A 144,179-nucleotide genomic window follows, 5' to 3' on the forward strand; every position below is an offset into this window, starting at 1 on the left:
TTCTAGCAGCCAAAAAACAGCTAAATCCTAGCTTGGTTTCTGCTGTAATAGTGTAAGTCACTCTGTGAATCAAACTATTATCACATTTCAGTGTATAGTGTGCGTGAACAGCGCCTTCAGATCACTGCTGTTTCTATAATGGCGATCGCCATTTTTTTTTTTTTTTTTCTTGTCTTCCTTCCCTAAGCGCGCGCGTCTTGTGGGGCGGGCCAGCATGTCAGCCAATCACAGACACACACACACCTAAGTGGACTTTGAGCCAGAGAAGCAACGGCATGTGTGATAGGATCTGCATGTCACATGTTCCTGCATTATAAAACCGGACATTTTCTTCACGAACGCCATTATCTGCCTTCTGCGTCTTTGGTGTCAGACATCAGTGTCGCAGCTCCGTCCTCCTGAGTCCTATAGCCGATACAGCTGTATGCGCTCCATACACAGCGTTAGACAGCTTAGGGAGAGCACATTCTAGCAGTCCTTTTAAGGGCTCAAAGCGGCAGGGTCAGAGAGCCATAAGTGACAGGTCCTGCAAACAGCAACAGTGTCTGTGTAGCCCAGGTCAGGGATTTCCTCCCTGCATTTCACCATTAGGAGGGAATAGAAAGGCAGGCTTCCATTCCTCTACCCAGAGCACCACAATCCTGCCACTGTACCCTCTTGTCCTCTGCACACTCCAACTCATTCTAAGTAAGCCATTATACTAGCAAACATTCAGTGTACCTAGTGGCATCCTATACGTGGCTATTGGACTTTGCTATAGTCCCACTAGTGCCAAGACATTTGCAGAGCGCATCTGCCTGCGTTGCACACTCCAACGAATTATAACTAAGCCATTATACTAGCACACACTCAGTGTACCTAGTGGCATCCTATACGTGGCTATTGGACTTTGCTATAGTCCCACTAGTGCAAAGACATTAGCAGAGCACATCTGCCTGCATTGCACACTCCAAGTTTTTTAAACTAAGCAATTTTACTAGCAAACACTCAGTGTACCTAGTGGCATCCTATACGTGGCTATTGGACTTTGCTATAGTCCCACTAGTGCAAAGACATTTGCAGAGCACGTCTGCCTGCATTGCACACTACAACTTTTTTAAACTAAGCAATTTTACTAGCAAACACTCAGTGTACCTAGTGGCATCCTATACGTGGCTATTGGACTTTGCTATAGTCCCACTAGTGCCAAGACATTTGCAGAGCGCATCTGCCTGCGTTGCACACTCCAACTAATTATAACTAAGCCATTATACTTGCACACACTAAGTGTTTTTTAGTGGCATCCTATACGTGGCTATTGGACTTTGCTATAGTCCTACTAGTGCCAAGACATTTGCAGAGCGCATCTGCCTGCGTTGCACACTCCAACTAATTATAACTAAGCCATTATACTAGCACACACTCAGTGAACCTAGTGGCATCCTATACGTGGCTATTGGACTTTGCTATAGTCCCACTAGTGCCAAGACATTTGCAGCACGTCTGCCTGCGTTGCACACTCCAACTAATTATAACTAAGCCATTATACTAGCACACACTCAGTGTACCTAGTGGCATCCTATATGTGGCTATTGGACTTTGCTATAGTCCCACTAGTGCCAAGACATTTGCAGCACGTCTGCCTGCGTTGCACACTCCAACTAATTATAACTAAGCCATTATACTAGCACACACTCAGTGTACCTAGTGGCATCCTATACGTGGCTATTGGACTTTGCTATAGTCCCACTAGTGCCAAGACATTTGCAGCACGTCTGCCTGCGTTGCACACTCCAACTAATTATAACTAAGCCATTATACTAGCACACACTCAGTGTACCTAGTGGCATCCTATACGTGGCTATTGGACTTTGCTATAGTCCCACTAGTGCCAAGACATTTGCAGCACGTCTGCCTGCGTTGCACACTCCAACTAATTATAACTAAGCCATTATACTAGCACACACTCAGTGTACCTAGTGGCATCCTATACGTGGCTATTGGACTTTGCTATAGTCCCACTAGTGCCAAGACATTTGCAGCACGTCTGCCTGCGTTGCACACTCCAACTAATTATAACTAAGCCATTATACTAGCACACACTCAGTGTACCTAGTGGCATCCTATACGTGGCTATTGGACTTTGCTATAGTCCCACTAGTGCCAAGACATTTGCAGCACGTCTGCCTGCGTTGCACACTCCAACTAATTATAACTAAGCCATTATACTAGCACACACTCAGTGTACCTAGTGGCATCCTATACGTGGCTATTGGACTTTGCTATAGTCCCACTAGTGCCAAGACATTTGCAGCACGTCTGCCTGCGTTGCACACTCCAACTAATTATAACTAAGCCATTATACTAGCACACACTCAGTGTACCTAGTGGCATCCTATACGTGGCTATTGGACTTTGCTATAGTCCCACTAGTGCCAAGACATTTGCAGCACGTCTGCCTGCGTTGCACACTCCAACTAATTATAACTAAGCCATTATACTAGCACACACTCAGTGTACCTAGTGGCATCCTATACGTGGCTATTGGACTTTGCTATAGTCCCACTAGTGCCAAGACATTTGCAGCACGTCTGCCTGCGTTGCACACTCCAACTAATTATAACTAAGCCATTATACTAGCACACACTCAGTGTACCTAGTGGCATCCTATACGTGGCTATTGGACTTTGCTATAGTCCTACTAGTGCCAAGACATTTGCAGAGCGCATCTGCCTGCGTTGCACACTCCAACTAATTATAACTAAGCCATTATACTAGCACACACTCAGTGAACCTAGTGGCATCCTATACGTGGCTATTGGACTTTGCTATAGTCCCACTAGTGCCAAGACATTTGCAGCACGTCTGCCTGCGTTGCACACTCCAACTAATTATAACTAAGCCATTATACTAGCACACACTCAGTGTACCTAGTGGCATCCTATACGTGGCTATTGGACTTTGCTATAGTCCCACTAGTGCCAAGACATTTGCAGCACGTCTGCCTGCGTTGCACACTCCAACTAATTATAACTAAGCCATTATACTAGCACACACTCAGTGTACCTAGTGGCATCCTATACGTGGCTATTGGACTTTGCTATAGTCCTACTAGTGCCAAGACATTTGCAGAGCGCATCTGCCTGCGTTGCACACTCCAACTAATTATAACTAAGCCATTATACTAGCACACACTCAGTGAACCTAGTGGCATCCTATACGTGGCTATTGGACTTTGCTATAGTCCCACTAGTGCCAAGACATTTGCAGCACGTCTGCCTGCGTTGCACACTCCAACGAATTATAACTAAGTTACATTGTCAGGGATATTTATTCTTTATTATTCTGCTGTTAATAAAGCTAGACCACCACTGCAATCTTCACCACCTCTCAATTTTTACTACCACATTTTCAGTCCACAATCTTGTCGCAATCAACATGAGTGGCAAAATGACAGATGCTGGTGGAAAGGGGAAGAGGCGTGGTGGAAAAGGCAAAAAAGGTTTTGTCAGTGGGGAAGGTGCCAAAGCTCCATTATCATCTGCTGAAGATAGACCATCTACTAGCAAAAGTAAGATGTCTACTACTTATTGTGGACAATCCGATGTGCTCCCTTTTTTACGGACACGAACAAGAGGAACAAAGGTAGATGATGGGCAAAAAAGGAAAATGCTTGAATGGATCTCAAGTGGTCCAACAAGTGCCCTCTCAGCCACTTCAAGTACCGCATCCAAAAAACACCATTCCTCTGAGTTGTCATCCCAATCACACTTGATTTCTCCCAGCTCTGAAGTCTCCATCAGCCCTGCACAGTATGGTGGAACTGAGATGGCTGAGTCTGCAGAGCTGTTCAGTCACACTATAGCCTGGGAATCAGAGGTCTGCTCCCAAGCTACAGTGAGTACAGAACAGGAAATGGTCTGCAGTGATGCCCAGAACCTTTGTGACTCAGATTCAGGCCGTGAGGACCAAGTTTCTGAGCATAATGTTGACCCTTTGTCACAAACTGTAACACCTGTGGTTATAGACAATGAGGAACATACTGATGAAGATGAGACGCAGATACCCGATTGGGATGACAACTTAAATATTCGGTCAGGGCAAGAAGAGGCTCGGTCTGAGGGGGAGGGGAGTGCGAACACAACAATTGATGATGACGTTCTAGATCCCACCTACTGTCAACCCCCAGTCAGGCACTCGAGGAGGTCAACAGAGGCGGTGGAGGAGGATGCAACCGACGACGAAGTTACCTTGCGCCTTCCTGGACAGAGTCGGAGCACTGGTAGCACGTCTACAACTGCATCCTCAGCCACCACTCTGCCTATGAGCATTATTCGGGGTGGATCAACAGGTCGCATGGCCTCTAAGCCTTGCCTAGCCTGGGCCTTTTTTCACATCGAAAAAGATCGCCCAACTCATGTGATATGTAACATTTGTCATGATTCTGTTAGTAGAGGTCAAAACCTCAGCAGTTTGACAACTTCTTCCATGAATCGTCACATGAATAAATATCATAAGTCCTGGTGGGAAGCTCACCGTGCTGCAATGCCGGCTAGCGGAGCGAACCATCCACCGCCCGCCCCTTCCAGTGCATCCGCGCGCTCTTCATCTTCTAGGACTGTGGGGACAGCTGTCACACCTGTTTTTCCACGCAAAACTTCCACCACTGTAACCGCAACAGGCAGTTTGCTTGTAAGGTCGTCAGTTGGTTTGGAAGGGGAAACAAGTGAGTGTGTACAGCTCTCTCAGACATCGATAGCACCAACGTTGGATGAAGGCAACATCATGTCTCCGCCTGCACTTTCCTCACAAACCTGCATTTTTCCAGTTACACCCTACTCAACACCGTCTACACACAGCAGCCAGATCTCTGTCCCTCAGATGTGGTCAAATAAAAGGCCACTTCCTCCGACCCATGACAAAGCTAAGAGGTTGACTCTATCCCTCTGTAAGCTGTTGGCTACCGAAATGCTGCCTTTCCGCCTAGTGGACACACAGGATTTTAGAGACCTTATGTCTGTCGCTGTGCCCCAGTACCAGATGCCTAGTCGCCACTACTTCTCTAAGAAAGGTGTGCCCGCGCTACACCAGCATGTCGCACACAACATCACCGCTTCCTTGAGAAACTCTGTGTGTCAACGGGTGCATTTCACCACCGATACTTGGACCAGTAAGCATGGACAGGGACGTTACATGTCGCTGACTGGGCACTGGGTAACTATGGTGATAGATGGTGAAGGGTCTGCTGCACAAGTCTTGCCGTCCCCACGACTTGTGTGTCAATCCTCTGTCTGTCCAAGTTCCGCCACAGCTTCTGCATCCTCCACCTCATCTGGGTCCTCCACCTCCGCCCCAAGCCTGCCTGGTCAGGCCACCAGCGTTCTCACTGCGCAGAAGGAATCACGCACGCCTCATTACTATGCTGGCAGCCGAGCGCAACGGCATCAGGCGGTCTTTAGCTTGACATGTCTTGGTAATAAGAGTCACACAGCTGAGGAGTTGTGGTCAGCTCTGCGGTCCGAGTTTAATAAATGGTTGTCTCCACTCAACCTGCAGCCTGGTAAGGCCGTGTGCGACAATGCTGCAAACCTGGGTGCGGCCCTTCGCCTGGGCAAGGTGACACACGTACCTTGTATGGCTCACGTGTTGAACCTTGTCGTGCAGCAATTTTTAACACACTATCCCGGCCTAGATGGCCTTCTGAACAGGGCACGAAAACTGTCTGCTCACTTCCGGCGTTCAAGCGCCGCAGCTGAGCGACTTGCATCGCTACAGAAGTTTTTCGGCCTGCCGGTTCATCGCCTGAAATGCGATGTGGCGACACGCTGGAATTCAACTCTCCACATGTTACAGCGACTGTGGCAGCACCGCAGAGCCCTGGTGCAATACGTCATGACGTATAGCCTGGGCCAACGAGATGCAGAGGTGGGGCAGATCACCCTGATGGAGTGGTCTCAGATCAAGGACCTATGCACCCTTCTGCACAGTTTCGACATGGCGACGAATATGTTTAGCTCTGACAATGCCATTATCAGCATGACGATTCCAGTCATTTACATGCTGGAGCACACGCTAAACACTATTCGGAGTCAGGGGGTGGGACAACATGAAGGGGAGGAACTACAGGAGGATTCATATGTGCAAGGGACAACAACATCACCAAGGTCCAGACGTTCATCATCACCAACGCAGCAGGCATGGGACCATGGGGAACAGGGATCGACAAGGGCGCATAGTAGCAGGCGAAATGTTGAGCATGGTGCAGGAGAACATGAAGAAATGGAGGACGAACTGTCCATGGACATGGAAGACTCAGCGGATGAGGGAGACCTTGGTCAAATTTCAGTTGAAAGAGGTTGGGGGGAGATGTCAGAGGAAGAAAGAACGGGTAGCACCTCTATGCCACAAACACAGCGTGGACTTGGTCCGCATGGCTGCGCAAGACACATGAGTGCCTTTTTGTTGCACTACCTCCAACATGACAGTCGTATTGTCAAAATTAGAAGTGATGATGACTACTGGATTGCCACACTATTAGATCCCCGGTACAAGTCCAAATTTTGTGACATAATTCCAGCCATAGAAAGGGACGCACGTATGCAGGAGTATCAGCAGAAGATGTTACTCGATCTTAGCTCGGCTTTTCCACCAAACAACCGTGCAGGTGCAGGGAGGGAATCTCCCAGTTGTAACTTGACAAACATGGGACGGTCTCGTCATCTTCACCAGTCTACCCGTACCAGTAGGACCGTATCTGGTGCCGGTAACAGCAATTTTATGGAATCTTTTCATAATTTTTTTAGACCCTCTTTTGCAAGGCCACCAGAGACAACAAGTCTGACACATACTCAACGGCTGGAGAGGATGATACAGGAGTATCTCCAAATGAACATCGATGCCATGACTGTGCAACTGGAGCCTTGCTCCTTTTGGGCTTCAAACATAGAAAAATGGCCAGAGCTCTCCAGTTACGCCTTGGAGATTTTGTCGTGTCCAGCTGCCAGCGTTGTCTCTGAACGTGTATTCAGTGCTGCTGGGTGTGTGCTGACAGATAAGCGCACGCGTCTGTCCAGTGACAATGTGGACAGACTGACGTTCATCAAAATGAACAAGTCATGGATCCAGAAGGAATTTACTACCCCTGTGTCATCCTGGGGAGAGTAAATGCTTGTGGATTTGGAATGTGCTTGATGCAAATCAAAACATCCTGTTTGCAACTAGGGCCCAAGTGCTGCCACTGATGGGGTGGGTGTCTGTGTGGCCCAATTTTTGGAAAAAAGGGAGACTCCGCTTGGAGTAACCCTTGCTTACATTGTTTTTAAAAGAAGCCAAGATGAACAAGTCATGGGTCAGCAAAGACTTTGCTACCTACCCCGGTGTCATCCTGGGGACGGTTAATTATGGGGTATTTTTGAATGTGATTGATGCAAATGTAGCTGTGAAGTGTACAACTAGGGCCCAAGTGCTGCCACTGATGGGGTGGGTGTCTGTGTGGCCCAATTTTTGGAAAAAAAGGGAGACTCCGCTTGGAGTAACCCTTGCTTGATGTGTTTTTAAAAGAAGCCAAGATGAACAGAGCTGGGATCAGCAAAGACTTTGCTACCTACCCCGGTGTCATCCTGGGGACGGATAAGAATGGCGTATTTTTTAATGTGCTTGATGCAAATCAAAACATCCTGTTTGCAACTAGGGCCCAAGTGCTGCCACTGATGGGGTGGGTGTCTGTGTGGCCCAATTTTTGGAAAAAAAGGGAGACTCCGCTTGGAGTAACCCTTGCTTGATGTGTTTTTAAAAGAAGCCAAGATGAACAGAGCTGGGATCAGCAAAGACTTTGCTACCTACCCCGGTGTCATCCTGGGGACGGATAAGAATGGCGTATTTTTGAATGTGCTTGATGCAAATCAAAACATCCTGTTTGCAACTAGGGCCCAAGTGCTGCCACTGATGGGGTGGGTGTCTGTGTGGCCCAATTTTTGGAAAAAAAGGGAGACTCCGCTTGGAGTAACCCTTGCTTGATGTGTTTTTAAAAGAAGCCAAGATGAACAGAGCTGGGATCAGGAAAGACTTTGCTACCTACCCCGGTGTCATCCTGGGGACGGATAAGAATGGCGTATTTTTTAATGTGCTTGATGCAAATCAAAACATCCTGTTTGCAACTAGGGCCCAAGTGCTGCCACTGATGGGGTGGGTGTCTGTGTGGCCCAATTTTTGGAAAAAAGGGAGACTCCGCTTGGAGTAACCCTTGCTTACATTGTTTTTAAAAGAAGCCAAGATGAACAAGTCATGGGTCAGCAAAGACTTTGCTACCTACCCCGGTGTCATCCTGGGGACGGTTAATTATGGGGTATTTTTGAATGTGATTGATGCAAATGTAGCTGTGAAGTGTACAACTAGGGCCCAAGTGCTGCCACTGATGGGGTGGGTGTCTGTGTGGCCCAATTTTTGGAAAAAAAGGGAGACTCCGCTTGGAGTAACCCTTGCTTGATGTGTTTTTAAAAGAAGCCAAGATGAACAGAGCTGGGATCAGCAAAGACTTTGCTACCTACCCCGGTGTCATCCTGGGGACGGATAAGAATGGCGTATTTTTGAATGTGCTTGATGCAAATCAAAACATCCTGTTTGCAACTAGGGCCCAAGTGCTGCCACTGATGGGGTGGGTGTCTGTGTGGCCCAATTTTTGGAAAAAAAGGGAGACTCCGCTTGGAGTAACCCTTGCTTGATGTGTTTTTAAAAGAAGCCAAGATGAACAGAGCTGGGATCAGGAAAGACTTTGCTACCTACCCCGGTGTCATCCTGGGGACGGATAAGAATGGCGTATTTTTGAATGTGCTTGATGCAAATCAAAACATCCTGTTTGCAACTAGGGCCCAAGTGCTGCCACTGATGGGGTGGGTGTCTGTGTGGCCCAATTTTTGGAAAAAAAGGGAGACTCCGCTTGGAGTAACCCTTGCTTGATGTGTTTTTAAAAGAAGCCAAGATGAACAGAGCTGGGATCAGCAAAGACTTTGCTACCTACCCCGGTGTCATCCTGGGGACGGATAAGAATGGCGTATTTTTGAATGTGCTTGATGCAAATCAAAACATCCTGTTTGCAACTAGGGCCCAAGTGCTGCCACTGATGGGGTGGGTGTCTGTGTGGCCCAATTTTTGGAAAAAAAGGGAGACTCCGCTTGGAGTAACCCTTGCTTGATGTGTTTTTAAAAGAAGCCAAGATGAACAGAGCTGGGATCAGGAAAGACTTTGCTACCTACCCCGGTGTCATCCTGGGGACGGATAAGAATGGCGTATTTTTGAATGTGCTTGATGCAAATCAAAACATCCTGTTTGCAACTAGGGCCCAAGTGCTGCCACTGATGGGGTGGGTGTCTGTGTGGCCCAATTTTTGGAAAAAAAGGGAGACTCCGCTTGGAGTAACCCTTGCTTGATGTGTTTTTAAAAGAAGCCAAGATGAACAGAGCTGGGATCAGCAAAGACTTTGCTACCTACCCCGGTGTCATCCTGGGGACGGATAAGAATGGCGTATTTTTGAATGTGCTTGATGCAAATCAAAACATCCTGTTTGCAACTAGGGCCCAAGTGCTGCCACTGATGGGGTGGGTGTCTGTGTGGCCCAATTTTTGGAAAAAAAGGGAGACTCCGCTTGGAGTAACCCTTGCTTGATGTGTTTTTAAAAGAAGCCAAGATGAACAGAGCTGGGATCAGGAAAGACTTTGCTACCTACCCCGGTGTCATCCTGGGGACGGATAAGAATGGCGTATTTTTGAATGTGCTTGATGCAAATCAAAACATCCTGTTTGCAACTAGGGCCCAAGTGCTGCCACTGATGGGGTGGGTGTCTGTGTGGCCCAATTTTTGGAAAAAAAGGGAGACTCCGCTTGGAGTAACCCTTGCTTGATGTGTTTTTAAAAGAAGCCAAGATGAACAGAGCTGGGATCAGGAAAGACTTTGCTACCTACCCCGGTGTCATCCTGGGGACGGATAAGAATGGCGTATTTTTGAATGTGCTTGATGCAAATCAAAACATCCTGTTTGCAACTAGGGCCCAAGTGCTGCCACTGATGGGGTGGGTGTCTGTGTGGCCCAATTTTTGGAAAAAAAGGGAGACTCCGCTTGGAGTAACCCTTGCTTGATGTGTTTTTAAAAGAAGCCAAGATGAACAGAGCTGGGATCAGCAAAGACTTTGCTACCTACCCCGGTGTCATCCTGGGGACGGATAAGAATGGCGTATTTTTGAATGTGCTTGATGCAAATCAAAACATCCTGTTTGCAACTAGGGCCCAAGTGCTGCCACTGATGGGGTGGGTGTCTGTGTGGCCCAATTTTTGGAAAAAAAGGGAGATTCCGCTTGGAGTAACCCTTGCTTGATGTGTTTTTAAAAGAAGCCAAGATGAACAGAGCTGGGATCAGGAAAGACTTTGCTACCTACCCCGGTGTCATCCTGGGGACGGATAAGAATGGCGTATTTTTGAATGTGCTTGATGCAAATCAAAACATCCTGTTTGCAACTAGGGCCCAAGTGCTGCCACTGATGGGGTGGGTGTCTGTGTGGCCCAATTTTTGGAAAAAAAGGGAGACTCCGCTTGGAGTAACCCTTGCTTGATGTGTTTTTAAAAGAAGCCATGATGAACAGAGCTGGGATCAGGAAAGACTTTGCTACCTACCCCGGTGTCATCCTGGGGACGGATAATAATGGCGTATTTTTGAATGTGCTTGATGCAAATCAAAACATCCTGTTTGCAACTAGGGCCCAAGTGCTGCCACTGATGGGGTGGGTGTCTGTGTGGCCCAATTTTTGGAAAAAAAGGGAGACTCCGCTTGGAGTAACCCTTGCTTGATGTGTTTTTAAAAGAAGCCAAGATGAACAGAGCTGGGATCAGGAAAGACTTTGCTACCTACCCCGGTGTCATCCTGGGGACGGATAAGAATGGCGTATTTTTGAATGTGCTTGATGCAAATCAAAACATCCTGTTTGCAACTAGGGCCCAAGTGCTGCCACTGATGGGGTGGGTGTCTGTGTGGCCCAATTTTTGGAAAAAAAGGGAGACTCCGCTTGGAGTAACCCTTGCTTGATGTGTTTTTAAAAGAAGCCAAGATGAACAGAGCTGGGATCAGGAAAGACTTTGCTACCTACCCCGGTGTCATCCTGGGGACGGATAAGAATGGCGTATTTTTGAATGTGCTTGATGCAAATCAAAACATCCTGTTTGCAACTAGGGCCCAAGTGCTGCCACTGATGGGGTGGGTGTCTGTGTGGCCCAATTTTTGGAAAAAAAGGGAGACTCCGCTTGGAGTAACCCTTGCTTGATGTGTTTTTAAAAGAAGCCAAGATGAACAGAGCTGGGATCAGCAAAGACTTTGCTACCTACCCCGGTGTCATCCTGGGGACGGATAAGAATGGCGTATTTTTGAATGTGCTTGATGCAAATCAAAACATCCTGTTTGCAACTAGGGCCCAAGTGCTGCCACTGATGGGGTGGGTGTCTGTGTGGCCCAATTTTTGGAAAAAAAGGGAGACTCCGCTTGGAGTAACCCTTGCTTGATGTGTTTTTAAAAGAAGCCAAGATGAACAGAGCTGGGATCAGGAAAGACTTTGCTACCTACCCCGGTGTCATCCTGGGGACGGATAAGAATGGCGTATTTTTGAATGTGCTTGATGCAAATCAAAACATCCTGTTTGCAACTAGGGCCCAAGTGCTGCCACTGATGGGGTGGGTGTCTGTGTGGCCCAATTTTTGGAAAAAAGGGAGACTCCGCTTGGAGTAACCCTTGCTTACATTGTTTTTAAAAGAAGCCAAGATGAACAAGTCATGGGTCAGCAAAGACTTTGCTACCTACCCCGGTGCCATCCTGGGGACGGTTAATTATGGGGTATTTTTGAATGTGATTGATGCAAATGTAGCTGTGAAGTGTACAACTAGGGCCCAAGTGCTGCCACTGATGGGGTGGGTGTCTGTGTGGCCCAATTTTTGGAAAAAAAGGGAGACTCCGCTTGGAGTAACCCTTGCTTGATGTGTTTTTAAAAGAAGCCAAGATGAACAGAGCTGGGATCAGCAAAGACTTTGCTACCTACCCCGGTGTCATCCTGGGGACGGATAGGAATGGCGTATTTTTGAATGTGCTTGATGCAAATCAAAACATCCTGTTTGCAACTAGGGCCCAAGTGCTGCCACTGATGGGGTGGGTGTCTGTGTGGCCCAATTTTTGGAAAAAAAGGGAGACTCCGCTTGGAGTAACCCTTGCTTGATGTGTTTTTAAAAGAAGCCAAGATGAACAGAGCTGGGATCAGGAAAGACTTTGCTACCTACCCCGGTGTCATCCTGGGGACGGATAAGAATGGCGTATTTTTGAATGTGCTTGATGCAAATCAAAACATCCTGTTTGCAACTAGGGCCCAAGTGCTGCCACTGATGGGGTGGGTGTCTGTGTGGCCCAATTTTTGGAAAAAAGGGAGACTCCGCTTGGAGTAACCCTTGCTTACATTGTTTTTAAAAGAAGCCAAGATGAACAAGTCATGGGTCAGCAAAGACTTTGCTACCTACCCCGGTGTCATCCTGGGGATGGATAAGAATGGCGTATTTTTGAATGTGCTTGATGCAAATGTAGCTGTGAAGTGTACAACTGGGGCACAACTGCTGCCACTGAAGGGGTGGGTGTGTGTGTGGCCCAATTTTTGGAAAAAATGGAGACTCCGCTTGGAGTCACCTTGCGGTGTTTTACATGATTTTAGAAGGGCGTGCCATGCCTATATCTGTGTGTCCTCCTCTTTTTCCTTGTCCAGCTGTTTTGTTTTCGCATGAGTATATGTCCTTGTCACTTTCCAATGTGTTTGAGTTGTTTGTCACCTTTAGGACACCTTTGAGGGTGTTTTCTAGGTGTTTTTCTGTGTTTGTGATTGCCTGCCATTGTTTCCTATGCAGTTCGAGTTCGGTTCGTCGAACGTTCGACGAACCGAACTCGAACGGGAGGTCCGTTCGGCGAACCAACCTCGAGCCGAACCGCGACCGGTTCGCTCATCTCTAGTTATTTGAGATATCTTTGTGTAGATAGACTTGAAAAACAAATTCTTCACTGCATATACAATTTAATAAAATCATGTAAGTGCTGCCTAATAAAGTAGTTACTGTACGAACAAAGTGCATTTTGAGCAATAGAATAAAAATATGTTTCACAATTGGATGGGTTAAAAAAAATAATCCTGTGTTGGGATAATCTTAGAAATATGTCCCTGCTGTGTACTGTGTAATGTCCGTGTCTGACCATACAGGGCCATGGTCTGATCATACCAAAGCTCCTGGACAAGAGGGGATACAAAAGAATATCATAGTATCATAGTATCATAGTTTTTAAGGTTGAAGGGAGACTCTAAGTCCATCTAGTTCAACCCGTAGCCTAACATGTTGATCCAGAGGAAGGCAAAAAAAACCCAATGTGGCAAACAAGTTCCAATGGGGAAAAAATTTCCTTCCTGACTCCACATCCGGCAATCAGACTAGTTCCCTGGATCAATACCCTGTCATAAAATCTAATATACATAACTGGTAATATTAAATTTTTCAAGAAAGGCGTCCAGGCTCTGCTTAAATGTTAGTAGTGAATCACTCATTACAACATCATGCGGCAGAGAGTTCCATAGTCTCACTGCTCGTACAGTAAAGAATCCTCGTCTGTGATTATGATTAAACCTTCTTTCCTCAAGACGTAGCGGATGCCCCCGTGTTCCAGTCGCAGGCCTAGGTGTAAAAAGATCTTTGGAAAGGTCTCTGTACTGTCCCCTCATATATTTATACATTGTGATTAGATCCCGCCTAAGCCTTCGTTTTTCCAAACTAAATAACCCCAAGTTTAATAACCTGTCTTGGTATTGCAGCCCACCCATTCCTCTAATAATCTTGGTCGCTCTTCTCTGCACCCTCTCCAGTTCAGCTATGTCCTTCTTATATATCGGTGACCAGAATTGTACACAGTATTCTAAGTGCGGTCGCACTAGTGACTTGTACAGAGGTAGAACTATATTTTTTCATGAACACTTATACCTCTTTTAATATATCCCATTAATTTATTAGCCCTGGCAGCAGTTGCCTGACACTGTCCACTAAAGTGAAGTTTACCATCCACCCATACACCCAAGTCTTTTTTTGCGTCTGTTTTACCCAGTGTTCTACAATTAAGTACATAATCATAAATGTTATTTCCTCTACCCAAGTGCATGACCTTACATTTATCTACATTAAACTTCAATTGCCACTTCTCAGCCCAATCCTCCAATTTACATAAATCTCCCTGTAATATAAAATTATCCTCCTCTGTATTGATTACCCTGCAGAGTTTAGTATCATCTGCAAATATTGAAATTCTACTCCGCATGCCCCCAACAAGGTCATTTATAAATATGTTGAAAAGAAGCGGGCCCAATACTGACCCCTGTGGTACCCCACTATGAACTGAGACCCAGTGCGAGTACGTACCATTAATAACCACCCTTTGTTTCCTATCACTGAGCCAGTTTTTAACCCAGTTACACATATTTTCCCCTATCCCCATTATTCTCATTTTATGTACCAACCTTTTGTGTGGCACCGTATCAAAAGCTTTTGAAAAGTCCATATACACAACATCCACTGCATTTCCCTGGTCCAGGCTTGAACTTACCTCTTCATAGAAGCTGATCAAATTAGTTTGACAGGATCGATTCCTCATAAACCCATGTTGATACTCTGTCATAAGGTTATTTTTCTTGAGATACTCCAGTATAGCATCTCTCAAGAAACCCTCAAGGATTTTACCAACCGTAGAGGTTAAACTTACCGGCCTATAATTTCCCGGCTCAGTTTTTGTCCCCTTTTTGAATATTGGCACCACATTTGCTATGCGCCAGTCCTGCGGTACCGACCCTGTTATTAAGGAATCTGAGAAGATTAAAAATAATGGTTTATCTATCACAGAACTCAATTCATGTAGTACTCTGGGGTGTATGCCATCCGGGCCCGGAGATTTGTCAACCTTAGTGATTTCGAGGCGGCGGCGTACTTCCTGCTGGGTTAACCAGGTAATATTCAAGGGTGAATTTATGGCATCACTGGTCATGTCATCTGCCATGGTATTTTCTTGTATAAAAACCGTAGAAAAAAAGTCATTCAGCAGGTTGGCTTTACCCTCATCCCCTTCCACCATTTCACCAAGACTATTTTTAAGGGGGCCAACACTATCGCTTTTCAGTTTTTTACTGTTTATGTAGTTAAAGAATATTTTAGGATTATTTTTACTTTCTCTCGCAATGAGTCTCTCTGTCTGAGTATACAAAGAGCACAACATATGATCACAGCTGCTGCTTTCTGTAAGATAACACATTTCCTCACCTGTTTTTATATGAGCAAGGAAATCTTTTACCTCACAGAAACCTGCAGTTTCTTTCCCATGCTGTTCTGTCTGTATACTCTCTTTTGTTACATAATTACATGGTTACATAGGTTGAAAAAAGACCTAGGTCCATCTAGTTCAACCTTCCTCCACCAATTATACATTTTGTCACTTATAACGAGCAATGTTATGTGTACTGAGGAAATCATCCAGCCCTTTTTTAAAAACTGTTGTAGTATCTGCCATTACTACCTCTTGTGGTAGGGCATTCCACAGTCTGACTGCTCTAACTGTGAAGAACCCTTTCCTATTTAGGTGTCGGAATCGCTTTTCTTCCACTCGCAGTGTATGCCCCCTGGTCCTTAGTATTGTCTTTGGAAGGAATAAGTCATGTGCCAGTCCTGTATATTGACCACACATGTATTTCTACAGATAAATGAGATCTCCTCTGAGACGTCTTTTTTCTAAGCTAAACTAAGCTGTTAAGAGCTGTGGTATGTTCAAACCATGTTCCTGTATGGTCAGACCCAGACAATTCACCTTACATTGCAGGGGTAAATTTATCAGTTATCTAAGCCCTGGAACAATTTTTTTAAAACATGCAATTGTGGAAATTATTCTTATTCCAAGATCAATTGATTAAAATCTCAGAGAACAAAAAAACACTAGCGCAGGAGCAAACAGACCAACACGTTTCAGTCTAGGCCTTAATCAACCATGATTAAGGCCTAGGCCAAAACGCGTTAGTTTTGGTCCCCTTATTTTTCTCCCCCTCAATGGGTTGCATGTTCCCATGTTTTACCATGTGGCATTTTAAGAATTAAATAAACTGAAGTTTTTACACGTCTTACGGTCCGGTTCTTCGAACGCTGGTGTTTCATTGTTCTCAGAAGATTCTGCCACGCATAGGGTGACCAAGCTGTGGTTTGATGAACCAGGACCTGAAACTACAGGTGAGCTGACCCAAATTATTTTCTTTATTCTTTATGGTACATATATTGATTAAAATGTACTTTGTATGACAACTAATTGCACCAATGTTGGCTTCTCTTTTCCTGACAAGCAAAAAAACCTTGGTCTTTAAAAATTTATATCACATGACGTGCTTGGTAATCCATTCTCAAGTGCCATAGTTTACATACCATATGTTAATAACTCATTATTCTTTGATTTTCACCTTGAACTACTTTTGATACACAGAAGGATTCAAATTTAATTACAAAATTCCTACTTTTATTAGACTATAACATTGCTCCGAGTACCAGTGCTTAGTGGTCAAACCGACATTGAATTGGGCAGATATTTTCAGCATTACCTCATTGGCCCCAGACTGGCACCACTCATATGCTCCTGTTCAAATCCACAATTCATATCCAGTATTCATTTTAGGTAATTTATTATGCAAAAGAGATTTAGTTTAGATAGGAAAAGTCAATTGAGGTATGATATAGTGTGAGCCCAAGAAGACATATAAATGCCAAAGGTAAAGTTACTAGATGAGCGTTGCTAGTTTTGTGCATTAGAAAATGTGTACTGTAATAATATACTGTAAAAGCTAATCTTTGCTTCACCTATAGCCTGGAAATCTGTGTACTGATATATTACTACTAGGAGGGTTGCTATATGATTGTTGTTAGATGCAAAGTATGTATATACAGTATATGTGTATATATACAGGGTGGGCCATTTATATGGATACACCTAAATAAAATGGGATTAGTTGGTGATATCAACTTCCTGTTTGTGGTTCATCAGTTTATTGGAGGGGGAAACTTTTCAAGATGGGTGGTGACCATGGCGGCCATTTTGAATTCTGCGATTATGGATCCAACTTAATTTTTTCCAATGGAAAGAGGGTCATGTAATACATAAAACTTATTGAAAATTTCACAAGAAAAACAATGGTTTGTCTGTCATCCCCTGTCCCTTTATGACCACTTAAAATGTGCTCAAAGTGCTGCCCATTGTGTTGGATTGTCAATGCAACCCTCTTCTCCCACTCACTTGACACACTGATAGCAACACAGCAGAAGACATACTAGCACAGGCTTCCAGTATCCATTGTTTCAGTGCTGCACTTCTTGTATCTTGACACCATAGACAATTACCTTCAGATGACCCCAAAGATAAAAGTCTAAGGGGGTCAGATTGGGAGACTTTGGTGTCCATACAACTGGCTCACAATGACCAATCCACTTTCCATGACACTGTTCATGTAGGAATGCTCGGATCTAACACCCATAATGTGGTGGTGTATTTGTATCAGTGGTAAAAGGGGTTGCTTAGGTTTTAAGTATAATGGGCTGGTACAGAAAATTTGTTAAAATAATAAAATTTTCCATGTTTACCTGTTCAATCTCCCATTTTTCCAGCACAGCCTCTGTAGTGGATCTCTCTAGTTCTACAGCAATGGGATAATATCCATAATTTATGTGACCACTGCAGTCAATCACTATCCTCAGGGGTCCCATGCTGTCCACGCAAGCATCACAGCTACAGATTTGCTGTAGCAGTCTTGTAACTTATGGACTTAATGTAGTTGCTGCAGAACTGGCGGGGGGCATCTGTGAAGTGGAGATGGAGCGTTGATGGATTACTTAAGTGAGTATTGTTTATTTTATTTCGTAGCACATTTATTTCTCTCCATCCATATTTAAAATTGCTGGACAGCCACTTTAAGGGAATAAGACACTGCCATAGTTTAATACTTTAAACTGTATCTATGCAGTTTGCAGTACTAATACATTTCTCTAAAGTGTTTGAAAATGTACTATCTACGTTGTTAACAATCCGAATGAGGAAGATGAATGCATCCTAGAAACATAAATGTAGCGCTACTGAACCCATCAGGGCACTACAAGGTACTGCATCCTGTCAAAGATGCAGGGCCTACTCCCAGGGACCTGGAAGAGTAGTGCCTGTAACAGCAAAACACAATGTAATCCCAGTTTTTCCCCATCCTCACAAACTGGTGACAGACTAGAGTTGGACCCAATGGATAACCAGCCAGGGGTGGAGCCGATCCAATCCACTAAACAACAACCAGGTGGGGGGGACAAACAGACAGATAGTTAGGGTTAGTAAGTGGAAGTGAGAGGAGACGGACACAACTGCTCTGACACAGGAGTGTAACAGAGACCTGAAGGCCCAGGCGTGTGGTTGCCGGAGGAGTACAGCGAAGCACTCCCGGAACCATAGCATCGACGGGGCACAGAGCTCTAGGTCAGGCAAATGCTCCAGGCAGACCTGATAAAAATCTGCACAGTGAGAGGACCATCCAGGACTTCACTGACCTTAGAAGTCCGGGGGCACCAGCAGTAACAAGAGAACCAGGGACCAGAACAGAACACCAACCCTACATGGTTCACACTGCCCACCGTACGGGCCAGAGACTGAGAGACAAACAGGAGGAGACTCCCAGATGCTCCAAGCCACGGGGACCCACAAAATTGAGAAAAGTGCAGGGGAAAGAAGCCACCAGGTCACCAGCCGGCACTGGGACTAAGGTGAATACCAGCCATCCTCCGGGTACCAGTTACAATCTACTGTGAGTAAAGAAAACCAGTTTAACAGTAACGCCTCGAGTGGCCTACCCTTCTTTCTGCACCTAACTCCATCACCTGACCTGCCATCACATCAGCCCCAGCGGAACGACTGTGCAACGGCGGTTCCATCACCATAACCGCAACCCACAAGTGGTGTCATGATATGAACTTTATTGAACATTCCCATGTATATAAACCCCTTTTTAAAGCGACCCCCAAGGTCACGGAACCAGGCAACGGCCACCCAGTGAAACATCCCAGTAGCCCTGGGCGGCACATAAATAGTCATTAAGGTTTTAACAAACTTTTCATACATCAATATTACAAGCAAATATAAGATTATTTATTATATGTCTTTCCTCACTTATGAGCCCCTTCACCTATGAGACATGGGAATTATGGACGTTAATTGAGATTCTTACCCTGATCATGTACAGTGGGAACGGAAAGTATTCAGATCCCTTTAAATTTTTCAGTCTTTGTTTCATTGCAGCCTTTGGTAAATTCAAAAAAGTTCACATTTTTCTCATTAATGTACACTCTGCACCCCATTTTGACAGAAAAAAAAGAACAGAAATGTATTAAAAAGAAAAACTGAAATATCACATGGTCATACGTATTCAGACCCTTTGCTTAGTATTGAGTAGAAGCACTCTTTTGAGCTAGTACAGCCATGAGTCTTCTTGGGAATGATGCAACAAATTTTTCACACCTGGATTTGGGGAACCTCTGCCATTCTTCCTTGCCGATCCTCTCCACTTCCATCAGGTTGGATTGTGAACATTGTTAGACGTGCAAATTTTGTGGGAAAAATTAGATGATGATGAACTTTGAACCCTTCTAACTTCCTAACAAAAAAATTGTTTCCAAAATTACGCTGATGTAAAGTAGACAAGTGGAGAATAGTAACTATTTTCTGTGACATAATTCTCGGATTTATGGGCATACAATTTCAAAGTTTGAAAATTGAGAAAGTTTCAAAATTTTTGCCAAAGTTTTGAAATTTTCACAAATAAGCACAAAAATGAATGGCCTACGTTTACAACAACCATGAAGTACAATATGTCATGAAGAAAACGTAATCTTAGAAACACTGTGATCCGTTGAAGCGTTCCAGAGTTATAATAACCTGTCAAAGTGACACTGGTCAGAATTGCAAAAAATGGTCAGAAGGGTGTTTTAGTGGATGAAGGGGTTGATAAGATGTATAGTGGGGGAGCTACAAAGATACTAGATTTCAGGAAGGCAAATTTACAAAGTATAAAAGATACACTTAGTGCCATAAACTGGGACAATGTCCTGAGAAATAAAAGTCCACAAATTAAATGGGAAACTTCTATAAGCATCCAGAATAGGAGCTGTGCACAGTATATACTCTATGGGAATAAACAAGGTAGAAATAGGAGGAAACCACTATGGCTAAATAGAGCTGTACAGGACACAATAAATGAACAACATAAAATATAAATATAATAAAGTAGGGATGCAGACAGCGTGTGTGATTCCAACCAATCACAAATGCTGCCACAGAGAGTTGGGGCACGATTTGACTACATTCAATCACAGACGCCAGAACTGACGGTGGGCAGGGGAAGCAGTGAATATGCATGAAAGCTACTCATCGGACCTGGAAATAGTGTTAACGCAGTGGGAAGGTCGGCAAGTACAACTGTCCTGGTTTATTCCTTATTATCTTTCTTTTTCAGCCCCCCTAGTCCTTACTAACACCCTTTTATAACACATAAGTTGGGTCCTTTAGACTTATATGAGATTCGGCATGTTAAGGGGGCATACTTTAGGATGATGCAATCCAAGTTATGCATCTACATCTTAAACCTGTCTGAAGTCATTTGTCAGTAGCATGCTATTAGATTCATCCACCCAGACCAGTAAAAGATGTACACAGATCTAGGTTGAAAATATGACTGGTTTAATTGCGGAAGTTGAGATACATTTAAAGAAATCAGTTGGCTAAGACCCAAGAATACGTAACACGTCTTCTATTGGGTAAACTGCAAAAAGAGCTTATTCTGAGATATACAGTTAGGTCCAGAAATATTTGGACAGTGACACAATTTTCGTGAGTTGGGCTCTGCATGCCACCACATTGGATTTGAAATGAAACCTCTACAACAGAATTCAAGTGCAGATTGTAACATTTAATTTGAAGGTTTGAACAAAAATATCTGATAGAAATTGTAGGAATTGTACACATTTCTTTACAAACACTCCACATTTTAGGAGGTCAAAAGTAATTGGACAAATAAACCAAACCCAAACAAAATATTTTTAATTTCAATATTTTGTTGCGAATCCTTTGGAGGCAATCACTGCCTTAAGTCTGGAACCCATGGACATCACCAAACGCTGGGTTTCCTCCTTCTTAATGCTTTGCCAGGCCTTTACAGCCGCAGCCTCCAGGTCTTGCTTGTTTGTGGGTCTTTCCGTCTTAAGTCTGGATTTGAGCAAGTGAAATGCATGCTCAATTGGGTTAAGATCTGGTGATTGACTTGACCATTGCAGAATGTTCCACTTTTTTGCACTCATGAACTCCTGGGTAGCTTTGGCTGTATGCTTGGGGTCATTGTCCATCTGTACTATGAAGCGCCGTCCGATCAACTTTGCGGCATTTGGCTGAATCTGGGCTGAAAGTATATCCCGGTACACTTCAGAATTCATCCGGCTACTCTTGTGTGCTGTTATGTCATCAATAAACACAAGTGACCCAGTGCCATTGAAAGCCATGCATGCCCATGCCATCACGTTGCCTCCACCATGTTTTACAGAGGATGTGGTGTGCCTTGGATCATGTGCCGTTCCCTTTCTTCTCCAAACTTTTTTCTTCCCATCATTCTGGTACAGGTTGATCTTTGTCTCATCTGTCCATAGAATACTTTTCCAGAACTGAGCTGGCTTCATGAGGTGTTTTTCAGCAAATTTAACTCTGGCCTGTCTATTTTTGGAATTGATGAATGGTTTGCATCTAGATGTGAACCCTTTGTATTTACTTTCATGGAGTCTTCTCTTTACTGTTGACTTAGAGACAGATACACCTACTTCACTGAGAGTGTTCTGGACTTCAGTTGAAGTTGTGAACGGGTTCTTCTTCACCAAAGAAAATATGCGGCGATCATCCACCACTGTTGTCATCCGTGGACGCCCAGGCCTTTTTGAGTTCCCAAGCTCACCAGTCAATTCCTTTTTTCTCAGAATGTTCCCGACTGTTGATTTTGCTACTCCAAGCATGTCTGCTATCTCTCTGATGGATTTTTTCTTTTTTTCTTTTTTTTCAGCCTCAGGATGTTCTGCTTCACCTCAATTGAGAGTTCCTTAGACCGCATGTTGTCTGGTCACAGCAACAGCTTCCAAATGCAAAACCACACACCTGTAATTAACCCCAGACCTTTTAACTACTTCATTGATTACAGGTTAACGAGGGAGACGCCTTCAGAGTTAATTGGAGCCCTTAGAGTCCCTTGTCCAATTACTTTTGGTCCCTTGAAAAAGAGGAGGCTATGCATTACAGAGCTATGATTCCTAAACCCTTTCTCCGATTTGGATGTGAAAACTCTCATATTGCAGCTGGGAGTGTGCACTTTCAGCCCATATTATATATATAATTGTATTTCTGAACATGTTTTTGTAAACAGCTAAAATAACAAAACTTGTGTGTGTCACTGTCCAAATATTTCTGGACCTAACTGTATATGTACTGTATATGTGTTTCTTCATTTTGTATTAAGCTAAGTCAGCATGATTCACTTATTAAAGGAAAGTCCCAGAATGTCTTGTGAGTCTTATGATGTCTGAATGCAGATATAGGTGCGGTACACAGTGCAAGTGCCATTTTAAGTCCTGCTTTTTGGATATCTTCATATAATTCTTAATACTCCTAACAGTTCATAACCATGTCCATAACAGGCATCCGGAGTCAAGTTCAGAGTCAAGTTTAGCCGCTGAACCCAATTTTTTTTTTAGTCCATGCTGATTTGGCAAACTAGAATTTCCAGGGGTTTGCTAATCACTAATTATAAGTCCCACACAGAGCTCTGATTTCAACATCATTGTGTCTGAGATTTGCGTACGCTTACATGCATGCAAGATTTGTGGTTAGTTCTCCGTAGATGTTTAGAATAATTTTCCTGTAGAGCTCCTTCAAAAAACTCCGCACAAGTATACCTCGTAGAATTGATGCTGCTTTTAAGGCAAAGAGTGATCACACCAAATATTGAATTTAGTTTTATGTTTTGTTCATTTACTTGGCAATTTACTGATTGCCTAAAATAAACTATTAATACTTCAATCTTTTACCTTCTTACTTTCCACATTTTTTCCCCACCTACCTAAAACTTTTTCAAGTTTTATATATTTTTTTTTTAAAATATTCATTTATAACATTATTTTCAATTTTAGCTGCATGCAGTGCTATAATTCTGTTTCCTATATGCTCTAATCTATTTCTCAGCTTCTTTTCAAACCACGTACTAAAAAATAAAATACTACATTCACCAAATAACTGGAGAGAATATAACACTCTGTAGTTACATCCATTAATACAGAAAATTGTGTTGTTTAATCCAACAGTTTTATCGCCATGACAGAGTGTGGAGCACATTAGGGTCCTTCCAGATTCCAAGAGCGACTTATCCAACCAAAATTCTTTATAGTTTCTTCACTAACTTGTTAATATGTTTTTCTGAAAACACACAGAAGCACCACAGATAAACAGTAATTCCATATAATTTTGATAAATCTAAAGCTATGGAAATTAGGAACCTTTATTTTCTTTTCATGGCTGCTTTGACAGATAAACTATGCTGCTCTACGCAGTTATGCCAATGAAATGTATCTTCTCAAGGCAATTATGGCTCACAAATGGTAAAAAGTGAAACAAGCTATATTTTTCTCTCAATGTTCATCTAATTCCCATGTCTTGAAAGGGTGGTCTCATTCATCATGACACAAATCCATTTTAATTTTAAAGGCACTATGGCAATTAATTGATCTTCTTGCCTTTGGTTTCAGAAATTCACAGGCATTAGATGTTAGCATCGATAGTGGCCTCTTTAGTAGAAATGAACTATTACATTAAAATGAAGTACGCAAATGAGATGGCTCCACCTAAATTAGAGTGCCATAAGAGTGAACTGTGCATGGAAATCTAATAGAACTTGCACGGACAGACTTTACACAAGCCATTCATTATAGCAGGTCCCATAAGTACCCTGGCCTTCACCCCTTTAGTCCCCATACTAGGATCTGGAATTATAACAAGCACCCTTGTCTTGTGTACATGTAGTAGTTGTTGAGTAGAGGAACTAGCTGGCAGGTGCTAGTCGACTAACTGTGAAAATAACAGTGAGAGAAAGTAAAAGACAAAAGTAGGGGACAAGTATAAAGTCAAGGTGACTAAGGTCTGAACCAAGAAGACATAGAATTGTTAGTCTGACAGAAGGTTATGTTAGTACTGGGTCAGCAATCCATAACAAGCAAACAGGTGTCACCGGAGTCCACTCCTGCAACTTTTGCTTTGGTCACCAGGCGCCACCGTATTCCCACTACGGACAGTGCTGGTGATGGGGAGGAGTCAGTGCCAGTGGCTTTGGTGGGTGCAGGCTCCACTCATCCACTAGGCTGGGTTTCCATGGGACCTGCAGTACCACTGGCTGACTGTGGTGGCATGTGTCTTCCAGCTGAAGTTTCCACCTTTCAGCTACAGCCAATGAGAAGACACCACATCCTTCTAATTCCCCCTCTTGTCTGCTGATTGCTACCAAATATAGTTTTGTATTCCTGCTTGTTTCTGGTTCTCGCTCTGTCCTGAATATTGATCTGTGTTTTGACCTCTGACAACTCTCCTGCCTGCTGTTTTTGTACCTCGCTGCCATCTCCAGTTTTGACCTCAGCCTGATTTCCTTTGTAGTCTGCCAATGTTGTCCCTTTTCAGTATTTCCTGGTTTGACTCTGCCTGAGGACTACTCTCCTCTAGACTGCAGCCTTCCACAGGTAGCGATCTCCAGGGCCCTATAGTAATTCCAAATCTGTGTATAGGGGTTAAAGGGTTTCGGGTTCTCGGGATCCTGCTTAATGGGCGGCTTTCCCCTAGCCTATCTGTGACAGCCATTCTAGGACTGTGGTTCCACGCAGGTGTTACAGCAGGGTTTGGTAACAGGATCTGATTACTCATGCTGAGCTGCTAGACAAGTTACCCACTCATTCTGCCACCCAGAGCAATTGACTATGTCTTCTTTATCACCAGCATTGCTCACAGAGTTAATATGGTGACACACGATGACAGAAGCATAATTGGCTGGAACAGTTCAAGGTAAAGAAAATGCCTATAGATGAGGGTCCTGGGTTAAATCTACCTCTATGATATTTATGATGTTTTCCTGAATAACGGGGTTTTTTGCTAAATGAATATGATGACATGTGATGACTGAAACCTACGTCACTGTAGCAGTTTCAGGTAGGGAAGTGCCTGTCTGATGTGGCTTATTGATGAGTGTCCTGGGTAAAGATGAGCAAACCCTTGGGGGTTTGGTTCGCAGGCAGCAAACAAAACGAAACTCCCCTGGTCCAAACTTGACTTGTGGAGGTTTGGAATCCCTGATTGGAAGTTTAAGTCTCCACCCACACACAGCCAGCCATAAGCAGAAAACTTTACGGGGGGGGGGGGGGTTTGTTAATTTTTTTTGTGTTACAAACTACATCCGTTATTACCCCCAGTGTGAGCAGTTCAAACACTGCAAGCGGCTCGCACCAAGCATACCTGAGCATAGCGTTGCTCGCCCAAGTTAAATTTGCATGTAAAGCATCCGAACTCCAAACCCGAGCCCTGTTTTTTTAAGTTGATGTTGGGTTTGAAAACCAAACCTCAAGTTCACTCATCTCTAGTCCTGAGTAAAATAAACTCTCTTATAAGGTGTTCATGTGCAGCTTTTGAAATCAATGTTTAGCAATTACTGGCTTCTATTGGAAAAATAATGAATTTTACTGTATTAGAAATGTCTCCACTAGAGGAGCAACTCAACCTTAGGTCAATAAGTTACCAATGACCATTTGTATGGCAGCCATAATGTAATGTACGCATAAAAGAAACAAAAACTGAAAAATTGGTCACAAGGAAAAGTCAGTGTCAGAAGAGAGAAAAAAGAAGAAAAAAGTTTTATTTGAATGTGAGAAACACAATAAGAAAATTACAGGGAAGAGTTAAAATATTACAACAGAATATTAGTGCATTCAAAATACGATACTGTCAGTGCTTACCCTTTATTTATTCTTCTGAGTGCTTGACTGCTTTTACATTTAGGGCAGAGCTGTGATCTGAGACAACCTGTAGTCTGTCTTTGTAGTTTGAGACGCATCTCTCGTTTCCTCATTAGTTCAGGATGATGCTATGTCCTGTCCCTTTGCATCTTCACACAGTGAGCGATGGTCTGCTTCTCTGAAAACTCTAGTTTGCATGTCCCTTTTGATCGGTGCTGGGAGCAGTGTTTTCATGTAGATCTTGTGATGGTCCATGCCATTAAAGGGAACCTGTCACCAGTTTTTTCACTATTGAACCAAAAGTATCATCTTCTGCAGGTCCTGGTCTGCATTCTATAAAGGTGCACCTTGTTCCCTGACTCCCCTTGCAGACTCCAAAAATAACTTTATAAAATCTTACCGCCACGTATGCAAATGACAAGAGCCGAAAAAGAGCACACCCATCCAACCATAACAGGTCATTTGTATATGTAGTGGTCAGATTTTATAAAGTTATTTTTGGGGTCTGCAAGTTGAGTCAGGAATAGAGATGAGCCACCACCCTAGTGTTCGAGTTCGGTTCGGTTCGTCGAACGCCGGGTGTGTTCGTCCAACGTTCGAACACCATTGAAAACAATGGCAGGCAAACACAAAACACATACAAACATGCACAAACACCAACGCGCACACACATATTATGCTCACCTTACCTTCTGTTCCATTGCCAGCCTCCTGGGACTTGCAGTTTGCTGGTACAAGATGTGTATCGGGTAACCATGCGACCGATGCCCCGGAGCTTCCGCTGCCAGCACGCTGATGTCAAAGGCAGGAGCCACTTGCCTCTGATTGCCCAGCGCGCTGCCTTTCAGTAGAGTCTGACAGAGGAAGTTCCTCCCTCGTTGCGATGGTTACCCGATACACATAGTTCGCCGCTACAGGATGTGTATCGGGTAACCATCGCGACCGATGCCGGAACTTCTGCTGCCAGAGCGCTGGCGTCAAAGGCAAGAGCCGCTTGCCTCTGATTGGCCAGCGCGCTGCCTTTGAGTAGCGTCTCACAGAGGAAGTTCCTCCCTTGTCGCGATGGTTACCCGATACACATCCTGTAGCGGCGAACTATGTGTCTCGGGTAACCACCAGAGGGAGGAACTTCCTCTGTCAGACTCTATTGAAAGGCAGCGCGCTGGCAGCTGAATCTCCGGGGCATCGGTTGCATGGTTACCCGATACACATCCTGTACTGGCGAACTGCAAGTCCCAGGAGGCCGGCGATGGAACGGAAGGAAAGGTGTGTGTGCGTGTATGTTTGTGTGTGTTTGTGTGTGTTTGTGTGTGCTTGTGTGTGTTTGTACATGTTTGTGTGTGTTTGTGCATGTGTGGAACGGCACAATAGGGGACCAGGATGGGACATTTAACAAGTTGTGGAACGAATTGTCTGCATTGCAATGATTTCCTTTGGGAAATCTTGTTTTGCTGAACGAGTAACTTGGTTAACAAGCACAGCCCCAGAACGGATTGTTCTCGTTAACCAAGGTTCCACTGTATTAACATTGAATGACAGTATTACTGTGAAAAGCTAGTTACGCTTTTGGTGATGGAACCATTATCGAACATAACCTCGAATTATTGAACTTGAAGCTAAAGCGGGCTTTACACGCTATGATTTCGCTACAGCGATCTCATTGGGGTCACGGATTTTGTGACGCACATCCGGCCGCTGTAGCGATGTCATAGCGTGTGACTCCTAGGAGCGATTTTGGATCGTTGCAAAAACGTCCAAAATCGCTCCTCGTTGACATGGGGGTCCGCTGCCAGTTATCGCTGCTCTCGCAGGGGCGAAGTTTATCCTCGTCCCTGCGGCAGCACACATCGCTACGTGTGACGACGCAGGAACGAGGATCATCTCCTTACCTGCCTCCTGCCACAATGCGGAAGGAAGGAGATGGGCGGGATGTTACGTCCCGCTCATCTCCACCCCTCCGCTTACATTGGGCTGCCACTTAGTGACGTCACTGTGACGCCAAACGGACCGCCCCCTTAGAAAGGAGGCGGTTCGCCGGTCCCAGCGACGTCGAAGGACAGGTAAGTATGTGTGACGGGGGTGCACGATTTTGTGCGCAACAGGCAGCGATATGCCCGTCGCGCACAAACGATGGGGGCGGGTGTCATGCTAGCGATATCGGTCCGGATATCGCAGCATGTAAAGCCACCCTTAGTGTTCGCGTTCGTCGAACGACTCTAACATCCCCTAAATCAGGTCGAATTTGAGATTGGCGAACAGTTCGATACGAACACCGCTCATCTCTAGTCAGGAACAAGGTGAACCTTCATAGAATGCAGCCCAGGAGCTGCAGAAGGTGATACTTATGGTATCCGCTTCTGAAGCTCCTGATTTAGTCAGAGTCAAGTGGTTTTGAATAATAATCAGTATGTTGACATTATCACTACTGTACAGTATATGCTTACAATATTTTTTATGGACTGGTGGTATTACAGATCTAAAATGTTGCAATATTGATGCCAATAGTAGTCTTGGTATAATCATGTTTGCTATAAGGGTTATACATGCCTGAATAAATTGTTTGCAAATGCTGCAGCTTGATAAATTCTCTTGGTGTGTAATATCCACAACATTAGGATTCATCTCCCCTGAATGAAGCAGTTGTCATGTGATTGAAATTATGTGATTTACAGTCCCATTCAGGCTGGTGTTGAACATTAAGCGAAGAAGCTGAGATTCCTGTAGGCACATGACCACAAGAAAGCAAATTGAGAATTGTGATCACATGACAACTGCGGGAATCAGCAAGTTTTGCACACTGTGAATTTGGCACGCAGCACTACTAATTGCTGAAAATTTACTTAGGATGTACAAGCCTATTAATGATCAGTTTGATGGCATTAATGTGTTAGTATGTGGTAGTATTATGTAGACATGTTGTAGCAGTATTATTTAATCTCATCAAGCAATATTATTGGTAATATTTATCTTCTAGTAAATGTTAATTTAAGCCAAGCAGAGTAATAGCTTTAATAGAGACCTCAATCTGGAAAAGCCACTGGCTTTTTGCTTTCCTATGGTAGAGCTGAATTTCAGTACCTGTGCAGTCCTGATTTTTAGCCCGATTGTCAAATTCAAGTTGAATGATCTCTGGATGCTTTAATGATACCATTACACAGGACTCATATTAGCACTCATTTTCAGAAATGAGCCAAACCGAGGTTCGGTGTTATGTGTTTGTACGAAACACAGATTTTACAAAAAAAACAAAGTCCGGGTTTGGAGTACGGGTGCTTTACGTATGCAAACCACTTGCACAAGCATCACTGTGCTCTGCTAGGCTCAGTGTTTGCTGCCTGCAGTGTTTGAACGGCTTGCACTGGGGGTAACAACTGCATGACTGGATGTAGTGTGCAAAAAAAAAAAAAACTCTCCCGACCCTCGGAAATAATCTGTTTATGGTTGGCTGCATGTAGGCGGAGACCCCAACTGCCCAATTAGTGACTTCCAATCTAATTTTTCATGGAAAGTTTAATACTATATTGCATTTTTACTGATTTAAAAAACAAGGATCTTGAATGGACCATTATCATGGTTTGAAAACTTAAATTTCCCTTTCAAGTTAACAAGGGATATACCGTATTTTTCGCTTTATAAGACACACCTGATTATAAGACGCACCTAGGTTTTAGAGGAGGAAATTAAAAAAAAAATTTGAGCCAAATAGTGTGCTAAAACATTTTAATAAAATTAAAAAAAACATTATTTTAACAATTTAGACTCAACAGGAGGGTCTGTTATGGGGGGATCTGTGGATGTTGCACTGCTGTGGGGGACCTGTGGATAACGCACTGCTATGGGGGACCTGTGGATGACACTGCTATGGGGGACCTGAGGATGATGCACTATTATGGGGGACCTGTGGATGACGCACTATTATGGGGGACCTGTGGATGACGCACTATTATGGAGGACCTGTGGATGAGGGTCTGTTATGGGGGATCTGTGGATGATGCACTGCTGTGGGGGACCTGTGGATGACACTGTTATGGGGGACCTGTGGATGATGCTCTGTTATGGGGGACCTGTGGATGACGCACTATTATGGGGGACCTGTGGATGACGCACTATTATGAGGGACCTGTAGATGAGGGTCTGTTATGGGGGATCTGTGGATGATGCACTGCTGTGGGGGACCTGTGGATGATGCACTTTTATGGGGATCTGGGACTACCACCCCCCTCATCCTTAGGAATACACCCATGTACTGTATACCATACATGGCTGTATTCTGAAAGATGAGAGGGGGTTGTAGTCACATTTACACTTTGGCCACTACATTAGTCCCTCCCTGGAATGTTAACACTAAATATGACCACAGCCCCCATCATCCTTCAGAATACACCGATTGATACAGTATATTCTGAAGGCTGATGATGGGGGTTGTGTTCCCCTTCAGTGTTTTTCCTCACCTATTAGGACCCTTCTTTCAACTGACAACATTTGTGGCTGAGGCTCAGATCACTGATTGGTGGAGGCAGCTCTGCAGCCGTTGTCTCCACCAATCAGCATCCAGCCCTGGAGAGGAGGAGGAGAATCGTTCTTCTCTCTCTCCTCTTTCTTATGATAGTCTCCGCCTGCTGCGGAGATCTAAAATGGAGCCCGCGCATGTGCAGATTGCGATCTTCGAGAGCCGTGATTTCTATCTGCGCCTGCGCAGCCTCCGACGCGATGGACTTCAAGAAAATGGCTATGAAGGCGGTGCATGCGCAGATGGAGATCTCGCTTCTCTGAGATCTCCATCTGCGCCTGCATCACCTCCGCAGTCATTTTCCGGAAGTTGCGTTGGAGGCAGTGCAGGCGCAGATAAACATTTCGGCTATGGTGACCGCTGCTGCAGCCATTTGCTGGAAGATCAATGGCGGCTGCCTCCGCAGCCGATTGCCGGGGGATCCATGGCGGCCGCCTCCTCTCTCGATTGCCGGGGGATCCATGGCGGCCGCCTCCACTCCCGATTGCCGCTGGGTCCATGGCGCCCTCATCGCGCCACCGTAACACTGAAACCTGTCCCACAGCAATGTCAGCATCGCTCCAGCGACAGCAGCAGCACCAGCACCAGCCTCCTGTGACTCACCCCACCGCCGCATTGTTGGCCGGTAAGTTACATTCACTTTGTAAGACGCACCCCTATTTTCCCCACAATTTGGGGGGAAAAAAAGTGCGTCTTATAAAGCGAAAAATACGGTACTTAAATAAATACTAAAATCCTCACAATTAAATTAGTATCAGAGCTTTGTATTTAGAGCTTAAGGTTCTATATATTATAGGGTGGTGGACCTTATACCAGCAATGTTACATAGAAGCAGTGACCCAAGTAAGCTTAGTTCAAACAAAGAAAGTCTGAGAGGAGACTTAATAGCGGTCTACAAATATCTGAAAGGTGGTCACAGTGCAGAGGGAACTACCCTATTCTTATTAGCACAAGGAAGTACAAGAAGCAATGGGATGAAACTGAAAGGAAGGAGATTCAGATTAGACATTAGGTAAAACTTTCTCACAATGAGGGCAGTCAGGGAGTGGAACAGGCTGCCGCAGGAGGTGGTGATCTCTCCACTAATGGAAATCTTCTAGAAAAAGCTGGAGAAACATATAGCTGGGATGATTTAGGAAAGCATGCACTCACCGGGGGTTGTACTCGATGGCCCTTGAGGTCCCTTCCAACTCTACCAGTCTATGATTCTTTATTTTTGAAACTTCAGAACAAACACAGATATTTACTTTTAGATTGCAGCTGGTTATATGCATACTTAGTCTGTCACAGCAAGACCCTGCAGTATGGAGGACTCTCCAGTGCGGTGTAGAGCCTCACCCCAGTCTCTGCCTCCGGTCTGTGCTCCGCTCTCACAGACATAACACTGATCTACTGTACTATGTAGGAGTTTTTAATATGGTGTGGGGCTTCACCCAATCTCTGGGTCTGTGTTTAGCTTTAAGGAGCCAAGACAAATGATATGTGCACACACAGAATGTGGTGAGCCTTCCTCATAAAGATGGCTGCAGCCGAGGTGCAAGATGCTGATGTCACAGCCACTCAACCTCCACACTAGGGGGGAGGGGCGGCTGCTTAGCATAAGACATGCACACTAATAAGGCTTGCACTGGGAGCCCATCATATAATGAGTGAAATGCACAGTGTCTGAACTGTGACCTATAAATGACGCCAGAAACCCAGGTCAGGCGGGCAAAACAGCACTATATAGGTGCATCTCGCACGGATACACGAGACGCACAGTGTCTGAATAATGGCCTATAAATGACGCACAACACCAGGTCCAAGCGGGTCAGTTAGCAGTCACTATGAGTACATAACACATGACAGGCTCACCATTTAACCACCTGAATTCAAAAGGTCCACACACATCCTGCAAAAATGGATAAAATGTGCCATACCTCAAATAGTGAGATATTAGTTTATATTTTGGCCCAAAATATGTAAGCTCGCAATCCGTTTGTCAAGGATTCTCACAATTGCGAGTCCCTACACTGAATTAGTTAGAAAAACCACAAAGAACTATATCAAAAAAACACCAAAAAGGAGCCAAGACAAATGATATGTGCACACACAGAATGTGGTGAGCCTTCCTCATAAAGATGGCTGCAGCCGAGGTGCAAGATGCTGATGTCACAGCCACTCAACCTCCACACTAGGGGGGAGGGGCGGCTGCTTAGCATAAGACATGCACACTAATAAGGCTTGCACTGGGAGCCCATCATATAATGAGTGAAATGCACAGTGTCTGAACTGTGACCTATAAATGACGCCAGAAACCCAGGTCAGGCGGGCAAAACAGCACTATATAGGTGCATCTCGCACGGATACGCGAGACGCACAGTGTCTGAATAATGGCCTATAAATGACGCACAACACCAGGTCCAGGCGGGTCAGTTAGCACTATGAGTACATAACACATTACAGGCTCACCATTTAACCACCTGAATTCAAAAGGTCCACACACATCCTGCAAAAATGGATAAAATGTGCCATACCTCAAATAGTGAGATATTAGTTTAGATTTTGGCCCAAAATATGTAAGCTCGCAATCCGTTCGTCAACGATTCTCACACTTGCGAGTCCCTACACTGAATTAGTTAGAAAAACGACAAAGAACTATGCACATGTGTGTGCACATATCATTTGTCTTGGCTCCTTTTTGGTGTTTTTTTGATATACTTCTTTGTGGTTTTTCTAACTAATTCAGTGTAGGGACTCGCAAGTGTGAGAATCCTTGACGAACGGATTGCGAGCTTACATATTTTGGGCCAAAATATAAACTAATATCTCACTATTTGAGGTATGGCACATTTTATCCATTTTTGCAGGATGTGTGTGGACCTTTTGAATTCAGGTGGTTAAATGGTGAGCCTGTCATGTGTTATGTACTCATAGTGCTAACTGACCCGCCTGGACCTGGTGTTGTGCGTCATTTATAGGCCATTATTCAGACACTGTGCGTCTCGCGTATCCGTGCGAGATGCACCTATATAGTGCTGTTTTGCCCGCCTGACCTGGGTTTCTGGCGTCATTTATAGGTCACAGTTCAGACACTGTGCATTTCACTCATTATATGATGGGCTCCCAGTGCAAGCCTTATTAGTGTGCATGTCTTATGCTAAGCAGCCGCCCCTCCCCCCTAGTGTGGAGGTTGAGTGGCTGTGACATCAGCATCTTGCACCTCGGCTGCAGCCATCTTTATGAGGAAGGCTCACCACATTCTGTGTGTGCACATATCATTTGTCTTGGCTCCTTTTTGGTGTTTTTTTGATATAGGTCTTTTTGGTTTTTCTAACTAATTCAGTGTAGGGACTCGCAAGTGTGAGAATCCTTGACGAACGGATTGCGAGCTTACATATTTTGGGCCAAAATATAAACTAATATCTCACTATTTGAGGTATGGCACATTTTATCCATTTTTGCAGGATGTGTGTGGACCTTTTGAATTCAGGTGGTTAAATGGTGAGCCTGTAATGTGTTATGTACTCATAGTGCTAACTGACCCGCCTGGACCTGGTGTTGTGCGTCATTTATAGGCCATTATTCAGACACTGTGCGTCTCGCGTATCCGTGCGAGATGCACCTATATAGTGCTGTTTTGCCCGCCTGACCTGGGTTTCTGGCGTCATTTATAGGTCACAGTTCAGACACTGTGCATTTCACTCATTATATGATGGGCTCCCAGTGCAAGCCTTATTAGTGTGCATGTCTTATGGTAAGCAGCCGCCCCTCCCCCCTAGTGTGGAGGTTGAGTGGCTGTGACATCAGCATCTTGCACCTCGGCTGCAGCCATCTTTATGAGGAAGGCTCACCACATTCTGTGTGTGCACATATCATTTGTCTTGGATCCTTTTTGGTGTTTTTTTGATATAGTTCTTTGTGGTTTTTCTAACTAATTCAGTGTAGGGACTCGCAAGTGTGAGAATCCTTGACGAACGGATTGCGAGCTTACATATTTTGGGCCAAAATATAAACTAATATCTCACTATTTGAGGTATGGCACATTTTATCCATTTTTGCAGGATGTGTGTGGACCTTTTGAATTCAGGTGGTTAAATGGTGAGCCTGTCATGTGTTATGTACTCATAGTGCTAACTGACCCGCCTGGACCTGGTGTTGTGCGTCATTTATAGGCCATTATTCAGACACTGTGCGTCTCGCGTATCCGTGCGAGATGCACCTATATAGTGCTGTTTTGCCCGCCTGACCTGGGTTTCTGGCGTCATTTATAGGTCACAGTTCAGACACTGTGCATTTCACTCATTATATGATGGGCTCCCAGTGCCAGCCTTATTAGTGTGCATGTCTTCTGCTAAGCAGCCGCCCCTCCCCCCTAGTGTGGAGGTTGAGTGGCTGTGACATCAGCATCTTGCACCTCGGCTGCAGCCATCTTTATGAGGAAGGCTCACCACATTCTGTGTGTGCACATATCATTTGTCTTGGCTCCTTTTTGGTGTTTTTCTGTGTTTAGCTTTAGACAGACATTCACACTGAGCACCTTCAGCTCTGCATCAGGCCACACCTCACCTGCTTTTACTGCAGGTTTTTAAATGAAAACCATGGACATGCGCCACTTGCAAGATCTGTACTTTAAGGAAAGATCCACCCCACAATCTTACCACAGATCTTTAAAAAAAAAGCCCTTGTACCTCTAACAGCTGTTGCTGTTAACCAGTTAAATCTCCTTGTCAATCTCTGACAGAGGTATTTAACACACACCAGCAGGGGTTGCATCCTCTCTTATGTTGATCGGCATTCCAGTGACATGATTGCGGGCCACCAATGGGTTGTCATGACAGTTCGGGGTCTGCTCATGCCTCTTGTGCCTGTCAATATGATTCTTCTGTGAATGCTGCCCTAGCCGGCATTCATAGGAGATCATGATTTCAGCTATACAGAGCAATACTGATGCATTGCTGTATATAGCACAGGCCATCAGACAATTGCAACTTCAAGTCCCCTAAGGGAACTATGAAATATAGTAAAAAGTAAAAAAAATTTAAAAATATGAAAAAAATAAAAACAAACATTTAAATTTCTCCCTTTTTATCCCATTAAAAGTAAAACAATCAAAGAAATAAAAAAATACACATACAGTATTTGGTGTGGCAGCGTTCAAAAATGTAGTATACAACACAAGGCAAGAAAAGAATGCACAGCTCCTAATAATAACATCACTAGTTTCAGGGGGTGCTACAATGCCAAGCCAATTCATTAGAAGGGCTTTTCCTTAGGCCGGTGTCAAACTTGCGAGTGCCTCGAGGGTATCTCGCGCAAGTCTCGCAGTGCATCACCCGGCATGGACTCACACACTTCTAACAGGAGCAGGTCGGTTGCATGTATCTCTATGCAGCTGAAACGCTCCTGTCCAGAGAGTGTGTGGCTGTGGCGGGTGATGCACCGCGAGACTCGCGCGAGATACACGTGAGGCCCTTGCAAGTGTGACACCGGCTTTAATGGGATTTTTCAGTTGACAGTGGGTGGTTTTTCCTAAATGCCATTTATTATATGTTGATTGTCTTTAGATAGATTCCACCATATCTTTACTTGCATGGTTTTGATGCATTCACAACTGCATCCAACACTATTGGTATTTATACTTATCTTTGTGTGATATGCACTTTATGCGGATAGATTTGGGGCCATTTGTTTATATATCTATGTGTTTGTCCTTGTATGGGTTGGTTTTATTCATGACTACTAATAAAATTTATATATTTTATTGTTGGAGTGATATCTTTCATATACTAAAGGCCCCGTTACATGCAACAACATCACTAACGAGATGTCGCTGGGGTCACGGAATTCGTGACGCACATCCGGCCTTGTTAGCATCATCGTTGCGTGTGACACTTACGAGCGACCGCTAACGATCCCAAATACTCACCAAATCGTTGATTGTTGACATGTCGTTCATTTTCAAAATATTGTTGCTCGTTTGGGACGCAGGTTGTTCGTCATTCCTGAGGCAGCACATATCGCTACGTGTGACACCCTGGGAACGACGAATAACAGTGTTCCTGCGTCCTCCAGCAACGAGGTGGGAGTGACGTTAATGCGGCTGCTTTCTGCCCCTCCGCTTCTATTGTTGGTCCGCTCCAAACAAACCGCCCCCTTAAAAAAGAGGTTGTTCGCATACCAGCGATATTGTTCGCCACGGGCAGCAATTTGCCCGAGACGCACAAACGACGGGGGCGGCTGCTATCGCTAGCGATGTCGCTGCGTGTAAAGCAGCTTTAAGAGCTGTTATCTTGTGCACTGTAACAAAAATGTCTGATCTATCAAAATAAAAAATTAATTATCCAATAAGTAAACAGCATCAGAATGGCATTTTTTTCACCACACCATTGCAATAGAAAGTAATAAGAGGCAATAAAAACATTGTATCGATCCCAAAATGGTATCAGTAAAAACATCAGATCAGGATGCAAAAAAATAAGCCAAACACAGCCCCAGATCCCAAAAAATGAAAACATTATGAGCCAAAGAAAATGGCAACACAAGTTTGTTTTTATGCATAAGTTTTGAAAAAAAAAATGTCACCACTTAAATAACAAAAAACCTGAAGAAGCATAATGCCTTGTCAGTTTTACCATATAGTGAACATGATAAATAAAAAAACTAGAAAAAAAATTGTGGAATTGCATTATTTTCCAATTTCTTTACATTTTTTCCCATTTTCCAGTGTAAGGAAAAATGTATGGTATCATTCAAAATTACAACTCTTTCTGCAAAAATAATCCCTCATATGGCTAGTTTGATGGAAAAATAAAAAAGTTATAACTCATGGAAAAAGAAAAAAAAATGGAAAATTGCCCGGGGTAAAGGGGTTAAAATAGCGAGAAAGCGCATGCTTGGCCTTTGCTCTATGCTGTACATTTATTTCCAGCAGTCCCAATGAAAAGGAATGAAGTTGAGGCCAAGCATGCGCATGTCTGCTTCATTCAAGTAAGGGCATCAGAGCCCCCATGTCAGCTTTCAAAAGCCCAAATCTTGAGATTGTTAAGAGACCCAATGGCAGGACCTATGGTTATAGGCTGTTTATCCCATATCCTATCAACTTACTATGTAGGTAGCAACCTTGTAAATTGAATCTTACAACTTTTGGCCTGAAACATTTGATATATTTGCCTTTAGAAAAATGGTTTTAAAGGGGCATTCCCATCTCCAAGATTGTATCCCAATATGTAAGAGTTGTAATAATAATATTATTAGATAATTCCGTACCGTCAACCAGAATTGTAGTATAGTTCTTCTGATTAGTTATGTCTCTCACCTCTTGTGCAGGGCATTGCAGTACCTACATACAGTGACAGTTACTGTGGTTAATTGATAGTGGTAAAAACTATGGATACCAAACCTGCTGTAATGCTGTTACGGGGGGCTGTCTGATAATAACCGAAAGGAGTATCAGACAGTCAGGGTCCACCGTGCAAAGACTTTGCTGCAGACTATGGCAGAGTGCAATACCTCTGTTAACTCACAGAAGGATATAATAAGTAAGTAAAGCAATTCCTCCCTTACTTGGAGGGTGTGTGGAATGATCTCTGTTAATAATCACAGAGACAAAGGCAATGTGTGCGAAATGGCACCTACCTAGGTCCGCTCTTCTAGTGGTGCAAAAGAGACGAACAGCAGCGTAAGCCGCACAAAGCTCCTACCTGCGTTCGCTCCACTAGTGTGCGAGGACACGAACCACTAGATATGGCACCTGCCTAGGTCCGCTCTTCTAGTGGTGCAAAAGAGACGAACAGCAGCGTAAGCCGCACAAAGCTCCTACCTCTGTTCGCTCCCCTAGTGTGCGAGGATACGAACAACTGCTAGTCGCAGTATAAGGAACGTTACCCTAGCGGCAATGTCCACCTACGAGTAGAATCACAAGGCCCAGCCAGACCATGTGCCTCAGGCACCTGCCTATGTCCGCTCCCCTAAGAGGTAAGGATACGGACAGCAGCCGAAGCTGTAAGGTATAAGAACGCTACCCTGCCGGTAGCGCTCACCTAGCATAGACAGAGGAATGCCTAGAGGAACGCGCACAGAGCGTCTACTCATATGCATGAACCAAGAGGACTGAGCACCATGCGGCGTGTGTCAGGGTCTTATATAGACTCTGTGCCTCATCCAAGATGGAGGACACCAGAGCCAATCCGCTGCCAGAACGACAGGAGTGACGTCATGCTGGCCTATCACCGAGCAAGACGTCACAAGCACATGACCAGCGACCAATCGGCATAGAAGGTGTCAGAGACATGTGACCTCGTGTCAGCGATGATCTCACCCGCACATGTGCAATGGCTCCAAGATTGAACTTAGTCGCCGGCGCTCGCACATGTGCAGTAGCAAGAAATCTGGACTTAGTCTCCAGCGCTCGCACATGTGCAGTAGCAAGAAATCTGGACTTAGTCTCCAGCGCTCGCACATGTGCAGTAGCAAGAAATCTGGACTTAGTCTCCAGCGCTCGCACATGTGCAGTAGCAAGAAATCTGGACATAGTCTCCAGTGCTCGCAGCAACCGTAACAAATGCCGTGCACATGAGGTATGCGACATAGCAAATCAGGAGAGCTATACTACATTTCTAAATGGAAGTATTTTCTAATAATATTGTTATCACACCTACTACAACCCCTGGAAAGAATTATGGAATCACCTGGTTCTGAGGATGTTCATTCAGTTGTTTACTTTTGTTTAATAAAAGCAGATCACAGGCATGGCACAAACCTAAATTCTTTTTAAAAATGGCAACTTTCTGACTTTAAGAAACACTAAAAAAAATCATGAAAACATAATGTGCTAACCAGTAACTGTTACTTTTCAAGACAAAACAAGAGGGGAAAAATTATGGAATCATCAACATCAAACAAACAAAACAACACTTCAATACATCACTAGTATTTTGTTGCACCACCTCTGGCTTTTATAACAGCTTGCAGTCTCTGAGGCATGGACTTAAAGAGTGACAAACAGTACTCATCATCACTCTGGCTCCAAATTTGTCTGATTGCTATTGCCAGATCAGCTTTGCAGGTTGGAGCCTTGTCATGGACCATTTTCTTCAACTTCCACCAAAGATTTTCAATCAGATTGAGATCCGAACTATTTGCAGGAAATGTCATTGACCTTATGTGTCTTCTTTCAAGGAATGTTTTCACAGTTTTTGCTCTATGGCAGGATGCATTATCATCATGATAAATGATTTCATCATCCCCAAACATCCTTTCAATTGATGAAATAAGAAAAGTATCCAAAATTCCAATGTAAACTTGGGCATTTATTGAAGATGTAATGACAACCATCTCGACAGTGCCTTTACCTGACATGCAGCCCTATAACATCAATGATTTACATGTTCTCTTCAGGCACTCATCTTTTTATTGTTTAGCTTTTCTGTATGTAAATCTCATTACCTTTAGGCGGTTTCTTACAGTTCAGTCACAGACATTGACTCCAGTTTCCTCCCATTCGTTCCTCATTTGTTTTGTTGTGCATTTCCTGTTTTGGAGACATATTGCATTAAGTTTCCTCTCTTGATGCTTTGATATCTTCCTTGGTCTACCAGTATGTTTGCCTTTAACAACCTTCCCATGTTGTTTGTATTTGGTCCAGATATTAGACACAGCTGACTGTGAACATCTTTTGCAACATTGCGTGATGATTTACCCTCTTTTAAGAGTTTGATAAATCTCTCCTTTGTTTCAATTGACATCTCTCATGTTGGAGCCATGATTCATGTCTCCAAGGTGTGATTACTTCTTTTTACATGCAGACTAACAAGCAAATCTTATTAGATGCAGGTGTTAGTTTTTGGAATGAAAATTTACATGGTGATTCCATAATTTTTTTCCTCATAATTGAGTGATTCTATAATTTTTCCCCCTGTTTGGCCTTGAAAATTAAAGGTTACTGGCTAGCACATTATATTTTCATGTTTTTTTTAGTGTTTTTGAAAGCCAGAAAGTTGGCATTTGAAATTACTTTAGTTTTGTGCCATGTCTGTGATCTGCTTTTTTAAAACAAAAGTAATCAACTGAATGAACATCCTCAGAGCCAGGAGAGTCCATAATTTTTGCCAGGGGCTGTATATGTTGGGATAGGAACTTGGACAATACGCCTTTAACTTTTAAAATAAAATGAGGTACGTCTAATATCCTAAGTATTTCAGGAATAAAAATAGTGTGTGTGACGCAAATATGGCTATATCATGAAGCCTGTAAGATGGATGGATGAATGGATGATAGTTCTACTTTTTGTGTAAATGTTCGCTCAGTGTTAGAGCTTATTTCTGAGATCTGCAATGCAATTATTCTTTCTGCAATGCGTTTTCTCAAAGAAATGAATGGAATAAGAAATGTAGAATTAACCTGTAGGAATGTAAACAGTAAAAGTAGCTTGTCCTTTTCATGGAGAAAGAAATGATTGAAAGCTGCACATGGAATTAAAACTGTATATAATGCCGTTGATTTAAATGCAACAAAGGATTTGTTATCACAGGAGTAATACTGATATTCTTCAAGAAAAACCCAAATGAATTGATTTCTTAACTACAGCGCCTTTATGTATTTGATTTTGAAATACAGTCTACACCTGAGATTTGGCTTTGAAATGGAACTCTTGGCTTTGAGAAAATTATGGCACAATAGATTGCATAAGAGAATGAAAGTCATCTTTTCATTATAAAGTAAGGAATTATATCATATTTGATATAATTGTGACGGAAACAGACCAGATCATTGATTGAAAAAGTGAAGAATATTTAAACATGTTTTCTGTCGTAACTTTTTGGGTGTGAAGTTTACTTACATTTTCTTAAGTGATACTAAATGAGTGTATGAAAGTTATCACTCCATATACTTTATACTTACTTGCTTTAAAACAATCTTGGCACTTGACTGATTAGTTCTTAAAGTTCTATGTACTGTATCAATAACAAAGGTAAAGAAAGACACTTAGCAAGGCACATTTATATGCCACTCATAGGAATAACTGACAGGCAGAGTGGATTCATATAAGATAAGTTGTGTATAACCAACATGTTGGGGGTAAGTACAAATCTGGATATTGGTAATGCAGCTGATGTGATTTTTTAGGATTTTGCAAAGGCATTTGATACTGTACCACATAATAGCCTTATACTAAAGCTCCAGAAGCATGGACTAGGGGAAACTATATGCAACTGGGTAAGGAATTGGCTAAAAGATATTAAACAAAGAGTAGTCATGAATGGTATATTCTCTAGTTGGTATATAGTCAGCAGTGGGGTGGTGCAGGGATCTATGCTAGGACCGATTCTTTTTAATCTCTTTATTAATGACTTTGTGGATGGATTGATAGTGAAGGGCCAGCCTTTGCTGGCAACACCAAACTATGTAGGATATTAAAAAATGACCTCAATAGTACAATATTACAAAACAATCTGGATAAGATGTCAAAATGGACAGATACTTGGCAAATTAGATTTAATGTTGATAAATGTAGAATAATTCACCTAGAATGGAGTAATCCTATAGCTGCGTATACATTAAACGGAACTAAAGTCGGGACTACAGAACAGAAGAAAGACTTGGGGATTCTGGTTACACGTAAGCTGAGCAGGACTCAATGTCAAGCAGCAGCTGCTAAAGCAAACTAGATTTTAGGGGGTATAAATAGAGAGATTAGATCCCATGATCCCAACGTGTTGTTACCCCTCTATAAATCACTTGTAAGGCCACATCTGGAATATGGGATCCAGTTTTGGGCTCCATATTTTAAAAAGTATATTCAGAAGTTAGAGTTAGTTCAAAGGCGGGTAAATTGATTATTGCAAGGAATGGAAGGCCTCCCATATGATGACAGGTTGAAATAGTTGGATTTGTTTAGCTTAGAAAAAAGACGTCTCAGAAGAGATCTCATTTATATGTATAAATACATGTGTGGTCAATATAAAGGACTGGCACATGACTTATTTCTTCCAAAGACAATACTAAGGACCAGGGGTCACTCACTGCGAGTGGAAGAAAAGACATTTCGGCAGTTAAATAGAACAGGGTTCTTTACAGTTAAAGTAGCCAGACTGTGGAATGCCCTACCACAAAAGGTAGTAAAGGCAGATATTATAACAGCTTTTAAAAAAGGGCTGGATGATTTCCTCAGTACACACAACATTGTGGGTTATAAATGATTTAGTGACAAAATATACTACTCAAAAAAATAAAGGGAACACAAATATTGTGTTGTTTAAGTGTTCCCTATTTTATTTTGAGCAGTATATATCATTGATGGAGGAAGGTTGAACCAGATGGACCTAGTTCTTTTTTCAACCTAAGTAACGATGAGAAGTTTGGTGATAACTACATGGCACTACAATCTCTTTTATGTTTAGTTGTCATCATGAGTAGAGTTGAGCGCGGTTCTAGGTTCGAGGTTCTCCAGTTCTAGGCTCGAGTGATTTTGGGGCCTGTTCTAGATCGAACTAGAACTCGAGCTTTTTGCAAAAGCTCGATAGTTCTAGAAACGTTCGAGAACGGTTCTAGCAGCAAAAAAACAGCTAATTCCTAGCTTGGTTTCTGCTGTAATAGTGTAAAGCGGGCTTTACACGCTACGACATCGCTAATGCGGAGTCGTTGGGGTCACGGAATTCGTGACGCACATCCGGCCGCATTAGCGATGCCGTTGCGTGTGACATCGATTAGCGATTTTGCATCGTTGCAAAACAGTGCAAAATCGCTAATCGGCGACACGGGGGTCCATTCCCAATTATCGTTACTTCAGCAGTAACGAGGTTGTTCGTCGTTCCTGCGGCAGCACACATCGCTGCGTGTGACGCCGCAGGAGCGAGGAAACTCTCCCTACCTGCCTCCCGGCCGCTATGCGGAAGGAAGGAGGTGGGCGGGATGTTACGTCCCGCTCATCTCCGCCCCTCCGCTGCGATTGGGCGGCGGTTCAGTGACGTTTCAGTGACGTCGTTGTGACGCCGCATGGACCGCCCCCTTAGAAAGGAGGCGGTTTGCCCGTCACAGCGACGTCGCCGGACAGGTAAGTATGTGTGACGGCTGTGGGCGATGTTGTGCGGCACGGGCAGCGATATGCCCGTGTCGCGCAACAGATGGGGGCGGGTACCCACTCTAGCGATATCGGGACCGATATCGCAGTGTGTAAAGTAGCCTTAAGTCACTCTGTGAATCACACTATTATGACATTTCAGTGTATAGTGTGCGGGAACAGCGCCTTCAGATCACTGCTGTTTCTATAATGGCGATCGCCATTTTTTTTTTTTTCCTTGTCTACCTTCCCTAAGCGCGCGCGTCTTGTGGGGCGGGCCAGCATGTCAGCCAATCCCAGACACACACACAGCTAAGTGGACTTTTAGCCAGAGAAGCAACGGCATGTGTGATAGGATGTCCATGTCACATGTCCCTGCATTATAAAACCGGACATTTTCCTCCAGGACGCCATTATCTCTTCTGCGTCTTTGGTGTCAGACATCACTGTCGCAGCTCCGTCCTTTGTCCTATCGCTGATACAGCTGTATGCGCTCCATACACAGCGTTAGACAGCTTAGGGAGAGCACTTTCTATCAGTCCTTTTAAGGGCTCGTACCGGCAGGGTCAGAGCCATAGGTGACAGGTCCTGAACACAGAGACAGCGTCTGTGTAGCCAAGTTCAGGGATTTCGTCGCTGCATTTCACCATTAGGAGGGAATAGAAAGGCAGGCTTCCATTCCTCTACCCAGAGCCCCACAATCCTGGCACTGTACCCTCCTGTCCTCTGCACACTCCAACTCTTTTTAACTAAGCCATTATACTAGCAAACAGTCAGTGTACCTAGTGGCATCCTAAACGTGGCTATTGTACTTTTGTCTATTCAAACTATTGCAAAGATATTTGCAGCACCTCTGCCTGCATTGCACACTCAAACTTTTTTTTAACTAAGCCATTATACTAGCAAACAGTCAGTGTACCTAGTGGCATCCTAAACGTGGCTATTGTACTTTTGTCTATTCACACTATTGCAAAGATATTTGCAGCACCTCTGCCTGCATTGCACACTCAAACTTTTTTTAACTAAGCCATTATACTAGCAAACAGTCAGTGTACCTAGTGGCATCCTAAACGTGGCTATTGTACTTTTGTTTATTCACACTATTGCAAAGATATTTGCAGCACCTCTGCCTGCATTGCACACTCAAACTCTTTTTAACTAAGCCATTATACTAGCAAACAGTCAGTGTACCTAGTGGAATCCTAAACGTGGCTATTGTACTTTTGTCTATTCACACTATTGCAAAGATATTTGCAGCACCTCTGCCTGCATTGCACACTCAAACTTTTTTTAACTAAGCCATTATACTAGCAAACAGTCAGTGTACCTAGTGGCATCCTAAACGTGGCTATTGTACTTTTGTCTATTCACACTATTGCAAAGATATTTGCAGCACCTCTGCCTGCATTGCACACTCAAACTTTTTTTAACTAAGCCATTATACTAGCAAACAGTCAGTGTACCTAGTGGCATCCTAAACGTGGCTATTGTACTTTTGTCTATTCACACTATTGCAAAGATATTTGCAGCACCTATGCCTGCATTGCACACTCAAACTCTTTTTAACTAAGCCATTATACTAGCAAACAGTCAGTGTACCTAGTGGCATCCTAAACGTGGCTATTGTACTTTTGTCTATTCACACTATTGTAAAGATATTTGCAGCACCTCTGCCTGCATTGCACACTCAAACTCTTTTTAACTATTATACTAGCAAACAGTTAGTGTACCTAGTGGCATCCTAAACGTGGCTATTGTACTTTTGTCTTTTCACACTATTGCAAAGATATTTGCAGCACCTCTGCCTGCATTGCACACTCAAACTTTTTTTAACTAAGCCATTATACTAGCAAACAGTCAGTGTACCTAGTGGCATCCTAAACGTGGCTATTGTACTTTTGTGTAGTCAAACTAGTGGAAAGATATTTGCAGCATGTCTGCCTGCATTGCACACTCCAACTCTTTTTAACTAAGCCATTATACTAGCAAACAGTCAGTGTACCTAGTGGCATCCTAAACGTGGCTATTGTACTTTTGTCTATTCACACTATTGTAAAGATATTTGCAGCACCTCTGCCTGCATTGCACACTCAAACTTTTTTTAACTAAGCCATTATACTAGCAAACAGTCAGTGTACCTAGTGGCATCCTAAACGTGGCTATTGTACTTTTGTCTAGTCACACTATTGCAAAGATATTTGCAGCACCTCTGCCTGCATTGCACACTCAAACTCTTTTTAACTAAGCCATTATACTAGCAAACACTCAGTGTACCTAGTGGCATAAAAGAAGTGGCTGTTGTACTCCATTAGTGCCCCACTGGTGCAAATCTATGTGCAGCACCTCTGCATGACACCCTCCTGCTCTGTTTTTAATGAGCTATAATGATAGCAAAAAATACTGCCATTTAGTGGCATCATAGAACTGGCTGTTGTATTCCATTAGTGCCCCACTGGTGCCAAGCTATTTCTAGCACCTCTGCATGACACCCTCTTGCTCTGTTTTTAATAAGCTATAATGATAGCAAAAAATACTGCCATTTAGTGGCATCATAGCACTGGCTGTTGTATTCCATTAGTGCCCCACTTGTGCAAAGCTATTTCTAGCACCTCTGCATGACACCCTCCTGCTCTGTTTTTAATAAGCTATAATGATAGCAAAAAATACTGCCATTTAGTGTCATCATAGAACTGGCTGTTGTATTCCATTAGTGCCCCACTGGTGCCAAGCTATTTCTAGCACCTCTGCATGACACCCTCCTGCTCTGTTTTTAATAAGCTATAATGATAGCAAAAAATACTGCCATTTAGTGGCATCATAGAACTGGCTGTTGTATTCCATTAGTGCCCCACTGGTGCCAAGCTATTTCTAGCACCTCTGCATGACACCCTCCTGCTCTGTTTTTAATAAGCTATAATGATAACAAAAAATACTGCCATTTAGTGCATCATAGAACTGGCTGTTGTATTCCATTAGTGCCCCACTGGTGCCAAGCTATTTCTAGCACCTCTGCATGATACCCTCCTGCTCTGTTTTTAATAAGCTATAATGATAGCAAAAAATACTGCCACTTAGTGGCATCATAGAACTGGCTGTTGTATTCCATTAGTGCCCCACTGGTGCCAAGCTATTTCTAGCACCTGTGCAGGACACCCTCCTGCTCTGTTTTTAATAAGCTATAATGATAGCAAAAAATACTGCCATTTAGTGGCATCATAGAACTGGCTGTTGTATTCCATTAGTGCCCCACTGGTGCCAAGCTATTTCTAGCACCTGTGCAGGACACCCTCCTGCTCTGTTTTTAATAAGCTATAATGATAGCAAAAAATACTGCCATTTAGTGGCATCATAGAACTGGCTGTTGTATTCCATTAGTGCCCCACTGGTGCCAAGCTATTTCTAGCACCTGTGCAGGACACCCTCCTGCTCTGTTTTTAATAAGCTATAATGATAGCAGAAAATACTGCCATTTAGTGGCATCATAGAACTGGCTGTTGTATTCCATTAGTGCCCCACTGGTGCCAAGCTATTTATAGCACCTCTACATGACACCCTCATGCACATTTTGCTACGCTAATGTTAAAGCAAACTCATGGAATTCATTGCTGCATTTGATAATTCGGAGGGATAGAAAGTCAGGCTTCCTTTAGCTTTTCCTTCTGTTCATAGACAGCATCTCCAAGAGCAATTTCCCCTCCACGTCTAAGTGTGGAGAGGCAGCTAGTGCGCATGCGTGTGCCGATTTACCCCAGCTGCAGCCTAATTACAGTGTTTCGCCTAGTGAGTATGCTCAGCCTGACTGTGCTATTCCTGACGCTAAGTCTTCATTTCGGGATACAGCGCATGCTCCCACACTAAGTGTGAAAAGCCTCTTTGCACAGGTGCTTGCATTCCGTGCCGGGTCTAAGTCCTGTTTTGTGCCTAGACACCATGTTAAAGCTGATAGTCTTTTTTCAGAGACTGTATTTCATGCTACTGAGCATGCTCAGGCACTTACTGCATCAGAGACTAGGTCCGGTAATGAACTCTTTGGCCCTGCCCCTGATGTGGGGGTCCCATATAGACCACAGGGCATCAGGTGTCCTCCCAAATGGCTTGCAGAGGCCCACCCCTATGACTTGTCACCGCATTATTGATGGTCAGACGATGACTGGTGAGGTGTTTGGGTCATGGCAGCCATGAGGTCATCATTGAAGTTGCGGTTCCAAATAGGACGCTAGTTATGTCACTCATGACGTGTCACTCTACTTTTGTCTCCAGGAGGTGCATTGTGGTTCACCCTGGTTTGGGGCGGACCCATGTTATAAAAGGGGCTGGAGCCAACAAGGAGGTGCGCAGTCTTCTATTATGCTCCGAAAGAGCACACCTCCATGTGTTGAACCCATTGCGGCTTTAGGCCAGAGGTAGGCAAGGATAGGGTGTCGATGCAGGCCACCACCACAGTTGGTAACGCAGAACGGTTAAGACCAGCTCCTGTCCTACCAGTCCTGCTTGGGCAGCCCAGTGGCATTAACAGGCCTGCTGCTGCTGATGCGCCTGCTGTCCACAGGTGTGCCCCTACGCACACGGTCAGCGTACTCAATGGCCCCTGTGTTGTTAACAGGGAGTTCCTGGGCTGGGTGGGCATGTAGACCCTGTGACGCTAACAGGGCTCCCAGTCTCCAGATCCGAATGCCGCCTAACTCGGTTCAGGCTACTATTAGTTTCATAGCCACACAGCTCTGTATCCTCCACCAAACCTTCCAGTTGCCAACCTCTCCTTTTCCAACTGGGAGCACGGTGGACACTGACTGCTGATGTATACCTTTCTCTTTCTTTTCTTATTAATTTTTGTTATATAGCGGTAACATAGTATATACCACTTTATCCAAATCTGCCAGTCCCACTGTAACAGATGGTGTTTCTTCAGCAAATGTTACTGTTGCTTAACCACCAAATCCACGGACCAAAACTTTTTTCTCCTTTCCAACACACCTGTTCCCCTTTCCACCAGCATCTGTCCTTTTTCAACTCATTTTGGTATATGACCAAAAGTGCAACTCTGCAGGGACACCGTACTCAACGCCATCTCAGCACAGCAGCCAGCCCTCGGTCCCTCAGATGTGGACAAGTAAAAGACCATTTCCTCCTATCCATGACAAAGCGTTGAGATTCACTCTGTGCAGCACTGGTGTTTAGTGGAAAAGTAGATCTAAGATTGCGTACCACATTCTGCAGATACTCCTGTATACGTGCGTCCATTTCTATGGCAGGAATTATTTTGCCAAATTTTGTCTTGTACCGGGGATCTAACAGTGTGGCAACCCAGTATTCTGGATTACTTTGAATTCATACAATCCGAGGGTCATGTTGTAGGTAGTGCAGCAAGAAGGCGCTCATGTGTCTTGTGCATCCAGGAGGACCAAGTCCTTGGTGTGTTGGTGGCAGAGAGGTGAGAATCGTGCCTCCTTCCTCTGCCCTCTCCCCACAACCTCGCACAACCGAAATGTGAGCAAGCTCTCACTCATCTGCTGAGTCTTACATGCCCATCGCCAGTTCGTCCTCCATTTCTTCATGGGCTCCTGCACCTTCCTCAACACTTTTTGCTGATACTATGCGCCCTTGTTAATCCCTCTCCCTCACCATGACTGCCGCATAGGTGCCGCTGACCATCTGGCCCTCATAGATCTTGTTATCCCTTCCGCATATGACTCCTCCTGTACTTCCTCCCCTTCCTCTTGTCCCAACACCTGACTCCGAATAATAATTACAGTGTGCTCCATCATGTAGATGACCAGAATTGTCACGCTGAGAATGACATTGCCAGTGCTAAACATCTTCGTCGACATTTGTAAACTGTGTAGCAGGGTACATAGGTCCTTGATCTGACACCACTCCAGCAGCGTGATCTGCACCACCTCTGGATCAAGTTATCCCAGGCTATATGTCATAACGTATTGCAGCAGGGTTCGGCGGTGCTGCCACAAACGCTGCAACATGTGCAGATTCAAATTCCTGCGTGTGGGCACATCGCATTTCAGGCGTTTAACCACCAGACCTAAAGACTTCTGTAGCGACGAAAGTTGTTGAGCTGCTGTGTGCGCACGATGGAAGTGAGCACATAGCGAGCGTGCACGCTGCACAAGGCCATGTAGGCCGTGATGGTGTTTTAAAAATTGCTGGAGAATTAGGTTCAACACGTGAGCCATACAAGGCACGTGTGTCACATTGCCCTGACGATGGCCCACAGCCAGGTTTGCATCATTGCCGCACATGGCTATTAAGTCACCACCGGAGTCCGCTCCGTCAATTTGTACTCCGGTCGCCAGGTGACAACGTGTTCCTTTCATGAATAGTGCTGATGATGGGAGAGGAGTCGATGCCAGCGGCGCAGGTGGACGCAGGTTATGCTCACCCACTGGGCTGCATTACCTTGACAGATGCAGAATCTCTGGCTGAATGTAGCTGGTGGGTATCTCACAGATGAAATACCATCATTCAGCTACAACCAATGGGAAGACACTACACCCTTTTTTATGCCCATCCTGTCTGCAGACCACTGCCAGACACAGCTCTGCTTTTACCCCCAGTTCAGTTTTATGATTTTGTGTGCTTGTTACCTGACTACTTTTCCTGCTTGCTGTTTATGTACCTTGTTGGCCGATCCGCATTTCACCTCTGCTTGTTTTCTGATTAAGTCCTGGCCGTCCCATTCTGTTCCTGTTCCTCAATTAATGTTTTGACCCTGCCTGACTACTATTCTCTGGAACTGCAGCCTTCCACAGGTATTAATCACCTTGGGCCCTGTGCAATTCCTAATCCCTGTATAGGGGTTAAAGGGTTTCAGGGTTCTAGGGGTCCTGCTTGGTGAGTGGCTTCCCTCTAGCCTATCATTTACAGCCCATCTGAGTGTGTGGATCAAGGAAGGCGTTACACCGTGCTCTCTGCAGAAGGCCATGTGGGCCAGGATAGTGCTTTAAAAATTGCTGGACAACCAGGTTCAACACGTGAACCATACAAGGCACGTGTGTCACATTGTCACAGCGAAGGGCCGCACCCATGTTTGCATCATTGTCGCACCCGGCCTTCCCTGGCTGCTGGTTGAGTGGAGACAACCATTGATGAAACTCGGTCTCCAGAGCTAACCGTCCACAACTTCTCAGCGGTGTGACTCACATTTCCCATACATTTCAAAGTAAACCTTTGACCGCCTGATGGCATTGAGCTCTGCTGCCAGCATAGTAAGGAGGTGTGTGGTAGTCCTTGTGCGCAGTTACAAGGAAGGGTGGCCTGACCACACAGGGCTTGCGCCAAGGTGGAGGACCCACACGAGGTTGAAGAGGCAGAAGCAGTGTATTAACTTCTACATACAGAAGAAGGATTGAAACAACTCGTGGGGGCGGCAAGACTTGTACAGCAGACCCTTCTCCATCTCTCCCCACAGTAACCCATTGCCCAGTCAGCGACATGTAACGCCCCTGTCCATGCTTACTGGGCCAATTATCTGTGGTGAAAAGCACCCTGTCACACAGAGTTTCTCAAGGAATCAGTGATGTTTAGTGCGACATGCTGGTGTAGCGCGTGCACGCCTTTGTTGGAGAAGGAGTGGCGCCTGGGCATCGGCTCTTGGGGCACTGCGATGGGCATAAGGTCTCGAAAACCCTCGGTTAAAAAGGTTGGAAAGGCAGCATTTTGGTAGCCAACAGTTTCCAGATGCTGAAAGTCAACCTCTAAGCCATGTCATGCCCTTCTAAAAGCATGTAAAACACAGCGAGGGGACTCCAACCACAGTCTCCCTCGTTGCCACTAATTGGGCCACACACACCGCACTTGACTGACATCGGTTGAGCCCCCTTTTGAAAAAGAAAAAGATGCTTTGCATGAAGCACTCTCAAAAATACGTGTGCCTTTCCCGTCCCCTGGCTGACCCAGGGGAAGAAAAGTCCTCTGAGAGCCATGACTTGTTCATCTTGGTTCTTTTAGAAACACAGCGAGGGGACTCCAACCACAGTCTCCCTCGTTTCCACTAACTGGGCCACACACACCCCACTTGACTGGCATCGGTTGAGCCCCCTTTTGAAAAAGAAAAAGATGCTTTGCATGAAGCACTCTCAAAAATACGCGTGCCTTTCCCGTCCCCTGGCTGACCCAGGGGAAGAAAAGTCCTCTGAGAGCCATGACTTGTTCATCTTGGTTCTTTTAGAAACACAGCGAGGGGACTCCAACCACAGTCTCCCTCGTTTCCACTAACTGGGCCACACACACCCCACTTGACTGGCATCGGTTGAGCCCCCTTTTGAAAAAGAAAAAGATGCTTTGCATGAAGCACTCTCAAAAATACGCGTGCCTTTCCCGTCCCCTGGCTGACCCAGGGGAAGAAAAGTCCTCTGAGAGCCATGACTTGTTCATCTTGGTTCTTTTAGAAACACAGCGAGGGGACTCCAGCCACAGTCTCCCTCGTTGCCACTAATTGGGCCACACACACCACACTTGACTGACATCGGTTGAGCCCCCTTTTGAAAAAGAAAAAGATGCTTTGCATGAAGCACTCTCAAAAATACGCGTGCCTTTCCTGTCCCCTGGCTGACCCAGGGGAAGAAAAGTCCTCTGAGAGCCATGACTTGTTCATCTTGGTTCTTTTAGAAACACAGCGAGGGGACTCCAACCACAGTCTCCCTCGTTGCCACTAATTGGGCCACACACACCCCACTTGACTGGCATCAGTTGACCCCCCCCCTTTTGAAAAAGAAAAAGATGCTTGGCATGAAGCACTCTCAAAAATACGCGTGCCTTTCCCGTCCCCTGGATGACCCAGGGGAAGAAAAGTCCTCTGAGAGCCATGACTTGTTCATCTTGGTTCTTTTTTCAAAAGCGAGGGGACTCCAACCACAGTCTCCCTCGTTGCCACTAATTGGGCCACACACCGCACTTGACTGACATCACTTGACCCCCCTTTTCAAAATGAAAAAGATGCTTTGCATGAAGCACTCTCAAAAATACACGTGCATTTCGCCTCCCCTGGCTGACCCAGGGGAAGAAAAGTCCTCTGAGAGCCATGTCCACATTGTCAGTGCACAGACATATGTGCTTATCTGCCAGCAGACCCCCAGCAGCACTGAAGACAGGTTCCGAGAGAACGCTGGCTGCAGGACGCGACAAGATCCCCAAGGCGTACGTGGCGAGCTCAGGCAATTTATCAAGATTGGAAGCCTAAAATGAGCAGGGCTCAAGTTGCACAATAATGGAATCGATGTTTCCTTGCATATACTCATATATCTGTGTGTCCTCCTCTTTTTCCTTGTCCATCTGTTTTGTTTTCGCATGAGTATATGTCCTTGTCACTTTCCCATGTGTTTGTGTTGTGTTGTGAGTTGTTTGTCACCTTTTGGACACCTTTGAGGGTGTTTTCTAGGTGTTTTTCTGTGTTTGTGATTGCCTGCCATTGTTTCCTATGCAGTTCGAGTTCGGTTCGTCGAACGTTCGACAAGCCGAACTCGAACGGGACCTCCGTTCGGCGAACCGACCTCGAGCCGAACCGGGACCGGTTCGCTCATCTCTAATCATGAGTTCAACATAACTCGAAAAACAGCTAAAAAAAAGTTATATTTCATTTCACAATTTTTATTGGTATCCAAGAGTGTATTCTTCATAAATGTCTATTTCACATGTACAGTATATGAAATTATCCTATCGCTTATTTTGTATATTTACATTTATAGTTTCATAGTTAAATAGGTTGAAAAAGACATAGGAAACTTCAAATTCAATCTTTCTCCATTGATTATATATTCTCTATCACTAGATTATTTAAAAGCACAATGATAATTCTTGTAAGAAAAGCATCCAGCTTGTGATCGGGCATTTTATAGTTTTATTGCTCTAACTGTAATGAAACTAATCATATTTAGCTGCCAGAATCATCTTTCCTCCATTCATAATGAATGTCCCCTGATCCTTCATAAGGTATTTGGTAGGAATAAGTCATACACCTATGACCCTCCCGGCGGTAACCAGGTGTTACAAAAATAAGGTAACAGCCCTGCTCCAACATAATTGTGCCAGCTGCACACACACACTAGCACACCAGGACATTTACACTCGCTGTACCCGGCTGGGAGCTTTCACCTAGCCAGATGACAGGGCTGGGCACTGTTAGATAACAGGCAGCCAACTGGGAGGAAGAGACCAGATCTGGGGGAGGAGAAAGTGACCTGGGGAGTGTGGGTAGACAGTGGGATAGTCAGTGGGGTTTAGGAGGAGGAAGTAGTAGGTTGTGAGGAGAGGAGTAGTAAGAAAGGTGTCAAGACAGACCAGAGACTCTTGAGACACAGAGAAAGTGAAAGGACACAGAAAGGAAAGTGAGGAGTAAGAAAGCCAGTGGAGTGGTAGTAAAGTCACTGCAAAGACCTGAGTAGTAAGAACAGCCACTCAGAGGATGAAAGTAGCTGGAGAGCGAGAGAGCAAGCTTCAAGCTATATCTTGGCGTTTTACACATCCCCTTCAACCCAGGTTTACTCATCCGGGTTACAGACCCAAAAATGTTGCATAACCAATGAAATGAGGCAAGGATGCCCCCCTCTCCCCCCAATATTGTCTTATTAATGGAACCATTTGCCCAAGCAATTCGGGAGAAAAAAAGAGATCTTAGGGATCACAGTGGGAAAGCTGGAAAATAAGATAGGCCTGTTTGCAGATGATGTCATCATGTGAGTTACAAACCCTAAGGCTCCATTAAAGCATATTTTCCAAATTATTGCCAAGTTTAGTCAAGTTAGCTATTATAAAGTAAATATGAGCTAATCTCTGATACTAAATATGGTTATACTGGGATAAGTTTTGAAGCAGATTTCCCACTTGTGTGGGTAACAGACAAAATACCCTATCTGGGCATTCCCTTGACATTCCCGATTAAAAACATAGAAAGAGTTAACTACTCAAATTTACTGCACACTATACTAAGAGAGATGCAAACATATAACAAAGCACTAGTTTCCTGGACAGGCTGCATCTCTATATTTAAAATGATGATCCTGCCTCAAGTTCTCTACTACTCCAGCAACCTACCTATTTTAGCACATACCCTAAAAAAGATCCAGTCAGCCCTCACAAGCTTATATGGAACCAACAAAGAGCGAGAGTTTCAATGAAACTTCTTTTCTTGTCAGTGGAAGCTGAAGGTCAGGGGTGTCCAAATACACGCACATATTACCAAGCCGTACTATTGGACCAGTTTAGGTATTGATGGATGGGGGATCCATCCAAATCTTGGGTGAAATTGGAGGCACACTTAGTGAAATATCCCTTAATTGCCTCATTCTTATGGCACCTTTGCCTCACAAAAAATGTGAAGATTCCAGATTACCCAACAATCCGGGCTGGAGCCAACATGTGGTTGACACAGAGTTTTTTCCTACAAGAATAAACAAGATCCCATTTTGGCCATCCATAGAGTAATCCCCTTTGTTAACTTAGATGAGTGGATATTAAAAGGTATCTCTACAACAGGATGTATTATGCGGGGTTACGACCTAATAGGCTTTTTGGATATCATTGATAAATTTGTAGTCCATAAGAGAGAATTTTAGAAGTTATACAAATTCGGCATCTCGTAACTAGTTTAGCATCACATCCGGACATTCTAATATCCAAATATGAGAATTTCCTGTTGGTTAATGATTCTGCCAAAAGGACCTCGATGACTTATGAAGCCATCAATACACTACAAAATCCACATTCTCTATCATTTGTAAAGAGCTGGGAGAAAGACCTAGATACTCAATATTCGGAGGAGCAACGGTTGCATGCTATCCAACTACACAAAAAAGTCACATTGCGTTAATCATTTAGAGATCTCTAGGAAGCTTCTTTACAGGTGGTACTATACGCCAGTTAGATTAAATAAAATCTTTCCACATTCCTCCAATGTATGTTGGAGATGTAATAACTTCCCAGGTTCATTAATCCACATATGGTGGAAATACAAGAAAATTCAACATTTATGGAAAACGGTGCATCAGCTGCTAAATAAACTTCTGGGCTATGCCTTTGACCTGGGGCCCGAAGTAGCTATACTGTCTTTAGGCTTACAAACAATGACCCATGAGGATGCAATCACCACTGCCCATCTTCTGAAGGTAGTTAGAGCTAGTATTGCGAACTATTGAAAAACTGAAATGTTGCATCAAATTGACTTATTATACAAAGCATTTAAATTGGATATTGGTAAATGAAATTAAATTAATTGGAAATTAAATTAGTTAAATTGGTTATTTATACGAGTAGTGAAAGGTATGGTATTTTTTTACTTCAACTTCTGCTCGCAGTATTAACTTTTATCGGCACAATATAACAATTGCTCTCGTATTTACAGTATCAGAGTTTCATTTTTCAGAGAACAAATTGTTCCTCTTTCCTGATAAGACGAGTGATACTGCTTCTCAGTTTTTGACTCTGAATTCTTTACTCTGTCAGACCATTTATTATTTACTCTCTGATTTGATATGATAAATGCATAGCTCCTCATAACTGTGTTACAGTATCTTACATGAAAAGGAAAGATAAGAATGACATTTTTAGGTTGAAAGAATGCCATGTCACAAGGGTGTCTAACGTTTCTGATTTAGAAAATGTATTGGCGTTACATTACATATCCAGGAGATAACCCTAAGTGCAAAGATTGCTCTTAGTGTTTATATAAACCGTATTGATGTCAAAGGTAAAAAAAAAATAACCTATTTTTATTAAGTTTTAAAATAGAAGGGCAATTTTGAAGGGGACTCGGAATGAATATAAACACACATTATTGTGAAATCAGCAATAAAGCTACTGAAGTGAATCGTCAGAACGGAAAGGACCATAACAGGTAATGACAGCCAAGGCGTAAGGTCAGAGAGGAAAAAGAGGTTACATTTTATGGAGACTACAGAATTCTCAGGATACCAGAAAAGGATGTTCAATTCTTATGTTCACTACTGTAATGGAAATGGACATTGATCACTGAGCAGATTTGACTGCAAAAATAAACTTTCTTCATGCATGGTGATATTTTTTTTCAGATTCTGTCTTTTTTACTCTACCAAAATGGGAAAAAATGACACAATAGTACATTAGATTTAGCTTATATTATTGAAAATAAAAATTGAAAATAAATAATAACATTTTTCCAATGCAAGAAATAAGATAGTATTACATTACACATTAAATGAAAAGAATAATCTTTATCACCTCATGATAGTATTAATGTATATAGAGCATTAAAGGGAACCTGTCACCAGATTTGCTGACTATAAGCTGCAGCCACCACCAGTGGGCTCTTATATACAGAATTCTAACATGCTGTATATAAGAGCCAAGGCCGCTGTGTAGAATGTAAAAATCACTTTATAATACTTACCTAAATGGTTGGTGTGGAGCAGACTGGTTAGATGGGTGGCTCCATTCTCCGGGTGCGGCGCCTTCTCTTTCGGCGCCGCACCCTCCTCCTCCTTCTGAAGTTGGGGTGATGACGCGTCCTACGCCATGCACACTGGCCGGCATTGAGGTCCTGTGTAGGTGCACTACAATACTTTGATCTACCCAGGGAAGATCAAAGTGCACCTACACTTGCGCAGGTTCCACAAGTTTTCAATGGAATCTGTATACAGACTTATTGCTGACTACATCAGACCTCTTCAGCACTTTGTTTTCATCCATTTCTGAATGCTTTTTGAAGCATATTTGATCTAATTGTCCTGCTCGAAGACCTATGACCAAGGATGCAAACCCAGTTTTCTGACACTGGTCACTACATTGCTACCCAACATCCTTTGTTAATCTTTAGATTTCATCACTTGTACACAGTTAAGGCACCCAGTTTCAGAGGCAGCAAAACAACCCAAAAACATCTTTTAACACTAGAAGTCCTAGAGAGGGGTCATTTAACATTTCTACCTTTGGAACCCAGAGACAGATCGAATGACCTGAAGGATTTTAGCTAACATCCTATAATCACCATCTTTTGTTCTGTAATTAAGGCCATTACTGTCGCACCACAGGAGGTTGTTGTTTTCCGTTGAGTTTAGCCATTTAGTTTCTAGTTAGTTCTATTCAGTTTGGACTTAGGGGTACTTAGCATGCTGTGACATCGCTACTGCGATATCGTCGGGGTCAAATCGAAAGTGACTCACATCCGGCGCCGGTAACGATGTCGCAACGTGTAAAGCCTAGATGCGCCAATAAACGATCGCAAAAGCATCGAAAATCGGTGATCTGTGTAGCGTCGGTCATTTTCATAATGTCGCACCTATAGGAGATATGATGTTGTTCCTCGTTCCTGCGGCAGCATACATCGCTGTGTATGAAGCCGCAGGAGCGAGGAACATCTCCTTACCTGCCTCCACCGGCTATACGGAAGGAAGGAGGTGGGCGGGATGTTTACATTCCACTGATCTCCGCCCCTCCGCTTCTATTGGCCGCCTGCTGTGTGGGCAGGTAAGTCCGTGTGAAGCTGCCGTAGCAATAATGTTCGCTACGGCAGCTATCACAAGATATCGCATGTGCGACGGGGGCGGGTACTATCGCGCTCAGTATCGCTAGCCGATGCTAGCGATGTCACAATGTGCAAAGTACCCCTAAGGGTCATTTGACCCTCTTTCGGGACTTCAGAGGGGAGCTCAAAATTTCTGGGACTTCTAGTGTTAACCTCCACCATATTTTTCAGTAGGTACAGTAAACAGTAAGATGATGTGATTTACCAAAAAGCTCTATCTTGGTCTCATCTGTTAACAAGATGGTTTTCCAGAAGGAATTTAGCTTACTAACATACCTTTTCTCAAACTGCAGTTTAGCTTTTTCATGTACTGTATCTGTGTCAGCAGTGGAGTCCTCCTGGGTCTTCTGCCTCAGCATTTCATTTCATCTAAATGTTGACGGATAGTATGCGCTGACACTGATGCACCATGAGCTTGCAGCATAGCTTGAATTTCTTTGGAACTTAATTGGAGCTGCTTATCCAACAACCGGACTATCCTGCTTTGCAACCTTTAATCAATTTTCTCTGCCGTCCACGTCCAGTGAGATTAGCTACAGTGCCATGAATTGTAATCTTTTTGATTATGTTGCACACCATGGACAAAGAAACATTAAGATCTTTGGAGATGGACTTGTAACCTTGAGAATATTGATATTTTTTTTCAACAATTTTGGTTCTCAAGTCCTCATCCTCTTATCTTTCTGTTCACCATGGTTAGTGTGGTACACATAGACACACATTGCAAAGATTCAGTAAACTTTTCCCCTTTTCATCTAGTTTCAGATAGGATTTTCATATTGCCCATACTTGTTTCTTATCACAGATGAGTTTCACGAGAATCCCATGCTTGAAACAAAATTGTTTACTCACAATTTTGGAAAGGTGCCAACAATTATGTCCAGCCCATTTTGGGGGTTTTGTGTGAAATTATGTCTACTTTGCCTTTTTTTTTCTCAGTTTTGTTGCATTGATTCAATTCACACAAAATAAATAAACATATATAAGAAAACACGTGTATTTGCACTAATTTTCTAGGAGAAACATTTCCTTTTCTGGAAGAATTTTTTTTTTTTTGTAAATTCTTTATTTAAGATGTTTCTTAATATTACAGAAATGAAATAGCAACAACAAATAAGCATAAACATGTATTTTTCAGATGAAAGGAAAGAGAAAAGGAAAGGAAAGAGGGAGAGATGGGGATGTGAGGTTGGTATAAAGTAAAGAGAGGACAAGGGGTTGGGAATGTAGAGGGGGTAGGGGAAGGAGAAAAAGGTGAGATTCCCACCTATTTCTAAGAAGGTGTCTGGTTACTAGGATTTATATATAAGAGGTGTGTATGAGAAACTTGTTTGTTTTGCTTAACTGTCTATTCGGTTTCTGAGCTAATGTGTGGAAATCAGCAACTTAAAAGGAGACCTATCACATTTTCTATGGCCAACCCCTCACAACAGATTCAAATATAAAGACATACTGAACCCTTTTACCAAGGTAACACTTACGCTTTGGCACAAATTTAATAAAAAACTAGATCTAATTCCAAACATTTGCAGAGCCACCCCCATTTTACATGTAATCCCGCAAAAATTTAGACTCCTAAAAAACAAAATTAGGACATCAAAAAAACTCTGCAACATAACACTATCAGAGATAATCCATAACCATGAACCATTAACTATACAAGAGCTAAAATCCATCTTTAATCCAATAGATTTAAAAGATAAAGACCTAGTCATCATTAGAGACCTAGCTTCATATCACATCCCAGATATTTCCCCTTCAAACCCGTCCCCCGAACAAGAATTTCTATTACATGCTGAAGGGAAGAATAGGCTAATCTCAAAAATATACAAGCTACTATATAACACTTCGGAAAAACCTTCTTACATTAACAGATGGGAAATGGAACTAAACACCACTTTCAACCCTAGTGAAATTCAAATGATCTTCAACAACACCCACAACCTATCAACCTCATCTAGATATCAAGAACTCAACTATAAAATTATCTCACGGTGGTATAAAACCCCAGACATTCTCTACAAAATTGACAACTCCTTGTCGCCACACTGCTGGAGATGTAATCAAATGACTGGCACTCCTTCACACATTTGGTATCATTGCCCAAAAATAGCAAAATATTGGGATTCCATTAAAATTCACATAGAAAATGCTCTCAAGACCAAACTCCCTTTCAACCCAAACTTTATTATCCTCAATCTAGATCCACAAAAGGAACACCTAAACAAACTCTCAATAATACCTCACCTCATAAATGCAGCAAAACTTCTAATAGCCAGACACTGGAAAGAAGGTGATGCACCGAGTCTAACTGAGTGGTTCAATGAATCAAATCATATAATCATACATGAAAAAGCCCGATTGCATTACACTAGGAAAAATACGAAGCTTCTAGAATCTTGGGACAAATGGGACAGATACCAAAAGCTAACTAAAATCTCTTGACAAATTTGCTCATCCAAAGGTTTTAAGGGTGCCAACACTTTTGGCCATGACTATATACTGTATATTCATGCAAAATGCAAAATAATTAGAATACATTTTATACAAAAATAGTACAGGCTATGTATAATTGAAATCATCATAATCAGTGATCAGACATAGTCCTAAGCTCATTCACCAGAAACCCCATACGCATTTCACAAATGGCTCATCAGGCGTGGTTGGTGAGGAGGTTAATGCAATATTTAAAGTTTTAGTAGCCAATGATAGGAAAACTAACATCCCATCAACAGATGAAATCAATCAAACTTGCTTAAATAGAGTGACAAGAAGACCTGCAGCAGCCATTACATGCCGGCACATGCGCGATTTTCCTACCTATTTTTGTGAAATGAGCAAAACAACCTATTTTAAATCATAGGTGTATCCTTTGTCCACAGACAATCGGTCCATACAGTGCTTTAAATTAATTAGCCAATCAGAGCAATGGTAGTCAGATGACCGCATAATAATGCAGTTGTCTGATGGCTGTAACAGGAAGCATGTTAGTAGCGATAAGGTGACCGCAAGAGGATGTGGTGGTTAGGAGGCGCAGAGTGACATGGGGGTTGAGTGAATGAGTATAATTGAAGCAGGGATCCACTCATGCACATGCCTTTGGGTGGGTTGGAAGAATTTCTAGGCAATGCAGTCACATGACTGCAGGATCAAGATCTTCAGCACATACTGATCAGAAAATGTGTAAGGAGGATATTAGGCCCCTTTCACACATCAATTTTTTTACATCACTCATAATCCGTTGGCTTAACGGATCCATCGCAGATTGTGGAAAAACTGATGCAACTGATCCGTGTAAAAAATGAATCTGTTGTACCAGCTTTTTAAGGCCAAACATTATTTGCTATTGAAAACCTATATATACTGTGTTTTTACACCCCATCTTGGACAGGAGAGAGAGACAGAGAGACAGAGACACAGAGAGAGAGACACAGAGAGGGAGACAGAGAGACAGAGAGAGAGAGACAGAGAGAGAGCTCCGTCCGACGGACAAACATTTTTCAACGGATGAAAGTGAAGCCATCCATCGCAATCCGTCGCTAATACAAGTCAATGAGAAAAAAACAGATCCAGCGACATCAGTCGCTGGATCCATTTTTTCAAAATTTTACAGATTGTGACTGAAGGCAAAAAACTGATGTGTGAAAGGGGCTTAAGTTCAAAACACACCAGATGGCACCAAATGTATTCTGTTACATCCTGGGGTGGATTCACGGGACCGTGCACCGGACTCCCCCAGTGAGGCAACCTGGAGCTAACCCCTATACAGGGACTGTCCGATCACCCCATCAGAGGGCTTAGATGCGCGGTAGCCGGAACACTAGGGTTACGGGATAAGAGTCCTTCAAGGATCCGAATAGGAATGTACCGGCATCAGAGGAGAAGGGACCAAGGACGACCGGCTTGAGCAAGGAAACATGGAAGGAGTTCCGGATCCGCATCGTGGCTGGGAGCTGCAGTTTGTAGGAGACCTCATTGATTCTTTTGATGACCTTGAAAGGAACGAGGTACCGCGGACCCAACTTGTAAGATGGAATCTTCAACCGGATGTACAGTGCCTACAAGTAGTATTCAACCCCCTGCAGATTTAGCAGGTTTACACATTCGGAATTAACTTGGCATTGTGACATTTGGACTGTAGATCAGCCTGGAAGTGTGAAATGCACTGCAGCAAAAAAGAATGTTATTTCTTTTTTTTATTTTTTTTTAAATTGTGAAAAGTTTATTCAGAGGGTCATTTATTATTCAACCCCTCAAACCACAAGAATTCTGTTTGGTTCCCCTAAAGTATTAAGAAGTATTTCAGGCACAAAGAACAATGAGCTTCACATGTTTGGATTAATTATCTCTTTTTCCAGCCTTTTCTGACTAATTAAGACCCTCCCCAAACTTGTGAACAGCACTCATACTTGGTCAACATGGGAAAGACAAAGGAGCATTCCAAGGTCATCAGAGACAAGATCGTGGAGGGTCACAAGGCTGGCAAGGGGTACAAAACCCTTTCCAAGGAGTTGGGCCTACCTGTCTCCACTGTTGGGAGCATCATCCGAAAGTGGAAGGCTTATGGAACTACTGTTAGCCTTCCACGGCCTGGACAGCTTTTGAAAGTTTCCACCCGTGCCGAGGCCAGGCTTGTTCGAAGAGTCAAGGCTAACCCAAGGACAACAAGGAAGGAGCTCCGGGAAGATCTCATGGCAGTGGGGACATTGGTTTCAGTCAATATCATAAGTAACGTACTCCACCGCAATGGTCTCCGTTCCAGATGAGCCCGTAAGGTACCTTTACTTTCAAAGCGTCATGTCAAGGCTCGTCTACAGTTTGCTCATGATCACTTGGAGGACTCTGAGACAGACTGGTTCAAGGTTCTCTGGTCTGATGAGACCAAGATCGAGATCTTTGGTGCCAACCATACAGGTGACGTTTGGAGACTGGATGGCACTGCATACGACCCCAAGAATACCATCCCTACAGTCAAGCATGGTGGTGGCAGCATCATGCTGTGGGGCTGTTTCTCAGCCAAGGAGCCTGGCCATCTGGTCCGCATCCATGGGAAGATGGATAGCACGGCCTACCTGGAGATTTTGGCCAAGAACCTCCGCTCCTCCATCAAGGATCTTAAGATGGGTCGTCATTTCATCTTCCAACAAGACAACGACCCAAAGCACACAGACAAGAAAACCAAGGCCTGGTTCAAGAGGGAAAAAATCAAGGTGTTGCAGTGGCCTAGTCAGTCTCCTGACCTTAACCCAATTGAAAACTTGTGGAAGGAGCTCAAGATTAAAGTCCACATGAGACACCCAAAGAACCTAGATAACTTGGAGAAGATCTGCATGGAGGAGTGGGCCAAGATAACTCCAGAGACCTGTGCCGGCCTGATCAGGTCTTATTAAAGACGATTATTAGCTGTAATTGCAGACAAGGGTTATTCCACAAAATATTAAACCTAGGGGTTGAATAATAATTGACCCACACTTTTATGTTGAAAATGTATTAAAATTTAACTGAGCAACATAACTTGTTGGTTTGTAAGATTTATGCATCTGTTAATAAATCCTGCTCTTGTTTGAAGTTTGCAGGCTCTAACTTATTTGCATCTTATCAAACCTGCTAAATCTGCAGGGGGTTGAATACTACTTGTAGGCACTGTATTTGGAGGAAAGCCATACCAAATCCCCAGGAGAGAAGTGAGGAGGATCAAGGCGTCTCTTGTCCGCTTGTTTCTTCATCTGGGCGAAGGCACGTTCAAGGGATGTTTTGACAGAACTCCATATAGCAGAGAAGTCCCTGGACAGGGCATCTGCAGAGGGGACAACCGAAGTCGAGGACCCCGGTAATGGAACGGAACGCTGAAGACTGTAGACAACATAGAAGGGAAAGCTGGAGGAGGATTCACTGACGTGATGGTTATGGGAGAAGTGTGGACCAGTCGTCTTGATGAACATTGACGTAGTGTCAAAGGAAGGAAGTCAGGACCTAGTTGACATGTTCCACTTGGCCATTTGACTGGGGATGATAGGCCGAGGAAAAGTCCAGAGATACTCCCAGATGTTCACAGAGCGCCCTCCAGAAGCGCGAGGTGAACTGAGTTCCCCTGTCGGACACTATATGTATGGGAAAGCCATGCAACCGGAAGATATGCTGAATAAAGGCATCAGCGAGCTGCTGGACAGAGGGCAGTCCGACCATGGGGACGAAATGAGCCATCTTCGAGAAACGATCCATCACCACCCAGATGACCATATGTCCGGAGGACAAAGGCAAGTCCGTGACAAAATCCACGGCAATGTGTTGCCATGGAACAGAAGGAATTGGCAGAGGCAGGAGACAGCCATAGGGCAAGTGCTTGGGCGTCTTGTTCCAGGCACAGGATGGACAAGCGGAGACAAAGGAGACGACATCCTTGCAGAGGGACGGCCACCAATAGTGACGGACAATAGCGCTCCATGTTTTCTTCTGACCGGCATGTCCGGCCACTTTGGAAGAATGCCCCCATTGAAGAACTTTAGTTCTGTCGTTCTCCGTGACATACGTCTTCCCAGGGGATATCTGTGCCAGATTGAGGGGAGCCAACAGAATGACCTTACTGGGACAGATGATGGACTGGTTCATCTCTTCTTCTTGTTCCACCGGAACAAAGGACCGGGAAAAGGCATCAGCCCGCACGTTCTTATCTGCGGGCCGAAAATGTAGTTGGAAGTCAAACCGGGCAAAGAACAGGGACCAACGGGCTTGTCGCGGGTTCAGTCTTCGAGCAGACTGCAGATACTCCAGGTTCTTATGGTCGGTGTAAATAATAACCGGGTATACCGCACTCTCCAACAGGTAACGCCATTCCTCCAAAGCCAGCTTGACAGCTAGGAGTTCTTGATCGCCAATGGTATAGTTGCGTTTGGGTGCCGAGAAGATCTTGGAGAAGAAGCCGCAGGTGACCATCTTCCTGGTAGCTGACTTCTGCATGAGCACGGCCCCAGCCCCTGAGGAAGAGGCATCCACTTTCAAGGTGAATTGTCGGTTTAACTCCAGTCTGTGGAGAACGGGAGAGGAGGCAAACGCCTGCTTCAGGGAACAAAAAGCGGTGTCGACCTCAGGTGACCAGTTTTTCGGGTTGGGCCCCTTCTTGGTCAAAGCGGAGAGAGACGCCGTCAGAGCAGAGACGTGTGGGATAAACTGGCGACAATAGTTGGCAAAGCCTAGGAAATGTTGGATGGCTTTCAGTCCGGAAGGAGGAGGCCACTTAAGGATAGAAGACACCTTCTCAGGATCCATCTGCAAGCCCATTTCGGAGATTACGTAGCCCAGAAAGGGAAGAGACGTCCATTCAAACACACATTTTTCTTACTTAGCGTACAGGAGGTTCTCCCTAAGCTTTTGAAGAACGAGTCGTACGTTTTTTCTGTGGGTTGGCAAGTCTGAGGAATAGACCAGGATATTGTCCAGATACACGACCACACAGACATAGAGAAGGTCCCTGAACATGTCATTCACCAGTTCCTGGAAGACAGCCGGAGCATTACAGAGACCGAAGGGCATCACACAATACTCGTAGTGCCCGTCACGGGTGTTGAACGCCGTCTTCCATTCATCTCCCAGCGAATGCGGACCAGGTTGTATGCTCCGTGAAGGTCTAACTTGGTGAATATGCGGGCCCCCCTGAGCCGATCAAATAGCTCTGGGATCAGAGGTAGAGGATATTTGTTTTTCCCGGTGATCTGGTTCAAGGCCTGGTAGTCGATGCAGGGGCGTAAGTCACCTTCTTTCTTTTTGATGAAGAAGAAGCCTGCTCCAGCAGGAGACAAGGATCTCCTGATGAACCCCCTTGCCAGGTTATCTGCAATGTAGTCCGCCATGGCCTGAGTTTCAGCAGGAGACAAGGGATAGATCCGTCCACGAGGAAGAGTAGTTCCGGGCAACAAATCGATGGTACAGTCGTAAGGTCGATGTGGCGGTAATACCTCTGCCTCCTTCTTGTCAAGCACGTCCAATATTCGGAAGGCAGTCCCGGTAGGGACTCCGGGACCGGAGGCTGATGGACGGGCCGTACAGACTGCAGACAGTTCTCATGACAAGACGGGCCCCAACGGGTAATCTCTCCAGAACGCCAACTGATAACAGGTTCATGTACTCGTAAGCAGGGCAAGCCCAACAGCAGCGAGTGAGACATTTTCAGGAGGACATATAGAGCAATCTTTTCGGTGTGCAGAGCACCAATACGCAGTTCCACGGGTTTGGCGATAAACAACACAGAGTCGGATAGGGAGTTCCCATCCACAGAAGCAATCACAAGGGGTTTTGCAAGCGGGATAACAGGTACCCGGTACTTGTCCACCATAGCCTGTTGGATGAAGTTGCCCGCTGCCCGTGAATCAAGATACGCCTCTGCCGTGAACCGGGTCTCCTCCGTCGTCACTTGGACGGTCCATGTAACGGGATCTGAGAGGGTTCCAGTACCTAGGGTGGCCTCTCCTATCAACCCTAGGACTTGGAGTTTCCCGGGTTCTCGGGACAGGAATGAAGCAGGTGTCTACCGTTTCCACAGTATAAACACAAGCCCTTGGCGAGCTGTTCTGCTCGGCGTTGCTCGGTTTGTCTCAGTTGATCTATTTGTATAGGTTCGTGAGTAGAGGGGCCGGACGGCACTGACTGAGAGACGGTACACTTCTGCGGAGTGGAGGCGTGACGTGTCGTTCTTCTCTCCCGAGATACCTCCTTAGACCGTTCCTGGAAACGGAGATCAATCCAGGTTGCTAAAGAGACCAGACCATCCAGGGTAGGAGGGACATCACGACCGGCTAACTCATCCTTGATGCGGCCGGAGAGGCCCTCCCAGAAGGCTGCTGTTAATGCCTCATTGTTCCATCCTAGCTCAGAGGCAAGCGTACAGAACTGGATGGCGTACTGGCCCACCGTTAGGGTTCCTTTGCATAGCCGGAGGAGCGAAAAAGCGGCCGAGGTGGTGCATCCCGGTTCGTCAAAGGTGTTACGAAAGGCCTCAAGGAATACCCGGATGTCGGTAGTCACTGATTCTTCTTTCTCCCATAAGGGATTAATCCAGGCCAGGGCTTCGCCCTCCAGATGGGACATCAGAAAGGCCACCTTTGCTAGATCAGATGCGAAGAGGTGTGGAAGCAACTTGAAATGCAACGAGCATTGATTTAAGAAACCTCTACAGGTCTTAGAGTCCCCGGGGTACCGGGGCGGAGAAGCCAGACGGAGTTTCAAGGTAGCAGAGGAAGCTCCTACGGAAGACGCTACCGTGGTCTGAGTCGACAGGGATGTGGCTGTTGCCTGAAGAGTATTCAGGCGGGTGTCCACTGATGACATAAAGGCCAGCATGCGAGATTGGGTCTCACGTTGTCGCACCAGTTTTTGCTGTAATCCGGCCAGCTGGGACGCTAGTGTCGCGGGCGGGGAGGAGGGTGTCAGCACACCGCGCTCACCCCTTCTGCTCGGGTCCGGCAGCTGCTCAGTGGTGGCTCGAGCTGTGGGCCGGATCCCGGGGTTTCTCGAGCGACACTCCTCGCCCGTGAGTGAAAGGGGAATTTGTGGTTGGGTGTGGGGATTGTTATAGTTCGTGACGCCACCCACGGTTGTGGTGATTTCACCACCGCTGCTCTGTACGGGGCTCCCGGGGATGGTGATGCGGAGCAGCCAGGTGTTGTGTTGCCCCTCCGTGGGTAGGGGTTGGTGATCCCGGGGCCCGATGATGGGGAAGTAGGTGCGGGGCCTGATGGGCGCAGGGATGCGGGGGCAGCGCTGTGCCTTGCGGCACTGTGGTACTCACTCAGCCTGAGACACAGACACAGTTTGTACGGTAAACCAAACGGCTGGTAGGACGGTCCCACAGACGGCTGCACCTGCACTCCCGGTAGGTGACGGTGATGTCCCTCTTCCTTGCACCTATGTTTGACTTGTGGTAGCGGTGGATTCCCTCCGGTTACCCGCTCCCCGACTGCAATCTGGGCCGGAGGAGCTCTACACTTTGCCCGCAGGCGCTGGCCCTGGGGAAACTGGTGCCCTGGCGGTGGCGGTGTCTCCCCGGTTCAGGTTGGGCTGTTGCCTTCAATCGGGACTTGGTTGTTGGGGGATCTGCGTCCCCGTCACTGACGGATTCGGCAAATTTGGCGACTCCTAGCCTTGCCGGGGTCCGAGAGGCCCCTGCCCTGGTGCTGACTGTCCTTCGGAACACTGCTCCAGACCACCGGGCACACAGCCAACGGGGTCCTTCCAGGAACTTCCAAACGGTCCCCCTCCAGACAGTCACCGCCGTTGCTGACCTTGCTGTTCTGGCCCTCCACAAAGCTGGACCCTTCAGGCTGTCTTTCTCTTCTGTCACTTCACTTGCTTTCCTCCTTTACTACTTTCACTTTCACTTTCTTAACTCCTCTACTTAACTCAACTTCACTCTTGCCCTGCCTGGGCTACTCTCTGTTGTTACTCCTTCCACTTCCTCCTCCTAGACTCATCTGCCTGGTTTCTTCCTGCCTCCAGAGTTGTGAGCTCCTCGGTGGGCGGAGCCAACCGCCTGGCCCACCCCCTGGTGTGCATCATCAGACTCCTGGAGGTAGGCAACAAGGATTTGTGGTTAGCATTGATGTGCCTACCTGGAGTGTGGGGTGTGGTGGTGTTGTGACCCGTGTCCCCTGGCTTGCCCAGGGTGACACACTAGGGCTTCAGCGGAATCCATGGCCTGATCAATCTGTTACGTCCTGGGGGTGGATTCACTGGGCCATGCACCAGACTCCCCCAGTGAAGCAACCCGGAGCTAACCCCTATACAGGAACTCTCCGTTCACCCCACCAGAGGGCCTAGATGCACGGTAGCAGGAATACTAGGGTTACGGGATAAGAGTCCTTCAAGGATCTGAACAGGAATATCACTGAGTCCAACGGGCACCATGGGCAGGACGGATGAGAGGAACTGGATACAGGTACCGGGAAGGAACAGCAAACGGGGTCCGGGTCCAATGAGACGTGCAGGCTGATGTTTCCCAGGTGAAGTTGGGAATCGGTGATGGGTTCAGGCTGATGGTAGATGATGGCGGGATCCTCAGCAGATAGTCACTGGGGAACTTCCTGGGGAATCAGACGTCAGGACTGGGTTAGGGTGGCAGGCGGGCTCTGCAGAAGAGACAGGGTTAACGAAAGCAAGGCACAAGGGGACCTGAACATCTAGCTCTGGGAACACATTGATCAGGCACCGCCCACATGGAAAGGAAGTCCTAATATACCCTGTACCTGTAATTGACCATATCCTGTTTCCGGGACGCTGGCCCTTTAAGAAGAGGTGAGTGACCGCGCGCGCGCCCTAATGCGCATGCGCGAGGCTCATGTGCCGGAGACCAAAGCAGGAAGCGGTGCAGGAGATGCAGGGGAACCAGACAGAGCGTCCTATGTCGCAGGGAGACGCTGGGGCCGGCGGGCAGGAGGCATGGAGGACGCATAGGAGGGAGAGTGAGAGGGGCAGCCACGGGCAGAAGAACCGGGGCGGTGAGTGACAGACTGCTCCGGGACCCAGGGAGCGTGACAGAAATACATTAAATAGTTAACGTGGAATATAAAGAAATTGTTCATTGTTGAACTGATAAGGTACCGTATTTTTCGCTTTATAAGACACTTTGTTCCCCCAAATTTTGGGGGAAAGTAGGGGGTGCGTCTTATAAACCGAATATACGGGGGGTGTACATAAATATATATACTAGCTGTACTACCCGGCTTCACCCGGGTTAATAACTGCTGTTAACAAAATAGAATGTATTAACATTCCCGGGATAGAATGTATAAATAGAATGTATTAACGCCCGTGATAGTAACTGTCTCTCTGTTTCTCTCCAACTCTCTGTCTCCCCCTCTGTATATATCTCTCTGTCCCTCTATCTTTGTCTGTCTCTTTCCCTGTCTGTCTCTGACTGTCTCTGTCTCTTTCTCCGTCTGTCTCAATCTCTTTCCCTGTCTGTCTGTCTATTTATCTCTTTCCTTGTCTGTTTATCTCTGTCACTTTCCCTGTCTGTCTCTTTCCCTGTCTGTCTCTTTCCCTGTCTGTCTCTTCCCTGTCTCTCTCTTTCCCTGTCTGTCTCTTTCCCTGTGTCTGTCTCTTTACCTGTGTCTGTCTCTGTCTCTTAACCTGTCTGTCTCTTTCCCTGTCAGTCTGTCTTTGTCTGTCTCTTTGTGTCTGTCTCTTACCCTGTCTATGTCCGTTTCTTACCCTGTCTGTGTCTGTCTCTTTCCCTGTCTGTGTTTGCCTTTTTCCCTGGCTGCATTGTGACACGCCAACATTCCATATAAGGGCGTGGCTGCGCATTCTTTTGAAGTTCTGGCTGCACTGTGGCTCCCAGCTCCATTCGCTTTAATGGAGGCAGGTTGTTTGGCGAATAACTGTAAAGAGTGGGGTTAAAATTTCCCCTCGAAACATAGCCTATGACGCTCTCGGGGTCCAGAAGTGTGAGTGTGCAAAATTTTGTGGCTGTAGCTGCGACGGTGCGGATGCCAATCCCGGACATACACACACACACACACACACACACACACACACACACACATTCAGCTTTATATATTAGATACTGCAGTGTCCGCTCTGGAGCACTGCTGGGGGCAGGTGACAGCTGCGGGCGGCAGCGTTTGATCTCCTGCTCCCGCTCATATAATATGCACAGCCGCTGTCCATCAGCAGTGTGGTGCTGAAACTGCATCACGCTGAGGGGCTGGGGCAGCGGGGCATAATATATCTGCCTGCGCCCTCCTTTGATCGCACATGATCCCCATGTGTTAGATATGGCCCCCGTGCTGCTGCCCATAGCAAAATAAAAAAAACTTTACTCACCTCCTCCAGCGCTGATCCCCCAGTCTCCTACTGCTGTCTGTGATAAGGCACGCAGAGATGATATCACTCTGCTGTGCCGATCACATGACCGGCAGCAAGAACCAGGAAGTGGAGGAGGGAGGACTCGGAGCTCAACTGCCGAGGAGGGAGACAGAGGAGGGACAGCACTGAGAAGGCAAGGAAAGTGTTTTATTTTATTATGGGCAGCAGCATGGGGGGCATATCTAACACAGGGGAGATGTGCCATCTATAGTGGCCATGGGCTGCACACATAGGGGGCATATCTAACACAGGGGAGATGTGCCATCTATAGGGGCCATGGCCAGCACACATGGGGGCCATATCTAACACAGGCGAGGTGTGCCATCTATAGTGGCCATGGGCAGCACACATGGGGGCCATATCTAACAGGGGAGGTGTGCCATCTATAGGGGCCATGGGCAGCACACATGTGGGCCATATCTAACACAGGGGAGGTGTGCCATCTATAGTGGCCATGGGCAGCACACATGGGGGCCAAAACAAATTCTCTTTTCCTTCACCAAATTTGGGGTTGCGTCTTATAATCAGGTGCGTCTTATAAAGCGAAAAATAAGGTAATTTGAAGAGAATAAATGAGGGTATTGGTAAGTGACTAACTAGAAACATAGCATTCCCTACAAAATGGGTAAAAAAATATTTATTGGCTATGTGTTAAAACCAGAAACAAAATAAGCATATAGTTATGACTAAACAAAGGTACAGGTACTGATGAGAAAAAAATCCCTAAACAGCCCTTCATCCTGGTACTACTTTGCTGCGGAGGTTGGCACCCTAGAGGCATCCCAAGATGTGGCACTCCTGCTCAACATAGATTCACCCTATCTATCCATGAATAGCTCTAAAAAAAAAATTACTCATTGTTATCGATCCTTTTATAGTGAAGGAACTAAGGGATGACGTCATCAAACCACACCACAATGACTTTTGGGTTTTCATTGGCTGTATGCTATAATCAACAATATTACCAGAAATAAACACTTGAAATAGATCATTCTGTGTGTAATGACTCAATATAATATATATGTTTCCCTTTTTGTATTGAATTAGTGAAATAATTTAACTTTTTGATAATATTCTAATTTATTGTAATGTTCTTGTATTTCCTTCTCTGTCAAAAACTGTCTCCACACCCAGGACATCCCCACTTATCACACATACAAAAATCTACTGGCTGTCAATTCCTAGAACCTTACAGTCAATATACAGTCATCTATAGCTCATGTTTCCTCTTTCTCCTGTCCAGAATCAGTATTGGCACATCATAAGAATACATTGCAGAGTGCCCTGGATGAAGGAGCACTTCCTACATGCCGAGTGACCCAACAAAGATGGCGACAAACCTAGCAGATGCTGCAAACACATTTTCTCTACTGCTGTCCTTTGGGGTCTCCTCACAATCCGTAAACCCTTCTCACTCACTGACTCCTTTCAACTGACACTGCTTCAACCATTGTTTTTCCTCTGCTTACTCTGTCTAGCAACCCCTCTTGCTTCCCACAAGCCACGCCCCTTCCCCAGGCTAACAGCTAAGGGATTGGTTCTCACATCTGCTCACTGTTAACTCTCTACATGCTGCACCCAGTTCTCAGGTAATGTGCCTCTACCTGTGTGTGAGGTGTGGGTTGTCAGCAGAGGGTGTTCCAGAAAGCCTTAGGATACTCCTGACCACTGGGGTTGCATTTCCCAGGGTGCTGCAGAAGAACCAGACTGGAGAGCAAGGACAACCATCGAACCGAACCACCCCTCAGATGAGTATTATAAAAGTGATTTTACGTTATACAGCCCGGCCTGGGCTCTAATATACAGTATTCTAGAATACTGTATATAAGAGCTCAGTGGTTGAAGCCGGTGTCAAATGGCGATCTTTTTTCTTTCGATCCTAGCATATGAAATCATAAACAGATCAATTTCATGAAGATTTGTTAATATCAGAAAATTTAAATTGATTTTAATCCTTTGTGGATTGATTTGCTCATTTCTTCTTAAGAGGAACTGTGACACCCTGGACTAGCCAGGTAGTCAAAGGTAGAACCCCATATTACACCTGTCACCCAATAAGGTAACATCAGCCAACCAGTAAAACCTAGTCACCTCCTTCAGTGCTTAATAGACACACCAGAGGGGCGGAACCAGGCGGTTGGCCATGCCCTCAGAGGAGTTCAGAGGGCCTGAGGCAGGAAACAAACAGGCAGTTCGGTTTGAGAGTGAGTGGAGTGAAGGAGAGTGGAAGCAGGCTTGTGTAGCAGGTCTGCAGCAGTCTGACAATCTGACAGGTGCCAGGGTCGGAGCCCTGGTACCTTGGCTAGGAGGCAAACGGTGGCCTTAGCCTGCAGGAGCCGGGAAGACGGCTCGGTGGAACCGTGGTGGACCGGGACAGGGTAGTGGACCGCTGGTACCGACCCGGGGAACCGAATCGGAAACCGGAGCACACAGGGGGGTACTCAGACCTTGAAACAAGGTCCAGAATCCACTGGACTGAGTTAATTAACTGATTGCAGTCTGGACTATAGGTCCTTTCCCACCCAAGTCCCGACTGAAGACAACAGCCCACTGAGGGGGATAGAAAGCCACCGCACAGGCAGAGAGATCCTACGGGCCAGCGTCTGTGGGAAAAAGGGCTCTCCCAACATTCACAAAGCCGGGGAGCGGACTCCCGTCGCTGAAGCACAGGCAGCTCAAATACACAACACGGTGCAGGAGAAAGGCCAAGACCACCGAACCGGGTGGGGGACCAGACGTAGCCGGCTGTGGGCACCGACCACCATCAACTTGGTTTACCAGACACTTGTGTGTGTCAATAACAGTGACTACAACAGTGCCATCCAGCCGCGCACCGCCCTGCACCGCCCAGCTATCCCCAACAGGCCCCGGGGCCACCATCCCTGCCCACGGAGGGGTTAACATCTTGCTGTACTACCATCTCCCCTGGGTGCCCCGTAACTGCAGCGGTGGTGTCTACCTTCACCACATCCCGTGGGTGGCGTCACGAACTCAAGCGCGGCTCCGGCCGTGCACCTACCTAACCCCCCACCAATAGCGCCAGCATCCCCTTTCAGAGCGAAGTGACCCGGGTCCGAAGGCGCTCGAGCCACCCACCAACGAGCCCGGACCCGAGCGGCTCGGCTGTAGCCAAGCGCGGGGCGGTACAGAACCATTGGAGCTCCACTCTAAACGCTGCTATTAGACCCAGATGCCGGCTATGGAAAATAAATAGCATCTGCAGCATGCGGAGAAAGCTCTGCTCATCCATCATATGAATTGCTAAAATCTAATATTTTACAGTATATTACTAAAATGAGGTTTAAGGTGGAGATAATCTACAGTATTCTCTAAATTTATGACTTCTACCGACAGTATGTTTAGTAGTTATGCATTTGTTTTTGTTCACCTTTAATAACAGACAAAAGGGTCTTTTTATTACCATAATTACATTTGTAATATAATATTCAGATTTTCTTTGCCACTATAATGCAATGTTATCCACCAAACCACGGTCTGTATTTTTATCAACAATACAAATTGCTTCAGTTTGCCCTATAACCTCAAACTCTTTTTAAAAATCACCTTAATCTCTTGGTACAAAACCGTCACTAAGTCACGGAGGTAATTATTTCTACATTAGTGCTCCATGTCACAAAATCTCAATAAACAAGGTGAGAGGTTAATTGGAAAGAGAATTGAACAACATTTTGCGAATATGGAAACACTAAAGTTGTCTTCGAGGTGCACTGTCTTATAAAAAGCGCGTCCTTTCCGAGCATTTGAAATAGCGCAATCCACATAGATAAAACTTCTTTTCTTTATTAATTACATACAAACAATACAGTTAGGACTATTATTGTGTTAAATTAAAAATGTCCTTTCATTACTTACTGCTTTTCAAGAGAGAAAAAATACAAGGCTTTACATAATCATAAAAGGGAAATGATCCAAGGTACCAAAGCACTTTTTTAGTGATTTCTAGGTGTTTTTTGTTTAAAAATATATGTGACACTACAAAGACCACGGCCAACCTGTTGCCTACAAAATTGGCAGTGTTAGTTGAATCTCCCTGAAATTATATCTCTTTCATGTTATGTTAGCTTTGCTTCCCAAAAAATAATTAATGAGACAAAGCAAATGCTGATTAATTTTCCCCTATTGTTATATTATTTCATTCTACTTTTAAATTTATTCTTCCATACACTGACATTCCTGTATTGCTTTCTTTTAATCACAATATTGCAAGCTAAAAAGAAAATGCCAATATATTCATAATTAAAAAAACCCAACAAAACACAAAAAAAGTCATTAGCTTCTGATTTACACATATGATAAGCATTGGACTGGACAATCTGAACTAGAAGAAAGTAGCCTGATCTGATGAATCCTCGTTTTCATTCGTCATGTGGAAGCCAAGTTGTGTGTGTGTGAGAAAGGTACAGAAGAAGGCAACTCAACAGAAGCAATGTGAAGCTCTGGTGGGAAACATTAGGACTAGAGATGAGTTTGCCCGTGAAAGCTTGGTTCGGTGAGGGCAGCCGGACTTTAGATAAAGTTCGGTTTGGCACCTGGCCTTGATTTGAATCCAAATGAAAGCCACTAATTGGACAACTCTGGTGTCCACCCACATGCAGTCAGCCATAAACAGATCTCTTCCTGGGGTGGGTGGAGTTTTTCTATTTTTTTGTTTGGTGCACACTACATCTGATCACGCTGTTTTTACCCCCAGTGTGAGCCATTCAAACACTGCAAGTGTGCAAAGACCTCGCCAAACATTTAGCATCATATCCGGCAATGACCTGGCGTAGGTCAAAAAATCTAAGGGATCTGCTTACGCGGAGTCACTATATTCCACCACAACGAAATTTGTTGGGTCAAAAAGGCCCAAAATGGGGGTGTTTTCAGTGCGGGAATTGTACCGCCTGCAAATACATACAGAGGAGTATGTCGTTTGATAATAGCTCAGCCTCTAAAAATTATTCCATTACCCATAATATCACCTGTAGGACTGACATGGTTATATATTATGCATGGTGCCCATGTAATAAGATCTACATAGGCATGACCACAAGACAATTGAGAGTGAGAACACTCGAACATGTGAGGGACATAATCAATGCCAAAGGTTGCAAAGAGGTAGCAGGGTTAAAATCTATCCCTCGACATTTTTTTCTTCACCATAATTGCAACCCTAATGGTTTTAAGGTAAAAGGCATCGACCATGTCAGCCTTGGTGCTAGAGGTGGAGACTATAAAAACGAATTATTGAAAAAAGAAATAAAATGGATTGTAGTCCTAGATACTATGACACCTAAGGGACTCAACGAATCCCTAAGCTTCAAGTCCTTTCTGTCAGGGTAGCGCGAATTTTAATTTTGTTTATGTTTTCATTTATGTGTTTTTAATTGTAGATATTTTGTTTCTCTTTTTTAGTTTCCCATGATTGTTATGGCCTTTTGTTATACTCACCACGAACAGATTGAAGGCCCCTGGGGATGATAAATATTAAAGAACGTCACCCGGTCCACAGCCCTAATAAAGAATATAGAAAAGAATCAGCAGTTGAAGTACATGATACCACTATATAAGAGCATGACCATGTTATGATCAAGTTTATAATATATACAGATTTGATGTCTCATGTATTGTATATCAATGTAATTCTACATGTGAAATTATAGTAAGTATGGATATATGTATTGTTATATGGCGAGTGTTCTTGTGCGTTGTTAGGCTGTGATGAATATCTAAAGCGGGTATGGATTACCTCCCATTACAGGGGCTTATTCACAAAAGTAGCGATGGAGTGTTCATGTTGTCCACAGTGCGCGCGCCAAAGAAAAAGGACATGCCCGCCCACATGCGCTGCGCGTCACGGTGAGCGAGTTGCCGACAGAGAGGGTTGGCATGGCGACCGGACAACACGTCTGGTCTCCCTGCTGACTCCGTGTCATGTGACCGCTGACCGCACTTGTGCGGTCAGGTGGCAGATGACGCGCTTGACAGGCGACGGGTTCACGTGAGGTGCATCATGGGGCTGGGCGCGCCCACAACACCTACCAGGGAGCGCGCAGCTGTGCCTGATCATGGGTTCTATAAAAGATGTGATTACAATACTTCACACAAGCCTCCTGACGAAACCAGAGCGGTGAAACGCGCGTAGAGGTAGAGGTGACGGCTTCCGACCACGTGGTGACCAACATATGACCACTGAAATGACTTCAGGTATGGACTAAAGACAGGCAGTGATTGTGAAGGCATTATTGGGCTATATGCCGGGTTGTGGACTGGTGGATATCCATAGGGTATGTGCATTATCTTGGATTAAATATACCATTATAACATCACGGGTCCCATTTGAGGTATGGGAACACCACTTGTGGTCCATATATGGATACGTATATATATGCATGCCGTTATACTTAAACCATTTTTTGAGTGAATTGGAGTCAGCTACTTTGACTATGCGGGTCTGAACACTTAGTGGTATCCATCTATGGTCCCAGTGTGACATATAGTTGCTATATTAGTAAAAATCATCATGTCTCTTTAGACAACAGGGGTCATATTGAAAGTATTTTTCACGTGAAAACACACTGGTGTGACAACAGAATTAAATATGTACCAATTCCTGTATTGATGTCTATAAATACTGGAGTCTGATTTATAATACATGAGTGCTGGTCACCATCTGCTTGGAAATCGTCACCTTATTTATATATGTGCGGCTATACTATCATTCCCTGATATTCACGAAACTGTTGTCCTATGTCTATCTCTTGAATTATATTATGATAATATTATGAGTAAAAATAAAAATTCACTTTTGATTAAGAAATTATGGATTCCTGTACAATTATTGTAGGTTAAATTAGGTTCTAAATGGAATCGTCTTTTTGAATTAAGGGGCTCATTATTGGTGAAGTGGCTCGTATTGGATTGGGCATCGAGAGTACCCATACACACAGCAATGTTCGCATGAGTGATTTGCATACGTAAAGCACTCGAACGCCAAACCCAATCTCTGTTTTTTTTGTAAAGTCTGTGTTTGATACAACTACAAACACCAAACCTCATGTTCGCTCATCTCTGTATAGAACCAATGTATGAATATTACATTGACATGTACTAAACATCTAAACATTATCATAGAACAATGTTATATGTTTATAACAGTGGCTTTTTGGGCCTTGAAAGGAATTTATTTAGTTGTTTTTTAGTCCCTTACCAACAGTAAACCTACTGGTGGGTCCAATGTTAGCTTTCTTTGTTTAGACAATACAGTAGCTGAGTTCGCACCATACCCAGCACATGCTTTGTATCTGCCAGTAACCGTGAGCCTGTAGAATCAACAATCTCTGACAACGGCATATAATGATCAGGGCCCTGGGTGTTCAGACAAAGAGGAATATACAAAGGAACACCTATCTATTTTTTAAAAAAAATGCTTTTTTTTCTGCTGAAAGAATTTATGATGTGCAGAATTGTGAGCTACTCATTAAATTAGCCTTTGAGATATGGAGGCACTTTTTGGATGGGGGAATTCATCAAGTTACTGTGGTCACCGAGCATGAGAGTTTAGCATATATCGAATCAGCTAAGCGACCAACTCCTAGACAGGCTATATGGTCATTTGTTTTTCACAAGGTTCAATTTTCTAATACATTCAGGCCGCAGTCCAAGAATGTGAAGGGTGACACATTATCACTCAATTTTAATTCTCCAGAAGGGGAGCAAAGGCCAATCGTTGACCCCCTCCTGCACCCTAGTGTCCAAATTATTTGTACTGGTGTACCTAACATTGTGTTTGTTGCAAGAATTTCATGATTCCACCTTGAGTGGGCAACCAGGTGTTACAGCTATGCAGAGATCTATCCCCAGGCTCTATTGGTGGTCATCTTTGAATAATGATATTAAATAATGTGTTTGCGCTTGTGAAGTTTGCACACTCGCTAAAGATAATTGGCCGGCCGGGGATTTGGCTCCACTGCCAATTCCATAAAAACAATGATCTCATATGTTTATGGATTTCATCGCTGATTTGCACATTTATGATGGGAAAACGGTTATTTGGGTGGGGTTGACTGATTCAGCAAACAGGCTCATTTTACTCCTTTGTCAAGGTTGCCTAACACAAAGACACTCTCCAGGTTGTTTGTCGCATTGTGAGATTATAACAGACGATGGCCATTTTGTGTGCCTGAACACGTTTTAACAGGTCCCTCCTATCCAGGGGTACCGGTTTCCTGCTATCCAAGAATCATCATGACACATGGCCAGCGCTGATGATGCCATGATCAACATTACTATCCCACTTCTGTGCCTGCTTAAAAAGATGCTTGAGGTGACAATGAATGTAGTGGTGACAAAGAAGGAAAAGGAGCAGGAGGAACAGGGACCATACACACCATTATCAGGCCTGTCATCCACACATGGCTTGGAGGGTGTGTTCCTGTACCAACAGCGGCAAAGTACAAAACTGTCTAGCCAGGGGACAGTTTTTAAGGATGAGGAGGAGGAAGAGGAACAATGTTTAAAGGAGGGGGGCACTCAAAGCAGCTTACTGGCATGGCTGGGGGATAGAGATGACACAGATCACAGACCTATAGAAAACAGAGTCCACAACACCCTGGTCAAAAAAATAAACTGCCTGTGTAGTCCACACAATCTGTGGTATTGGGACGCATGTCCAAAATCAAGGGATTACTTGATATAACATACCATGAAAAAAAAGTGATGACAGCGTCCCACTGGGTGAAATTCAATCCATATTTATTCTTGTTCCATTGGATGAATAAAGAGCAACGTTTCGACCAATGTGGTCTTTTTCAAGTGTGATGACCTGGCAAAACCAGGTAGTCACAAATAGGCCCCTACATAACACCTTCCCTCACTAGGAAACACACAGCCAACCATTAAACCCTAGTCACCCCCTTAGGGACAGTTAGACACACCAGTGGGCATGGCCAGGGGGTTGGTGCACGCCCACCCAGGGGTCTAGACAGCCCGGGGCGGGAAAAGGAGCAGATCAGTCTGAGAGTTTAGTGGTGGAGGTCAGGCCTGTGTGTCAGGCCTGAAGCAAACTCACAGGTACCAGGGTAGGAGCCCTGGTGCCACTGGCCAGGAGGCAGACGGTGGTCTCCGTCAACAGGAGATGGGAAGATGGCTCGGTGGAACCGAGGTGGACCGGGCCAGGGTTGGAGCCCGCTGGTACCGACACGGGGAACCGATCCGGAAACCGTAGCACAAAGGGGGGTACTTGGACCCTGAAGCCAGGAACCAGAACCTACTGGAACTGGTTAATTAACCGATTGAGGCCAGGACTAGAGGTCCTGTCCCACCCAAAGTCCCTCATAGAAGGCAACAGCCCACCGATTAGGGATAAGAGGTCACCGCCAAGGCCCATAGATCCCATGGGCCAGCGTCTGCGGGCACGGCTCCTTAGGCCACATCCAACCGGGAGCGGACTCCTATGTTTCATACAAGGAAGTCTTTTCTACTTAAAAACGGTGCAGGACAAGGATAGAGACCACCAGCCGGGTGGGGGATCCCGAACGCAACCGACCGTGACACCGGCCACCATCACGTTGGTTTACCAGAGACTTGTATGTTTCCTTCAGAGTGAGTACACTAATGTGACGCACTGGACTAGCCAGGTAATCACAGGTAGGCCCTTATACAAACACCTCTTCTCCCCCCTTAATAAGGTGACAGCAGCCAACCTACAAAAACCCTTGTCACCTCTCTGTGTTCAATGGTCACACCAGGGGGCGGGGCCAGGCAGTTTGCCACGCCAATCTAGGAGTCTGGAGAGCCTGAGACAGGACACAGTAGTCTTGAACAGTGAAGTGGAGAGTCAAGTTCAAGTGCAGCAGGCCTGAGGTGTCAAGCTTGCAGTGTTAACACAGACCAGTGCTGGGGTCGTAGCCCTGGTGCCGTGGCAAGGAGGCAGACGGTGGTGGCCGCCTGCAGGAGCTGGGATTACAGCCGGTGGAACTGTAAGGGACCGGGACTGGATGGTGGCCCGCCGGTACCGAACCGGGGAACCGATTCGAAACCAGAGCACCAGGAGGGGTACTCAGACCCAGTGCGAGGCCCAGAAACAACTGGACCAAGTCGAATCCACTGATTGAGGACTGGACTTTAGGCCCTTTCCCACCTAAGACCCGACTGAAGACAACAGCCCAACGATAGGGGTAGAAAGCCACCGCCCAGGCATCGAGACCCCACGGGTCAGCGTCTGCGGGCACACAGGCTCTACCAGCACACATCAGGCTTTGGAGCGGACTACCATTGCTCAGGAATAGGAGTCATCATTTCTACAAAAGTGAGGTGCAGGTGAAAGGCGGAAACCACCAACCTGAAAAGGGGAAAAGCGCAGCCGGCTGCGGGCACCGTCCACCATCTTGATTGGTTTACCAGAGACTCCAGCGTGTTTGTAATAGTGAGTACAACAGTGCCTTCGGGCCGCGCACCGCGCCGCACCGCACCGACACGCCAGCACGTATCTAGTTCCCCGCCTCAGCACTTCCCTTGGGCCCATCATTCCCCTACCCACAAAGGGGTCAACACCAAGCTGCGCAACACAGTCCCCGGGAGCCTAGTCAACGGCAGCGGTGGTGTCCATCCATTCACCACAACCCATGGGATGCATCACGAACTTAATCCCCAAACAACCGCGGCCCCTGCCGTGGACCTCTCCACCGAACACCACCCCTCACGTAGTGCCAGCAACTCCCTTTCAGAGTGATGTGACCCCCGGGTCCGTGAGGAGCTCGAGCCACCCACCGACGAGCACGGATCCGAGTGGCTCGGCAGCCGGCCGAGCCCCGGGGCGGTACACCAACAGCCCCTCCGGTCGTCATTCCCCCTGCACCAGAGCCATCGGGTCCCGGGGCCACCATCCCTGCCCACGGAGGGGTAACAACTTGCTGCACAACATCTCCCCCGGGTGCCCCGTAACAGCAGCGGTGGTGTCCCACCTCACCACACACAGTGGGTGGCATCACGAACTTAATACGGCCCAGCCCGTAATATACGTCCCCCATTTTATTTGGCATGTCCGCAGGACCCCCGGGTCCAGAGACCCTTGAGCCACCACCCCTGAAGGTCTGGGCCCGAGCAGCGACCGGCTGCTGGCACGGGGGCAGCACACAAGCATCATGCTTGAAAAAGACCACATTGGTCAAAACGTTGCTGTTTATTCATCCAATGGAACAAGAATAAATATGGATAGAATTTCACCCAGTGGGACGCTGTCATCACTTTTTCTCACGGATCACACACCTGTCACCGAGGACAGATTGTCATTGCCTTTGAGCAGCCTGATACACATGAGCCAATACTGTGCCTGCGCAACAACTGCCATGTAGTCAGGATTGATAGCAGTGATGATTACTGGGTGGCCACCCGGCTTGATAAACCCTACCAGGACAACATACTATCCTAAACACCATCACTAGAGCAGGATTGAAAAATACGTGAATACAAGAGCATGTTGTTAGAGGTGCTACTGATATCATTCCCACCTAAAAGTGGGGGATCAGTGGAAGAACAAGGCAGAGGAGGAGGAAGTAGCCGATGCAGCTGGTGTACCCACACCACTTTGGAAAGGAGGGTTACAATGGCCTAAATTTGGTAAAACTTCCTCAGTATGAGACAACATCCACCACTATCTGATGAGGTACGTATTACCAGGATGAATCATTTTAACAACAAGGTGGAAGTACATGTCCGCATGTTTACCGATGCTGAGATATGGGTCTATCCAATTTAACTCCTAGGGCTCCAAATTGGACAGATGGCCTGAGCTTTCCCTTTATGCCTCAGAGTTGCTAGTCTGCCCTGCGGCAAGTGAACTGTCGGGACATGAGTTTGGCATGGCAGGGGCTGTGATCATAGACAGGTGCATCAATCTAACAATCATCAATGTGGGCAAACTCCCATTCATTGAACTGAACCAGCCATGAATCACACAGGACTTGTCCATACCTTTGGCTAACTAGAGAACTATACCAGCTGCACCTAGCCATTGGTATACTTCATTTGCCATTCACAATGTTTTAAGTCCTCCCTAAATAAAATAAATAAATAAATTAAAGTTTTTGACTACTTCCTCCACTACATCATCCACCTAAAACGCCAAGTCCACCTCCACCTCCTCCTCCACTTGGTCCTCTGCCTCCTTGGCCAAGCCTTCTTTATTCTGTTATTTGTTATTTTAAAGGGGTTCTGTTGGTTAACTGGGAAAACAGGCTCTGTAGGGGGCTTTTTTAAACTGTTGTTCTGTGGGGGAACTCTGCTAATCTGGACTGTATGGGTCAAATCTAGACAGGCTATATAAAAGGCCTTTTGTTAAATTTGTTGCTCTGTGGGGTAATTCTGCTAATCCTGGCTGTGTGCATCAGCAGGGAAAACAAGCTCTACATGAGCCTTTTTGAAAATTGTTGCTCTGTGGGGGAACTCTACCAATCTTGGCTGTGTGGGTCAACTGGCTCTGCAGAGGCCTTTTGTTAAACTTGCTGCTCTGTGGGGAAACACTGCCAATCTCGGTTGTGTGGGTCAACTCTGAATAGAGGTTCTGTAGGGCCATTTTTTAAAAAATATTGCTCAGTGGGGGAACCTTAAACATCTTGGCTGTGTGGGTCAGCTCTAAAAACAAGCTATGTAGGGGTCTTTTGTTAAACTTGTTGCTCTGTGGGAGAACGTTGCTAATCTCAGCTTTGGGGGTCAACTCTGAAAATAGGCTATGCAGAGGACTTTTGTTAAAATTATTGCTGTATGGGGGATTTTTAACAATCTCTGCTTTGAGGGTCAGCTCTGAAAACAGGCTATGAAGGGGCCTTTTGTTAAACTTGTTGCACTGTGGGGGGAAACTCTAATAATCTTGGCTGTGTAGGTCAAATGGGAAAACTGGCTGTAGAGGCTTTTGTTGAAATTGTTAGTGTGTGGGGCAACTCTGTCTATCTTGGCTGCATAGGTAAACTCTGAAAACAGGCTATGTAAGGGCTGTTGTGAATGTCATCCGAGGAGGTGATGGTTTGGAGCTTCCTCTGGTGGTCAGGAATGGAGGTGAAGCTGACTGTGACTCAACAGGTGTGAGAGTTAATTGGGAGTTTGGGAAGCCCAATTTCAGATCAGCCTCGGCTATATAGAAGAGCAGTGTCTGCTGGCTGAGGCCGGTTATTGTTGTTGTTCCTCAGTCCCTGAATTGGCTTGGAGTTGTCCTTCCATTTATCCTGTGCCTGTCCCATTCCAGATAAGTTGCAAGTTATTTGCTTTATTGCCTGATCCACATCTAAGGGTGTTTTTTTTTTCTTTTTGTCTTGCTTAAAGTCTGTTTTCTTGTCTTTCTGTTTTGATGAGCATGGGGGTTCCCCCTTTGCAGTTCCCACTGAAAGAAAAGGGAGATTCTTCCTGTTCTATTTAATTATTCGCACTTTTGCATTTCTTGTATTTCTTTTGGTATTTTTTTTCTCCCACAAGTTACAAGAGTACCCAATATAGTAGGGTAGAGACCGTGTGGTCTCATGGTCTTTTTTGATAACAGGAAATTGGTATTTTTCCGCAGGGTTTTCCTTGACCACAATCAGTTATCTGTCCTGTCCTGTCCTGTTCTATCTAGGAATTCAGGCCTCACCTTTGCTAATCTATATTTCCTATCTGTGTATTGTATTGTCTTACATCACCATTGGCTTTATATGTTGGGGGCTTGCTATTCCTTTGGGGATTACTCTGAGGCAAGATAGGTTTCCTCATTTCTATCTTTGAGGTGTAGTAAGTTTCTCCGGCTGTGACGGGGCATCTAGGTGTGTTTAGGAACGCTCCACGGCTATTTCTAGTGTGGTCTGACAGTTAGGGGATTGCAGTCAGCTCAGGTTCCAACTAGTCTTATGTTTTTTCTGCTGATGGGATTTTTGTGATCATCCACAGTGACCAGATCATAACGAAGGGCCTTCTGTTAAAATTATTGCCCTGTAGGGAAACGCTAATAGTCTTGGCTGTGTGGGTCTATTGGGAAAACAGGCTCTGTCTTATGTTGATATTGTTGCTCTTTGAGTGAACTCTAAAATCAGTTTTTGTGGGAGCACTCTTATTATTTTTCATTTATTCATTTACATCTTATGTAACCATGATGGAAGTAAACTCAGGACTACAGAACAGGAGACGGACTTGGGTATTCTCATTACAAATAAGCTGAGCAGCAGCACTCAATGTCAAGCAGCAACTGCTAAAGCAAACAAGATTTTAAGGTCTATAAAAAGAGAGATTAGATCCCATGATCCTAACGTATTGTTACCCCTCTATAAATCACTCTTAAGGCCACATCTGGAATATGGGATCCAGTTTTGGGCTCCACATTTTAAAAAGGACATTCAGAAGTTAGAGTCAGTTCAAAGGTGGGCAACTAGACTACTACAAGGAAAGAAGGCCTCCCATTTGATGACAGGTTGAAAAAGTTAGATATGTTTAGCTTAGAAAAAAGACGTCTCAGAGGAGATCTCATTTATATGTATAAATACATGTGTGGTCAATATAAAGGACTGGCACATGACTTATTTCTTCCAAAGACAATACTAAGGACCAGGGGGCATACACTGCGAGTGGAAGAAAAGAGATTCCGGCAGCTAAATAGGAAAGGGTTCTTTACAGTTAGAGCAGTCAGACTGTGGAATGCCCTACCACAAGAGGTAATAATGGCAGATATTATAACAGCTTTTAAAAAAAGGGCTGGATGATTTCCTCAGTACACACAACATTGTTGGTTATAAATGACTTAGTGACCAAAGGTAGAACTTGTGGAGGAAGGTTGAACTAGATGGACCTAGGTCTTTTTTCAACCTAAGTAACTATGTAACTATGTAACTATGATTACTATGGTGAGGGAACCACTTTAAGTAACTTCCCTCTCCAAATTTGTTTGCAGGGCAATTGTTCTGCTCTTCTCCCCTTTTTTTTCCTTTTTCAGCCCCCTTGCTTTTACTATTGTCGCGGGCGGAGGAGGGGACGCCGCGCTCTCCCACTGCTGCTCGGGTCCGGCTGCCGCGGCTGCTGCGGCCTGCTGCTGCTCGGTGGCTCGAGCGATGGGCCAGATCCCGGGGACTCTAGCGGCGCTCCTCGCCCGTGAGTGAAAGGAGATTGGGATTTGGGATAGTTTATTGTCCGTGACGCCACCCACGGTTGTGGTGATTTGTTGGCACCACCGCTGCTCTGTATGGGGATCCCGGGAGTGATGGTATGGAGCAGCCAGTTGTTGTGTTGCCCCTCCGTGGGTAGAGGTTGGTGATCCCGGGGCCCAGTGATGAGGTGGGAGATGCAGGGCTTGGTGGGCGCAGGGACGCGGGGGCAGCGCTGTGCCTTGCGGCACTGTGGTACTCACTCAGCCTGAGACGATGACACAGTTCTCGGTAAAACACACGGCTGGAAAGACGGTTCCCACGGACGGCTGCACTTGCTTTCCCCAGTAGGTGACGGTCCCTCTGTCCTGCACCTATGTTGATGATGGTTGCGATGGGTTCCCACCGGTAACCCGCTCCCCGGCTTGGATATGGGCCGGAGGAGCCCTACTTTGCCCGCAGGCGCTGGCCCTGAGAAACTGTTGCCCTGGCGGTGGCGGTGTTCCTCCTTAATGGTTGGACTGTTGCCTTCAATCGGGACTTGGTTGTTTGGAGACAGACGTCCCCTTCACTGACGGATTTGGCAAATTATGGCGACTCCTAGCCTTGCCGTGGTCCGAGAGGCCCCTGCCCTGGTGCTGACTGGTCTTCGTATACTGCTCCAGACCGCCGGGTCACCACCCGTCCGCGGTCCTTCCAGCAAACTCCGAGCAGTCACCCCTGCAGACTGTCACCGCCGTCTGCTGACCTTGCTGTCACTGTCCGGGCACACAGCCGGACCAACTTCAGGCTTTACTACTGTCACTTTAGTTCCACTCTTTAGCTCCACTACTACTTCCTTCTACTTTACTCCCCTAGCTTCAACTGCCTGTTTACTCCTCACTCTAGCTCTTCCCTGAGCTGACTGCCTGGTTCCTCCCGCCTCCAGAGCTGTGTACTCCTCGGTGGGCGGAGCCAACCGCCTGGCCCACCCCCTGGTGTGGACACCAGCTCCTGGAGGAAGGCAACAAGGATATTTGGTAGCTTGGATGTGCCTAGCTGGGGTGTAGGGTGTGGTGGTGTGATGACCTGTGACCCCTGGCTTGCCCAGGGCGTCACACTATGACCATTTTTCAAGCCATTTTACAGCACAGAAGTTCAGGTCTCCATTGACTTATGGGGTTTAAGGTCCGGGGTTAAGTTCAGACCAAATTCGAGGACCGGACCAAACTTTTCACTAATTTCTAGCCAAACATCCACGATCAACTGTACTTACTGCCTGTTTGGATTAGTGTGGTTTTCAGGGCTCAAGACAAGTTTCTGTAGTCACTCTGTAAGTGGAGATTGTGGACTTGTGATAGTATTGTAAAAAATGGTTGGGATAGTTTATTGTCCGTGATGCCACCCACGGTTGTGGTGATTGTGTGGGCACCACCGCTGCTCTGTCTGGGGAGCCCGGGAGTGGTGGTATGGAGCAGCCAGTTGTTGATTTGCCCCTCCGTGGGTAGGGGGTTTGGTGGTCCCGGGGCCCAGTGATGGGGTTGGGATGGTGGACAGGCGGGTTATGGGGCCTGTGGAGGTGCAGGGTCGCAGGGGCAGCGCTGTGCCGCACGGCACGGGGTACTCACTCAGCCAGTAATCACGACACAGTCTACGGTAAACAAACGGCTGGTTGGACGGGTCCCTCGGACGGCTGCGGTGCTGATGTTCCCTGCAGTTAGCGGTGACGGTCTCTTCCCTGCACCTAAGTATAGTCTTTGGTAGCGATAGATTCCCACCGGTAACCCGCTCCCCGACTTGGATATGGGCCGGAGGAACCCCACTCTTGCCCGCAGGCGCTGGCCCTGGGAAACTGGTGCCTTGGCGGTGGCGGTGTCTCCTCTTAACGGTCGGACTGTTGCCTTCAATCGGGACTTGGTTGTTGGGAGACCCAGAGGTCCCCTTCACTGACGGATTTGGCAAATTATGGCGACTCCTAGCCTTGCCGGGATCCGAAAGGCCCCTGCCCTGGTGCTGACTGTTCTTTGTATACCGCTCCGGTACCGCCGGGTCACCACCCGTCTGCGATCCTTTCGGCAACCTCCAAGCAATCTCTCCTGCAGACGGTCACCGCCGTCTGTCAACCTTGCTGTCTCAGTCACGGGGACAACGGTGCCGGCATCGGCCGGTTTTCCAAATCACGTTAGGACAATCAGGTAACTGTTCGGTTCCATTTACTTATCATTTTCATTTTCAACATTTTCAAACTTTTAAACACACACAGTGGTGGTCCCAATGGGGACAACTGCAGCGGGACTCCGCTGCCCTGGAAGCGGCTACCACCGCAGGGGGTCAGCCCACTCCGGGACCGAGCGGTACATGGGGTTCTCCCTCCATTGGCAATTCAACCCCGAACCACTGACGGCCGTTAGGAACGGCGGCGGAGGCAGCGCATTCGGGACCTCCTCCTCCATCAACGGCACTTTCTCCGGACCCCCGACCGCGGTGCTGATGTCCGTCTCCCACTCGATCAGGGCCGGTTCTGGGGTTTGGGTGGACTGATCGCGATGCGGCACGGCTGCAGCGGCCCCTTGCTCACGGGCCCCCACTACGGCAACCATCCTGCGCATCTCCGCCTTCCAATCCATCAACTGCTGCAGGCTCTGCGCCCTCACCTTCAACCAGAACCAACCCAACTCCCGCTCCAGCCACTCAGAGGTCCCGGCAGGGAGCTCACCCGGGCCGCAGTCTTCAAAGGCTACTCCTCCTCGTTTCCCCCAGAGCTTGGATGCTCCGGTCGCGGGTATTCCCGCGCTCCAATTCGAGGACGCCGCCATCTCTCCATCCATGTCCCCCTTAGCCTCTTTCCGGCCCCTCCTCTATCGGGGCGGGGTTTTGGCCTTCGCGCCTCTGCTACTCGAGAAGACGCTCGAGCGGGAACTCTTCGCGCCAAAGATGGCGACTTCTGAAATTTTCCGGCCGGACACCTCCGGCGGTCACAAGGCGCACCTCTACCCAACGGCAGAGCGGTAAGATCCTGTTCGTGATGCCAAGTTGTCGCGGGCAGAGGAGGGGACGCTGCGCTCTCCCACTGCTCGGGTCCGGCTGCCGCTGCTGCTGCGGCCTGCTGCTGCTCGGTGGCTCGAGCGATGGGCCGGATCCCGGGAACTCGAGTGGCGCTCCTCGCCCGTGAGTGAAAGGGGTTTGGTGGTTGGGATAGTTTATTGTCCGTGACGCCACCCACGGTTGTGGTGATTGTGTGGGCACCACCGCTGCTCTGTCTGGGGAGCCCGGGAGTGGTGGTATGGAGCAGCCAGTTGTTGATTTGCCCCTCCGTGGGAAGGGGGTTTGGTGGTCCCGGGGCCCAGTGATGAGGTTGGGATGGTGGACAGGCGGGTTATGGGGCCTGTGGAGGTGCAGGGTCGCAGGGGCAGCGCTGTGCCGCACGGCACGGGGTACTCACTCAGCCAGAACAAACGGCTGGTTGGACGGGTCCCTTGGACGGCTGCGGTGCTGATGTTCCCTGCAGTTAGCGGTGACGGTCTCTTCCCTGCACCTAAGTATAGTCTTTGGTAGCGATGGATTCCCACCGGTAACACGCTCCCCGACTTGGATATGGGCCGGAGGAGCCCCACTCTTGCTCGCAGGTGCTGACCCTGGGAAACTGGTGCCTTGGCGGTGGCGATGTCTCTCCTTAACGGTCGGACTGTTGCCTTCAATCGGGACTTGGTTGTTGGGAGACCCAGAGGTCCCCTTCACTGACGGATTTGGCAAATTATGGCGACTCCTAGCCTTGCCGGGATCCGAAAGGCCCCTGCCCTGGTGCTGACTGTTCTTTGTATACCGCTCCGATACCGCCGGGTCACCACCCGTCTGCGGTCCTTTCGGCAACCTCCGAGCAATCTCTCCTGCAGACGGTCACCGCCGTCTGTCAACCTTGCTGTCTCAGTCTGGGGCACACACCCGGACCAACTTCAGGCTTCTTGCTGTCACTTTTTTCTTTCTACTTCTTCCTTCTCTCACTACAACTCCACTGTTTACTCCTCACTCAAGCTCTGCCTGAGCTAAACTCTCAAGCTCCACTCTCAAGCTCCCCCTGAGCTAACTGCCTGGTTTTTCCGCCTCCAGGGCTGTGAACTCCTCGGTGGGTGGAGACCAACCGCCTGGCTCCACCCCCTGGTGTGATCATCAGCCCCTGGAGGAAGGCAACAAGGGTTTCTGGTCTGACCTTGGTGTTCCTGCAGGGAATTTGGGTGCGTGTGGTGTTGTGACCTGTGACCCCTGGCTTGCCCAGGGCGTCACAGCAGCACAAGGGGCACAGTCCAGACGAGGAACGTGCAGGACAGGTACCAGCAGATAAAAGACATCAGGCCCAGGTCATCAGGCTCAGGTCATCAAACTCAGGTCATTAGGCATGGACTGCTGCAGGGTTGTGCAGGCATAACAGCGTGGACTGCTGCAAGGTAGTGCAGCGACAACAGGTGTGGACTGCTGCAGGTACTCAGGACTTCAGGTCGAAGATACAAACATGAGTTTAATCACAAAACACAGCAGGACTTCAGGTAATACAGCATGACTTCAGTTCAGATACAGAACACACGGACAAGGCTGGAGTCTAAGGACACGCCGGAAACGAATACACTGTTTCCTGAATACTCAGGTGCCTGAATACACCGGACATACGGTTAGCCGGACTCAGACAGGATACCAGACTCAAAGGGGATAGGGAAAGGCTCAACTGCTAAAGTGAGGGTTCTGAGGAGAAAATGGACTATACCAATATGTAAGATCTCCAGCACTCAAAGGGACAAGACATAATAAATAATGCAAACAGTGTTTTATTGATTATCTGCAAATGGACAGAACACCATAATCAAAGCAAAGCCAACATTTCCGCCTGTGACAGCCTTAATCAAGGTTCTGCATATCATAAGGTTGGGGGGAAACAGATGAATTGAATGTTAAAAGACCAAATCTTAGGAGAGGCGTCTATGATTTCAGCAACTTTCCTGTAATGCCAAGTAGAGTGGGGACCTTCAGTGGTAGCAGCGGCGAAAAGCTGGGGAAACCTTAGCAAGGTGCACATGCCTCCTAATAAAAGCACAGGAAGCATGAGCTTGCCCCCTAGGCTGGAGGCCAGTAAATCCTACACAACATGTCTAAATCCTGTAGCTTATGTGGGAGCAGAAGCCGACATTCACGTGGTCATCCATGGGGCGGACGTGTCGAGGACTGCAGGGAAGAGGGAAGAGCAGGGATACTGTACAAGAACACAGAGAAGTGCTGGGGTACTAGGGGAGTCAGTGCTACACCTTTTATTGGCTATCTGAAAAGATTCTAATAAATAGCAAGTTTTTGAGACTAATCGGGTTCTACATCAGGAATGGTATAACACACACTGTCACAATTCCTCTATATTCCCAGTGTAGTGACTACAAGTACGTGATTTGCATAGTTGTAGACAAATGCCAACTAGAGGCTCAGCCAACTCTCTCAATAGCACACTGAATGAAGTGGATGAGAATCTAGTCAGCATTTTACAACAACTACCCTATCATTGGTCCGGCTTTAGCATTTTAAAGCCTTGTATCCTCTACACTTTTTATGTAGGAGTCAGAGGTAAACACAATAAAGATGGGTCACTGCCCATGGGTCACTGCTAAGCACCCTATTCGCTGGTCTTTCCATAAATCCCTGTTGCCATGATATGTTAAAATTATCATATTTTTATACAGAGGTCAGAACCTAGGCCACCTGAGATCAGCGGTCCTTAGTGGGGCACAGGTTGTATGAGTCATTTTCCATCTCCAGAGTCACTGGGTAAGTCTCTCTCCTATGTATTGCCTAAGCTCTTATGGTCAGCATGATCTTCACTCCTTCTATCTTCTGTAGTGTATAAACTCTTAAGATCAGTGAGTCATCTCTCTCTCCCAAGTGTAGAGTGAAAGCTCTTGTGATCAGCAGGGACATAACAATAAAGGTTGCATAGGGTGCAACTGCGATGAGACCCCATGGAGTAAGGGGGCCCACTGATGCCAGTGCCATTTTCAGTTGGACATGTGTCTTCAGAAGTACATTTAGCTGAAATATATGATGATGTAGAGAGCTGCTGGCACCCTGTACTGCAATTGCTATACATGCCATTGGCCAGTAAGAGGCAACCAGCTGTTGTGTAACATTATTACAAGATGAGGCCATATTGGTGGACATTATGACAGGATGAGGGCCAATGCGAGGGCATTGTTACAGGATGACGGCCAATACAAGGGCATTATTACAGCATGGGGGCCACAACCGGAGCAATTTTACAGAATGGGGGCCATGACAGGGGACATTATTATATGACGGGGACAATGTTACAGAACAGGGACATTATTAAAGGATAGAGCACAAGAAGGGTTTAAGAATTACTAAATGAGAAGCAGAAACGGGTAAATTATTAAAGACAGGTCCATTGTACTCCACTTTCTCCACAGGTCAGGGCCATCTTCTCTCTTGCCTATAAAGTGTAAGTTCTTGTGATCAGCGGGGTCTGTTCTTTCATCTGTAATTTGTAAGCTCTTAGGGTATGTGCCCACGATCAGGACTCGCTGCGTTCAGAAAGCAGTGAGTCCTGACCGGGGGGGCCATGAGTCTCCTCCGCAGGAGAACACAGGAGATGGCAGCTGTCAGTACCCATGATCAGGGTTCCATGCGCTGAGGTCTCCTGCTTGTGTTCTCCCTATGGAGGACGCAGGCAATTCCGCAGCAAATAATTGACATGCTGCAGTCTGGAAAGACACTCCGCAGGTCAGTCTTTGCTTCCGAAAAAACAAGCACAGTGGGCACGGGATTTCAAGAAATCCCATCCACTGTGCTTGTACTGTACACCACAGCGGTTTGGACACAGCTGACGTATGCTGCATCCAAACCGCTGCAAATATTGATTGTGGGCACGCACCCTTATAATCATTAGGATTCTCTCGCTATCTCCTTTCTTCATCATATTTTTTGAGCAAACACATGCTTTTCAGTATTGAAATTCATACAAATTTATTCACTGCAAACATATTTTTGGGGGAATATTTCTCGGAGTCGGTGAATTCGAATTTCAAACGTTTTGCTCAGCTCAAGTAATCTGTATTATATTTTTGTATGCATTTGATTTCTAGCATTGAGAGTAATACAAATTGTGTCTTGCTCCATCAGACATGTTGTGTACAGAGATTTTTCACCCCAAAGTACATAGGCTCTATGGAGTCAGTCTGAGTCTCTGCAGTATTATAAGCAGGCTGTATGGCATTGTGCACTGCTGTATAGGCTCTGGGCCAGTGTTTCAGTGTTTTTAGTTGTTAGTTAGCTCAATTTTTTAAAAGCTAGTGACACTGTGGTCAGAAATTTATTAGACAATAGGAAAATATATTGTTAACACACAGTACATTTTGTAGACATTTAAAAAGATTTAAGTTTAGCTTAATGGTTCATTAATTATACTTCAATGCGCTCAAGAATATTAAGTAGATGCCTGGCTCACTTAAGAAATTATCTCTACTCTGCTTCACCATAATCTTTTTCTAGAGCAATGATCTGGATTTGGATTGTTTATTTAAACTTGCACCTTCTTGTCAGTAGACAATTATAAATGAGCCATGAACATTACTAAATCATTAACCACTACAGGCAAAACCCGAGCTGGAACAAATACTTGGTATACACCATGGGCTTAATTTATGTATTTACTTCTTGTTATTTATATGTCAACATCATATTATGAAGCGTTATCACAAAATATAGGCAGTCATTAATCAATCCTTCTCAGCACTAGGCCTCCATATAATTTCCATGATTTGAGCATCCACACATGCTGTATATTTGGTATGACTTTTACTTATTGAGAATCTGTTAGCAGGTTTTTGCTATGTAATCTGAAATTACCATAATATAGTAGTAGAGACCCTGATGACAGCGATGTGTTACTTACTGGGCTGTTTTTCTATTTCAATAAAATCAGTGTTTATCAGGAAGAGATTATCCCAACAAGATGACTGGTCTTCTGTATCCTAATCCAACCACACCTCCAGCCCTGAGTAGAAGCTCTCTGTCACTATACAATATATACAGAAAGCAGTGGTGTGGGCGATCTCTCACTGCCCGTGACTCTGGGACTCCTTCCTTTTTTCCTCCTTGTCCTGAGATGAGCTCCACCGACTTCAGACCTCAGGACCTCTCTCCTCCTTGCATCCTTTGCCTTCACTTTCTAAGGCTATGTGCCCATGGGGGAAAGTGTCCTGCGGTTATATCCGCAGGACATTCCGCAGGAGCTCCCAGAAAACTGCAGCACAACTTTGTCTGTTTCCATGCTGCGGTTTATTTGCGGAATGTCCTGCGGATATAGTTCAAGCATTCTGCATTGAGGATACAGTACCATGGCTTCGGCACTGCATCCTCAATGCAAAACAAGTGCTGAGTGATCGGGGCGTTCATACCTTCATCATGCAGCACTTCTCTCCGTCTCCGGCTGTGTTTACACTGTGAAGGAGAAGGTGGGCGGGCCTGAACTAGCTCTGGCTGTCACTTGACCGGAGCTCGTGCAGGCCCCACCCACCTCCTCCTTCCTGCTCCTGTGCACCGAGGGAAAATGACCGGGTGTCTGTGTGGCGCCCCTGACCTGGTCAGGCACCACTGAGTACTGCACCCATGCTGGGGACAGTACAAAACAGGTAATCCAGAAGGCTGACCGAGGTGTGACTACACAGGCGCATAGTGATCAGGTCTCACACATGTACCTTTGGGAGGACCCCTGGGGATCCCAGGAGGGGGCGAAGCCGGTGCGAAGCCTCCATCTCCACTCAAGGGGTGTGGTAGAGAGCCTGGTTGCTAGGTGACGTAGGCAGGCACAAAAGGGAAAAGAGGAAGGAGAAGGAGAGGGCAGTCTGAAGCAGAGTGTGGAGGAGTGAGGAGCATGGAAGTGGAGCTCAGACAGGAACAGCAGGGCAGGTCCCACAAGTGAGCCGGTTTAGTGTGCAGCTCAGGAAGAGCAGGAGCAGACCCTGGAGCTGTTGCAGTCTAACAGCGTCCGCGCAGTGACTACCGACGGGGGAGAACGGTCACCTAGTAGTGCTACCCGAAATCCACACACAGCTAAAGAGAGAGCAACGGAGTGGGAAGTAAGGAGACTGCCAGGGAGTTACCAGGCCCAAACGGGTAGCAGGTCCCAGTGCGGAGATAGATCCAGCTTTCTTCTGTCAAACCTGCTTGAGGGGGCACTTCACACCCCCAAGACCACACTACAGAGTCCGCAGCCACGTAGCCGCAGTTAGGGCCCATAGTTCACAGGAGGCAAGCTGCCGGAGTGTCCTGGTCCAGGCTACAAGCAAACGGGCCAAAACGAAGGGGAGAGAGGCACCAGCAACTTCCCTGGGTGACCCCCATAGGGACTAAAAGTCGGGGTTACCCCAAAACGTAAAGGGCTAAGGAAGGCGAGTCGGTAGCCACCCTCATCAGTCAGCCTGAAGGACACCTGGTTCCAGCCTGGTTCATCCCAGCTACGCCCGGGTTACTCACCCTGCCATCTTCAGTGAGTAAAACCCCTGAAAGACATTCTGCTTGTGTTGAGTTATTCTGCGCCTTGTGGTTCTACACACCTACACAGGGCCCTGGGGCTTGCCTCACTCTCAGGAGGCTATTACAACTGACTGCACCCACCATCAGCCCCAGGCATCCCTTAACCTGCAGTGGCGGTCACCACTGACCGCAATTCTGAGAGTGGCGTCACGACAATCCTAAATAGAAGATCTCCTACCTGTGACAAGATCCAGCTGCGTGGAGTCCCTGAAGGTAATGCACCGACACAACACTGGAGGGGCTTCACATCTGGCGTCACGAACAGGATAAGGACTAGACCTGTTCAGACAGGTGACCATGTGCCTGGGCGGTCCGCTTGAAAAATTGGAAGCGCCGCCATATTGCCACCATGAAAAGCGCGCTGAAAAACAACAGCAGCCCGCGCTGGGAGAAGTTACCGCCCACGAAGAGGTGTGGCTACCCAGAGATCCCCTGCAGAGTCCTGACCTCGCAAGTGATGGGAGCGGAGGCGTTCAGAGATGTCGGGACAGAAAGGGAGCCATAAGCCTGCTGTTAGGAGAGGAGTTGCAGGAAGTGAAGGAATTGGCACTTCGGCTGCAAGAAGAAGTCAGAAGTCTGCTGCTGAGAGAAGACCTGGAGAGCAGCGACGACGCGGTGAAGATGGCGTCTGAAGATAGGAGCCCAGAGCCGGGTTCCGCTGCCTGGTGGGCCCGGGAGCTTGCCCAGTTCAGTGACCGGCTGGAGGCGAGACTCGTGCAACAGATCCGAGAGGGACGCACGGAGCTTCTGGAGATGGCTGCGGCGGTTCAGGCCTACGAGGGGAGAGCCACGCGACGAGTGCCAGACCGAGCGACGACGACTCAGACCCCGATGGTGCCACCGATGGGTGAGTCCAGTGTTGCCCTTGCCAGCGCGAGTGCCCCGACCCCTGCTGCCACGCCCGCGGTCCCTGAAGAGGCGCCCGGCGCGGCGACGCTGAACCAGGCCGCAGCCACGCCAGGTGCAGCCCGCCAACCCCAGGCCGCCGCAGCGATGCCCTGCCCGGCCCGCAAAGATCCGGCTGCCACAGCGACCCTTCTCCACGCCGCGGGTGTGACGCTGACCCAGGCCGCCGCCCTGCTAGGCCCGGCCCGCCAAGACCCCACCGCAGCAGCGACGCTCGTCCGCGCCGCAAGTGAGGTGCTGAACCAGGCCGCAGCCACGCCAGGTGCGGCCCGCCAAGCCCAGATCGCTGCAGCGACGCCCAGCCCAGCCTGCACAGATCCCATCGCAGCTGCGACGCCAATCCAGGCCGCCGCAGCGATGCCCTGCCCGGCCCGCCAAGAACCGGCCACAGTAGCGATGCCCGCTAAGACTCCAGCTGCGACCCTGATTGAAACTGCGACGCTGATCCAGGCCGCCGCCATGCCAGGCGCGGCCCACAAAGACAAGATTGTACAAGTATTTACCCCGGCCTGCAAGGCCAGAGCAGACACCGCTCCCCAGTCCAAGGAAGCCCCTGCTAGGAAGTCCCTGCTGGGAGAGGACCCCGAATACTGGAAGCTGAAGGCTGACCTAGAGGCCCAGTTCCCACAGGAGATGGTGGACCGGTATCTGCTCCCTCCGCACGCCCCCAGGAAAACTCTGGAAATATCCACGCCAAAGAGTCCACCGCCCTGGCCTGCTGATGAACACCCATCCCCAGCGCTGCCACAACAGGAGTGCTCAGAAGAAACTTACAGGTGGGAGATACAGTGGAATTCACAATGCATCAAGGAGAAAGAGGATGGTATGCACTCGACGTTACGCCATGTACCAGAGATCCCTACAGTAAACCAGCTGTCTCCATACCACAAGAAAAAGAAACAGATACAGAAGAAGAGGAAAGAAAAGACAAAGAATCCATTGATGAGACCACAACCGATGATGACAAGGATGGAGAAAGCAACAGGTGCCGCAGCCCTACAGGCCCAAGCCCTGGTGAGGAGGAATCTGTGTAAAGTAAAGTAAAGTACAGAAGTTAAAGTTTGAAGTTTTGCAACGTTAATGTTCAAGAAATGTGCCCACATGAACTAATGTGAGAAACCTCTTTTTGCACTTTGAAAAATGAACCTTAAGGCTATGAACTGGCTATAGCCACAAACTCTCGCAGTGTAAATAGTTACCCCAGAGGTACCACCACCAGAGCCAGCCTGTTTATGGGGCCTGGCTCGCCTGCAACCAGGGAGCACGCCTGTTTATGGGGCCTGGCTCACCTGCAACCAGGGAGCACGCCTGTTTATGGGGCCTGGATCTCCACCACAAAGAGGGTACCTGGTCAGCACCAACTGTGGAGGCCGCCTCTACATCCTGCCAGAAGAGGCTGAAGGCGCGGCTCCACCAGGCCAGGTATACCCTGAAACCACCAGCCCATGAACGCCGCCTCTACATCCTGCCAGAAGTGGCTGAAGGCGCGGCCAACGTGAGAGGGTTTTGGGTGGGTTAACGGACTTGTGGGTGGAGGGTGGTGATGTATGGTACCTGGTGGTTTTAAAATGTTTTACCATGTTTTACTGTTTTATGCATTTTAAAATGTTGTCTTGCAGCCCGAGGACGTGCTGGTGATAACTAAGGGGGAATGTGGCGCCCCTGACCTGGTCAGGCACCACTGAGTACTGCACCCATGCTGGGGACAGTACAAAACAGGTAATCCAGAAGGCTGACCGAGGTGTGACTACACAGGCGCATAGTGATCAGGTCTCACACATGTACCTTTGGGAGGACCCCTGGGGATCCCAGGAGGGGGCGAAGCCGGTGCGAAGCCTCCATCTCCCCTCAAGGGGTGTGGTAGAGAGCCTGGTTGCTAGGTGACGTAGGCAGGCACAAAATGGAAAAGAGGAAGGAGAAGGAGAGGGCAGTCTGAAGCAGAGTGTGGAGGAGTGAGGAGCATGGAAGTGGAGCTCAGACAGGAGCAGCAGGGCAGGTCCCACAAGTGAGCCGGTTTAGTGTGCAGCTCAGGAAGAGCAGGAGCAGACCCTGGAGCTGTTGCAGTCTAACAGCGTCCGCGCAGTGACTACCGACGGGGGAGAACGGTCACCTAGTAGTGCTACCCGAAATCCACACACAGCTAAAGAGAGAGCAACGGAGTGGGAAGTAAGGAGACTGCCAGGGAGTTACCAGGCCCAAACGGGTAGCAGGTCCCAGTGCGGAGATAGATCCAGCTTTCTTCTGTCAAACCTGCTTGAGGGGGCACTTCACACCCCCAAGACCACACTACAGAGTCCGCAGCCACGTAGCCGCAGTTAGGGCCCATAGTTCACAGGAGGCAAGCTGCCGGAGTGTCCTGGTCCAGGCTACAAGCAAACGGGCCAAAACGAAGGGGAGAGAGGCACCAGCAACTTCCCTGGGTGACCCCCATAGGGACTAAAAGTCGGGGTTACCCCAAAACGTAAAGGGCTAAGGAAGGCGAGTCGGTAGCCACCCTCATCAGTCAGCCTGAAGGACACCTGGTTCCAGCCTGGTTCATCCCAGCTACGCCCGGGTTACTCACCCTGCCATCTTCAGTGAGTAAAACCCCTGAAAGACATTCTGCTTGTGTTGAGTTATTCTGCGCCTTGTGGTTCTACACACCTACACAGGGCCCTGGGGCTTGCCTCACTCTCAGGAGGCTATTACAACTGACTGCACCCACCATCAGCCCCAGGCATCCCTTAACCTGCAGTGGCGGTCACCACTGACCGCAATTCTGAGAGTGGCGTCACGACAATCCTAAATAGAAGATCTCCTACCTGTGACAAGATCCAGCTGCGTGGAGTCCCTGAAGGTAATGCACCGACACAACACTGGAGGGGCTTCACATCTGCTATCAAGGCAGGTAAGTACGGGGCAAAGCAGGGGATTTCCGCAGGTAATGCAGCAGGAATAATTGACATGCAGTTATGTGCGGCTGCGGGATATCCGCAGTATATTCCGCAACCACACATTCCGCAACATGGACACAGCACTCCCCATGTCCCATAGGATAACATGGGGAGTGTCTGTACATGCTGAAACCTGCGGATTTATCTGGAAAATCCAGATAAATCTGCAGGTTTTCCATGGCAAAATCTGCAGAAGCAAGCTCCTGTGGGCACAGGCCCTAACTCTTTTCTGCCACTGTGTTCTAAGTGTCCACCCACTAACTAACCCCACCTCCAGACTGGCTTTGGGACTGTGCTCCCCTAAGGAGCAATCTCGCCCTAACCATGGCCTGAAGTGGAGTAGTTAATTTACCAGGGAATGGGATACCACACATCTGGCTGAGGTGCAGTACCTCTGTGGCTACTGGACCCTCAGGGGTGCCACAAATGCACTAATAATGCAGATGTGTTTATCCACAGATGTTCCTCTTCTGATTCAAATCCCTTGAAAAAATCCACCAATAAAATGTATATTTACCACAAGAAACTGACTGGAGGATTTAAAAGTCACACTGCAGGTTAGTTTATGCAGCATAAAAAGAAAGCACAGTGGGCATGAAATTTCTATAAATCCCATACACAGTGCTGGAATTTAGAAGACCACAGTTGGCGCTCCCGATGGATATAATGTACAATGAAGTTCAGTAGGGTCCATTCAATGGTTTATTTAAAAAGTACATGAATGTGGTAACATAACCATGTACACATACAGTACAAGACAATGCATTTCAGCTTCTTAAAAAGCTTAAGTAAGGTCACATAGAAGTTATTTAATAATTTTTGATGACACGAGATGGAGCATGCCATTCTTGGATTCCTTTTTTATCTTCTGTAAATTCAGAGAGACAAAGAAATACAGTAGAGTGTCTTCATAAAGCACCATTTCAAATACAGCTATGATATGGCAATGTGACCAAATAACAGAGGGAGGAAATAAGTAAAGGGTACTGTCATGAGTTTCTGGAAAACTCAAAGTAATTTTTATTTTTCCCTTTCACTCAGAAAAGCCAGTGAAATGATTATAGAGAAACACATTCTAAGGCCTGTTGCATACGTCAGTGAAAAACACAATCATTTTTCACCGCCGCTGTCTCACCTCTGCAGCTGCCTCCGGGTCGGCTGTGCCTGCATAAATAAATATGCATGGCAGTAATTGGCCAGGCAAGAAGCTGCGGAGAGCAGAGGCAGAACACAGCATCGCTAGAGAAGGTGAGTTTAAAATGCTTTTTATTTTCAATGTCTGTGTTTTTCTGGTATGTGTTTCATGGATCACAACATAGTGTGGTCCGTGGGACATCAGTGATGCCAGAAAAAAATGGACACGCAAGTGCGCCGCACAGAGACTCGGTCGGTGAAAAATCACTGATGTATGCACAGACCCATTGATTTTAATGGGTTTGCGTATGTCCATGATTCTGGTACGTATAAAATCTAGCACATATGTAGCCAAATCACTGACATGTGAAAGAGGCCTAATAGGAAGGAAGCAATATCTTGCAGCTAAAATGAAAAATTCTAAACTGTCCCAGTCTATTGGGTAGTGCTTAAGGAAAATAGATATTAAAAGTAAAATCAAAACATACCTTGATTACAAGTTCTGTTGAAAAATGTCTGTAATACCACAAAGAAACCTGACCTGCTAATGAATAATTTGTCTACCTAGTTATAACTAGAACTCATCATTTTTTTTCCTTTTGAGAGGAGATCTACATTTATAGAGCTTCATTATCTACAGTACAGATGAAAAATGTGGACACACCTTCTCATTCAAAGAGTTTTCTTTATTTTCATGACTCTGAAAATTGTAGATTCACATTGAAGGCATTAAAACTATGAATTAACACAAGTGGAATGAAATACTTAAAAAAGTTTGAAATAACTTAAAATATGTGTTATATTCTAGGTTCTTCAAAGTAGCCACCTTTTACTTTGATTACTGCTTTGCACACTCTAGTCATTCTCTTGATGAGCTTCAAGAGGTAGTCACCGGAAATGGTCTTCCAACAGACTTGAAGGAGTTCCCAGAGATGCTTAGCACTTGTTGGCCCTTTTGCCTTCACTCTGCGGACCAGCTCACCCCAAACCATCTTGATTGTGTTCAAGTCTGGTGAATGTGGAGGTCAGGTCATCTGGCATAGCACCACATCACTCTCCTTAGAAAAAAGCCCTTACACAGCCTGGAAGTTTGTTTGGGGTCATTGTCGTGTTGAAAAATAAATGATGGTCCAACTAAACGCAAGCTGGATGGAATAGCATGCCGCTGCAAGATGCTGTGGTAGCCATGCTGGTTCAGTATGCCTTCAATTTTGAGTAAATCCCCAACAGTGTCACTAGCAAAGCACCCCCACACAATCACACCTCCTCCTCCATGCTTCACGGTGGGAACCAGGCATGTAGAGTTCATCTGTTAACACCTTTTTTGTGTCGCACAAAGACACGGTGGTTGGATCCAAAGATCTGAAATTTGGACTCATCAGACCAAAGCACAGATTTCCACTGGTCTAATGTCCATTCCTTGTGTTCATTAGCCCAAAAAAGTCTCTTCTGCTTGTTGCCTGTCCTTAGCAGTGGTTTCCTAGCAGCTATTTTACTATGAAGGCCTGCTGCACAAAGTCTCCTCTTAACAGTTATTCTAGAGATGTGTCTACTGCTAGAACTCTGTGTGGCATTGACCTGGTCTGTAATCTGAGCTGCTGTTAAACTTTGATTTCTGAGGCTGGTGACTCGAATAAACTTATCCTCTGCAGCAGAGGTGACTCTTGGTCTTACTTTCCTGGGGCGGTCCTCATGTGAGCCAGTTTCTTTGTAGTGTTTGATGGTTTTTGCCACTGCACGTGGGGACACTTTCAAAGTTTTCCCAATTTTTCGGACTGACTGACCTTCATTTCTTAAAGTAATGATGGCCACTCGTTCTTTACGTAGCTGCTTTTTTCTTGCCATAATACAAATTCTAACAGTCTATTCAGTAGGACTATCAGCTGTGTGTCCACCAGACGTCTGCACAACACAACTGATGGTCCCAACCCCATTTATAAGGCAAGAAGTGAAAACCATTTCCGGTGACTACCTCTTGAAGCTCATCAAGAAAATGCCAAGAGTGTGCAAAGCAGTAATCAAAGCAAAAGGTGGCTACTTTGAAGAACCTAGAATATAATACATATTTTCAGTTGTTTCACACTTTTTTGTTAAGTATTTCATTCCACATGTGTTAATTCATAGTTTTGATGCCTTCAATGTGAATCTACAATTTTCAGAGTCATGAAAATAAAGAAAACTCTTTGAATGAGAAGGTGTGTCCAAACATTTGGTCTGTACTGTATATGAATGGTTATCTTCAGGGAATCTGGGAATGTGAATAAACAGAATGAGAGCAAAACGATTCTCAATGACAGAGAATTTTGACATGTACCTTAACCACAGATGCCCTCTCCTGCCCATTACACCGAAATATGGATGGTACCTAACACTCATAATATCCTACCTCTCCATGTGCCAAACCAGGCCTGGTCTAAATGCTGAACTGAAAGCAAAACAGGCATACAATGAAATTAAAAGCTTGGTTATTTTTGTTTTTGTTTATTTTGGGGGGTATAACCAACCTTCATCTCATATCCACTAGAAATCAAAAACCACATGTATATATAAATGCTGTAAGAGTATGGTGTACAGAGACTAGAGAAGGTAGGAGCACATAGTGCTTCATAGTAACAGACATTGATCTCTCTTTTGCTGTATTGCTGTGGACTAGAATTTCCAGAAACCCTGGCTCTTCTTCGTAACCTGGAAGAGGTGGTGCAACAGCAGAGGAAAGGACAGATAGGCTGAGCAAGCTGGAGAGGAAGGGAAGAGCTAACTGCACTGGGGAGAGAGTGGGCCATTTTGAGAGGCAGGAATGGCCAAGGTCAGGAGCACAGAATAAATGCCGACAGTCCTGCAGTGCAACGTGAGAGAATAGTGAGCTCTGAAGCTGTACCACAAGATTAGACCAGCCAGGCTACCAGGAGTTGCCCACCCATGTCTGGCCTATAACATAGAAAAATCCTGCTTTCCATTCTCTGTGACACTAAGCCCCTTGATCCAGCAGCTCCAGGCTGGAACTCAGTGTGACTAGGGCATCAATCGGAGGTCAGAGGTAGCACAATCCCTCTCCCAATTACCTAAGTGCTGCGTTTGATATTGATTGCGGCATTTAGAGGGTTAAACAGCCAGGGACACCATGGAAACTGTCCCTGACTGTAAGATCCAGGACTAGGGGAAAGCTTAGTCCCCTGTGCAGATTTCATCGGGCACAGCTCCTATGCACCCAAGATAACCACGATGTACAGTATTTCTAAAGTCGTGAAGTCCATGAATAATAGAATGAATCGGTACTTCTAAGGTCATGAAGAGGTTAAAATAACCTTTGAATTGTTTACAGCATTCAGTCTTTGGAGGTAGGAGCCTATCAGAATGGCTTATCTAGAATTTGCAATTTTTGCCCACTGTTCCTTGCTGTAACACTTCAAATCTGTCAGATTTTGAGGGCATCTCCTGTGTACAGCCCTATTCAGGTCAACAGAAAGATCCAGGTGCCGGAGCTGACTTGACCATTCTAAAACCAATCTTCTTCTGGTGAATTCATTACTTAGCTGATTTGGAGGAATGCCTTAGGTCTTTACCATCCTGTATGGTAAAGTCTTCTTTGTCTTCATTTTTAGCAAAGACCTGAAGGTTTTGTTGCAAAGTTGAATAATATATGGAAATTATGCAAAAAAAAACCAACCCCTAAGCATAACTCTACCTCCATCATTTTTCACTCTGGGTATAGTGTTCCATTGGTTATGCACAAACATATCAAACATTTTTTTTTAAATTATGTTCAAAAAGATCAAACCATAACATATTTTTCCAAATGCTTTTGGCAGATGATGGAGGTTTGGCAAAACATAGTGAGGCTTGGATGTTTTTCTCTGAAAGAAAAGGCTTCCTTCATGCCACCCAACCCCACATCCCAGATATAGGAATAATATGGGCAACTACTGTCATTTGCAAAACACAAGCAGAAATTCTTCTATCTCCTTTAATGTTCTTGGCAGCCTCCTGCACAAATTTTCTTTTTGACTTTTTATCATTTTTTTTAAGGGATGTCCAGCTTTAGTTGATATCAATATTGTGGCAAATTTAAGCCACTATTGATTACCATCTTCACAGTGTTTCATGGTAGGTCTGATGCCTTGGAACTTTTTGTACCTTTCTCCTGAGTGATCATTTTCAATAATGAGATCCCTTTGCTGTGTTTTTATAAGCTGTTTAAGAAAGTCCCGAATTATAAGAGAGTGTTCAAACTTGTGGAATCATATTATTTTATTTGAGTACCCACTGTACAGGATTTACTTCTGGACCTGCCTACCACCTCACTCACTGTGGACCAAGCAGGTACTACTACTAAGATTTGCTGAAGCTCATCTTCTGTGCTGCACCAGCCGTTGTGGTAAGCACAGAAATATCTTTTTATTGCTCAGTAACTTTTGCATTCTTTGCATGGTTTCAGCAACAAATGTGAGAGGGATTTTTTATTTATCAAGCCTCTTAAGTAACTTATTGCTGTGTATATTTTTGTCTCCTTGTGACTCTCTTTTTGATTTAAATGGTTGCTTTGCGAATACGTCCAGTTCATACAGAAGATATAAGTGCAGTAAGCTGATAAGTTACATATTTATTGCTTCTACTAGCTGTACTACCCGGTTTCGCCCGGGTTAATAACTGTTGTTAACAAAATAGAATGTATTAACATTCCCGAGATAGAATGTATAAATAGAATGTATTAACGCCCGGGAAAATAACTGTCTCTCTGTTTCTCTCCCATTCTCGTCTGTCTCCCTCTCTGTATATATCTCTCTGTCTCTCTATCTCTTTGATTGTCTGTCTCTTTCCCTGTCTGTCTCTGACTGTCTCTGTCTCTTTCTCCGTCTGTCTCAATCTCTTTCCCTGTCTGTCTATCTATCTCTGTCACTTTCCCTGTCTGTCTCTTTCCCTGTCTGTCTCTTTCTCTCTCTGTCCCTGTCTGTCTCTTTCCCTCTCTTTCCCTGTCTGTCTCTTTCCTTCTTTCCCTCTGTCTCTTTCCTTGTGTCTGTCTCTTTGTCTGTCTCTTTACCTGTCTTTGTCTGTCTCTTACCCTGTCTGTCTCTTTCCCTTTCTTTCCCTTTCCCTTTCTTTCCCTGTCTGTCTGTTTCCGTGTGTCTGTCTCTGTCTCTTTGTCTGTGTCTGTCTCTTTCCCTGTCAGTATGTCTCTTTGTCTGTGTCTGTCTCTTTGTGTCTGTCTCTTACCCTGTCTATGTCTGTTTCTTACCCTGTCTGCGTTTGCCTCTTTTCCTGGCTGCATCTGTCTCTTTCCCTGGCTGCATTGTGACACGACAGCATTCCATATAAGGGCGTGGCTGCACATTCTTCTGAAGTTCTGGCTGCACTGTGGCTGCCAGCTCCATTTGCTTTAATGGAGGCAGGTTTTTTGGCGAATAACTGTAAAGCGTGGGGTTAAAATTTCACCACAAAACATAGCTTATGACGCTCTCGGGGTCCAGACGTGTGAGTGTACAAAATTTTGTGGCTGTAGCTGCGACGGTGCAGATGCCAATCCCGGACATACACACACACACATACACACACACATTCAGCTTTATATATTAGATTGCACACTGTCCTGAGAGTTTTTAACTGCATAGGGCATTAGAAAATGCTTATATGAACGGATACACCACACTTCGTACAAATGTCCCAGCTTATTACAGTGGCACAACAGCTTTCAGTGTTCTAAAAAACACTTCCCTATCATATAAAAGCAGCAAGCTGTTCTTCTTTGAAGGTATATGTTAAATCCTTAGCTTAAAATACATACAGTGAACCAGATTAAGTGGATCTTCATAAATCCACGGATCTATGTGGAACTGGCAAGAGAACCAAAGATCCCTGGGTCCGGTGCTGTCAGCACACAGTAGATTGAGCAGGCTGATGATGAACGCTTCACAAAATATCCACGTTTGGCTATCGTGGTAGTGTGACACCCTGGACTAGCCAGGTAGTCACAGATAGCGCCCCGCACAACACCTGTCCCCCAAAAAGGTAACATCAGCTAACCCTTTAAAACCTAGTCACCTCCCTCAGAGCTTGATGGACACACCAGGGGGCAGAGCCAGGTGGTTGGCCACGCCCACAAAGGAGTTCAGAGGGCCTGAGGCAGGAAACACAGTTGAGTTCAAGCCAGTTTGACAAGCAGTCAAGTTGGAGTTTGAGTGGAGTGAGGAGCGAAGTGCAGCAGGCCTGTGGTGACCGGTCTGCAGCAGAAACTGACAGGTGCCAGGGTCGTAGCTCTGGTACCTCAGCTAGGAGGCAGACGGTGGCCTAGCCTGCAGGAACTGGGAAGACGGCTCGGTGGAACCGTGGTGGACCGGGACAGGGTAGTGGCCCGCCGGTACCGACCCGGGGAACCGACTCGGAAACCGGAGCACACAGGGGGGTACTCAGACCCTGAAATGAGGTCCAGAATCCACTGGACTGAGTTAATTCACTGATTGCGGTCGACCACCATTGACTTTGTTTACCAGAGACTTGTGTGTGTCAATAACTGTGAGTACAACAGTGCCATCCGGCAGCGCGCCGCTCTGCACCGCCCAGCTCACCTCAACTGGCATCGGGGTCATCATCCCTGCCCATGGAGGGGTTAACGTCTTGCTGCATCACCATCTCCCCCGGGTGCCCCGTAACCGCAGCGGTGGTGTCTACACCTTCACCACATCCCGTGGGTGGCGTCGGGAACTTAAACACGGCTTCGGCCGTACACCAACCTACCACCCCCCTAAGTAGCGCCAGCGCCCTTTCAGAGCGAAGTGACCCCCGGTTCGGAGGTGCTCGAGCCACCAACCAATGAGCCCTGATCCGAGCGGCTCGGCTGCAGCTGAGCGCGGGGCGGTACAGTAGACATAAACTCAATTCCTCCACATCTGAGCGATATTTTGGGGGTCGCACACCTTCCTCAAGATAACAGTCCTCTTCCTTTCAAGGGTATATATCAGCGCACACCCTTGCCTCCATCAATTACAACACACAAATGTATCTACAATTTAAAAACAATTATTAAACTAATTTTAGCTTGAGGACATTCCTATTTAAGGATAGTCAAGGTAGAATGTGGAAGAAAAACATCATATAAAAAACAAATTGAAATTACGCATTTCATTTAAACCCTTAGGGGTTAATGTTTCTAAAGTATAAATGCAAAATACCTCTCTCTGGAGCAGACTTTTCTTAACTTAGAAATGATCAAAGCAACATACTTTTTTAAGTAGCATTCATTTGAGGTCTGACTCAGTATGTACAGTGCCTTGCAAAAGTATTCGGCTCCCTTGAATTTTTCAACCTTTTCCCACATTCCTGACTAGGCTTTTTGCAGATACTGGCAGATAAGTCCCTGCTGGTAATTTATACATTATTATATTATCCAGCTATACTTGCTATACTTTATACATCTGGTGTTTGTGCTTTAGGAGTATTAGTTAATTTGTAGACTCAGGCAGCTTGATTTTAAGTTGAACAACTGAGGAGGACTTCATTATTGCCTCACTTTTTTTACCTCTGACAGATTTTTGGCACGACTGACTTCTACAATTATTTATGGTGATGGGGGTCAATCTTTGGCAAATCTTATTTTAGGGTAAGGTAGGGAAGAGTTGACGAAAAGTGGGGGGCACCCAAAACATTCTGGTGCAACTCTGCTAGTAGGTAGGTGGCAGTGAAGGCTGATTGTCAGATATAGCGCCCCTTATAACCATCATGATGCTGAACGTATTGGTGAATGCTGTCACCCCTTTCACCACTTCCCCTTCTCCTGCACGTTGTTCTTGTTTTTTGCACCCCTCCTTCACTTGACCACGGTCTGATAGGACTATATTCATGGTTCTAGGGTATATCGTTTTAATTAGTATTAAATAAAGTATTTTTTAGGGGATTTTTTTCTTTTGTCTTTATACTTAATTCCTCTTTTTGATTATTTGTTTTTCGTTCTGCAGCTCTGTAACCGTTTCACCAGCACTTCCGGTTTTGTCACGTGAAACGTGCGTCGAGGTGGGGTAGCTTACAGGCCTTGTTGACGGACACATACATGGCTACAGGTATAGTCACAATGAGTGCTAGTGTTTACATAGGGCATATGTGTTAGTCATTAGACTACTGAGGAGCAATATTTTTCCATACTTGATAGTCATTCCTCTCACTGGGTTATGCTATTGAATTTAACTAGTCTATAATCAATTTGAATATACCATACTGAGTTGATACTGTTAATGTGAACTATACTGCTATTTACATATGGCCTTGTTTATACAGGTGTCCGTGCACTAATATCACTATCTACCCGTATGTAGTGCAACATTTTTCCCCATTAGCCTTTCAGATTAATTTTATGTATAAAGTGTTTTAAAGTTCTTTCCATAGTTCTGTAGTTTTCTACAGCTGCCTCGGAGAACATAAGGGTAAGTCGCTCATCTTGACTTTCAAAGCACTTCCAAGATATTCATCACGGCAATATCAACTCATTGATAGTCAAGGGCATAGAGCAAGTACAGAGGCTGACTCGAGAAGGTGATTAGTCCAAGGCTTTGCTTGTCAGGGAGGCTTAGGGGCCCTTTGCACACTACGACATCGCAGGTGCAATGTCGGTGGGGTGAAATCGAAAGTGACGCACTTCCGGCATCGCTCTCGACATCCTAGTGTGTAAATCGTTTTAACTACGATTACCGAGCGCAAAAGCGTCAGTATCGTATGATCGGTGTAGTGTCGGTCATTTTCATTATTTTGGCTGCAGCGACGGTAAGATGTTGTTCCTCGTTCCTGCGGCAGCACACATCGCTGTGCATGAAGTCGCAGGAGCGAGGAACATCTCCTACACATTGCAGTGTTACATCAAACATAAAATTAAATTCTAAACATCTGTATGCATTGTCAATATGGCTTGTGGCAGTGATGGATTACTGCATGGGCCACCAATGTTATACTGTTATATTTTCCTTTCTGCACAAACTATATCAACAACTTGTATTCTTTTTCAGGAATTTATTTTGGCCTTTTTATCTTATCTCGATTTGGTCACAAGTATATATAGATAATTTTGGATAATGCTCCTGATCAATTTTATTATAAATAACATATATGCAAATTTATAATTTTATTTTATTTCACTTTTTATCCAACTGATAAGTCCAGTTCTTACAGATATTGTTTATAACACGCTGTTTAACCCTGCAATCATCCATTTATTTATTCTCCAGTCTGTGGATTTATCGCACTTACAATTAACCTTAGGTTTAGTTCTAGGGATGATCGAATACTTCGATTATTCGGCTTCGCGAATATTTTCCGAATACCGTGCTGCTATTCGACTATTCACGATTATTTGTTGCACAATGTAAGTGTATGGGAAACCCGAATAACAACTATTCGGTACTATTCGGGCTTCCCATAGACTTACATTGCGCATCGAATAGCCGAATAGCGGCGAGGTATTCGGAAAATATTCGCGAAGCCGAATATTTGAGGTGTTGGATCATCCCTATTCAGTTCCCATTATGACTGTTTCCACCTCCCATTCAATCCGCAGCCTTTGAGGCTGTGACTGCATAGGACTTTGGGAGGGGTTAAATTGGCCAGTTGATTGCCACTGCTACCTGTCAACATATGCCATGTCTGTGCTCAATAATATAAAATGCAAATCAAAAAAGTCCGTGGGGCCTCTGTTAGGAGTCTCGACACAGAAACTAGCCAGATATTCCTCCGGAAAGGACCTAGCCTTGTTTTTTAAAATAATATAAAATGTAAATTGTAAGAAAAATAGAGCTCAGCCACTTAGTGTCCATGAGATCTGGCAAATAAATCCAGAGGGTGCAGGAAAAAAGGCTGGTACAGCTCAGCGCAAACGTAGGAGAAAAAGGAGTCTGCACAAACCATCCGCTAATGTTCTTCATTATTTATAAATTCATGATAAAATCACACACATGGGATGGGGAAAGATAAAAACACCTGATGTGTTTCGACTGCGTAAAACACTCTTAATCATAGCATCTTGATTTTTTCTTAACAAATTAGTGCAGGGACTCGCAAGTGGGAGAATCCATGACGTGGATTGCGGGCTTCCATATTTTGGGTCAAAATATCAATTAATATCTCACAATTGAGGTATGGCACATTTTATCTATTTTTTGCAGGATGTGGATGGACCTTTTGATTTTAGGAGGTATATTGGTGAGCCTGTCATGTGTGATGCACTTATGTAGTGCTAACTGACCCGCCTGGCCTAGTGTTGTGCGGCATTCATAGGCCACAATTCAGACACTGTGCATCTTGCGTATCCGTGTGAAATGCACTCATGTAGTGCTAAATGGCCCACCTGACCTAGGTTTCTGGCGTCATCTATAGGTTACAGTTCAGACACTGTGCGTCACACCTATCTATATGATGGGCTCCCAGTGCAAGCCTTATTAGTGTGCAAGTTTTTTGCTAAACAGCTTCCCCTCCCCCTCAGCTTGGAGGGGTGAGTGGTAGTGGCTGTGACATCAGCATCTTGCACCTGAGCTGCGGCCGCCTTCAAGAGGAAGGTTTACCACAGTCTATTTGTGCATACATCATCTGGTTTGGCACCATTGGCACTTTTGCTTCTTTTTTTGATACAGTTCTATGTAATTTAATCAAATTATCTTGCTATGATTAAGAGTGCGTTACGAACTCGAAACGAGTCAGTTTTTCTTATCCCTCTCCATCCCATGTGTGTGATTTTATCATGAATTTATAAATAAAGAAGAATATTAGCGGATGGTTTCTGCAGACTCCTTTTTCTCCAATATAAAATGTACATTTCTTTTGTATTATGTCACCTATGATTAAGGACCCTTTCCAAAACGTGTCAGGTGTCATCCCATTTTAATTGCACTTTGTTTTAACTTTATCCAATAAATACAAGCATATTTATTTAAGCTTTTCCATATCCTCATTTTGTAGACATCAGACATATGGATCCATTCACCTGCCTCCATTCGATTCACCAAGGCAACATGATATGGACTATTATAAGCCTTCAAGGGTGAGATGATATATATTTTTCTTCTTTGGCTTGATTTCTTTACCTTTTTTGGATTGGATGGGTTGTTACAGACATCTGGTGAGAAATTGATGTCAATAGCATATATTTACATAGACAATTGGTTATGTGTTCAATACTTATTTCATGCACTATACAGTGTATCCACCCATATCCTGTCCACTGCCATTAACTTGAGAACGGCGACAGCTATAGGCATAGAAGTGGTGTCTAGGTACAGTAAAGTAGCCATGCGCTACGCAATTAAACCCCTTATAGCGCCACCTGATGGAAAACAACGGAGTTAGAATTTTTATCTCAAAAACGGAAGGAGATACAGAAAATAAATTAAATTCAAAGTTGTAGGGAATCATCAATTCAATACGAATCGACACCTTGCATACAGAAATGCTATGATTAGAACGTGTAAAACGGGGAATTACCCTATTTTGAAAATATGTGTGCAACATCATACCTGACAAAATACTATAGACTGCTAATAGTCTACAGTACAGTAAATGGGATTGTTCAAAGGGTTGCCCAACAGACCTCTATCACGTTGTTCTCTCCAGCGCGACTCATCCGTGTTTTTTCCTTTTACCACCTGATGGGTTAATGCTTCTTTGGCATGTGTGCTTGAAAGCACTCCCTCAGGTGCTGGCAGTTACTAATTAGTCTGGCATTTAAATAGTCCAACTAACTAAATAGTCCCGCTAACGTTGCACACTTATTTGCATAATAGGGTAATTTCCCGTTTTAGATGTTCTAATCATAGCATTTCTTTATGCAAGGTGTTGATTCGTATTGAATTGATGATGCCCTACAACTTTGTACTTCACTATTTTTCTGCATCTCGTTTCATTTTTGAGATAAAAATGCTAACTCCGTTGTTTTCCACCAGGTGGCACTGTAGGTTGTTTCATTGCGTAGAGCAAGGCTACTTTACTATACCTAGACACCACTTCTATGCCTATAGATGCCGCCGTTCTCAAGTTCATGACGGTGGACAGGATATGGGTGGACACGCTGTGTAAGAAGGTATTCATACTTATGCAACCCCATTATTTTATTTTTGTTTTGTTTTCATTTTCTCTTTCAAAATGATTTTAGTATGTTTTTCAATGGTTTTGTACAGATTATAGGGGACATTAAAGGTAGAAAAATGTCTAAAATTATTCTTCTTGGTTTCATTTTTTTTACATGATGAAAACCTAGCATTTTAACAGGGCCTTTTTATTTCCCCTTAGCTTAGTTAGAATGAATGGCTAGCTGAAGTTTAGTTTTTTCTATAAATAGATTGTTTTTCAATTCTTTGTATTAGCAAAATTCAAACCTTGATGAAATGCGAATAATAAACATCTATTTACATTTACTTCTTGATGGAAATAAAGTACAAAATGTTGATAAATAAGCTTAAACATATTTAACAGTGCTGAATTAATCATTAAATGTTTGATTGCTTAAGTGGAAGTGCAATATAATAAGCCATTATGTTAAATGGGTTGTTTAAAAATAGAGAGGTTAATTTCTTTTTCAGAAATGGTTCTACTCATATCCAGGACCTGCACTTGGTGTAGCAATAAATGGCGCTAAACTGCAATACCAAGCGTATCCATTGCTCTCAAGTGGCTCTGCTTAAGGTTAAAAAATAGTTTTTTCAATCCTAAAAAAAAACCCCACTTGAGTGTTTCATACCTTGATTTTTTTTCCTTTTATATACTGTTAAAATATTCCATAGCACTTTACACAAATAAGGAACACTGTCCACATTGGGGCTCACAATCTAATTTTTCTATGAGGTGTGGGAGGAAACTGGAAGTACCCGGAGGAAGCCCACGCAAAGAGGGGGAGAAAATACAAACTCCTTGCAGATGTTGTCCTTGGTGGGATTTGAACCAAGGTTACCCAGTGCTGGAATACTGAAGTGCTAACCACTGAGCCACCGTGCCTTCAACATTTTAAGAACATTAAACAGTGTATATGAGTGGGCTTTTTTTAATTCAACAGAATAATGTATTTTTAAGAATAGCATCATGGGGTATAATACAGTAACAAGTTTAACCCTTTTCTCTTCCTCAGACTAGGGACCCTGAGCTGTCCCTTATTCCAGAGATGTGTCAGATGGCGGTAAAGTCTGGACCGCCAGCGTAGCCCTAACTCCTGAGTAGATCTGGTCTAACACCCCTTTACCTCCATCCTTGGGGAGGGCTGGGGCAGGAGTAATGAATGTCATAAATACTGATAGACAGGGGAAAACCAAGACTCAAACTCACTGCAAGCACATACCGGAGAAAAGATAATACGTGCTCATGGAGAAATAAAGTACAGTGAGGAAATCAACAAACAACATGGATATTTCCACTGAACACCAAATAGAATACAAGTGTTCCCCAACAACTGGATCACCACGCACAAAGAACGGTATCGCTGAAGCAGAGCAAGACCTTTATTCGGCATGAGGGACCAGGTACCACCATCTTTTAAAGGTCGTAGGCAGCTGTGATAGGTCTTCAGAAACCTGGGTCCCCAGCAACAACTCACAAGACAGTAGGAATTAACCCTTGCTAGACCAATCACCAGTAACACAAAGTTGATGCCCGGTGGTGACAGAGTAACTCAACAGCACCAGGTGTCGCGTCAGACTCTGCAGTGTGAACAGAGTCTGAAGATGCCAAGACACTTGGTATCTGACGTCACTGACATTACTCCAGTTTACACTGCTCTTAGTGTTACCTGATGAGTGTGATTGCAGTAATCTGACTGAGGTCACTGCAGGCACACTCCTCAGCAGAATGCCTGCATTTCCAAAACATGGGGGATGCATTCTCTGAGGTTGCCCCCCATATGCTATGCTGGAAGACGAAGTCATTGTAGGACCTCCAAAATGGATTATGGTGGACCGTATTGGGATTTTTTTTCCTGACTTTTTTTTTCAATAAATTAGTGAAAGAGGGAATATGTTGGGGAGTGTTTTTTCAAATATTTTTTTTGTCGTCTTTATTTTTTTTATTACTGACGGGGTTAGTAATGTTGGGTATCTGATAGATACCTCGACATTCCTAACCCCTGTGCTTGATGAGAGGTGACATTAAACAGCTGCCATTAACCTCTTATATTACCCTGTTTGCCACTGCACAGTGGCAAACAGAGGAGCTGGGGTGAAGCACCAGGATTGTTGCATCTAATGGATGAACCACTTCTGAGGCGACTGTGGCCTGCTATTTCTAGGCTGGGGGGGTCAAATAAACATGGCCCTTACCACCCTAAGAATACCAGTGTCATTTTCACCTTGGCTAGTGATCCAATTTGGGGGACCACACATTTATTTTTTTAATTAATTATTTACAACTAAATAATTATAAAGAAAACAGTGTGGGGTGACTTCTAAATTGGATCACATGCCAAGGTAGAGCTGTGAGATGCTAAACATCCTTTACTGCCACATGAAATGTAGCATGCCAACAATCAGGATTTGCAGCATGTTGAATGCAGTGTGTTTTTGCTGCATCCAAAATGCTGCATTGTACAGTAGAAATGCAGTGGATGGGATTTATAGAAATCTCTTGCGCATTGTGCTTCTTTTCTCAGCAGCATAAACTTACATCTGGCGTGGCTTTCCAAGCTGCAGCATGTCAATTTCTGCTAGGGAGACGCGAGTGTTCTGCAAAGGGACAATAGCGTTAAAGTCCGCAGCACCCCGAACCCTGATCATAGGTATGGACCACTGCATTCTCCCATGGAGAATTTCCTACATCTGCAGAAGGGCTGAAAATGTATCCTAAATGCATTGTTGCCGGATCATAGGCACATTGTCTAAAAGTGAGAAAATTGATGCAACAGCAACATTTTGTGAAGTACCTCTGAGTTCAAAATGCTCACTATACTCCTGAATATACTCCTTGAGGTGTGTAGTTTGCAGATTGCGGTCACATGTGGGGAGTTCCACTGTTTAGGCACATCTAGGGCTCTCCAAATCTGACATGGCATCCACTAACGATTCCAGCCAATTTTGTAGTTAAATGGTGCTCTTTCCCTTCCGAGCCCTGCCATGCGTCCAAACAGTTGACATCCACCACAAATAAGGTATCAGTGTACTCAGGAGAAATTGCACAAATTGTTTGGTGCATTATTTCCTGTTACTCTTGTGAAAAAAAGCTATGTGGTTGAAGCAGAAACACCAGAATACACAGGCTACTTTGTACACTACAGTCATGGCCAAACGTTTTGGGAATGACACGAAAATTATATTTTCACATGATCTGTTGCCCTCTGGTTTTTAATTGTGTTTGTCTGATGTTTACATCACATACAGAAATATAATTGAAATCATATTATGAGTACCAAAAGGTTATATTGACAGTTAGAATGATTTAATGCAGCAAGTCAATATTTGCAGTATTGACCCTTCTTCTTATGGACCTCTGCAATTCTCCCTGGCATGCTCTCAATCAACTTCTGGACCAAATCCTGACTGATAGCTGTCCATTATTGCATAAGCAATGCTTGCATTTTGCCAGAATTTGTTGGTTTTTGTTTGTCCACCCATCTCTTGATGATTGCCCACAAGTTCTCAATGGGATTAAGATCTGGGGAGTTTCCAGGCCATGGACCCAAAATCTCTATATTTTGTTCCATGAGCCATTTAGTGATCACCTTTGCTTTATGGCAAGGTGCTCCATCATGCTGGAAAAGGCATTGTTAGGCGCCAAACTGCTCTTGGACAGTTGGGAGAAGTTGCTCTTGGAGGACATACTGGTACCATTCTTTATTCATGGCTGTGTTTTTAGGCAAGACTGTGAGTGAGCCGATTCCCTTGGCTGAGAAGCAACCCCACACATGAATCGTTTCAGGATGCTTAACAGTTGGCATGAGACAAGACTGGTAGTAGCGCTCACCTCTTCTTCTCCTAATAAGCTGTTTTCCAGATGTCCCAAACAATTGAAAAGGGGATTCATCTGAGAAAATGACTTTACCCCAGTCCTCAGCAGTCCACTCCCTGTACCTTTTGCAGAATATCAGTCGGTCCCTGATGTTTTTTCTGGAGACAAAGTGGCTTCTTTGCTGCCCTCCTTGAAACCAGGCCTTGCTCAAAGAGTCTCCACCTCACAGTGCGTGCAGAAGCACTCGCACCAGCCTGCTGCTATTGCTGAGCTAGCTCGGCACTGCTGGTAGTCCGATCCTGCAGCTGAAACAGTTTTAAGATACGGTCCTGGCGTTTGCTGGTCCTTCTTGGGTGCCCTGGAGCCTTTTTGGCAACAATGGAAGCTCTCTCCTTGAAGTTCTTGATGATGCGATAGATTGTTGACTGAGGTACAATCTTTGTAGCTGCGATACTCTTCCCTGTTAGGCCATTTTTGTGCAGAGCAATGATGGCTGCATGTGTTTCTTTAGAGATAACCATGGTTAACTGAAGAGAAACAATGATACCAAGCACCAGCCTCCTTTTAAAGTGTCCAGTGGTATCATTCTTACTTAATCATGACTGATTGAGCGCCAGCCCTGTCCTCATCAAAACCCACATCTGTGTTAATGGAACAATCACTAAAACAATGTTAGCTGCTCCTTTTAAGGCAGGAATGCAATGCTGTTGGAATGTGGTTTGGGGGTTAAAGTTCATTTTCTTAGCCAATATTGACTTTGCAAGTAATTGCTGTTAAGCTGATCACTCTTTATGACATTCTAGAGTATATGCAAATTGCCATTAGAAAACTTTAAGCAGTAGACTTTGTAAAAATTAATATTTGTAGCATTCTCAAAACTTTTGGCCATGACTGTAGTCAACTAACTAGCACATATGTAGGTATCTCATATATTGTGTAAAAAGTGCAATATTGATTCCTGTGTTATTTATCCCCCAATTATATGTGTACAAATATGAATTGATTTATTATATTGAACTGTTAAAAATATATACATTTATTAGATGTTGTGTAGTCACATACTGGAAATTTAATGTTAGTTTTATGCAGAAAATTTTAAAAAGGCAGTATATTGTGGCTTCATGTTTTATGGATAGATATTGTTAATTTAATTATTTCATATTTAATTGATCTCTATTGCAGTTTTATGTATTGAAAAATAAATTTTGCATCTATTTAAGGGCAAACCTTTTCTCCTTGCGGAGACCTAACACACCAGTCTGGCTGAAAGTAAGGAGACAAATTGCATCTATTAAAGTCACTTGAAGTTGTGCTGCATCAATTCCTCTGTGTTGAGGATATTATTTAGATTCTATAGGTCAGTTTTGTCACAACAAAAAAGTGTGACATTTGTAATGAATAAACAGAACACTTCTGGGGGTAGAATTTTTCCATTTTTTATTTTTTGTGTGTGTGTGTGCGCACACTACATCTGCTCATGTTGTTATTAACCAGTGCAAACTGATCAAACACTGCAAGCGGCTCACAGTGGGCTGAGCACTGAGCGTACCGGAGCACAGTGCTGCTTGTACGAGTGTTGTTCATACGTTAAGCATCTGAACTCTGAATTTGAGCTTTGTTTTTTTGTAAAGTCTGTGCTTGGTACGAACACCGATCACCGAATCTCGGGATCGCTCATCTCTATGTTTGAGGTGTCTCATAGTTGCTTTTTGGTTAAAAAGACAAAGTTCTTTTTGTAGGTGTCTAGAAAGCATGAATAATAGGTTTCACTATGGAAATGGTTCTCATTTGTAACAAAAGTTTCACTTGGCATGTTATGCAATTTATTCCCTGTACACTATGCTGTTATGCAGTAAGAAGTGGATACATTCATTTTAGAAGTTGTGCTATCTTAGTTCTCTTTTGATGCTCTTTAGAAACACTGAACCACTAAGGCCTCTTTCACACATAAGTTTTTTACCATCAGTCACAATCCTTTTTGTGACTGATGCGACGGATCCGTCACAGATTGTGGTAAAACTGACGTGACGGATCCCTGTAAAAAATTGATCCGCCGTAGCACTTTTTTCATGACAGAGGTTATTTGGTATTGAAAACCATATAACCCCATCCCGGAGAAGAGATAGAGGAGAAAGAGAGAGGGGAAAGAGAGAGGAGAAAGAGAGAGGGGAAAGAGAGTGAGGGAAAAAGAGTGCGGGAAAGAGAGTGAGGGAAAGAGGGAAGGAGAGAGGGAAAGAGAGTGAGAGAGAAAGAGAGAGAGAAAAAGGGAAAGAGAGAGAGAAAAAGGGAAAGAGAGAGAAAGAGAGAGAGAGAGAGAAAGAGCAAAAAAAAAAGAGAGAGAGACTTTTTTTGACCAGAAGGGAATTTACACATCTAAGCATGCTCAGATAAAAAAAGATGGATCTATCGCCGGAATCCGTAATTTGACGGATTGCGACGGATCCAGCGGCATTACGTTTTTATTATAACAAACGACGGACACCGATGGATCCATCGCTGTCTGTTTTTTTGACACAAACAAAAAACGTTCCTATGGACGGACACATTTTTCGATGGCTCCGTCATACGATGGATGTAATGTGAGGCTATCCGTCACAATCCATTGCCAATATAAGTCAATGAGAAAAAAACGGATCCAGCGCTGGATCCGTTTTTTTAAAAATTTAACAGATTGCGAGTGATGGAAAAAACTGATGTGTGAAAGAGGCCTAGAGCAGTACATTGTGCCACACCACCTTGTTAATTTTCTATGTCATGGCAAAATGTTGGAAACAGATGTTAAAGAGCAAAGAAATGAACGTAAACATTTTTCTGTACACTGTATGACCATTCATACTAAATTAAATTGTAATACCTGTCTTTTACCAATTTAATCTTCTCTTCAGTGTAGCGCTGTCCATATGGAATAGTAATTAGGTGGACCAACTGTTCATGGTTTGCATGACCAGCCGCACACTTGATTGTCTTTACTTCTGGGAAACTTACCAAGAAATTATAATGAAAAAAAACCCTAAAACTTCTTTAAAGTTTTACAATGCATATTATTCAGCATTATACTATATGTGCTGTAAAATAACAGGATATTAATATTGTTAAAACTCTGCTGAACAAATTTTTTCTTTTTTAAATATTTTTTTATCTCTTTATATCAGTGATATCTTAAATTACTTTTTTTATATTGATTTTACTTGCTTGCTTTTAACATTTTGAAAAAATATATTATTTACCAATGAAATCTTTAGTTACTTTTCATGTATGAGGGTTTTTTTATTATTGGGGTTTTACAGTGTTTAATACATGTATAAAGATTGAATTGTTCCTATAGCTTTCAAAACTATTTCACTTTTAGGTCTATTTTTGTCACACAGAACTGCAAATCCTTTGTATTTGTCACATAGCTGTAGTGAAAATAATTATTCTGGTTGCCTGCAGCCAGATGTAGAGAGTTTATTGTAGTTTTGTTAAATCTGAAAAATCAGTATTGTATGAAGTTTTTGAAGCTTACTTTAGTTATTTTTGATGCCACCTAGAGCCCATGTTAAGCCTAAGCCACACGGCGAGAAAATCGGTGCAAGTGGAGTGCTATAAAACATCGCATTCCACTCGGACCAATTCTAGCCTGTGTGACAGCACACATGAGCGATTATTTTCTCAGTCCTAATTGGACCGAGAAAACAATCGCAGCATGCTGCTACTGTAATGCGAGACTCTTTTCTCTCGCACCTATTCAAGTGAATGGGGCTAGAGAAAAATCACACTGCACTCAATGTACATCGGTGTACCGCTAGTGCAGTGCGAGAATGGCAATAGCCGGCTATGCAGGAGAGAGGGAGAGAAATCCCTCCCTCCCCTCCTGAGTGCCAGCCCGCCCCCCGCAGCTGAGGTCTGCTTGCACGAACGGACCTCAGTTGCAAGGACACACGCATGACACTCGGCTCTCCTGTACTGCCAGCATGAGCCGAGTGTCATGCAAGGGGATCGCAGTAGTCCCTGTGTGGCCCCAGCCTTATAATAAAAATGTAAAGGGTTGCAGGGCTAAATAAATCATTAAGACTCTTTGTTCTCAGGTGCTGCTGCTATATTGCTGTGTGCTGTATTCCTAATACTCATCTGTGTTCCAGTACCTAATGTACTGTATCTACTGTTGTACCTATCCATACCAGCTGTACCCTCCATACCTGCTGCTAAACTCATACATACCCGCTGTGCCTGCAGCTGTCCCAGTGACTGTCAGTGTCCACACCATGGAATCAGCTGTCGTAGCACCAAGTCTCCCTGAGTGGCACCTGGTGGCTACTGGCTGCACAGTCCATCCTTACCATAAGAGGCACTGGTCAATATCCGATGTGCACATAAATCACACTCCTCAGGTGTGCAGTTTGCTGCGGGTCAATGGGTTCACTCCTGCTCATACCTGCGCTCACTACACCAAGAAAGGAGGGCATTAATCAGAGAGACAGCACAGAGTCCAAAGGTAGTCCTGAAGGAGTCTTAAAGTTCCCAAGCATAGACTAGAGTATCTATTCATACGACGACAATAAACCATACACTCCATCGAGCTGGCCTTTATGGAAGAGTGGCCAGAAAAAAGCCTTTACTTACAATCAAAAATTGGAAAGCTCATTTTGAATTTGCAAAAAGAAATCTGGGAGACTCCTCAAATATATGGAGGAATATGCTGTGGTCAGAGGAGGACAAAATATAATTTTTTTTGGCCACAAACGTAAACCCTATATGGTGCCAAACCAACACAGCTCATCACCCCAAAAATACCATCACCACATTGAAACATGATGGTGGCAGCATCATGCTGTCAGGATGTGTTTTGGCAACAGTCACAGGGAAAATTGTCCGAGTCGAGGAGAAGATATATTTTGTGAAATATAAGATAATGACCCAAAGCAACACTTGAATGGTTTAAGTGGAAACATATTAATGTATTAGTCAAAGCCAAAACCATAATATAATTGAGAATCTGTGGTCAGACTTGAAGATTGCTGTTCACCAGAGGAACCATCTAACTTGAAAGAGCAGCAGTTTGGGGGCAAAAATCCAAGTGGGAAGTTGTGGAAATCTTATAGAGATTCTTATTCAAAAGAAATTGCAGCTGTAATAGCCACAAAAGGAAGCTCTACAAAGTGCTGATTTTAGTTGGAGGAATAGTTGTGCACACTGACATTTTCAATTATTTTGTCCTATCTGTTGTTTGCTTCACAATTAAAAGAGAACCAAATGTTCACAGTTGTAGACATGTTCTTTACATGACCTGATGCAAACCCTCAAAAAAACAGTAAAATGACATGGTTTGAGGTAGCAAAACATGAAAACAAAATGTCAAGGGATGAATATTTTTGCAAGTCACTGTATACTTAATTGCCAGAAAAAAGCAAATCATCAATGTATCTTACATACCACTGTAAGTTATCAGAGAAAGGATTATTGATGGTGTAGCTCATCTGTTTTTCCTACATGGCCATACCAAGATTTGGCTACAACAAGCAAAAATGTAATCTTCATTGTCCCTGATTTGCAAATATTTGTTATTAAATAAGAAATAGCAATGTGACATAAAAAAACACTACTTCCAAAACATATTCCTTAGCAGCAGATATAAAACAGAATTGGTCCAAATGGAAAATAATATCTCTAATGCTATGTTCTGTGGAATGGATGTATAAAGAGAAGAGGCATCCCAGTTTAATCAAGTAAAACTGTAATATCAACTTCTGTTACGAAAATCTTCTACTATATCACCAGTATATCTAATGACAATTCTGGGTTGTCGTTACTGGTAGGTACCACCACAGCATATTTGATAAAGTGATCACTCATCACTAAACAGTAAGTGTTTCCCAAACTGAAGTACTATAGTTGCACATAATCTATCATCACTATTTTCAGGAGAATCTCTGGATAGTATAAATGGGGGCCCCCTGTACGACATTCTTGCTCAATCCATATGTGGCGCCCTGGACAAGCCAGGGGCCACAGGAAACAACACACACACACCCCCACCCCCAGCAGGTCACAGCAGTCATCTACAGTGAGACCTGATTTCTTCCCTTGGGTTCAGACAGACACACCAGGTGGGCGGAGTCATGCAGATGGGCACGCCCACCGAGTAGTCTAGCTGGCCTGAGGCAAAAACCAGCTCAGACAAGTCCAGGCAGAGGAAGAGAGAGGAGGTCTGCAGAGAGGCAGACACAGACTGGGGCCTAGGTTGGAGCCTAGGTCCCTCGTGTAGCCAGTGAGGCAGACGGTAGTGGCCATCTGTGGGAGCCGGGAAGACAGTCTTGGTGGAACCGTAGGTAGCCGGGGCTGGGCGGTGGCCCACCGGTACCGAACCGGGGAGCCAGCTGGAAACCGGAGCGCAGGAGGAGCGTACACGAAGGTGAAGGAAAGGACTTACACTACCAACCTGGGGTCAGGGGAAAAACACCGCAGCCGCCTGTGGGACCCGTCCATCCAGCCGTTTGTTTGACCAGAGACTCTGTGTAAATTATTGGCTGAGTGAGTACCACCGTGCCGTGCGGCACAGCGCTGCCCCCGCGACCCTGCACCTCACCAGGCCCCGTAACAACGCCTGCCATCCCTAACCCTCACTCGGGCCCTGGGACAACCAACCCCAATAACCCACGGAGGGGAGAACCAACATCCAAGCTGCTCCCTGTCATCGCTCCCGGGATCCCCGTCCAGAGCAGCGGTGGTGTCATGATCTCACCACAACCGTGGGTGGCGTCACGGACAATATCCCTAAATCAAACCACCCCCCTTTTACTCACGGGTGAGGAGCGCCACTCGAGTCCCCGGTATCCGGCCCACCGCTAGAGCCACCACCGAGCAGCAGCAGCTGGACCCGAGCAGTGGGTAAGCGCAGCGTCCCCGCCTCCGCCCGCGACAACTTGGCGTCACGAACAGGATCTTACTGCTCTGCCGTCTGGTAGAGGTGCGCCTTGTGACCGCCGGAGGTGTCCGGCTGAAAATTTGGAGAAGCCATTTTGGGCACAAAAAGTCCCCGCTCAAGCGGCTTCCCAAGTAGTGTAAGCACGAAAGCTGAAACCCCGCCCCTGTAGAGGAGGAGCCGGAAAAAGACTAAGGGGGACGGATGGCATCTGGCCACATGTGAACCGCGGCTGTGGAAGCAGGGACGCCAGGTGCACTGCTGCACGAGATGTCCCGTCCGTCCGGCACCGCTGAAACCTCAGTGCCCATGCCCGCAGCCAACGCCCCGACTGACCCGTTACTCCTGTCACCAGTAGCGGAGCTCACAGCGTCTGTGAGGGAGGGCCCAGACCTGGGGTCCCCAGGCCTTACCTTCGTCACCGCCCTGCCACCGGTCCTGGCTTCCATCCCGGCCGCACCGCTGATGACGACGGCCCCGGCAGTCCGCCCGGCCGCGACGGAGATGACGACGGCTCCGGCAGTCTGCCCGGCCGCAACGGCAGCGAAGTACCCGCTCGGGCAGCCTGGTGATGGACTGAGGCAAGGGGTGCTGCCCATTTGCTTAGTGGCAGCATCAGGGCCAGGTTGTTTGGGTGGGTGACTGAAGGACCCGTTCCGTTGTTATTATTAAAAGTGTGTTGTTGCAACGGTTGAAGTGATATGCCTCCCGTAAGGGAAGTTGTATGAAAAAAATGCATGTGTGAAAATGTTTAAAAATGTTTTATTCTTTTTCAGTTTGTGAAAAATAAAACCGGTGATGGACGGGCAGCCCACGGACGGTCTGCATTTTACTAAGGGGGAATGTGGCGCCCTGGACAAGCCAGGGGCAACAGGTAACAACAAACACACACCCCCAGCAGGTCACAGCAGTCATCTCCAGTGAGACCTGATTTCTTCCCTCGGGTTCAGACAGACACACCAGGTGGGCAGAGTAGGGCAGATGGGCACACCCACCGAGGAGTCTAGCTGGCCTGAGGCAAAAACCAGCTCAGACAAGTCCAGGCAGAGGAAGAGAGAGGAGGTCTGCAGAGAGGCAGATGCAGACTGGGGCCTAGGTTAGAGCCTAGATCCATCGTGTAGCCAGTGAGGCAGACGGTAGTGGCCGTCTGTGGGAGCCGGGAAGACAGTCTTGGTGGAACCGTAGGTAGCTGGGGCTGGGCGGTGGCCCACCGGTACCGAACCGGGGAGCCAGCTGGAAACCGGAGCGCAGGAGGAGCGTACACGAAGGTGAAGGAAAGGACTTACACTACCAACCTGGGGTCAGGGGAAAAACACCGCAGCCGCCTGTGGGACCCGTCCATCCAGCCATTTGTTTGACCAGAGACTCCGTGTAAATCATTGGCTGAGTGAGTACCACTGTGCCGTGCGGCACAGCGCTGCCCCCGCGACCCTGCACCTCACCAGGCCTCGTAACTCCGCCTGCCATCCCTAACCCTCACTCGGGCCCCGGGACAACCAACCCCCCTACCCATGGAGGGGAGAACCAACATCCAAGCTGCTCCCTGTCATCGCTCCCGGGATCCCCGTCCAGAGCAGCGGTGGTGTCACAACCTCACCACAACCGTGGGTGGCGTCACGGACAATATCCCTAAACCAAACCACCCCCCTTTCACTCAAGGGCAAGGAGCGCCGCTCGAGTCCCCGGGATCTGGCCCACCGCTCGAGCCACCACCGAGCAGCAGCAGCAGCAGCCGTACCCGAGCAGTGGGTGAGCGTAGCGTCCCCTCCTTCGCCCGCGACACATACACTCAGTATTTTTTACTGATTTCATTCAGCATATTCAGTCAGGGCAGTACACTATTCTTTGTAGCCACTTTAAAGTATTCTCACACCCAAAGGGGTCCCTTTCTCATGGGCATCTTGGGCAGCAGCTGGACTCAATGCATTGAGAATTACCATCTGTTTTCTGTACTGAGCTCCATCTGTAGGTAAATCTCATAACAAAAGAGGCCTTATATCACACTCAACTTATTTCATTAGTGCAGCAATTTGTTTCTCTCCAAGAATAGACTTTTCCACCCCTCAGGCCAGAGCCATGTTTTGGTCTTGACTCATTTTCACATTAGTCCTGGGCCACTCCCATTCTACAGAAATTTTCTGAGCACCAAAAGCATCTTGGTGGACACCCCACTTGAGTATGATTTACTCTGGAAGACAGGCCAAGGTTGGGAATCTGAACGTTCTCTAATTCGTTGTCGATACTGCCGAGACAGTGGGTCTGCTTTACCATTTTCCCTTCCAAATCAGAACTTAATGTGGTAATTGAAATTAGTCAGCCAAGCCATTCATCATTGCTTCCACACCCCCTATTTAGCTTGTTCCAGGTGGGCCAGTGGATTATTGTCTTTAATTACCATGATCTCAGTCCCCTTCAGGTATTTTTTGCTCATTCATGGCCTAAACCAAAGCCAAGCATTCAAACTTGAAAGAGCTCTAATTTTCATGACTATGCTTTAGCTCTCTCAGGGAGTTATTTTCATTGATGATCACTTTTTCATACCCATCTTGCACTCATGACAACACTGTTCCTAGACTGCAGAGACTCCAAATGGTGTAGAGTAGGAACGGAGTGTCAAACTGAACATAGGCCAGAATTGGGTTGCTAACTTTCACATTCTCCAAAAATTTCTGTTGTTCAGTACCCCACTAAATGGAGTGGTTCTTGGATCCCCTGTCCTTTCCCTGCAGTAGCTTGTTCAAGGTACTGACCAGATGGGAGAATTTTTGAATAAACCACCTGTAGTATCTGGCCAACCCTCAAAATGCACTTAACTGTATTAACATGCTTGGCCTGGGCCATTTCTTGATGGTCTTGACCTTGCTGGCAGCCGGCTGTACTCTTTTGGAAGTCACCACATCAGGGCCGGCGTCAGCACCCGGCAAACCCGGGCAAATGCCGGGGCCCTGGAGAGCCGGGGGGGCCCACTCGGCCTCGTCAGTTCTCCTGTCCCTTGGCCGGGGCCCACTCGCCTTTACAGTTCTGCTGCCCCCGGCCGAGTTCCGGGGACCGCAGTCCTCGGCAGCAATCTGCGGCGCCGTCACTTTAAGGCGCGCAGACATCCTGGTTTGAACTTCATCTGTGGGCGGAGCTACCGCCTTCTCAGTCCCACAGATGAAGGAGGGGAGCTTCTGTCCGGCGCTGTGTGGGCCCCCTCTCCACCGTGACCTAATCGGGTAAGTGCCCTCCCCGCCTCCCCATTATGGGCCCCCGTGAGCTGCTTCTACCCCCCCAGATGTATGCCCTGCCAATCCCCCCCCGCCGATGCCGCGGGTGCTGTCCCCGCAGAGCCGCCGGTGCTGTCCCCGCAGAGCCGCGGGTGCTGTCCTCGCAGAGCCGCGGGTGCTGTGCCAGCCGTTGCCGCAGGTGCTGTCCCCGCAGAGCCGCGGGTGCTGTCCCCGAAGAGCCGCGGGTGCTGTCCCAGCGTTGCTGTGGGTGCTGTCCCCGCAGAGCCACGGGTGCTGTCCTCGCAGAGCCGCGGGTGCTGTGCCAGCCGTTGCCGCGGGTGCTGTCCCCGCCGATGCCGCGGGTGCTGTACCCGCCAATGCCACGGGTGCTGTCCCAGCCGTTGCCGCGGGTGCTGTCCCAGCCGTTGCCGCGGGTGCTGTCCCAGCCGTTGCCGCGGGTGCTGTCCCAGCAGAGCCGCGGGTGCTGTCCTCGCAGAGCCGCGGGTGCTGTCCCAGCCGTTGCCGCGGGTGCTGTCCCCGCAGAGCCGCGGGTGCTGTCCTCGCAGAGCCGCGGGTGCTGTGCCAGCCGTTGCCGCGGGTGCTGTCCCCGCCGATGCCGCGGGTGCTGTCCCCGCCGATGCCGCAGGTGCTGTCCCAGCCGTTGCCGCGGGTGCTGTCCCCGCCGATGCCGCGGGTGCTGTCCCCACAGAGCCGCGGGTGCTGTCCCCGCAGAGCCGCGGGTGCGGGCCCCACAGAGCAGCAGAGTTGTGTGTGTTTGTCTGTATGCAGCAGACTTGTGTGTGTGTGTGTGTTTGTCTGCCTGTATGTAACAGAGATGTGTGTGTTTGTCTGCCTGTATGTAGCAGAGTTGTGTGTGTTTGTCTGTATGTAGCAGAGTTGTGTGTTTGTCTGTCTGTATGTAGCAGAGTTGTGTGTGTTTGTCTGTCTGTCTGTATGTAGCAGAGTTGTGTGTGTGTGTGTCTGTAAGTGTATATGACTGTATAGATTTGTCTGTTTATATGTATTTTTGTGAGTTTGTCTTTAAATATGTATATGTACGTGTTTGTATTGGTGTCTGTGTGTGGATGGGGCCCACTGGGACTCTTCCGCCCGGGGCCCACAAAAACCTGGAGCCGGCCCTGCACCACATGATCGAGGTAATTGAAAACAGACTCTGAACAATTGCCATTTTTCGAGTTTGATTTTTAGTCTATGATCTTGGAGTCACTGTAAAAAATTAAGTAGTTTCTGCAGATAGTCCTCAACCAATGAGTTAAACACTCAGAGACTTTGGGTCAAGGCCGGCCTCCCATTCTCATGGTGCTATTCACTGCTTTCTCATCCACAGGTGTGTGCTCCTCCTCCCTCTCCATGGCATACAAGTACACACTGTAAAATGTCGGTCATGTTGGTCAGAGTACTGGTCATCTTTTGCAACTTATTCTCTAAGAACTTGTCGGATTTCCCTGATATGAACTATCTACCTCCTGAAAGAGCCCCATGGCACCTGGTTCTTGCCATTATACCCTTCAATGTTTCCTACAAAGCGTTAAAGTATTGCCCCAAGTATTGCACCAAGCCTTGCCTTCTCACTCCTAGTGTTTGAAGAAGAGGCTATACAGTTTGGTCACTTTGGTGTGCCATCTGTGGACTCTTTCCAACAGGATAAATATTTTTTCGAGTGTGTTTCTTTTCAAACTCAGGTGGTACCATTACTGTCCCTCTAGCATCGCCCAATAAAGCATTAAATGCTATCTCCAAATACAATTATAAGATCAAGTTGCACATTTTAACGGCACTCTGTACTCTTTCTGTTCAGTCCTGTAATTTCATGTTTCTGCCATTAGATTTTGGCAGATGCTGCAATAGCTCCCTAGCTGGAAGCTGCTAAGCCTGGATTCTGTCTCTCTTCGTTTACATCCATGTCAGTCACTGTAATTGTGACAACTATGCCAAGTTGTAGACTTTGTATCAGGGTGGTCTTCCCAGGAGAAAGCTAAGCTGTAAATAACAAAAACCGCCAATTGTAAATAATATTGCACACCCCACTTTTCAGTTATTTTTTAAAAAAGTTTAAAATAAGCGATACATTTTGTGCAACTTCCCAATTGCGTCCCACTTGTTGATTCTTCACCATAACATTAAAATTTTTATCTTTATGTTTGAAGCCTGAAATGTGGGAAAAGGATGAAAAATTCAAGGCGGCCAAAAACTTTCGCAAGACACTGTATATAGTTATCACATAATAATTATTTACTATAATAAATTAATTCATTAATAGAAAAATATTGAATATATAAGTAATCACTATAATTAACATTTGGTGAAATTGTTACACATTATAACCTCCTTATTAATATATAAATCTACACAAGTATTAGACTATATCTACCGAGTTCATCAATAATGAAGGATTAAATCCTGTCTATTATTTAACCCACAGGGTTGACGTATTTCCAAGGTGAAGATCTAGAAGATTCCTCTATTAAGGAGTTTCCTTCTGTGATCTTCCCCTTGTAAAGGTTTATATACCTGTTCTACTGTATACCTGTTACGGGGGGCTGTCTGATAATAACTGAAAGGAGTATCAGACAGTCAGGGTCCACCGTGCAAAGACTTTGCTGCAGACTATGGCAGAGTGCAATACCTCTGTTAACTCACAGAAGGATATAATAAGTAAGTAAAGCAATTCCTCCCTTACTTGGAGGGTGTGTGGAATGATCTCTGTTAATAATCACAGAGACAAAGGCAATGTGTGCGAAATGGCACCTACCTAGGTCCGCTCTTCTAGTGGTGCAAAAGAGACGAACAGCAGCGTAAGCCGCACAAAGCTCCTACCTGCGTTCGCTCCACTAGTGTGCGAGGACACGAACCACTAGATATGGCACCTGCCTAGGTCCGCTCTTCTAGTGGTGCAAAAGAGACGAACAGCAGCGTAAGCCGCACAAAGCTCCTACCTCTGTTCGCTCCCCTAGTGTGCGAGGATACGAACAACTGCCAGACGCAGTATAAGGAACGTTACCCTAGCGGCAACGTCCACCTACGAGTAGAATCACAAGGCCCAGCCAGACCATGTGCCTCAGGCACCTGCCTATGTCCGCTCCCCTAAGAGGTAAGGATACGGACAGCAGCCGAAGCTGTAAGGTATAAGAACGCTACCCTGCCGGTAGCGCTCACCTAGCATAGACAGAGGAATGCCTAGAGGAACGCGCACAGAGCGTCTACTCATATGCATGAACCAAGAGGACTGAGCACCATGCGGCGTGTGTCAGGGTCTTATATAGACTCTGTGCCTCATCCAAGATGGAGGACACCAGAGCCAATCCGCTGCCAGAACGACAGGAGTGACGTCATGCTGGCCTATCACCGAGCAAGACGTCACAAGCACATGACCAGCGACCAATCGGCATAGAAGGTGTCAGAGACATGTGACCTCGTGTCAGCGATGATGTCACCCGCACATGTGCAATGGCTCCAAGATTGGACTTAGTCTCCAGCGCTCGCACATGTGCAGTAGCAAGAAATCTGGACTTAGTCTCCAGCGCTCGCACATGTGCAGTAGCAAGAAATCTGGACTTAGTCTCCAGCGCTCGCACATGTGCAGTAGCAAGAAATCTGGACTTAGTCTCTCCAGTGCTCGCAGCAACCGTAACAGTACCTCCCCCTCAAGGGCCCCCCTCCCGGCGACGCAGGTAATCGGCAACTAAGTCGGGAGCATGGACAGCCTCCTCAGGCTCCCAAGAGCGATGTTCCGGACCATAGCCCTCCCAATCTATCAAGAAGAACCTGCGCCCTCTAACCATCTTAGAACCAACTATGGCTCGTACCTCATAGCTAGAGCGAGAGGAATCAGAGGCAGGAGAGTGCACTTCACGAGCGTGAGGTAAAATAGCCGGCTTTAGCAGTGAGACATGGAATTTGTCATGAATCCTAAGATGGACAGGTAACTTCAATTGATAGACTACAGGATTTACCTGTCGAAGAACCTCATAAGGACCCAGGAAGCGAGGAGCAAATTTGACAGAGCTCACTCTAAGTCTCACGTGTTTTGCAGAGAGCCACACAAAGTCCCCTGGAGAAAAGACAGGAGCCGGGCGACGAAACCGATCGGACACCGTCTTCATACGGTCCTTAGCTGCTTGGATCGACTCTTGAGTCCGATCCCAAACCTCTCTGGCATTAGTTGCCCAGTCGGCCACAAGAGGAGGAGGTGCAGCAGCGGGAAACGGTACTGGTACCCTAGGGTGTTGCCCATTATTGAGTACGAACGGTGTCTGCCCAGTGGCCTCAGCCAGCGAATTGTTAAGGGCAAATTCTGCCCAGGGTAGGAGGGAGGACCAGTTATCGTGGTTCTCAGCAACAAAGTGTCGAAGGTATATAATCATAGATTGATTGGTACGTTCAACCAAACCATTAGTCTCCGGATGGTATGCCGAAGAGAGATTCAACTCAATTTGCAGAAGGCTACAAAGATCTCGCCAGAAACGGGAAGTAAATTGCGGGCCTCTATCACAAATGATACGATCTGGCATCCCGTGAAGCCTAAAGACATGCTTGAGGAATAGTTTGGCTAGTACCCTGGAAGATGGGATTCTCGATAACGGTACGAGATGAACCATCCGGGAGAAATGGTCCGTAATGACCCACACAAATCTATGTCCCTGTGAACATGGAAGATCACCCACAAAGTCCATGCCTACCACCTCCCATGGTCTATCTGGCACTGGTAAAGGATGCAAGAGCCCAGCCGGTCTCTGCCGTAATGGACGGTTGCGAGCACACGAGTAGCAGGAACTGACATATCTCTTGACGTGGCTGGCTAAGTGTGGCCACCAATACCACCTCTCCAGTAACTCTCGTGTCCGCCTAATACCAAAATGCCCACCCACCTTTGAGGTGTGGGCCCATGACAGTATATCATTCTGTCGATCAGGCGGAACAAAGGTCTTGCCCGGTGGGATTTGGTCTAACGTCACAGGGGAGAGCGTATGAAAAACCCTGGAGGGAAGGATAAGACGAGGTTCGTCAATCTCTTCCTGGGTAGAAAGCATAGAGCGAGACAGGGCGTCTGCCTTGTTATTCTTACTCCCAGACAGATAGTTGATGGAGAAGTGAAAGCGGGAGAAAAACAAGGACCAGCGGGCTTGGCGAGGATTCAGACGCTGAGCGGTTTGTAAGTACGTCAGATTCTTATGGTCTGTATAGACCTGGAAAGGATGTTTCGCTCCTTCCAGCAAGTGACGCCACTCCTCCAAGGCTAATCTCAAGGCGAGCAGTTCCTTATCCCCAATGGTATAGTTTCTCTCTGCCGGTGAAAAGGTTTTAGCAAAGAAGAAACACGGCCTTTTTCTACCTGCACCGTTCTTTTGATACAAGACCGCACCAGCACCCACTGAAGAGGCATCAACCTCTAAGAGGAAGGGCTTACTCTCATCGGGTCTTTGAAGAACGGGAGCAGTTGAAAAGTGTCTTTTTACTGCCTCAAAAGCCTGAGATGTCTCAGTAGACCAGGCTTTGGGATTAGCACCTTTCTTAGTCAAGGCCACCAAAGGGGCCACCAAAGTAGAAAAATGGGGTATGAACTGCCTGTAATAATTTATGAATCCTAAGAAGCGTTGCACCGCCTTCAAGGAATGAGGTTCGGACCATTGCAGGACAGCAGAGAGCTTCGCAGGATCCATAGCCAGACCCTCTTGTGAGATAATGTAACCCAAAAAAGGCAATGAGGACTGCTCGAATACACATTTCTCGAGTTTAGCAAACAATGAGTGCTCCCTTAAACGGGAAAGGACACGAACGACATCCTGACGATGAGTCTCCAGATCAGGAGAAAAAATCAGGATGTCGTCCAGATACACCACTACTGAGGATAACAGTAAATCCCTGAACACATCGTTTACGAAGTCCTGAAATACTGCGGGTGCATTACATAACCCAAAAGGCATGACGAGGTATTCATAGTGACCGTCTCGGGTGTTAAAAGCGGTCTTCCATTCGTCACCCTTTCGAATTCGTACCAAGTTATACGCACCCCGCAGATCCAACTTCGTAAAAACTTGAGCTCCTCTCAGTCTGTCAAAGAGCTCCGAAATTAAAGGTAATGGGTATTTGTTCTTTATTGTGATTGCGTTGAGACCCCTGTAATCTATGCAGGGACGCAAATCACCCTCTTTCTTCCGAACAAAGAAACACCCAGCTCCCGCGGCAGAGACAGACTTACGAATGAACCCCTTCTCTAAGCTCTCTCTTATATAGGTCGACATGGCCTCCGACTCAGGTATCGACAGGGGGTAAACCCTGCCTTTAGGTGGAACCGAACCTGGGATAAGGTCTATGGCACAGTCATACGGCCTATGGGGTGGAAGAACCTCAGCACCCTGTTTGGAGAACACGTCAGCGAAATCCAAATAGGGTGTAGGTATGGGAGAGAGATCAGTTGATGCAACCGCAACGACCTTAGGTGGTAAGGGAAGACATCGGGACTGACATTTCGAACCCCAACTAATAATGCTGTCAGACTCCCAGTCAATGTGAGGAGCATGAGTCCGAAGCCATGGAAGACCCAGAAGGACGTCGTCTATACCCTCAGGCAAAACAAGAAAAGAAATCTCCTCTATGTGACCCTGAGACAGGGAAAGGCGCAAGGGAACTGTCCTCAATGTAATGGAGTCAGACAACATAGTTCCATTAACAACACGGACAGGAATAGGCGCCTCTAACATGATAGAGGGAATATTGTGTCCCTTTACAAATCCTGAGGACACAAAAATCCCGTCAGCTCCGGAATCCACAAAAGCCATAATAGGCCATGTATTCTCAGATAACGAGAGCTGACCTGGGATACAACACTTAGAGGGTGCAGAAGACGTCTCTAGTAACCCCCCTCTAATGGTTACTAGGCCAGGGAGTTTCCCTGACGACTAGGACACTTGTTGGCATAGTGCCCAGCTTGACGACATACGTAACATATAGGAGGACCAGACTTGCGTAGTCTGGAGGACGTATGACCTAACTCCATAGGAGTGGGAGATGTTTCAGATGCTGAGGAAGATGGTAGTGGACCCTCAACAACTGGAATAGCCCGATGCTTAGGGCGTGAGGAAGAGACCTCGAGTCTACGTTCCTTATGGCGTACATCGATCCTCGTTGCTACTGTGATCAAGTCCTCCAGAGAAGCAGGGACCTCACGAGTAGCAAGGGCATCCTTGACATAGCCTGCCAACCCTCTCCAGAAGATAGGAATCAACACCTTCTCTGGCCAATCTAGTTCTGTCACCAGAGTTCTAAAAGCAATGGCATAAGAACTAGTGGATAACGAACCCTGAGATAGATCTAACAGTCTCAGGGCCGCATCATGGGTAACCTGCGGACCCATGAATACCGCCTTAAGAGCATCAAGAAAGTCTTGATGTCTCAGAGTAACCACATCAGAGTGCTCCCATAGGGGAGTCGCCCATTCTAAGGCTTTGTCCTGAAGTAAGGAGATGATAAAGCCTACTCTGGACCTCTCCGTAGAGAAGCGAGAAGAGTTGACCTCTAGGTGTATCTGACACTGACTAATGAAACCACGACATGATCTGGCATCGCCAGAATATCTGTTTGGCAGAGCAAGTCGAGGATCATGTGCAGATGTCACCATGGTCTGAGGTTTATCCTCTATACTCTTGAGCCGTGACTCAAGTACTTGTATGTAACGGTGTAACTGCTGATATTCTGCCATAACTGCCAGACCCTTGGCTCAGTCCTAATGTTACGGGGGGCTGTCTGATAATAACTGAAAGGAGTATCAGACAGTCAGGGTCCACCGTGCAAAGACTTTACTGCAGACTATGGCAGAGTGCAATACCTCTGTTAACTCACAGAAGGATATAATAAGTAAGTAAAGCAATTCCTCCCTTACTTGGAGGGTGTGTGGAATGATCTCTGTTAATAATCACAGAGACAAAGGCAATGTGTGCGAAATGGCACCTACCTAGGTCCGCTCTTCTAGTGGTGCAAAAGAGACGAACAGCAGCGTAAGCCGCACAAAGCTCCTACCTGCGTTCGCTCCACTAGTGTGCGAGGACACGAACCACTAGATATGGCACCTGCCTAGGTCCGCTCTTCTAGTGGTGCAAAAGAGACGAACAGCAGCGTAAGCCGCACAAAGCTCCTACCTCTGTTCGCTCCCCTAGTGTGCGAGGATACGAACAACTGCCAGACGCAGTATAAGGAACGTTACCCTAGCGGCAACGTCCACCTACGAGTAGAATCACAAGGCCCAGCCAGACCATGTGCCTCAGGCACCTGCCTATGTCCGCTCCCCTAAGAGGTAAGGATACGGACAGCAGCCGAAGCTGTAAGGTATAAGAACGCTACCCTGCCGGTAGCGCTCACCTAGCATAGACAGAGGAATGCCTAGAGGAACGCGCACAGAGCGTCTACTCATATGCATGAACCAAGAGGACTGAGCACCATGCGGCGTGTGTCAGGGTCTTATATAGACTCTGTGCCTCATCCAAGATGGAGGACACCAGAGCCAATCCGCTGCCAGAATGACAGGAGTGACGTCATGCTGGCCTATCACCGAGCAAGACGTCACAAGCACATGACCAGCGACCAATCGGCATAGAAGGTGTCAGAGACATGTGACCTCGTGTCAGCGATGATGTCACCCGCACATGTGCAATGGCTCCAAGATTGGACTTAGTCTCCAGCGCTCGCACATGTGCAGTAGCAAGAAATCTGGACTTAGTCTCCAGCGCTCGCACATGTGCAGTAGCAAGAAATCTGGACTTAGTCTCCAGTGCTCGCAGCAACCGTAACAATACCTATCAACTGGAAACCCTTTAGATTACCTTTGTGGACAGTACTGAAGTGTTTAGAAGCTGCTGAAGATGAAACTGCTGCTGGGTTAACAGCATCTGAAAGATGCCTGCTTATTATGGTTTTTAACGGACCCATAGTAAAACCGACATATTGGATGTCACAATCATTACAAATAATCAAATACACCACGTATTCTGTGTTACAATTAATCAAATCACGTATAGTGTGTTTGCCATTATTATATGATTTAAGAATTTAATCCTTCATTATTATATATATATATATATATATATATATATATATATATATATATATATATACTATAAGCTTGGTAGATATAGTCTAATACTTGTGTAGATTTTATATATTAATAAGGAAGTTATAATGTTTAACAGTTTCACCAAATGTTAATTATAGTGGTTAATTATATATTCAATATATTAATGGATTACTGTATTATAGTAAATAAAATTATTATGTGATAACTACTGTATATACAATGCCTTACAAAAGTATTTGGCTCCCTTGAATTTTTCAACCTTTAAACACATTGAAACAGGAGGTTGATCCAAAACATGTCTGTGTCTGGACCTCTATGATGTGGCGTCGGAATATTCCCTTTTTTTGGTTTTATGCACGTAATGTAATCAAAATATATTTTTTTATGGATTAATTAAAGTCTTGGTTTTTAGAAGATTTTCTCGCTGGAATTTTTTCACATTACTCCCACTATATTATAGTAAATAATTATTATGTGATAACTATATATACAGTCATATGAAAAAGTTTGGGCACCCCTATTAATGTTAACCTTTTTTCTTTATAACAATTTGGGTTTTGCAACAGCTATTTCAGTTTCATATATCTAATAACTGATGGACTGAGTAATATTTCTGGATTGAAATGAGGTTTATTGTACTAACAGAAAATGTGCAATCCGCATTTAAACAAAATTTGACTGGTGCAAAAGTATGGGCACTTCAACATAAAAGTGACATTAATATTTTGTAGATCCTCCTTTTGCAAAAATAACAGCCTCTAGTCGCTTCCTGTAGCTTTTAATGAGGTCCTGGATCCTGGAAGAAGGTATATTTGACCATTCCTGTTTACAAAACAATTCCAGTTCCGTTAAGTTTGATGGTCACCGAGCATGGACAGCCGCTTCAAATCATCCCACAGATGTGCAATGATATTCAGGTCTGGGGACTGGGATGGCCATTCCAGAACATTGTAATTGTTCCTCTGCATGAATGCCTGAGTAGATTTGGAGCGGTGTTTGGGATCATTGTCTTGATGAAATATCCATCCCCCGCGTAACTTTAACTTCGTCACTGATTCTTGCACATTATTGTCAAGAATCTGCTGATACTGAGTTGAATCCATGCAACCCTCAACTTTAACAAGATTGCCGGTGCCGGCATTGACCACACAGCCCCAAAGCATGATGGAACCTCCACCAAATGTTACTCTGGGTAGCAAGTGCGTTTCTTGGAATGCCGTGTTTTTTTGCCTCCAAACATAGCGCCTTTTTGTATGACCAAACAACTCAATCTTTGTTTCATCAATCCACAGGACCTTCTTCCAAAATGTAATTGGCTTGTCCAAATGTGCTTTTGCACACCTCAGGTGACTCTGTTTGGGGCGTGCTTGCAGAAATGGCTTCTTTCGCATCACTCTCCCATACAGCTTCTCCTTGTGCAACGTGCGCTGTATTGTTGACCGATGCACATTGACACCATCTGCAGCAAGATGATGCTGCAGGTGTTTGGAGGTGGTCTGTGGATTGTCCTTGACTGTTCTCACCATTCTTCTTCTCTGCCTTTCTGATATTTTTCTTGGCCTGCCATTTCTGGGCTTAACAAGAACTGTACCTGTGTTCTTCCATTTCCTTACTATGTTCCTCACAGTGGAAACTGACAGTTTAAATCTCTGAGACAACTTTTTGTATCCTTCCCTTGTACAACTATGTTGAATAATCTTTGGTTTCAGATCATTTGAGAGTTGTTTTGAGGAGCCCATGATGCCACTCTTCATAGGAGATTGAAATAGGAGAACAACTTGCAAGTGGCCACCTTAAATACCTTTTCTAATGATTGGATACACCTGCCTATGAAGTTCAAAGCTCAATGAGGTTACAAAACCAATTTAGTGCTTTAGTAAGTCAGTAAAAAGTAATTAGGAGTGTTCAAATCAAGAAATTGATAAGGGTGCCCATACTTTTGCACCAGTCAAATTTTGTTTAAATGCGGATTGCATATTTTCTGTTAGTACAATAAACCTCATTTCAATCCAGAAATATTACTGAGTCCATCAGTTATTAGATATATGAAACTGAAATAGCTGTTGCAAAAACCCTAATTGTTATAAAGAAAAAAGGTTAACATTAATAGGGGTGCCCACATTTTTTCATATGACTGTATATATATCTACAATTTTTGTAATGTATTTTTTGACATATTTCCATGTCTTTATTTGTATACTATGTTCATTCATTTTTTACGTGTATATATGTGTGTTTTTAATTGTGTTTTTTAATCTAACCCAGCCCTGGTTGGGGCACACAGGTGGGATAATTATCGTTGGGTTAGCACCTCCTTATCAGGAGGTTGCTTTGGTTTGAACTCAGAACATGAGTAAAGCTGGGGTCACACTAAACGACAGCGACAACGACGTCGCTTTTACGTCACCATTTTCTGTGACGTAGCAGCGACCTTGTAAGTCGCTGTTATGATCGCTGCTTAGCTGTCAAACACAGCAGCCGAAGCAGCGATCATAACGTCGCTACATGTGCAGAGAGCAGGGAGCCGCGCACACTGAGCGCTGGCTCCTTGCTCTCCTAGCTACCGTACGCATCGGGTTAATTAACCCGATGTGTACTGCAGCTACATGTCACAGTGCAGAGAGCAGGGAGCCGCGCACACTACTTAGCGCTGGCTCCTTGCTCTCCTAGCTACAGTACACATCGGGTTAATTACACGATGTGTACTGCAGCTACATGTGCACAGAGCAGGAGCCGGCGCTGGCAGCAAGAGCGGCGGAGGCTGGTAACGAAGGTAAATATCGGGTAACCACCTTGGTTACCCGATGTTTACCTTGGTTACAGCTTACCGCAGCTGCCAGACGCCGGCTCCTGCTCGCTTCATTTCGTCGCTCTCTCGCTGTCACACACAGCGATGTGTGTGTCACAGCGGGAGAGCGACGACCAAAAAATGAAGCTGGACATTCAGCAACAAGCGGCGACCTCACAGCAGGGGCCAGCTCGTTGCTGGATGTCACACACAGCGACAGCGACGGGACGTCGCTGCAACGTCACAGAAAATGGTGACGTAGCAGTGACGTCGTTGTCGCTGTGTGTGACACCACCATAAGACGTGCTCTTCAAAACGCGTTGTTCTGAGATGCAGATTATGTCTGGCTGTTTGTCTCCTGGTTTTAAATTATTATTACAATAAAGAAAGAATTTGCCATAATACCTCGAAGGACCGTGCTGGATTATTCCTTTCTTGGATACAGAAAAAGAAGGTGAACCAAGTTAACACATCCACCCCAAGTCATACTGACCAGGACCATTGTGCTGAACAATTTAGCAGGCTCGGAAGCAGGGATAAGCGAACCAGAACTGTAAAGTTAGGCATTTGTACTGAACACCTTGTGATCAGTGCTGAATACTGAACACAGACTTTTGACTGTAGATCTGGTTGCTGTTCAGATTTGTTACCCAAATAAAGCTTGTTGAAAGGTTGTGGAGCAGCCAATCAGCAAGATATTAAGCTGTGAGCACTTACGGAGCCAAGTATTAGCATGGCTGTTCATTGCCGGGGAACTCAGTGTAAAAACAAAGTAAGCAAAATGCTAAAGCAGGAAATACCAGTCTCAGCAGCGTGGCTGTAACATTGTTTTCAGATCCGCTCATTATCCCTCATGCATATTCACTACTTCCCCTGCCCACCATTTGTAACAGCATCTGTAATTGGTTGCAGTCATACTCCTGGCACCTCTGATTGGTTGCCCTCACAGAGGTTTTCTGACTGCCCGAGTAAAGTGTAAAAATAAATAAATAAAAAATGTAAGGTGCTCCTTATAGAGATAACCAGCACAGAAAAAGCATATGGCTACAGGCGGAAGCCCCCAGCTGTGCACAATATCTTGGTGGTGTATCAAAATACAAGGGACCTCATGCAGTTTTTTTAAATTATTTGAATAATTAATTTAAAAAAATGGCATGTGTTTCCCTCCAATTTTCATGCCCAGCCAAGATAAGCGGACAGCTGTAGGCTACTATTTTCAGGCTGGGGAGGCCCATGGTTATTGGTACCCCCCTCAGCCTAAAAATAGCAACCCACAGCCATGGAGAATTGTTGCATCCATTATCTGAGACAATCTCGGAATGATACCCAGCTCACCCCGATTGCCCTTTTGTGGTGGTAATCGGCTAATATAATTGGTGTACCATGGTGTTTACTTTAAGAACCTCATGAACAAAGTGGGTGGCTTCTACCCAGACTCCATCTGCATGTTATGGAAGATTCTGCTTTACTAGTCTCTATATGGCACTGGTAGCTTGCAAGCTAATTCTGCTGGGCAATGATACTATAAAGTGTCTGTAACAACCTGAGTTTGGCACCAAACTAGCTGTATGTGCATGCACACTCTTACCTTAATCCTCGAGATGAGCCTGAAGACAAGACTTATCTACCTGGGTCTGGTGGCTTTAATATTGCAGAGTTGATTCCACTTGGCCAATGACTGCATTAACAAGGGGTATAGCAAGTCTCCAACTGGTGCATGGTACCACTGCTGATTTGCTGGGGAGCACACTAGCTATATTGCTGATACAGGCTTCTGAGTATTTTGGCACCACTCTCTCTTGTTAACGTTGTCACCACAAACTTCTTTCTATGTAGCAAGATCAGAGAGGACTTCTTGGTAGTGAATCAGATAGGGTCCACTATGTGACAGAGAGAGACCTAAGGTGTAACTAGTGAGTAGAGCCGCATGACATAGGTGTCCCCTACGTGAAAGTAGACTGAGGTGGAAGTTAGCATGATTCTGAATACAGAGAAAGAGAATGAATTCAATTGACCGAAGGACAGAGTGACAAACTATAGATGAGTCCTGGGAGTGGATGTGTAGCAGTACGACTCCAAGTTTATAATTAGGAAAGGTAACGGGCCAGAATGGAACATAAAGTGTGAGATGAAGAGCATTCCCCTGGCAGGAGTTCCAAAGCATCAGGAGTAGAGATGTTAAAGATCAGGCATATTGACAAATTCATTATCTTAAAGGGAAGACGATGTGGAACTATGGGTAGAGAATAGGACTTTCCCCAATCTGGACTTTAATACTGAGCTGAGTTGTGGTAAAGTAACTGAGATTTGTTGAGTTAGAGACAAGTAGATACAAGGAAGTAAGAGACTGTAATGAGAATTATTCTTGTTGAAAAGGAAACATTTGTGAAGCTATGCACCATATATAATGCCTACTAAGTAAATGTTCAAAGTTTATTTTTAAACAGTTTCTTCCTTCATTGAACTTTCCAACATCTGGTCCTGGCATCATGCGCCTGAAGGGCATAGCACAAGTCCACACAACCAGCCAGGACCCTCACTTTCATGTAGCATGCTGGACGATGGAGTCGACTAGCTCACCCATAGCTATAGCCCCCCATCAGGTTACTATGTCAAAGTTCAATCCAAACCAGCAGAACAGAATTTGTATTACATGGCACAAGTTTGTGCCAAAAGATGTATTTATACATCTTATAACTGATGTGAGTATATAAAAAAATTACCTTCTCACCCCCTGTGGGTGGTTATTTGTCCTTCCTCATTCTCGGGTCCTCTACCAGAGGCCTGGGAGTTTGAGGGTTTTACGCAAGATCTTAGTTGTTCCCAGCACTGCACTTTTCTGGACAGAGAGTTTAGATAATGCTACTGGAATCTGTTGCAGCCATTTTTCCAACTTAGGGGTCACTGCTCCAAGTGCTCCTATCACCACTGGAATCACTGTTACCGTCACCTTCCACATCTTCTACAGTTGTTCTTTAAGGCCCTGGTATTTCTCCAGCTTCTCATATTCCTTCTTTCTGATGTTACTGTCATTAGGCACTGCCACATCTATTACCATTGCTGTCTTCTGTTCCTTGTCTACTATCACGATATCTGGTTGGTTACCTACCACTTGCTTATCCGGCTGTATCTTGAAGTCCCACAGGATTTTAACCCCTTTCATTCTCCACCACATTTTCTGGGTTCTCCCACCTAGACGTACGGGAACTTAGCCCATATGCTGTACAGATATTTCTGTATACAATTCCCGCTACTTGGTTGTGGCATTTGGTGTACGCTGTTCCTGCTTGCATTTTGCATCCTGCCACTATATGTTGGATGGTTTCCGTGGTTTCTTTACATAGTCTGCAGCTTGGGTCTTATCTTGTGTGATAGATCCCTGCTTCTATGGATCGGGTACTTAGCGCCTGCTCTTGTGCTGCTATGATTAGTGCCTCTGTGCTGTCCTGGAGTCCAGCTTGCTCCAGCCATTGGTACGATTTCTCCATGTCAGCCACCTCCATTATCTGTCTATGGTACATCCCATGCAGTGGCTTGTCTTGCCATGGCACTTCATCTTCTTGTTCTTCCTTCCCGGACTGTTGCTGTTGCTGTCGTAAGGGTACTTTACACGCTGCGATATCTGTACCGGTATCGCTATCAAGCGTACCCGCCCCCGTCGATTGTGTGACACGGGCAAATCGCTGCCCATGGCGAACAACATTGCTTACACTCGTCACACGTACTTATCTGCCTAGCGACGTCACTGTAACCGGCGAATCGCCTCCTTTCTAAGGGGGCGGTTCGTTCGGCGTCATAGCAACGTCACTAAGTGGCTGCCCAATAGCAGAGGAGGGGCGGAGAAGAGCGGGCCAAACATCCCGCCCACCTCCTGCCTTCCTCATTGCTGGCGAGACGCAGGTACGATGAGTTTCCTCGTTCCTGCGGTGTCACACATAGCAATGTGTGCTGCCGCAGGAATGACAAACAACCTCGCTACTCACCTGTCAACAATTTTTGGTGTTGGAGCGACCTCTCCAATACCAACAGTTTTTACCTCTTTTGCGATCGTTTTAGGTCGTTCAGAGGTGTCACACGCTGCGATGTCGCTAACGATGCCGGATGTGCGTCACAAACGCCGTGACCCCGATGATATATCGTTTGCGATGTCACAGCGTGTAAAGCAACCTTTAGGCTTTCCCTCAGCTCAGCATCTCATCTTTTGGTGCCATTTTTCTGATGTATTCCTGGATACTTCTTGTTTCATCCATGATGGTGGCTTGGACACCTATCAAGCCTCGACCACCCTCCTTTCTGTTGGTCTATAATACAATCTTTGGGTGTTGGACTTGGGGTGGAGACCACCATGCATTGTACGGAGCTTCTGGGTCCTCACAATTGCAGCTTACATTTATTCTTTTGGCCAGCACATTATGCCAGCAGGGTATCTGATAACTGGCAGAATGTATGTATTGATGGCGCAGATCTTATTCTTACCATTCAGCTGGCTCTTTAGGACCTGTCTTACCCTTTGACGGTATTTGGATGTTGCTGCTTACCTTGCCTCCTTATCATGGTTACCGTATCCCTGTGGGATGCCAAGGTACTTGTAGCAGATTTGTACACCTGCTATGTGCCCCGCCAGTAGTTCGCAGTCTTTACTACCTTGCCTCTCTTTATGACCAGCTGGCCACACTGGTGTGGCAAGCTAGTTATATATATATATATATATATATATATATATATACACACACATGTACACAAGTTTCAAAAAGATCCTATAGAGGAGTAATGGGAGAATAGTGGCTCCCGATGGCGATTAGTACTGTGGGCAACTAGAGTTCTTAATGTCCATGCAGCGCAATGCCATATGCATTGTTATTGAAAAAGAACAGCAGCTGGATTTAGAGTGTTAGTGTCGCGGGCAGGGAGGGGACGCTGCGCTCACCCACTGCTCGGGTCGGGCTGCTGCTACTGCGCGCTCGGTCGGTGGCTCGAGCGGTGGGCCAGATCCCGGGGACTCGAGTGACACTCCTCGCCTGTGAGTGAAAGGGGTGATTTTGGTGTAGGGATATTGTCCGTGACGCCACCCACGGTTTGTGGTGAGGTTGGGACACCACCGCTGCTCTATACGAGGATCCCGGGATCGTTGACAGGGAGCAGCTGAGATGTTTTCTCCCCTCCGTGGGTAGGGGTTTTTTTGTGGTCCCGGGGCCCGGTGGTGGAGGTCGGAAGATGGGTTGCGGGGCCTGGCCAGGTGCAGGGTCGCGGGGCAGCGCAGTGCCAGACGGCACGGTGGTACTTACTCAGCCAGTAACGCACACGGAGTCTCTGGTAAAACAAACGGCTGGATGAACGAGTCCCACAGACGGCTGCGGCGGTCACTCCCGGTAGGTTGGCGGTAACTGTCTCTCCCTGCACCGGTGTTCTGTTCTCAGCCCCAATGGCTTCCCACTGATAGCCCGCTCCCCAGCGGTATGTTGGCTAAGGGAGCCCTTCCTTTGCCCGCGACCTCTGGCCCTGGGAGCTCTAGCTCTGGCGGTAGCTTTATCTCCCTCACGGTTTGGACGGTTGCCTTCATTCGGGTCTTTACTGCTGGGAAACCCCGGAGGTTCCCGTCGCTGACGGATTTGACCG

Source organism: Anomaloglossus baeobatrachus, chromosome 4 (assembly GCF_048569485.1).
Source record: "Anomaloglossus baeobatrachus isolate aAnoBae1 chromosome 4, aAnoBae1.hap1, whole genome shotgun sequence".
NCBI classification, from domain to species: domain Eukaryota; kingdom Metazoa; phylum Chordata; class Amphibia; order Anura; family Aromobatidae; genus Anomaloglossus; species Anomaloglossus baeobatrachus.